This window comes from Poecilia mexicana, unplaced genomic scaffold (genome assembly GCF_051168715.1).
Source record: "Poecilia mexicana isolate PSO_F unplaced genomic scaffold, ASM5116871v1 scaffold_12, whole genome shotgun sequence".
NCBI classification, from domain to species: domain Eukaryota; kingdom Metazoa; phylum Chordata; class Actinopteri; order Cyprinodontiformes; family Poeciliidae; genus Poecilia; species Poecilia mexicana.
In genome coordinates, this window is record NW_028263381.1 from 3,077,913 (window position 1) to 3,220,753 (window position 142,841).

At 39.8% G+C, this 142,841-nt stretch overlaps 7 protein-coding genes across 11 annotated transcripts; 1 reads left to right on the forward strand and 6 right to left on the reverse strand.

The window, feature by feature from the left end:
* Window positions 1-4,001: 4,001 nt before the first annotated feature.
* LOC106929307 (non-selective voltage-gated ion channel VDAC3) lies at window positions 4,002-16,545 on the forward strand. The gene is made up of 9 exons (XM_088010741.1): window positions 4,002-4,146; window positions 5,339-5,409; window positions 6,900-6,949; window positions 10,827-10,979; window positions 11,089-11,141; window positions 13,420-13,641; window positions 13,721-13,871; window positions 13,962-14,019; window positions 15,566-16,545. The coding sequence occupies exons 2-9, from the start codon at window positions 5,343-5,345 to the stop codon at window positions 15,655-15,657; spliced, it is 846 nt and encodes a 281-aa protein (XP_087866867.1). The 5' UTR covers window positions 4,002-4,146; window positions 5,339-5,342; the 3' UTR covers window positions 15,658-16,545.
* Window positions 16,546-22,460: 5,915 nt separating this feature from the next.
* Window positions 22,461-34,537, reverse strand: tor4aa (torsin family 4, member Aa). 2 transcript variants are annotated; one of them, XM_015006137.2, is made up of 3 exons: window positions 34,048-34,537; window positions 28,130-28,579; window positions 22,461-25,649 (listed from the first exon to the last, which is right to left on the reverse strand). In XM_015006137.2, exons 2-3 carry the CDS (start codon window positions 28,577-28,579, stop codon window positions 24,792-24,794), a joined length of 1,308 nt encoding a protein of 435 aa, XP_014861623.2. In that variant the 5' UTR covers window positions 34,048-34,537; the 3' UTR covers window positions 22,461-24,791. The 2 variants fall into 2 exon arrangements, with proteins under 2 accessions (XP_014861623.2, XP_014861621.2); XM_015006135.2 differs by lacking the exon at window positions 34,048-34,537 and adding an exon at window positions 32,765-34,041.
* Window positions 34,538-36,855: 2,318 nt separating this feature from the next.
* On the reverse strand, window positions 36,856-53,917 carry brap (BRCA1 associated protein). Of its 2 annotated transcripts, none has more exons than XM_015006134.2 (13): window positions 53,233-53,917; window positions 52,902-53,063; window positions 51,988-52,174; window positions 50,891-51,080; window positions 50,166-50,279; window positions 48,502-48,650; window positions 48,120-48,195; window positions 47,899-48,037; window positions 45,606-45,715; window positions 45,425-45,514; window positions 45,244-45,347; window positions 44,103-44,242; window positions 36,856-38,328 (listed from the first exon to the last, which is right to left on the reverse strand). In XM_015006134.2, the coding sequence occupies exons 1-13, from the start codon at window positions 53,309-53,311 to the stop codon at window positions 38,099-38,101; spliced, it is 1,770 nt and encodes a 589-aa protein (XP_014861620.2). In that variant the 5' UTR covers window positions 53,312-53,917; the 3' UTR covers window positions 36,856-38,098. The 2 variants fall into 2 exon arrangements, with proteins under 2 accessions (XP_014861620.2, XP_014861619.2); XM_015006133.2 differs by having other exon boundaries at window positions 51,988-52,177; window positions 53,233-53,916.
* Window positions 53,918-54,526: 609 nt separating this feature from the next.
* Window positions 54,527-68,823, reverse strand: naa25 (N-alpha-acetyltransferase 25, NatB auxiliary subunit). 2 transcript variants are annotated; one of them, XM_088010742.1, is made up of 24 exons: window positions 68,700-68,823; window positions 65,653-65,738; window positions 64,683-64,821; window positions 64,491-64,609; window positions 64,329-64,403; window positions 64,144-64,251; window positions 63,830-63,908; window positions 63,468-63,579; window positions 62,516-62,605; window positions 62,266-62,438; window positions 62,057-62,169; window positions 61,131-61,338; window positions 60,378-60,467; window positions 60,109-60,289; window positions 59,006-59,105; window positions 58,736-58,887; window positions 58,529-58,654; window positions 58,178-58,427; window positions 57,375-57,498; window positions 57,194-57,259; window positions 57,019-57,116; window positions 56,821-56,931; window positions 56,583-56,723; window positions 54,527-56,271 (listed from the first exon to the last, which is right to left on the reverse strand). In XM_088010742.1, the coding sequence occupies exons 1-24, from the start codon at window positions 68,755-68,757 to the stop codon at window positions 56,149-56,151; spliced, it is 2,922 nt and encodes a 973-aa protein (XP_087866868.1). In that variant the 5' UTR covers window positions 68,758-68,823; the 3' UTR covers window positions 54,527-56,148. The 2 variants fall into 2 exon arrangements, with proteins under 2 accessions (XP_087866868.1, XP_014861627.2); XM_015006141.2 differs by having other exon boundaries at window positions 58,184-58,427; window positions 68,700-68,822.
* Window positions 68,824-70,898: 2,075 nt separating this feature from the next.
* pitpnb (phosphatidylinositol transfer protein, beta) lies at window positions 70,899-88,615 on the reverse strand. Of its 2 annotated transcripts, XM_015006144.2 has the most exons (12): window positions 88,547-88,615; window positions 84,125-84,155; window positions 83,757-83,902; window positions 81,631-81,722; window positions 81,420-81,427; window positions 79,673-79,747; window positions 78,700-78,783; window positions 76,938-77,015; window positions 76,737-76,841; window positions 75,466-75,588; window positions 75,190-75,276; window positions 70,899-73,291 (listed from the first exon to the last, which is right to left on the reverse strand). In XM_015006144.2, exons 1-11 carry the CDS (start codon window positions 88,564-88,566, stop codon window positions 75,229-75,231), a joined length of 810 nt encoding a protein of 269 aa, XP_014861630.1. In that variant the 5' UTR covers window positions 88,567-88,615; the 3' UTR covers window positions 70,899-73,291; window positions 75,190-75,228. The 2 variants fall into 2 exon arrangements, with proteins under 2 accessions (XP_014861630.1, XP_014861629.1); XM_015006143.2 differs by lacking the exon at window positions 75,190-75,276 and having other exon boundaries at window positions 88,547-88,600.
* A 1,488-nt stretch (window positions 88,616-90,103) lies between these two features.
* LOC106929298 (tetratricopeptide repeat protein 28-like) lies at window positions 90,104-113,721 on the reverse strand. Its single transcript, XM_088010747.1, has 24 exons — window positions 113,529-113,721; window positions 113,267-113,435; window positions 113,004-113,164; window positions 112,188-112,676; window positions 110,675-110,867; window positions 110,499-110,579; window positions 109,075-109,327; window positions 107,005-107,114; window positions 105,786-105,915; window positions 105,394-105,621; window positions 104,049-104,208; window positions 102,983-103,123; window positions 102,080-102,221; window positions 101,770-101,949; window positions 100,881-101,425; window positions 100,414-100,661; window positions 98,883-99,007; window positions 98,560-98,637; window positions 98,244-98,403; window positions 97,278-97,354; window positions 95,522-95,651; window positions 95,122-95,229; window positions 94,409-95,027; window positions 90,104-93,037 (listed from the first exon to the last, which is right to left on the reverse strand). The coding sequence occupies exons 3-24, from the start codon at window positions 113,042-113,044 to the stop codon at window positions 91,948-91,950; spliced, it is 5,328 nt and encodes a 1,775-aa protein (XP_087866873.1). The 5' UTR covers window positions 113,045-113,164; window positions 113,267-113,435; window positions 113,529-113,721; the 3' UTR covers window positions 90,104-91,947.
* A 20,850-nt stretch (window positions 113,722-134,571) lies between these two features.
* On the reverse strand, window positions 134,572-142,528 carry LOC148155943 (tetratricopeptide repeat protein 28-like). The gene is made up of 3 exons (XM_088010745.1): window positions 140,029-142,528; window positions 136,085-136,357; window positions 134,572-136,007 (listed from the first exon to the last, which is right to left on the reverse strand). Exons 1-3 carry the CDS (start codon window positions 140,216-140,218, stop codon window positions 135,781-135,783), a joined length of 690 nt encoding a protein of 229 aa, XP_087866871.1. The 5' UTR covers window positions 140,219-142,528; the 3' UTR covers window positions 134,572-135,780.
* Window positions 142,529-142,841: the final 313 nt, after the last annotated feature.

The window sequence follows — 142,841 nt, forward strand, 5'->3', positions numbered from 1 at the left end:
TGTTCCGATCCACAATGTCATTAAGCAGCTAGAGCGAGTAAAGGCAATAAATAAGCTATTGCTGTAAATACCAATTTCAAGTATCTTCCAACCGGCTGAATGTAGCTTCTATTGTCATGCAAAGAGTTTTTTTTTCTTTTTTTTTACATTTTTGAACTATTCTGTGTTATTAGAATTGAACATAAATTCTAATAATACAGAAATGTCCAAATAACATAAATAAACACTAAAACATAAAGAGTAGATTGTTTTTAAGTGGTTGTAAATTGTGGGAAAGAAAGAAGGTAACTTCTGGTGAGGAATGAATCAGGACGCCCCCTCACTTACTCCCACGTTAAACGGCAGGTGTGTTACATCAGGTACACATGAACAGCAAAGCTCAGCATTTTGACAGAGCTTTGCCTTGTGAAAGCTCTGGTTGTTTAGTTTTGAGTTCCTCCCGACTGTTAACATGAGCTAACACTGCGGTACGATTAAAAGAGCTGATTGACGATCTGGGACTGTAAAAACACAGAATCTTACCGGCAGTTTTGGTCTAGTTTCTAGTGCAAATGTCTTAGTGCACTTGAATAAGAATGTTTTAAGTAAAAAATACCTTAATATTGATGAAAAAGTATCAGTTTCATTGGTAGATTATTTTACTTACAACATGGGAAAAATGTCTTGTTATAAGTTGAAACTTGTACTTTTTCATCAATGTTAAGAAATAATTGACTCAAAACAGGCTACCATTTCTTGTGGAAAAGTTACTTGTAAGTTTGTTTTGTCTTATTTTAAGTATGCCAAGATATTTGCACTAGAAACTAGAGCATTATTTTTTCATTCGGCTGTGATACAGCACACACACAGAGCAGTAGGTGTGGTGTAAATGAGTCTCTTTGTAGAGAGTGAATGCAGATAGGTGAGCTGAAGCATCTGACTGCAGGTCGGCTCTGGTAGTGATTTGGATGAAACAGTACCCCAATGCAGCCTTTCAACGAGGCACCGGCCCACATAGAGGACATGATTATGGTATCTCTGTGTCATTCCCAGGTCACCTAATGGTTCCCCAATAGAGTATGTTAGTGACCAGCTCTGACATCAGCTCTGACCCGGTGCTGATCTGCTGCAAATCAGGCGCCATTTACAAAAACTGTGGGCCAAATTCCCCAGTCTGACAACAGACAGAATGCTCCTCAAGCAATTTCCTGATTCCAAAGGTCTGGCGGTAACGAGGCCTGGGTGCGGCTGACGATGCTGGACCAAAAACGGAAGTGAAACCATTGTTTGAAGACAAGAACATTTTGCATCTACTCTGATATAAAAAAAAATGTATGATTTGAAACATATGTTTGTTAAGAATCAAAGCAGAGCTCAAATGTTGTTTGTGTGAAAGTGAGCATCTTCCTACACCACAGACATGTAACCCACACAATCCCAAAACCTCTCCATAACTGTTTAAAGTCTGAAAACTTAAACAATATGAACTGCAAATTAGCATAAAGTAAATCTGTACAAGTTGTTTTAGGATCAGCTTAATAGACAAAAAATACAGCTCAAGATATCAAGGTTGAAGGACACAAATTGAACATTGAAATTCTCATCCCACCACTTGTTTGCTCTTCCCTGCTAATTCACCACATACTGAGGGTTTATATCCTGCTTTGATCTCATAAAGCTTATACAATAATTATCCAAACAGGGGAGATAAAGGACAGAAGACTTCACCTGATCATTGTTAGCTTAACGTTCGTCCTGCAAGAGAACCAATGAGCACCGTGTGATATCCTCTCTACAATGCTTTAGTCAGAAATCATAAAAAAACTACATTGTTATATATCATATACTTTCTGCAAGAATTGGACATTATTCAAAAATATGCTACCTGCAATTTTCAACCACATTCCAAGGAAGAGATATTTTCTTTAAAAAAAAAAAAGAAAAAGAAGCTATGTTAAGTTGTAAAGTTTAAGAGTAAAAGCTGCCTGCCTAACTGTGAGTGTGTGTGTGTGTGTGTGTGTGTGTGTGTGTGTGTGTGTGTGTGTGTGTGTGTGTGTGTGTGTGTGTGTGTGTGTGTGTGTGTGCGTGCGTGTGTGTCCCCACTTACCAGGTTTCAGTCAGTCAGGATCAGTATCCTCATGCAGACGTTCACTCTTCTGGTGCAGAGCAGCAACTGAAGAGATGATTTATGTATGTGTCACTCTAAGAGAAAGGAGACACTAGAAACAGCAGTCAAGGCTCTGCAGGCTGACTTCTCTTCTTGGACAAAGAAAGTGATGAAAGACAGAGAGACAGACAGAGAGAGAGAGAAAAAGAGAGAGAGAGAGAGACAGAGAGAAAGATGGAGAGAGAGAGAGAGAGAGAGAGAGAGAGAGAGGGAGAGAGAGAGAGAGAAGGCTTGTTGTCAGGCAGGTCTAAGAGACAGTTAATCCACCACAGCATCAGCACCATCAGCATCAGCAGCAGCAGCAGCTCAGGAGAGTTGCAGAGAGGCAGAACAGGAAAGGTTCACAGAGATGAACGCACAAGGTGAAGCGCTATAGCAACCCGGCTCTGCTGCCTCGCCGGTTTGTCTTTTCATTAAAGGGGCTCTAATTCAGCATAGGCTCGCTAATGGTAAAAGTAGACAAGCAGGACTTTCAATAGTTCCACTAAGAAAGGAAAAATAATTTCATCCAGCTTATCAATGACATCTCCATGACAACCATCAAGGAGGCCGAATGACGGCACACGTTGTAATTGTGCTGGAGGAACTGTTCTCTCTCTGTGTGTGTGTGTGTGTGTGTGTGTGTGTGTGTGTGTGTGTGTGTGTGTGTGTGTGTGTGTGTGTGTGTGTGTGTGTGTGTGTGTGTGGGAGTGTGTATGCACCTGTGTGCGGGAACCAGAAGCCAACTGTTTACTTTAATCTGTGTGACATCAGAAAAAAGAAGAAGAAGATGATGATTTGATAGTTAACATGTTAACACACACACACACGCACACACACACACGCACACACACGCACACACACACACACACACACCAATTTTCCCGAAAATGTCAGTTCAGTTTGGTGGATTTCTGTTTCATTTTCCTACCAAGAGCCTGGAAGGTCACACAATTTCTCTTTTTCTTTTCTTTTTGAAAATCATGTTCACTGGATTTTAGTTCAAAATGTTTAACATATCAACCATTATGTTACAATGGACATAATACAAGAGTTGAATTGCTGGGATTGAAAAGTTATTTCAATCCCAGCTTTATTCAAATCCTGGTCAGGTTCCTTTTTACAAGAAGAGAAGTGTTCTCATGTGTGTATGGTTGTCTGTTTCTGGGATGGACTGCTGACCCAGCCAGAGTCCACTCTACCATTAGCCCATAGGCTGCCAGAGTGAAACACGTGTGCTGTTGAAAGTACAGGTGAAAATGTTAACTTTTTACAGGAACTGTGGTGACATCTGGTGGTGTAATTTCAGACTGCAACCACCTTTACAGAGAGGTATTGGGGCCATATAGTTTTTTTTTTTAAGAAAAAAAACTGAAGAATTATTTTGAAACTGAAAAATGTTTGAAGCTGAAAAAAATGTGAATATGAAAAGTAGTTAAAATTTTTGTTTCTGTTTCACATATTTTTTTTGTTTTTTCAATAAACTTCATGGGACCAAATTAGCTACATACAAATGTAGTACATTTAGCTCCATACAAAACCCTCCCTGACATATTTGAAAAATGTGCCTTTTGTTAATCCTCACCGTCTCACTGTGGTGGAATGCCGAGTGGACGTTTTAAAAAAGGAGCGGATGTTGAATGCAGCATCCAGCAAGGTGTGTGGTGTCTCTAGGCAACCATGACAACAGCGCCTGCGTGCAGCAGCGAGCGCGAGAGGGGGTATGGTACCTGTGTGGTTGCCTTAATATTTTTTATGTTTTGCTTTGTTCATTATTGTTTTAATTTACATTTAGTGTGACAGATGTGTCTATCGAAAATATATGAAAATGCGAAACAAAAACATGGGATAGTAGATAGCTCTGGCAGCGCGCGCATGCTCAGTAGTAGATCTCCTTCATTGTGCCCTGTCTTCAGAAAAAGCAACGCTTAGCTAGGCTAGCTGTCAATCCACTCAGCAGCATCACGCCAAGGTCCTCTGTAGGCTTTGTGGATAAGGTTGCTAATAGCTCTGCTGGACAGGTGAGGAGCCTTTGACAATATGAATGAACCTCAAACACACCGCAGGGCTTTTAGGGGGCGTGCGTCAGTATCAACTATCGCGTTTGTTTCCAGCCTTAGCTGCATTTCTTCCGAGCGCGTTGTAGCGCAGTAGCTAACGGTGTCCCTTATGTAATGATGCTGAGCCATGAAAAGCACAGCGTAATCCCTGGAGGAAGGCTTTTCCACGTTTTTAGGGCAAACATTTGGAAAGGCGGCGTTATCTTGGCCTTTATCAGCTGAGTGGGGGTTTAACTGGGTTTAGGGTGGGACCAACAAAACAGTCTCCTCATTCAGGCTGGCCTGAGCAGCAAGCAGCTCCCTTACTGGCCCATCTGCTGCCCTTTGTCCCCCTGCAGAGATGCTACAACTATCTGTTGATAACAGAGGAGGTTCCAACCTCTTCTACATCCCAGGTGGTATTAATGAAGGTTAACCCCTCTGAATGAAGCAGGGGACCCCCACAGTTCCCAGGCTCTCAGGAATATTATGGAATTAGACCTGGAACTTATTCCAGGTTTGAATAAGTTCGGTGAAAGGGGAAAAAAAGTGTTTACAGTTCCATATCCTATTGTCTAGAAATTATATTCTCCATTGATCAACTTCTTATCTCTCTATATACTTAATTCATTCTTCCTTCCACTAATTAGCCCCAGATTCATCCTTCCTTCTGTCCATTTACCCTTATCCTTCTTTGTGTTTATTCTTTCCTTGCTTCTATCCACCATCCATCATTCTGTCATCATCCTTATCCTCCCTTCCTTGCTTCTTTCTTTTTTCCCTTCTTTCCATCCCTCTCTTTCCTTCCATCCATCTGTTTTATCTAACCATCTGTTTGCTCTCTATCCATGAAACTAAAAGTACACTTTGGTGTCTTTAAAGGTTTATAGTTCCAAGATAACAAAATCTGAACACCTTTAAAACCCACTTGCGTTAGCAAATTAACTAATTCCAAATTTGCTTGCAACGTACAGCAATGGAATAAATTTTTATGAAAGTCAAAGGCAATAAAAGAAGAACATGTTTACAATTTTACCTTTTGTCTTATTTTGGGGTGAGGAGGCTATAATTAAACCATGAAAATATCAGTCTATTATCTAAATATTTTAGCTTTAGCCACTTATAATTTTTGTTGCTGTGGTTTAAACAGTTTTTCTACTTTTGTCTTTGTCAGAAAAATGGATAATCCTCCTACATACACGGACCTTGGCAAGGCCGCCAAGGACATCTTCAGCAAGGGCTATGGTGAGTAATCCTTTAACCACAGGGAAATATTATTCCCTGCTGGGAATTTCTGCAGAGCAACCTTTTTTGTTTTTTCGCTGAGTCGTAGTACAGACTAGAAAAATTGCTGTTCCTTGTGAATGCTAATCTGCTGAATGAACGTAGCAGAAGACGCTAAAGAGAGAATTCCATTGAGTAACACGGAGTGCATCATCTCGAAGAGACTCGTCTCATTTAAACACGGTTACCAGTATCCAAATAAATTCTTGAACTGTGAGGACCGGGACCCTTTGATCTAAAAATCTGACTGGACTCATGTCTTTGCACGATACCATTTAGGAGAGGGAGCCATTCAAAAATGACCCAACAAAAATATTTTCTACGGACGCCAGTGGAGGAAGGGACGTGACATAACAGCGCTCAACTAGTGTTTCAAAGAAAACCATAAAGTCTACGACAACGACACTTATATTTCCTAAAATCAGACGCACATGGCTACGTTATGACGCGTAAATTATTTCTGTAGAGAGAAATTTGTACAAACAGGAGCATTTTGTTTGTGAAAAATCCATGAAGTTTGGAAACACGTTAGTTACTAGAGTGGCAGAATTCCGTCATATTTAGTGTGTTGACTTTTTCACAGTCAGGAAGTGAGTACTTAAAACGGATTTGTTCACTTAAGTCAATTTATTGTTGGTACTAGTGTTCAGAGTGTCCATCCTTACAAAGTCTTAAATTCATGCATCTAAAATTCATTTTAGATACATTTTGACTGAATCCATATTAATGTACCGTTTAAGACATTTGGCACTAAATGTCTTAAATTCATCTGAAAAAATGCAAGTTAGCCTTAAGTATGTTAATCTTAAATGTTTTTGTGGCAGAACTATTTAATCTCGTAATTTTTCTTGCTGCACTTTTCTGTCAGGCGGGGTCCTGTGGTGCTGCAGGGGTTAAGCACAACCCACATAAGGAGGTCTTAGTCCTCGACACGGCCGTCGCAGGTTCGATTCCCGGCCTGGTGACCTTTGCCGCATGTCTTCCCTCTCTCTCTGTGTACCTACTTCCTGTCTTATCACTTTCAAATAAAGGCCACTAGAGCCAAAAAATACCCCATAAAAAATAATAAATAAATATAAAAAGTACTTTTCTGTCAGGCAAACGTTTCAGTTGCTTCCGTTCCGTTTTGTGACTTGAGATGGTTGAGGCTACTGCTAATTAGCTGCTAATATACCTTTGCTATATACCAATATATCAATACGCTGTTACATGCATTCTGTGCAAAAAACTCGGCACTACCAGAATAAATAAGACATGCCATTGTCTTTTGTACATTTCTGTCCTGATGCAGGTCTTAAATTTCGTTCACACTCGTCTTAAAAAGTATTAAAATTGAGTTGGTGAAACCTACAGAAACCCTGGTGTTGGTGAAGCTTCTCAGTGACATTCGATTGGCTAATACCTGCAGTGGAGTCCTCCTGCTCACTGTGTGTGTGTTTTGAACCCAACAGGTTTTGGGGCTGTGAAGATAGATCTGAAGACCAGGTCTCAGAGTGACGTGGTGAGAACTCCTTTTCTTTGCTCCATTTCTCCTTTCTCATCCTGCTGCTCTCCAGCCGTCCGATCACCACCGCTCAGTCACCTGCAGAGTTGCTGTTGCACATCTTCCGCTTCACGCTCCTTTAAGCACCAGTAACCGCTGTAAATCTGAGCTTTAAGGTTTCCCAGGATGCCGAGCGCCGCTGGCGTTCCAGCTGCTTTGCTTTACCTGACCTCACCCGCAGAGAAACTCGACGGTCCGTGATTGGTCGTGTGTCTCTCTGCCTTTCCTTTCCTAACCGCCGCTCTGTCTCCATGCTGCCGCCCCGGACTGCTCACACTCTAACGTAGATGGTAAGATGGACGTCCCGAACCTAACCGACCGCTCTGGCGGCCCACTCCCCATCTCCCCCACCGTGTCGCGCAGAGCTCCATTCACCCCATCCTTTGCTTTTACTGTCCGTTTCATATTTTCTTTTACGTTTCTTTTTGTCTGTAATGTTCAAATTTGTTTCTGTCAGTTGTGGTCTCAGAGCATAATATGAAGAATAGAGGAGCATTTTATCCTTCCTTACATATAGAGTTCAAAGGGAAACCTCTAGACGTCTAAAATATTCCTACTAACATCTATAAGTTTCTTAAAGGGGCAGTATTCTGAAAAATCAACTTTTTTGCACTTTACATCGTGTAAAGTGCAAAAACTTACCTGAAGTGTTGTTTTGATTATTTCACGCATGTTTGGCAAATTCTTTAATCTCCGTGGCAACCATTCAGTTGTGCAAATCGCCTGGGTGGACCTAGCCCCGCCTTCAAAGACAGAACTGCCGTTCCCAAGCTTCCACGCTTGAAAACTCGGTGTGACTCCCCCACTCAGCTCCTTCAGACCAGCCAGGAGCAATTAGCAAACACCTGGTGGAACTGAGCATCAGCTGAGCTCATTACAGGAGCTACTTCTCAGAGCAACACTGGTAAACACGTTAAAAGGTTAACAGAGGAGCCATGTTGTGACGACTTCCTGAAGGCAGAGTTTCAGAAAGAGCAGGGATTTCTTAAAGAGACAGTCAATTTTTGATTATATTTGATATGTAGCAGAACTTAACATAGTTACTTGCTTATGCTATAAAATGGCTCTGTGTGTTTCTGCTTCTTTCATCTTCTCCAAGTTAAAAAATGTCAACTCAGACAAGCCTTCAGGTTCCAGTGTCTTGTTATCTTTTATTTCTCCATCAAATCTGTTGCATAACAAATCCTGGTGAAATCATGGAAACATGTTCATAGCTCAGTCTATAGTGATATACGGGTTCAGGGAGTTGCAGACGTGTTCATCTACTTCCTGATGGCCGTCCTTGATTGTGTCATGATGCAATCTGTGTGTTTATTTGCAAGTGAAGCAGTGAAAGGGGATTCAGTCCCAAGAGAAAAACAGCAGGAAGAGGCTTTAGAAAGTTCACCACTGAAATGGCTGGTCTGGACTAACATTAGGCTTTTTTTGCTCTAAAACCGTCGAGTTTGGCTGAATAAAACCAGTTCTGTAAAAAAACAGTGGACAAAATCCTAATGTAAAACCTGCATGTTGTGTTTGTTTGATATTCAGATTAGTTTGATGATCTGAAACATTTAAGTGTGACAAAAAGTAAAGACGGAAAGTAGAACTTTGATTTTTTTTTCTTTCTTGTTTACCTTTTTACTTTTTTCCACCCTCAATGATAAACAAGTTTGTTTTTGGCGTTTATCTGAGGTGTTTTATTTTATTTGGTTCCTGTATGGTTACATAGAATCAAACATATTTATTTGTCTGTCTTCAGTCAGAGGCTTCCTCAAATTTGCTGTAATTTAGACTGCTACAGGAGACCCTTTCTGCCCACATTAGCCTCTCCAACTCGTATTACTTAAGGTTTTGGAAAACATTCAGTAATGTGAGATACATCATTTAATTGAGATCAAAATTAATTAATACACATTTTATGTCACGAGAAAATAATTATTGTGGAGAACTAAAATTCTTAATTTTAAACACCTTTATAATATTAAACAGCTTTAGGAAAATTCCATGCAGACAGGTATGTAATGTGTGTAGTTACATATTTCTGCCACTGGAAGGCAGTGTTGGCAAGTTCTTTAAGTTGTCTCCATGTAATTTGTGGAAACTTGAGAAAAACAAAGGTTTTCTAGTTTTTGTTGTTGTTGTTGTTGTTGTTTGTTTTTCCTCATCTTATTTGCTTTCTACTTTTACCAAACAGTGTGTGAAGACCCGCTCAGGGTTTTTATGAGAAACATAATTTGAGTTGAAAATGATAATCTGTGGGATACCCTAAAAACCTTTTGACATGTCCGTCTCAACAAGGAAGAAACCTAATACGAGATAAGCATCAGTGTTTGTATTGTTTTGACTTTGGTTTCAGCAGAAAAGCAGAACCAGTTTTGTCAAAATGCTGCAAAGTTCACTGAAACAAACTTTCAGTAAAGTTTACATTAGAAAAACTCATGACTGACCCAGCCCCAGCGGTTTAAGACGTATTACGCATATTTAGATAACAGTAGTAATATATGATGAATGGTCAAATACTGTTGAGGAAATGTTTAAAAAAATCTATAATTTAATCTGAATTAATGCTTTCATAAGAAAAAAAAGCCACGACCTAGCTAACAATTAAAATGTGGAAAAATGTATATTTTAAATTCTTTGACTGAATCTTTTCTGTCAATGGGAGAAAAAATGGTTTTATTACTATTTTATTACCATTTTTCAATCATTCTTGTTTTGTTTGCACCTAACGTTTCTGTCTGCTTATGTTAACTCTAGCTTTATTACATCAACATATGTTGTCAATATGGTGGTAGTATAAAAGATATATTTAAAAAAAAATTTTTACTTTTCTTGATTTTATCCACACTTTGTGTCAGTTTTCTGTCTGTTTCTTGTACATGCTTTGTTACTGGCGCCTCCTTGCATGAGATCAGAGATATCTACATGTGCAGGTGTTACTATAATGATTCAAGTGCATGTTGTGGAAAAAGAAAGGACAACTTCCTTTTAATACTATAGTTCTGTGTATCAGGACATGTTAAAAATGATGTTGGCATGTGAAATATTAGTGTTGGTGACTGGAAAGAATAAAAGACTGAACAATAGTGGTTTGCTTGCAAACGTCAAGAGCAAGACTCTCCTCTCTGCAAAGCAGCACGAGTTAGGGTTAGAAAGTTGATGATGAGCAGTGGACCTGTAGGAACAAGGTTCAGCTGCGTCAGAACGACTGGAAAATAGATCCGTAAAACCACAAACCTTAATGAGCTGTAGAAATGTGAGCTGATAAAGTGAGACAACAAGTTATTGCTGCTGAATACGGCTCTGTGAGCTATTAGTTAGAAAAATTGATAACACTTTATTTGACAGGGTGTGCATAAGACTCACATTGCATATGTCATATATATCGTAAACATGACATGACACCTGTGATGAAGATGAAGGCGTTTTCATGAATGCTTACGACTGCTGTCATGAAGTATCATTTGGTAAATAATGACACTTTTAATGCAAGTTTTAACGCAACTTTGCAATCAAAGTGTTATTTACTAAATGGCACTTAATGACAGCAGTCATAAACATTCATGAAAACGCCTCCATCTTCATGACAGGAGTCATGTTTATGACACTGTCATGTCAGTCTTATGCACACCCCGTCAAATAAAGTGTTACCCAAAAATCAGGTCCAGACACATAAAACCCTGGAATTGAAACATAATTTGTCCTTTCTTTTTTCCCTCCACTAACGTTTTTTTGTTGTTGTTCCTGGTCTGGTTCAGTTATGGTTGTGGGTTTTTTTTTTTTAACCTCTAATAATACCAGTTGAGGCGCTCCGCCAGGCTGTTACCTCGTCCCCCTTCTTCTCGCTGTGCAGGAGTTTCACACTACAGGCTTCAGTAACATGGACACAGGGAAGGCTACCGGCAACCTGGAGACCACGTACAAGGTTAAGGATCATAACGTGACCCTCAGCCAGAAGTGGAACACAGACAACATATTGACTAATGAGTTGACTGTGGAGGACAAGGTGTGTGTGTTTTTGTTGTTTATTTAGTTCCTCCCCACCCCAAGTCATTGTTAAATGTTGCAAATGTTCTATCAGTTTCAATGTGCTGACACTAAGCTTTCCTCTTCAGCTTGCTAAAGGACTGAAGATTGGCATGGAAACTTCATTTGTACCAAACACAGGGTGAGGCCGCTTTTGTTTGTCTCTGACTTTAGACCATGCCAACCTGTAGGTCAGGTGCAGTCCAAGAAGGTTCTGATATTGTATTTATTCACCTTCAGACATCTGAATACATTTGACAAAATTGATTGTCACAGATTTTTTTTCTTTTGTAACAATACAAGAAAAAGTCATATTACCCAAATAAAGTAATAATAATAGAAGAGTAAAGTAGCAATAATTTGGGAATGACGATGTGATGATACCAAAAAAAAGATGCAATAAGACGAAAATTGTCATAATATTATGAGAAAACAGTTGTAATAATCATTACGGTGTTGAAGTGGTCATTTTTTTGAGAAGAAAAAACTTAAACTGAGGAATGTTGAGCAGCTTGTGGAGTTATACTTTATCAGTTTTACAAATAAGGAAGTACTTACTCTTCACACATCTGCATCAAATTATTATCAGTAGCAGGACTCGATTTAGCAAATGTCTGTCTATTCCTCTTTATTCCGCTGTTACGACTTTATTATTGTATTTTAAAAAAGCAGTCCTTAGCCTGACCCAGTTGCTCCGTTGTAATTGCCAGATTTTTCTGTAAGCTATTAGAAAATGCAACAAAGTTGTTTTTCAAAAGCAGCCTGTTGCGTGTTCGTTAACAAATGTTGCTTCAACAGGAAGACGTACGAGTGAAACCACACATTTACATATACACTTATCAAAAGACACAATCTTTGTCTCAGTCGGCATTACATCAGATGAAGCTTTTCCTGTTTTAGGTCAGTTAGGATTAGTAAAATTATTTCTGTTTGCTAAATGAACTCAAAGTTAGAGTTTACATATACAAAAACAATCACGTTTTAACAATTTGGGAAAGCGTCGACACTTAGACTTAGACTTCGTAATGGAGGAACACATCTGGATGCATTGCCTCCTTGTGAGACATCATGGAGAAACCAAAAGAACCCAACCAAGATACCAGGAAGACAAATGTGGAGCGCCGCAAGTCTGGTCGGTTCATCCAGATGAGAGATGGGACGTTTTCCCAGTAATATGAGTTCTGTTCTCATGTGGGCTGGACAGCCGTTAGAACTTGGTGACCATCAACATCAGCCAGGAAGTTAAAGCTTGGAAACATATTGGTCCTCCGTACTGGACATGTACGTTCCGAATGGGGAAAAAAGATGTGCAGAATCTGGCCGACACAATTTTTACAGCGTTAATACTCTGGATCATTCCCGCTTGGTTGCAACATAGCGACACCTGAGAGGATGGAGGTGCTTATGGTCAGAATCATGAAGTCCTCTGTCTTTTTGAACCTCCACCAAGAGGAGCTCTTGCTTGTCCACCATGTTTTTCCAAACTGAACTGTCTGCATAGTTGCAAAATTTCAGAGATGCACTTTGTGGAAAATTTGCTCTGTGCAAAGTTGTTGTAGCAAGTTGGCGGATGTGTCACGCATAAAGAATACAACCAAAGTGATCGCGAAGAAAACAAAGTCGATGTTTTGTTGTTGACGTCACAAAACCTTGATCTTAGACCCACAGAAAATGAGTGGGAAGAGTGGAAAAGGTGTGTGTGGGTAAGGCATCCTCAGAAAACCTGCTAAGCCTGTTTGTAGGGGTGCTAGTCAGCCTGCCGTGCTTTTGTGTTAAGAAATGTTAAGTTACAAAAATTCGCAGGTGTATGAGAAGGCATCATAATGTGGAAGTAATAGTAACATGAGGCCAATGCTCAGGTTCAGGAATGGCACTTCCAGTTCAACATGTCAACTAAAAACCTAGCTACATCTGTCTTTACTGTCATTGGTGTACAAGAACCCTGTTCAAAATAAACATGGTACGCTGATGGGGAGAGGAGGGGGGCAAGTAAAGCCTGGTGGCCCGCCAGGCTGATAATTCACTGGGAGAAACCCTGAACCTACAAAGCTGTCTCAATTCGGTCATCCTGTCTTTAGGAATGGATCAGAATTCCAGGAAACTATTATTAGAAGTTTGTGGAGGAAGATCTGAAACATTTCAAGCTGAATTAGCAATTCTACCAAATATGTGGGAATTTTTTTGTAAACTTCTGATGGGAAGAAACCAAAGAAATTCTGTCATTGTTTTGTCATTTAGAAATAAAATTCATGTTTGTCATCCCAATAATCTACAAAATGTAAAAGTTTAAACTGATCCAATGTCTGACAGTGAGAAAAAAAAACCTGTTGTGCATCTTTTTGTACAGTAAGATTGTAAATATATGGTTTTAATGCAGTTCTGTAATGAAGAGTAAGAGTAGTTGCTGCTTGACTTTATAGCAAGAAAACTGGCAAGCTGAAGACGGGCTACAAGTGCCACAATATGAACCTGGCCTGTGACTTGGACCTCGCGGGCCCCATCGTCCATGGCTCTGTTGTGTTGGGCTACGAAGGCTTGCTGGGCGGCTACCAGACGCTCTACGACGCCACCAAATCCAAACCGAGCCACCACAACTTTGCCGTAGGATTCAACGCTGCGGACCTTCAGGTGCACGCCTGCGTGTGAGTATTTGGTTCGAGTTCACTGGGTCTGGGCCTCGGCGACACGTCTCCCAACGCTTTCTTCCTTCTTCTCTCTCAGTAACGAAGGCAGCGAGTTCAGCGGCTCAATCTACCATAGGGTGGACGACAAGCTGGACATGGCGGTCACCCTGGCCTGGACTGCCGGCAGCAACAACACCCGCTTCGGCATCGCAGGCAAATACATGCTGGACAAGGACACCTCTCTGTCTGTGAGTGCTCTGGTTTCTCTCTGGCGAAGGCTTTCAACCTCTTGTCGTTGTTTGTTCTTGGTTCACAGCTTATTATGTTTCCTCACTCAGGCCAAAGTGAACAATGCCAGCCTGATTGGACTCGGCTACACCCAGGGCCTTCGACAAGGTAGGCTCCGGCTCAGAACCGGGCGGCTCCGGCTCAGAAATTCCTGACCAGCCCAGGAATTTTGGTTGACATGTTCAGGTTGTGTAGAAACAAGTTTTGTAACCGTGGGTGTAAAGTCTATTTCAGTTTTCATCTACTGACAGAATTGCTCACACCCCTTGATCTTTTTCTTATTTTGTCACATTAAAACCACAAAATTTAATTAACTTAGTGTTTTGCAGCCTGTAACAGGTTCTAGTCCAGTACTGCAGTGTATTTAGTTCCACTCGTCTTCATCTCAGTGAACCGATTTCCTTCATTTTGGGTGATATGCGATCGGCCGATTCTCACGATCTTATCTGGGCGAAGATTTGAACATTTTTCCTCTGCCAAGAGAGAGGGGACTGACTGCAGTGACAAAAAAAAGTGTATGACTTCTGGAGCTGAAACGATTAATCGTGATGAATCGATTATTCAATTAGTTGCCAACCAATTTACAAATTGATTATACAGACTCAAATAAAGGCAATTTGCTGAAAAACAACAACACATTTAGAGTAAGTAATTAAGCCAAAGCTGTACAAAATAAATATACATTTTGCACTTGAATAAAATAATCTTCCCTGTTTTACCCAAAATGCCTCAAGTTGCAGTTGTGGCTTCACCTGGCTCACATTCATGAATGTCAGGCTGTTGCAATTTAATGTTCTTGTGTCCAATAAAATGTTCCTTATTTTAAAAAGTAAATTAATTAATTGATATTTGCATCTTTTACTGTATTTCTAATAGTCTATAAAAAGGTTTAAGTGGTAAAATGAAAAATCTGTGAAAGCTGCCAAATTTTCAGAACAATCAATGAAATAGTTGATGTCTAAAATAGCAGCAAGTTTCATGTTTTTCAGTAAAATAAGATTAGAACATTGGAGGTGAATTGTGACGTTATAACACTCGAGTTATTATTACATATATTGAAAAAGTGTTATTGATCAAAAAGGTCAGGCTGAAAACTTCACAAGTCTGCGTCTTTAATGGGATTCAAAAATCCCAATATATAAAGAGAAGTGAGGAAAAGATAGAATATCAATTCACCTTAGAGACATTAAGAACAGGAAGTGATGAAAATAAATCTTGTGTAACATTTTTGGTGCAAAGCGATGCTTGTTTAAATCAACTATTTTGCTTCTTGTTTGCCCAATCTTCTGCAACAAGTTTAGCGTCTATTTCATGTAATTGGCTGAAAAAAAAAATCAACAAAAATAAAGCATTGAAAATGCAAAGTTTTAAGTTCTAAGTGTCTTCACAGTCGTACTGGATTCTTTTCATATTTGCTCTACTCGGTTAAAAAGTGGAAAAAGTGCTGAAACTGAACAGCACGAGTTTAAAAATACATCTGGATTCATGAATGTAACAAGTCCATATGTTCAATGATTGGAAAATGATATTTCTAAGCTTTTCTGTTTGTGTGTAGCTGCAGCTACTGCCGCTTCATGCCTTCATTTTTAAAAACACATGAGCTTTAACTTGTGCTGGACGCTGCTGGAGACCTGTGGCTGTGGTGTGTCTGCAGGCGTGAAGCTCACCCTCTCTGCCCTCATCGACGGGAAGAACTTCAACGCAGGTGGACACAAGCTGGGGTTGGGCTTCGAGCTGGACGTGTAACGAGAACTCCACACCTGTACCGGACAGCACCACCTTTCATGTAGCTCCTCTCCTCTAGACTCTCCTCACCTTTACCCCCCCCCCCCACACACACACTCCCTGCACTCCTTTCTGACACTAAAAGTCAAGTCTGGAGTCGGGGGAGGGGAAGTGTCGGCCCTGAAATTTGGCGGTGCGCGGTTGCGAAGGAGTTCCTGATGTTCTGGCTGAAATCACACCATTTTATTTCGCTGTAGGTCTTGAAAGACGTAACCGATGGTGTAAAAGTGTGTAACTCATTCCAGCAGTCTTTACCTAAAAGCATGAAAGAATGAAAACATGGTCGCACAGGCTGGCTGATGTTTCTTTGCTTGGTTAAAAAGGTGCAGTGTGTCTGCTTTTTTAAAAAAAAATAAGTTCAAACACTTTTTAATTTTTTCTCATGCCTGTTTTTATTTGGTTTAAACTGAAATCCTTCTCGGTCATGAGAACCTTTTACGTCTGCGTGGCCGCTCTGTCTGACAGGTGAAATCAATGTGGTGGAATCTTCTGGTATCTTCCCGTAGTTTAGTTTTGCATTTCTACAGCGTTGCTTTCATCTGTCTCGGCTCAACGGCCACAAAGATAGCGAGGCTGTTTTGCATCGAGGCGCAGCTGGTTCCTCGAGCGATCTCTGGTCCGTAACAGCTGCTTGTCCTCACTGGTTCATCGCCACACCGTTAAAACCCCTTCAACCCCGTCAGCCTCCTAAACCCCTGAGCCCCTCCCTCAGCTTTACTGTTTCTACAGTCACATCTAAGATGTCTTATTTACTTTAGCCTTCAGATTGTTGTCATTTGTTTTTTAGACACAGTACCTCATTTTTTCCAATGTAAATTGAAGAATTCTAATAAAAAAACTGGAAACATGTCTTGATTGTTTTTTTTCCTGTACATTTCATGTCAGGATCACTGATCCACTTTTTTCACTTCTGGTGCCGAGGTTAGCATCAGCCGATACGCATCAGATACATAGAAACAGACCTGAATTGATTTAAAACTTTTCTCTTTTTTTTTTTTTTTTTTTCTTTTTTTACACAGAAATAAATGAAGCTGAATTACAAATATATTTGATAACTCTGCACTAGTGCAGCACTTAAATACACCAAAAGCTTCACAAGTTTGGTCAAACATGTAAAAACAATTTTCATTTGTTCAATAGAAATATGACAGCCAAAGTTAAAATAAATAAGAAATAGAAACTGACAAAAACAATATAAAAAATTAACTTCAACAAGCCTTTCAAATGTTCAGAAAGTGCAACTACAAATTCTAAATAAAATGTAAAATAAAGCAAGACGTCGCTCAGGGCACAAAGCATAGAATCAGGCTGAATAGATGTCACTGATACCTGATCTAGATTTTTTTTTCCAATATCCTGGCCGATACAGATATTAATATCAGATTGGTGCGTCTCTGTCAAGATCCATGAAGGAAATTATTAAAACCACAAACAATTATGAAAAATTATGTGCCAACACAAAGTTTTCCATTAAAATAAACTTGAAATAAATCTCTGAGTGTCTTTTGCACATTTTTGCCCATCTTTGTAAAATATGTGAATCCCAGATTAAACAGATTGCATCTGTGAATATCAATGTTCAAGATTTAACTCTGTTTCTCAACTGGATTTAGATTCAGACTTGGACTAGGCTATTCTAAGACATGGATATATAGTACATGGATGTACTGTAGCTAATGTAGCTAAAGTTAGTCTACGTTTACTAACTAGAGGATTTAATGGAAATTGATCACTTTGGATTTTATGCACGGCTGCGCAGTTGGTAGAGCTGTTGCCTTGCAGCAAGAAGGTTCTGGGTTCTTTCCGCATAGAGTTTGCATGTTCTCCCTGTGCATGCGTGGGTTTTCTCTGGTTTCCTCCCACAGTACAGAAACATGACTGTCAGGTTAAGTGGCCTCTCCAAATTGCCTCTAGGTGTGAGTGTGTGTGTGCATGGTTGTGTGTCTCTGTGTTGCCCTGCGTCCAGGGTGATCCCACCTCTCGCCCGGAACGTTAACTGGAGATAGGCACCAGCACCTCCTGACCCCACTAAGGAATAAGGGTGTAAAGAAAATGGATGGATGGATTTTATGTAGGGATATCAGAGTAAATGGTGCTGAATATTTACAGGCTTTTGTTTGAAAAGTATCTATCCTTTTCCTTCCACATCACAATGTCGCACTCTGTTGTGTAAGTAAAATCCCAAGGAAGTGAACTGACAAGTAACAAAAGATGACAAAAATACATCTATTCTATAAGGGTGTGAATATTTTTGGAAAGCCTTCCAAAAGGCTTTCCAGCCAAGATGGTTGTAGTAAAAAGGGCTAATATATCAAAGAGAAGCTATTAGACTCTACAAAGAGTTGGGCAGAGTTGAAACACTGCAACATTAAAGAAACCACAACATAATCACAAATGGAGTCAAATGCTGCCAAGCGGCTACAGACCAATGAAAATGATTCAACAGCTGGAAGGATGCAAAAAATATTAGCGGTTAGAAAGAAAACATGCACATGTTGGTGCTAATGTACTGACTGGGCTAAATGGGCCATAACAGGCCATCAGGCCCGTTTTGTTATGTGGAGGGTTGTGTTTCTGTTTTTAACTGGTCCAGGCCTCAGTGTTTTTGTAACCTCGCCTAAATGCTGCAACACTTATTGTAGAAGCACCGCCTTCCTTTCTTTTTTTTCCAGTGGCCTTAAATACAACTGTGGATATATCCTTTTTAAAGGGGCAATGTTATTTAAAAAGTATCTAACTTTTTAAAGCTTCCATCAGGTGATAATGTTATTCCCACATCAAAAACATACCTGGAGCGTTGCCTTGATTCTTTCATGGATGTTTGAGAAATCCATGAATCTCCTGTGGCAACCATTCAACTGTGCAAAACGCCTGGGTGGGCCTATCTCCGCCTCCCCCACTCAGCTCCTTCAGACTAGCCAGCAGCAATTAGCAAACACCTGGTGGAACTGTGTTTCTGCCAGTTACGTCTCAGTGCAATGCTGGTTAAAAAAAAAAGTTGTTAAAGGGTTAATAGCAGAGCCATGTCTTGATGACTTCCTGTAGGCAGAGTTTCAGAAAGAGTGTCTTAAAGAGACAGAAGCCCAATTTCAAGATGCTAAAATCTGAAGTCAAATTTCTTTTAAGTCATATTTGATGTAGCAATTTCATTGAACTTGAAGCAGCATAGTTACTTGATAGTGCTATAAATTGCAATATGCGGCTGGAAAACACATAATACTGCCGCTTTAAATGTTTTACTGGCCTGCATGAATCATTTCTGCTCTGTGGGGTGGGCAATCCTGGTCCTGGAGGGCCGGTGTGCTGCAACTCTTAGATGTCTCCCTGGTTCAATACACTTGAATCCAACAGCTGAATCACCTCCTAAGTGCAGTCAGGTTCTCCAGAGTCCTGCTAACAACCTCATTATTTGACTCAGGTATGTTGAAGTAGAGACACATCTAAAAGCTGCAGGTGACCGGCCCTCCAGGCCTGGAGTTGCCCCTGTTTGTTAGAGAACAAATAGTATCATGAAGATGAAAAGTCATCAGACTGTTGCTGTCTGACAGCAACAGTCTGTCAGTACATGCCAACAGCTTAATTTCCAGGTAGTATAGGCGATGTCTATACATCGCCTAATGCACATATGAAACTGTGCATTCGATGAATGCAGTTTCATATGTGCATTCACCGAACCCTTCTGTAGTGGGTTATGATCCCCCCAATTACTAATATAATTAGTGTATTATATTAGTAATACACTAATATAATGGGGTATTACCACCATTATATTAGTGGTAATACAACTAATATAATGTAATTATATTAGTTGTATTACCACCCCCACGCCACTAGAGGCAGTACCAACCCCGAAAAGATGCGACTAAGGAGCAGATTTAGAAGTATAGAATACATAGACATAATATAAGGATAGACGCCTCATGGACCGCTCTCGCCTATTGTCGCTGACGAGATTTAGGGCGGCCATCTTGGAGCGGTACTCCACTCCACTCAGCGTTATGTGTTTAGCAGGCACAATGATGTATCAGCGCATTTAATCGATCATAACACACTTTTTTGTTTCTGTAAACCATATTCAAACATCTATCAAAGCAACATTTATAAACAATTGTATTTTTTAAGTATGTTTTTAATACATAGTTCATCATATTTAAATATGCTTAGTGGCTATAACAATAGAATAGGAATGGAATATTCTGATATCGATGTATGAAGAGCATATTACAAAGCACACAGCCGTTCATAATTTATTTAATAAATTATTTAGTAATATCAATATCAATACATATTTTATATAACTATACAAACACTAATAAATAAAGATTAATAATGACACAAATAAATAATGATTAATACTGAATATATATATATATATATATATATATATATATATATATATATATATATATATATATATATATATATATATATATATATAAACATGTACATATATGTTTTTCAGCCAACGAGTCCAAAATCCGATGAGATTCATCCGTGCTGCAGTGAATCCGTCTCTCTTTATAGATTTCTCCCTCTTCTTCCTCACATCGTGTCTTTAGGAAACTTTCAAAACAAAAACGGAAGATTTAGGATGTATCTTACTTTTGACAGAGTGAAAGAATATAAATAATAGTCTTTACCACCTGTGTAAACTTTGCCGGTGAATGTTATAACACATAATATAAGTTTTATAATATGTGTTATATTGTTTCATTTCTAATATAGGCCCTTGTGTCAGATAATCTAAGTCAATGTTAGAGAATAATTATTTTTTTTAGATTTACGGAATCTTAGTTAGCCTTCATAGCGGGGCTGAACCCGTATTACACCAAGCACTGTAGCTAATATTAGCTGGTATCTCGCCGGTGGACATAAATACAGTAAAGTAATATTCTAATCACAATATATACACAATAATATGTCCATCTTACTTGTAAAATGTTGTCTGTGGAGCCCTCACATCAATAATCCATCGACCAGAACAACAATATCCCTCAGTGCTGAGGCATCTTCTGCTGTTTTGATTGAGCAAAGTAGGAGGGTATACCGCTCCAAGATGGCCGCCGTATTTCCTGCGCAGGAGCGGTCCATGAGGCGTCTATCAAACCTGGGTATCTTTACTTCCGGTGTGATTTTGCCTTGGGAACCAAGCTGAAAAATTCCCGCATTCTCATAATCTTAAGGATATAATAAAAGGTAAGTTTAATAATAACAGCATTTAAGTGTTAGATAGCTGTTATTAATCATTGTAAAATCACCATTCTCTAACTGTGTATAAAATAAACAGCCTCCGATCGGAGAGTAAACAACCTAGCAGCAGCTTTAGCCACATTTAGGAAAAAATATACTCTCTGTCAGCGCTGTAACGTTTAGAGGTTCACTTTCTGTATTTTATAAAACAGTGTTTACGTGTTAGATAACCGTTATTAGTCATTGTCAATTTACCATTCTCCAACCAGCCTCCGATCATGAGTAAACCAGCTAGCAGCAGCTTTAGCCACAGTTAGGAAACGTATACACCGCCGCCTGTCAGTGATGTAACGTTTAGAGGTTCATTTTCTGTATTAATGGAAAATAAAGGACATAAAAATAACTTTAATCTGATTACTGGGTTTGAAATACGAGCTCGTTAGATTATTCGTTACCGGAAAAAGTGGTCCGATTAGAGGAAGGCATTACAAAGCAGCGGCGGCACCGGACATCTCTGCTTATAACAAACAAACCCCTATTTTATGGGATGAGTGGCAACTCCAGTCTATAATTTAAGAATCTGATCAAGATTAGAGCCTAAAACGTCATAGTTCAAAAACAGTAAAAAGTTCAGGTTAAGGAACAGTTATGTCACGTAGTTAGCTAGCTAACAAAATTCACTAATGCTAAGCTAACGGTTATGCAAAACAAAAATACCTACCTTCATAGTCAAACAGGTATTGTTCGGTGAAGAATTTCTAGCCTTTGTCTAATTTAGATTTTGTTGTCAGAGAAAATTGGTTTGCAAATCGTGATCTATCTTCAAATCTTATTTTAGGCAAATGTTTTAGAGACTGTGTAAACTCCATGCTCCGGTGTTCTGTCTGATCAACATATGCTGTCAGATATATACACATATATATATATATATATATATATATATATATATATATATATATATATATATATATATATATATATATATATAATATCTAAATCTCTCTTTCTATATATATGTCTCTATAAAGATATATATGTGTCCATTTTACATATATGAAATAGACAACTTTATCGTTACTTACCATGTACACCGGAACTAAGGATACACAGCTTCGAGCCAAAACGGAGGTTGTGTGACGTCATATGAAAAGGGTCTATTTGGTAAAAACTGTGAGTTTTGCTGAAGTAATTAAACACACAAGTTCAAATCCATGCTGAGAGGAGCTCCTTCAATCAGTGCTTCTCCGCAGCTCTGATTGGCTCAGCAATGTAACGTGATCCTCTGCAGCAAGTGATGGCAAAGCGAGGCGTCATCACTTTACACAGTGCGTCTTTACCTCCGCGGCAGAGGCTCCGCCGAACCCCTGGGGTTCGATCGAACCCAGGTTAAGAACCACTGGTTTACAAGCTATAGTTAAATTTTGTAACGATTTCTCTAAGTTTTTAAGGCCTGTACCTTGAACTTTGTAAATCAACAGCTTGTGTGTTAAGACACAACTGACAGTTAAAGTCTATAAAAAAAAATCTTAAAGCATTTGGCACACGTGTTGAAGAAGAATCCCACAGCATCCATGTTTGTAAAACATTTTAAATGACTTTTATTGACATGGAACACAAAGATGACTGAACAACAACAGAAAAAAAAAATCCAACCTCCCAACTCCACGAAAACATTTAGACTGCCGGTGTGGGTCTGTGCTGACTCAGAGTTCATTCCCTCGGTAGTAAACTCGCTGTGAATCATTAAAACATGTCTGAATGTGTAATAAATAAACTGGTCATGGAAGGCGGGTTCCGTTTGAAAGATTATCGAATGCAAGCAAAAGTCACGTTGCTGCTAGTAGAAATAAAGAGCGACCTGAAGCCATCATACATGATGGCTTCAGGTCAGACTGTACGACAGAACAGGACTTTTGGTTTTAATGAGAAACGTCTCAGCCTGGTGGTTTAGTAGGTCCTGGAAGAAATGCTCCATTTTCCTTTTGTGGCAATGCAGAATCAAGTAATGCACGTCCTTCAGTCCTTATGGAGTCATTTCTGTTTGAGCTGCCTACTTTGGTTCAAGGATTAGTCCACCCAATTTACATACACATAGCAAAAATACATATATAAATAACAAAACCAAGCTTTTGCATTTTTCTTTTTAGAGTTCCACCCCTGACTTTTTTTTTTCTTTTGTTGAATTGCGGAGCGTAAATTTCACAGTATAAAAGGAAAAAGTCTTGATCACAAAACCTTGACATTATACCAAGCTTGTGTACAATTTAAGATCCACCCATATGGGCCCCCGAAGGGCCCCGATATCATCTGGAGACCAGAGGCCCTCAGTTTTAAAAATGTGTAGCTCTAAATTCAAACTTAAATGTTTAAAAATCTGCCAAAGATTTTACAATTTTACAAACATTACAGTCAGATAACATCACTTTTTAAGTTTACAAAGAGATTTCGACGTAATAGAATAGAAGAGTATTTGGGGAAAATTTCTGTGCAATAGCAGCAAAGTTACCTCATGCTAGCAACAATACTTACAATCCAATTCTTTCTCAGTTATTTAGATCCACACTGGTACTTGCGTGATTCTGATCCAAATACAACGGCAAAGTTTTTTTTTTAGTCCAGCACGCCCACCTTGCATTGTGCAAATGTGGTTTCCTGATGAAAGCTTTTCATGTTAACTTAGAAGATACTTTTAAGGAAATTCAAACCAACCGTGACCCAAATACACACCCTTGTCGACTTCCCTTCATCTGTGATTAATATAATGACAAAAGGTTGCTCTGGTTAGCTTCATGCTGAAACCAAACAAAATACAAGAGGTTCTTGTTGAAGTTATTAATACCAGAGCAGAAAGTCACATAATGGCAGGAATAAAAATAAATACATTGGAAAGAAATTATTGTATACCCAAAATTCAAATTTGTAGCACAATAATTTAATTTGTAGTGTAATGCTAGCTAAAATATTTGAAGGTAAAATGTTAGAATATGACCATTTATTGGTCTTAGGCATTCAAGGGCTTTTAAAAAGTTACAGCTACACAGCCACTAAAATGTTGTGTTGCATCATTTTAACCAAAGCTCCACACCCAGTTATTCAACTGGTTGAAACAACATCCTGTAGTTGTAGCCTGGGCTACAACAGTTTTACTAAGACAGCGTTGTTAGCAAGCTAACTACCTGCGCAGATGGCCTAGCTAAATAACTAGCTAGCTTCCTAGGCTGCAAAAAGAGGAACAATAAAAAGGCATAAAACTTTCCATAATAATAACTCTTTGAAAACAGCTTAAACTGCTTAAATCTGTTTATCATAACAGCATAGATAATATTATTATAGCTGTCATAACATTATCTATATTATAGTTAAGCTGCAACAACTTTTCTGTTTCAAAGCAAAAAGCAAGTAGGCTATGCAGCATGTTCAGTAAATACCCCAATAACAAACTCAATCATCTCATGAGAATTTCATACTGGTATTATAATAATAATAATAATAATAATAATAATTCTAATAATATTAATTATTAGACTTAATAATTAAGTCATATTAAGCCTATTAATTAATATCCATGAAGTCTATTTGGAATTTGCAATGTCCTGGGAAACTGTAAATGTACTGAATGGACAGAGATGCCAGCAGTAGCAAGTAATAAATAATGTGATATAATCTGGGTGGACCAACCCTCTAAGGAGTGTTTGGAATATTTTCACAGGATTTATTTCCCATCTGTCTGAAAAACCTCCAGCTCTGGTTTCTCCTGATGACTTCGGGTTTTCAGTTCTGCCTTTTCAAGTTTCAGATTTCATCACTGTCATGCTCTCCCCTCCCACTTTTATTCTTCATGGATAAAAGGAATGTAAAACAAAAAAAAAAAAAAAAAAATTCCAAAGGTTTCCTGCAAGAGCGTTTCACAGCAGATTGACCTTTGCCACCACCTGCTTGCAGCCCGACTGGGAATATTCGCGTCCTGCGACTACAGGGTAGTACTCGATCTCCCCCGCGAGGCGTTCGATGTTGCTGTGGTCTGGGTAGAAGCCCTCTCGAGTGATTTCTTCCAAAAAGCACTCCATCACGTGGCTTTTCTCCAGAAGTCCCAGAGGCAATATGTCGGCCTCAGTCCATAGCGGGTGATGCTTCTTCAATGTGTTGCGCAAAATAGGAGTCAGCTCCTTGACCAGGTTGCTGTGACGGCCCGAGGCCGTCATCGCCATGGAAATACTCGAGGAGTTCTGCAGCATGTGTTTGGTGATGTGCGAATGGCCCAGGTTGCTGAGGAACAGGTAAATGGCGTTCAGGTATTCGTTGGACTGCTTGGAGGCGACGAGCTGCAGCAGCACGTCCAGGATCTCCACGTGCATGTGCTCGGCCTCGTCGAAGATGAAGAGCGGGATCTTCTCCTCCTCCTCCGCCTTCTCCACCATCTCCGAGATGAGAGACGAGAGGTTGCGCGCGCACTGCATGGCCTCCGCCTCCCGGGGGCAGTGGTGGAGCACATAGTACTGCAGCACCAGCGCGTCCCCCACCACCGAGCGGAAGTGTCCGGCCAGGAGGCGGCCCAGGTGGCTCTTTCCCACCCCGCTGGGCCCGTGGACGGACACCACCAGCGGCTTGTTGTGTACGTATGTGGATAGGTAGTCTTTCAGGTGGTACACCAGGCCCTCCACCGCCCCCTGCTGGCCAAACACTTCCCGCCTCAGAGTCTTCTCCAAGCCTTCCAGATCGTATCGGAGAACGTGGTCGTCCAGGTTCTCTATGGCGTTGTACACCTGGGGAGAAACAGGAACACGTTTTAGAAATATTTTTGCTTCACTTTATTTGTGCGTTTTATAAAATAAACAATAAACTGTTTTATGCGTCTAAAAGCTAGCGATATTGCTAAAACCTGGGTCGTCTGTATAATCGATTATTCTATCAATTCTTTTGACAATAAGACACATTTATTTATTAGAAATACAATAACATAAGCAACTTAATACTTCAGTTCCTTTTTAACTCAGAACATAAACATTTTATTGCAATAGCAACGTATGACTAGTGACTGTAGCGAACCTTAACCTTGACATATATTTACCTATGTATGTTTATCTACACAGGCTGTTTTATTCATCTGTTAACAATTCATCTATTAGTTGATGATTATTTCAATAACCAATTCATCACAATTAATCCAATAAATCGTTGCAACCTTTAGTTTACTGTAAGCATCTTTTTGTATAACATCAAGTACGGTTTCCCATCAGCCACTGTGTACTAATATCTAACATTTTTTTGTTACCGTCCATTTTACTTGTCACAGTTCAGTCGTCTAGACTTCACCTTCCTGAAGAAGACTAAAAACAAAACTCCCCTGTTATTTTGAAGGTTTCGGTTCAGAAAAAGCTTTGGAAACCAGAGGTATGAATTAACTTTAAGTTCATCTCAAATCTATTTCCAGATGTACGCATGTTGAACCGAGCCTCGACCAGACAAACGTATCTAATTTTTTACATTTTTTTAGTCAGACCAACAAATGAAGCTAGTTCCAGAGAAATACCTGAAATGAATCCTTCACATTTAAATATTATTTAACAATTATTACTTTTGTTTTTCCGCGTTTGAACCTAGCCACATAGAAGAATGTTAGTTTGGACCATTTAGTACCAACAGTAACATGTGGGCGCTGATCTTTGGACGTCTCACTAGAGGAAGGCTTGTCTACCTTAAACTTATTTTGTAAACTGTGAAAAAAATTGCAGTGACTTTTCAAAACCTAAAACCTGTGGTTAAGGGGAAGTACTTGGTAACATATCTGTAAAAATGACTGTGCAACTCATCGTACTATGAGGATCACCCACAGCACATAGCTGTCAGAAATGACTTTTGATATAATAAATAATTCTTTATGGAAAAGTTCTTAAAAATATGCATTTATAAATTGTAGTTTTATTGAAATTGTAAAAGTAAAGCCTAAGGGTGATGAAAACTCACCATCACCTTTACATTCCTGTTAGTGGTTTGAAATGCAACGCATTCATAGCCACAATCATGTTCTGTGGAATGTGCAGGAAAGCTGGTATTTACTGTAGCCGTCTGCTCACAGAGCTGCAGGGCAGAAGTAACTGAATCTGCTTAATCACATCTGGATCAACCAGACTGCTGAATAATGACAGTTTGCTAATAATAGCGTCAACGAACAGAGGCGTGACAAAGCAGGCAGGGGAAAGGTATGGCTAAACTGAAACCTAAAAGTTCAAGCAAGACAAATCCCACTTGTTCAGGTTTAGCAGCGCAGAGAGAGAGGAGCGGCTTCATGAGGAGGCCTGCTCATTCATGTCAACGGTTTCTTCAGTCAAACTTACATTTTTCTTTTGTTAACATCCAGAATATTTTGAATGTTTTCTTATTGCACTGTATTTACAGGAAAGTTAATTTTGAAAAAAAAAAAAAAGTTCAAAATTGCAATGAAAACAGTTTTAAAAATCAGTTGTGGTGAGGTTATTTCTGAATGGTAGGCCAATCTTTTTTCATCTTGAAATCTTCTGTATGTTTTACATATATATATATATATATATATATATATATAAATAAAACAGTATTATCAATCAAGTAACTCTGTCAACATCAGCGGTTACAAAAATGCTATATAGTTTTTGATATTTAACACCTTGAAATTGGGCCTCTGTCCCTTTAAGAAGCTCCTGCTCTTTCTAAAACTCCGCCAACACGAAGTCATCGCAAAATGACTCCTGTATTAACCCTTTAACAATATTTTACCAGTGTAAGAAGTGTGAGAAGTTGTTTGTATAATGAGCTCAACAAATTCCAGGTGTTTGCTAATTGCTGCTGGCTAGTCTGAAGGAGCTGAGTGGGAACTGTGAAGAGAGGGCTGCTCTGTGAGGCAGAAGCTGGGAAACTGCATCTCAAAGGCGGGCCTAGGTCCCCCCATGCATTTTGCACAGCTGAATGGTTGCCACGGAGATTAAAGGGTCTCTCAAACATTCATAAATGAATCAAAGCAACACTCCAGGTGTGTTTTTGATGAGGGAATAACATTATAACAAGATGTAAATCTCAAAATATGTGATTTTACATAACCCTGCCTCTTTAAGTGAAGCCAGTTTTTTGTAACTTAACTTCTTGTTTCCTTTTGATTAGAGCTTCTACATAATAAAACCTCTCTGTGCTTTGCTTTTCCATAATCGCATAAATCAAAAAATTTGAGAATGTCTACAGCCGTCCGTCGTTTGGAGGACAGTCAGTGGTTTACCTGGACAAAGACTATTGCGAACAGCAGGTAGAGGCAGTACGTGGCCCGGCTGCGCTCCTGCTTGGGCACGGTTTTGCGCGGCCCGTCGTTGGGAAACAACACTCGTCTCTTCCTCCTTCTCTTCTTCTTCTGAGGGACAGAAGGAAAGGCGGGGAAGGTGGCCGGGGTGAGTCCGTCGAAGGTGAAGATTTTGGGGCTGGTGCGCCCAGGAGCCCCGGCGAGGCCGCTTGCCGCCAGGCTGTGGGCCATCTCCTGACGCCGCAGCTTCATGGCCTGGTACTTCTGCTTGATGCGGATGACGGCGCGCAGTGAGGCGAAGCTGGACAGCGGGGTCGGGCTGCTCCGTCCCGTCTGGTTCTTCCCTCCATCGCTGTCCACCTCCTCGTCCAGCTCCCCCTCGAAGTCCTCCACCACCTGAGAGGAAGAGGTGCTGCTGCTTTCGTCACTCATCTACGGAAAGAGAGGACAGACTTTACCAACAGGAGTCGGCACCGTCTGGAAACTAAAGGTCTGGAAAAGTCTAGAGCACGTTTCAGCAACAAGACCGTTCAAAAAAAAAAAAAAAACATAATACAGTAACCAATTATGAAACAGCAATAAACTTTACCTTTTGTCAAATGCAACCATCAAAATACTTAAACAAATACACACTAAACATGTTGATCAACCTGGTGGGTTTTTAGCCTCGACTTAAAGGAGCTCAGTGTTTGGACAGTTTTGTAGTTTTCTGGAAGTTTGAAAAAACATTCAGTTTGGTCATTTTCCCTGATAAAAACTTTGATTTAAGCTTCCAAACCTGTGATTCAATAAAAAACAGAAACCAGGCTCTCACTCCACAATAAAACTTTTTGACTCTCAAAGCTGAAACTGATGAAACATCCAGTTGTTTCCTAAAGCGTAGTTACAGGCTTGTGGTTTAACTATAATTGACGACTCCAAACCTATACACATTGTTTTGATCCCATTTTGACCTTCTGACCCCAACCGGGAGCTGAGGCGCCTCATTCCTTCAGGGCAATAAGAACTACAATGGATGCTGTGCCGTGAGCAGGAACTGTTTTTCTCTGTCTGAAACTCTGCGGGTGAGTTCCTGTCTCTTTAAGGAGCCCAGCCTGAAAGAACTTGTCTGTTTAAAAAGGAAAAGTATTTACAAGTTGGCAGTTTTGCCTTCAGAGTTTGAGGTATGAGAAGCCAGGAGAATACTGCAGTTATGGAAAGAATTTATTGTCACTTTATACTGTAGAACAAATTACTGTTTTGGAAAGTCTTTTTTCCCCCTTTGTCTTATGCAATGAAACACTTTTATGCTTCATTGAGGTCATGCTTGTTATAAAATGGGTTAGCTCACAAGTGGGAGGAGCAGTTTGACCTCCAGTCAGGAGGTTAAGGCCGGGCCAAACAAACTAGATCAGCTTCTTGTGGAGGATGAGAAAACTTGAAAAAGCTGTTAGTCTTACAGTTTTGTTTGTAATACTACAAAGTTAAAAACAGAACTTGGTTAATCCGTTTCAGATTCAAGGTGATGAGGAACCTTGTGCAAGATGCTACGAGAAAATATTACTCAGTCATTAGCCTCTTCAACAAAACCCATCAAGCAGACATCGACATCTTCACAAGTTGCCAGGACAACGACAGATCTCATGCAGCATCTTTGTCGGTCCATGCTACGCTTTTCAAAACGGTGACAGCGAGTCGTCGCCGCAGTTGTCCTGCTGCTGCCCAAACAAATGCTTCCGATTTAAAATGATGCATCTCGTCTTCTTAGTTTTCCCATCTTGTTTACACTTTAAAAATCCAATGATTGGCTGTTCGCACAAACCATACATCCTCACTGCATGACTCACGCTATACGATGCTGGCAGCTGATTGCTTTGTGAGTCAGAGGTGGCCCAGATGTCAACCCCCTAGTTTACCACACAGGTATGTTAATCCCACCTGCAGTGTTCAGTGGAAGGGGCCGGCGTCGAGCCTGCAGCAGATAACTCCAGTGTTTAGCCAGAGCCATGGCTCCTCTTCTAATGCTGTCTCATCCTTCCTGTTTTTAGCACATCCTGAATTTAGTCACCATGTTGCCATCAGTGTCGCAGAAAAAAAATATCACTACTTAATTGATAAAAAGAATTTTAACAGAGTTTTAATCACCGCAGCAGACATCTAAAGACAAAGAGTCTTTAGGAATCAAGCTGAAGTGACAGGATGCATCAAAATCAACAGCGACAATATAAAAGGCTGTGGACTCACTTATTCCTGTTAATTTGGCTATTTATGACTGCTGAAGTTCAGTATTTTATTTTTAGTCTTTAACCAAGCCAATGAAACGTTAATGTAACCACAGTCTTTAAACAACATTTGGACTGGCTCTTAGTCTCCATGACAACGCCAAAAAAATGACTCTGTAGACTCATCAGGTATGAGATGTTACCCTCTACCATGAGATGCTTTGGTTATCAATAATAAAAGTTTTCTATATTCTACACAGTCTACTATCAGGAAACGTGGTAATGTGACGAGTGAAACCGAATCTTTTCACACAGAGCCAACTTGATCTGAGGAGGTTTTTCTCCCTTGAAGTACTTTTTGTCTCGACTTTGATGTTGAAAAGTGTTTGATGAACTGAAACAGAAACAATCTGTGGCAAGAAAAAAAATGTATTTGAATGCACAATTAAATTTAGTTACCTGTGAGATTTGTGCATTTTATGCCCATTTATTTCCAAAATTAAATCAACAAATATAAACAATTTAGGCACACAGGTACAAAAGGAATGTGGGAAAGAGCATAAAATGGTGAATTTCCAATAAGCATTTTAACACAGGAGCAGGTTTCGTGACAAGGACGTCCTTTGTGGGTACAAGGAAACAAAATGCTGACTGTTGGGGGTTAAAACAACCACAGGTTGGAGAACATGACGCTGAACTCTCTCTTTTACAACTCTAAGGTTGGTTATTGATGCAGAAAATCGCAGTTAAAAACCACAGAAGGCCAATTTGGCCCATTGCAGCAACATTTCTACTTTGAAACATGCATTGCAAAGCGGAACCTGTCAGTAAGTTTGAAACACTTTCAGCCTGCTTTACTGTGGGGACATTTTTTTTCAAATGGGAGGGTCATCATAGAGGACCAGCCAGCTCTGCGTGATGCAAATGCATCTGCAGCGCCACGGCTCCGAAAATAGCATTTGGAGGAAGTGCAATAAAAGTTTAAGTTTGAAAGAGTTTGTCTCAGTTTGAACGGTGCTCCGTTTACACTGCAGACTCTAAGATATGTGGTTTTTCAGAACTAAAACATAGCAGGTCAAAAGGTTGAGTTATTTTACTTCCACAGGAAAAAAAAACAACCAAATAATAATAATAATAAATCAACATCGTGGTATTCGGGGCTTTTGGGTGTAGCTGTGGGGAAGGTTTGGCTCTGCGCTGATGGATTTAATGCTTCTACCATTTGTCTTGCTTTGCTCAGTTACCAAACCAAGTGTTGCTCAACGCCATATCGACAACACATGTACCCCCAACCACACAGATGTGAGATATTATAATGATGTTTCTTTTTAATTATAAATGCTTTCTTGCAAGGTTTCAGCTAAACTATTAGCAACTTTTCATGCAGCAGATCAATGAGTGTTGACTGAAAGAAAAAGGCAGATTGCTGTGAAACAGCAACAATGGAGGGAGATTCAGGCAAAGCCAAGTTTCCAGGCAGACATCAGATAAGATAAAGATCACATCCACATTTAAATGAAAACTTCTCTATCCTTTCTCTTTTTTTTCTTTTACATAATATTCAAATGGCATACAAGAGGAAAAAAAAATCACACCGTTACTGGAGAGAGAAAGGGAAGTACCAGATGATTCGGGAAGCTTCGCAAGGCCCTGCAGAGTGACAACACTCAACAGTTTTCTCTGGATGACATGCATGAGACACGTTCAACTTCATCCAGGTGGATTTTAACATTAATCTCTGCTGACGTGCTTTGGAACGACCCCATAAGTTCATCTGCAGAAACTTCTCACTCAGACTTTTGCAGCAGTTTGAATCTGCCCTCCCAGCATGCCCTGCTGATGAGCAGCAGGCCTCACAGCACAGGAACTATCAGTTACACCCAGGAGAGGCCAAGGACAGCGAAGGCTTTGTCTGACCGACCACAGAAAAATGGAAAAGTTATAAAACACACACACACACACACACACACACACACTCGGCTCTTTTGCATCAGCGCTAAAGAATTCCAGTGGGAGCAGAAAGCAGAGGGATATCAGAGCCCATCTGTTTGTTTTCCCTGCGTCTTCACATGCAGAGACCTGAAAGACCAGCAGCATTCCAGGCGGATCGAAAACTTCACCCTGCTACTACCACTAGTACTACTGCTACTATTACTGCTACTTAGAAATGTCGCTTTAATGAGTTTCCTACTCATAAATTCAGCATTTTTCCAGAACTTGCACGTCTGCGTACAGTTGAAACGACACAAACGCATCACAGGTTTGCAGGTTCGATTCCACTAATGCGTGTATTTCAAAATTAAATGACATATTTTCAGTCACACACACAGCGAAGACTGCGCATCCCTCCATCTACAGCTCAGCTGTGAACGCCAAACTCAAGACAGAACTCAAGAAAACTTGTCTCTCCGATTACCTTCAAATGTGGCATGAAACCGTCCAAAGTGAGCCGATTGTTGGTGAAGGTCTAGTCCATGGCTTGTTGGAATGGAGAAGGCAGAGAAAGCCCCACGCGGCGGAGCGCAGGAAGCCTGGCGATCTCAGCCCTCCGACTGCGGGCTCCGCCTCGTTCTTCCTCTTTTTATTCTCTCTGCCGACTCTCCTCTAACATGATTGTTTCCTTTAATTCACTCGAGCTTTTAAGACTCTAATTCTCTCTCTCTCTCTCTCTCAGGATCAGTTTTTTTCTGGCTTATTATATTTTATTTTATTTTTTTAAAGACATATTGAGAATCAGTTTGTGGTTATATTGAGCCTTTCTGTAGTGAGTTTAACTGGAAGTGCAGTTAATTGCTCCAGTCACCATGAAGACAGAGGAAACCATCAGTTAACCACAGAGGTTATGAGACACAGAGGGTCTTATACGAGCAAAAAAAAAAGAGATTATGTCTAGATTTTGTTTGGTTTGAATGTTTTCTGAAAAAAAATAGTTGAGGATAACAGAAAGATGCGTTATGGTGTGGAAATCGCAGTGAAATCGAGGCTATTTGCATAATTGAGGTTCTGGCATGAGCGACTGGAATGAAAACGAAAATTGTCATCTATGATTTGTAGTGAAAAGTCAGAAATGCCAAGCTGGAAATATGAACAACAGCTCCCCCAGTGGCTGGAAGTCAGAATTACAACTAGGAAATCCAGAAATGTAGCATGAATTACATACTGAGAGTCCCGTTAAATATTAATGGGTCTCTTCTGTACAAAACAAAGATTAGTCTCATGTTTAATGAAAATTAAATCTGAAGGGGGAATCCTCTCTATGAGGCGGTCTGGTCACATATTTTCAACAAGGAATGAATAAAGCCGCAAATACGATTTTATTTAAAAATGAGTGATAATTATTCTGCCGTTGAAATTGAATGATTCTTGGAGCTAATCACCAATAGGATCAATCTCTGAATTTAGAAATTATCTCACAAATCTGCTCTTGGATGACTGATAAAAAGAAAAAGAAAAGAAAAACTGAAACAATAAACATGAAATCTAACTCAAATTAAACAACGCTTTCTATAAACGTCCAGTATATTATTGCAGCTTAAAGTTAAAGTTGAGCTTTATCGGTGTTTCTGATGTCTGCAGTTTAAAGAAAGCAGCGAAATCCAGAGTCTTAATATCTAACGGTAACTTTGAAGGAAAATCTTTGGGAAACATAAAAAACGAAAGAAAAAAAAACCCAGGAGAAAGATTCAGATTGAGACCAACCTGTCAGAAGAACCAGAGCCTCTTACTGAGGTCCAGTAGCGTCATCCCCCAGTGACCCGGACCGGCTCTCTTCACTTTGAGGTTCCTGCTGTCCCGTTTTTCAGCTCAGCACCGAGTCGATAATGCGAGAAGAAAAGAGTATGGAGAGCCCGTCGTGCCAAGCAAAACTTCAAACAAAGTGCCTGAAATAAGTGCAAAGCCCAAACGAAACTAGACAAGCTGATGAGGCTTCAGTCCGAAGCAACTGGACCAAACTAGTCGGTTTCTGTGTTGTTTCTCTTCCTTCCCTAAGGAGAATTCAAGCATATCAGCTGCAGCTTCCAGGGGGCGGAGCCATCACTGGCATGTCAACCAATCAGAGGAGGACCTTAGGACGCGCGCCCACATCGTGTAACACACAGCCAATGAAAAAAATTCAAAAGTATTTCTTCCTGAAGGCATTTAGTTAGAAGCAGAGAAAATGTAAACACTCTGTAGAAAAGACATGAAGGCTGAGACGGCTTAGATCTCAGGATAAAATATGCACCTTTGTCCCTGTGTGAAGTTACAAATCAATGAAATGGATTATTTTAAAAGCCTTCTAAAGAACAAAAATCACATTATGATTTACATAGATTTCAACAAACACATTTTGGTCTGGTAAAGAACTTTCAAGGAGATGGAGGAAAGCAGTGAACAGTGAAACGGTTGGAACTGAGATGTTTGTAGGAACTACAGAGGTTCCTCAACGAAAATGTCATAAACTGCTATTTGCATGTCAGGAGTTCACATCTCATTAAATGTCCTAAAAGTGAAAACAAAAAACAAAAGAAATATGTGTTTATCAGGAGTGACAGGTGCAGAACTAAAACGGTCTGATTTTTGACGGTTTCTCTCTCACCAAATCAGTCACTTGTTTTAATAATAATATTAATAATAAATTTTATTATAGTGACTCAAGGTCACCGAACAGGCAATACAAGGACTGCGGCTCGACTCCACAGGGAGGAAGGACGATGAGGACGATGAGGACATCTCACTGGTTTTCGCTGCAAGCGGAACAGTTTATTCCATTCTGCAACTTCTTGATTTTATTTTTAGAACACAAACTCAAATATCACACAGTGGCTGTTTAACGCTGCAATAAAGATTCGTCTTTATTCCAGTGTTTATTTTGTTTGTTTATTTTGTTATTTTGCTGGAGGTGTAACTATGTGCTCAATTGAACTCGGAAGTTTGAGTTTTTGATTTAGAAATCTGCAAAAATATATATATATTTATCTGTGGACTTGTTGGAAAGTTAGGCAAAAAATAAAAAATAAAAATCCAATATGGCTGCTGTCAAATTCTGCTGAGTTTCATGAAATCAGACTTAGCTGTCCAATATGTTGCTATGGAGTTTAAATGCATAAAGGCCAGAAAAACTCCAGCATGTCGGTTCTGATTTGTGAGGTAGATAACACACACCCCTCTCTGATCAGCAGCACACACACACGTGCAGAGCAGCATTCCAGCTGCTTACTGTGAACTAAATAACTGGATCCTCTGCTGGTTGGCTGGTGCAGGTTGGTAGATAAAACAGGCCTCCATCTTTATCTCAGCATCAAACATGACTGAAAACAAACCAGGCCTGTGACATGTCTTCCTCCTCTGCTCCAAAAAAAAAACAAAAACAAAGAACCTTGATGATGTACCTGATCTCTGTTGAAGTTTTTTCACGTTTCCTTCCCTCTTAATAAAACCACATATTTCATTTTTTTCACATGGCTTCTCTGCGCCGGCTGAATGGGTTGCAGCAGTCAGACCACAGCCTTGCTGAGCTCAGCAGTTCTCACATCGCAGCAGGCAGGTGGAGAGGACCTGAGGGGGGGTTGTGGACACACAGCCATCTGTTAGTGGAAGTTTTATTTTGTTGCTTCACATTTTTAAAAAAAGGGGGGATTTTTTTTAATACTTTGAAAGCAGGTGTTCCTACATCCTATCTGTACGCATCTGGTCCTTATTTATCTACGGGGGATATAAATAGAAAAGGTGTGAACCATGTTTGCATAGAGCGTGATCCGCCTGCCCCGGTATCGCTGCCCGTCACTGGGTCACGCCAACCATGCTTCACACAGAAGCAGTCACGTTTCCCCTGCAGCCTGTGTGACATTTGAGAATCCGTCAGAAGGAAGTTTGCATGTCTGTGAGCCGCGGCGCTCGGCCTCTATACACAGTTTACTCTCAGCAAGCAGCTGCGCGTAAACTGTTAGTGTTGCAGTGGGAAGCAGAGGGATTAGTCAGAGACCTGCCGTGTCACTCAGGGCAGGACAGAAAGTTGCACTTTTGACTTTGTTTGCCACTGAAACCCGACAAAAGGGATATCTGGAATATTACCTGACAGATCGCTTAACAACTTAGTTTAAAAAAAAAGTGTATTTTTTATCATTTGAGAAGGATTAAAAAATAAATTTGTAGAGCAGCTCGTTTTCTTAATGAATAATACAGCAAAGACACAACTGACTGTTTTGAGAGGCAAAAAGAGGAACTTTTTTCTTGTAAAGTGGCGGGTTGCTCTAATTTGGGAAACACTTTTTTAAATGTAGATTTAAAAAGAGAACATTTTTATTATTTACAAAAAATGTTGATGTTAATCTAAAAATAAAAAAAATTGTATTTTATATATATATATATATATATATATATATATATATATATATATATATATATAAATAAAAGGGGGGAAAAGAACAAGAAGGAGAAATATGTAAGGAAGATCTTTTTTTATCCAACACCTGGTAAATATGTCGCCTTTTCTAATCAAATGACAGAACAAAAAACTCAAAGAAGTATGAAGGAAAAAATCCTTTGTATTTTAAAATTAAACAAATCATGATCAAAAGATCAAAATAATGCTTCATACTATACATGACAATAACTTAAGTGTTCTTTGTACAGTAAATACAAAAACAGGAGAAGATGACATTTAGTTTCCCTGTGTTCAATATGTTTATTGGTCTACTTCTTTATAGTTTTTTCCCCGCAACAAGATCGTATTTAAATCCAAACTGAAGTAGATGTTTCTCTATGAAAACAACATGCTGGGGCCACTGTAGATAGAAGAAAAAAGAGAAAATTTCCACCACAAAATCTCAGAAAATTAAAAAAAAAAATCTGGAAATTCCTGAGTTCAAGTCAAAAATTTGCTTGAAAAAAAAACAACACTTTTTTTTTTTAGAAAAAACAAGAACATTTCTGAGAAAATGTTTTGACGTCTGAAATTGAAATTTCCAAGTTTTTTTCCTCTAATATCAAAATTTCTGAGGTTTTTTTCTAGCAAATTCTCAACATTTCAAGCTCAGAAATTTCTATGAATCTCAAAATCTGAGTTTTCTGATGGAAATGTACATTGTTTTAATCTACAGTGGTCCTAATATACAGTCATATGCAGCAGTGCAAGTAATAGAGCAGAATAAAAACAAAAAATAAGAAAAGAGAAAATCCTTACCATTTCCTTTTTTATTATTTATAAAAAAATGTTGAAACTTTGATCTAAAAATAAAAAACCAATACTGAGATAAAATGAACTCAGTCGGGCAGAAAGTCCGTTCCGCTCAGCTTGTCAGTCGATTACTGATCATAAAAAATGTATGAATATTACTGATTAAATGTTTTTCCGTCTATATTTCCCTGCCTTCCTGTGGAGTGTTAACACTGACTGAGAAATGTAAAAAAGTTAAATTTGATCTTTCTTCTGCAACAGCTCCTGCTCCTGATTTCACGCTTACAGGAAAATATGATTTCAGATAATTTTATCAGGCTCGTTTGAACTGCAAGCACTTATTTCATCAGATAAAACACTATTTAACCAAAGCAGCAATACTAAAAGAAAATAGCTGAATCATCACAAAATATGTGAGATGTCCCACTTTTCCTTTTGAAAGCTACTTTAAAGTTGAAGGTTTAGCTGAAGACATGGTTGCTGTTCTGTCCAGCTGTCCTCCTCAGGAGGCTGAATGAATTCCACAGCTCAGCAGTAAAAGACTTGCAGTCATGGTTCCTGCACGCGTTCCAGCAGAGTGGGGCTTCCTGTCTACTTCCTCTTCCTGCCCCGGCCTCGGCGGCCCCGGCCTGACGAGGGGCCCGCTCCGTCCGGGCCCAGGGCGCCGTCCGCCTGGCCGGCCGGGATGTTGATGTGGCCCTCCTGGATTTCGCTGCGGGCCTCGGAGGACAGCTGCTCGATCTTCTGCTGCGTCTCCAGGTAGAACATCACGTCTCTCAGCTGCTCCTGCAGCTCCGTTATCACCACGTCCTTCCGCTCACCTGCAGCACGTTTCAATAAAGCACAGAAAAATTATCTGTTTAAATATTATTAACAGACAAACTTTGGTTCTTTATCTACTAGAGGGATTCTGCAGGTTTCACAAACTCAAATTTAAGACCTTCTTACGACCGCTATGAATGAAATTTAAGACCCAAATTGCCAAAGAAAAGTACAAAAGAAAATTGTATATTTCATATAGTAGTAGTGCTGAGCTTTTTTGCACAGAATGAACATAACATTTTAGGGGTTTTTAACAGAAATAAGCAAATATCGTCCAGCCAACTGACGATAAATGGACACATACCCTTGATGGACGCAAAAAAGCGAGCTAGCAAGGGTATACTAGCGTCTAGTCAGCGGTAGCCTCAACCGCCCTGAGTTACAGAACAGAAGTTCGATGTCTGCGTGAGACTCAAATGTTTGAGTGGAGAAAAAAAAATTACATAGAACATACAACATTAAATAGCTCTGCTACAAAGACCATTGTTTAGCTAACAACCATGCTAATTGTGGCGATAATTAAACACGACAGAATTTAAGACCTGTGATTAAGGTATTTAAGGCCAACTCACATAAAAACAAATTTAAGACATTTTAAGGCCTTAACTTGAGACACATTAATTTAAGACTTAAGACTGTGCGGACAGCGTGTGTTAGAGGACTACAGAGATATTGACTGGCTGGTCAGACACCAAGAACAACTGAATGCACCGTTGCTAAGCGATGACAGGTCATATTAACAAAACCCCTCTTTAGCTAATGATGCTAACCATGCAAACTGTGCTGGTAAGATGTTGAACTACATAATCATTTACTCTCTTTTTAAAACAGTTGAACATTGACACTAGATGCTTCTTAATAGCATTCATCCTACAACAATGACCATCATTCTAACGTCTTATAAAATCTGAATACTGGCAATCAGCCATATGTTTCTGATCAGTTCTGATTAAATGTAGGCGTAGCAGAAATGTACAAAAACCCCCTTTGCATATTAAGACCATTTTATGATAACACAACCTCAGTAGGAGGGACGTCTTTTTACCAAATATGTGTCATCATGAAAAGGACTGAGGTAGAACAGTGTGAGGCAAGATGGATGCTTTCTGTTATCATCTGAGTCACTAAAAGAGGAGGGAGCAGAGCTGAGTTACACTAAAGATAACATCGCATTTGGTTTAACAGAAATCCATAACAGTTAGTCATATTCAGTACATTAGCCTTTACTTCTGTTAATTATGACACATATTCACTTACAGCTAATGAAGACATCTCATTTAAGGTCAGAATATCACATCAGACCAATAAAAAAAAATACTTTCAATACAAAAATGTGGATTTGATAAAAATGTGGTTTTTAAGGTGCTGTCAGAACACTCATTCCAATTCTCTAAAAATGACTGTACTTTTACAAATAATATTTGATGCAATTATAACAACTAACATAACTGAATAATTAGCTTCCCTATCTTCATACTTCAACTGTTTTTAGAGGGAAACATTTCTGTCCGTTCTACAAATGGGATCGACATCTGCAGTAAAAACCAGAGAGAGGACAAAATCCCTCTGAAAGCCCCGGTTTGAAATCCCCGAACCAGCCTCAACATTAAATTTATACTATGAGAAAAGATGATGTTTGTTCAGACAGTTTGCATTCCCCGTTTTAAAAATAACAACGTTTCTATAAACGGTGATTCGTGCTAAATGGGAAAGTCCAGAAACATGAGCGCTGCAGCTGGGCTGGGTGATGTAGTTCCTTCCTGGTTTGATAAGCGGTGCCTCACATGAGGAAGCTAACGGCCGACACTTTCAGATAGAGGAAGGGAGTGTTAGCAGTAACACTGACCCTCACACGGCCACATTAGAGTCAACACACTCTCTCTGGTTAATCTGTGTTAGTGTGTGTGTATTGGTTGGATAGAATAGAGAAACGTTATCGTTACAGAAGCAAATGTCAGTGGATGCAGTCAGTACTTTAGGTCAGTTAGCCAAAAATAATAAACACCGCCTTAACGCCAACATACATTTCTGTACATGCAAGTAATTCAAAGTGGTTCATAATTTCCACACAGACATGAACTTACTTAATACTAATTACATTTTTTTAAAATGTAATAAAAATTATTTTTTTAAAAAGATGACAGATCTGTGCAACCACAAACTCCTCTTTACGAATTACTTTTGGTTGATCTGCTGGAGTCACTGGGGTGTGTGTGTGTGTGTGTGTGTGTGTGTGGGCTTTCAAAGAAAGCAGCAGGGATAGAGCGGGGAATGACAACATGTCAGCAGAGAGGAATCTGGTATTTAGATAAAATATATTCTGTCTCCTCCTCTACAGGTCAGGGTTTGCATCAGATTCAGTTGATCAACACGATTCAATTAGACATACTGGAAGATTAGAGAGTGAGCAACTAATTGAAAAACCTATTCCCTCCCTCACCTGTGGTGGTGCTGTACCAAGAACCACTGAGGGAAATGACACAAAAACCTCTGAAGAAGACACTGAGTTCAACTTCCTTCTTCATGAAATGTAAACAAAAATGGAGTGGCACTGGATTTTAGCGGTCATAGAAATTTCTCCAGCTAGCGCTAGAACCCCACGTTTGTTTTGGTATTGACCCAGAATGCCCTGCGTTGTAGTCCACTTCCTGCTTTTGGAGCAGACTACAAAGTTCACCTTAATTGAACCAAGACAACCAGAGTTTATTTTTTTGGTTTGCATCAAAGTTTGATTACACATTCACACCTCCCCAAACAAACCGGACCGAAAAAAGAAAAAACACAGAAGAAGTATTCCTGTCTGTGGTGAACATAAAAACAAACGCATTGTATTTTTGAACACCCAGAATGGATCCGCGCCAAGTTCTAATAACTTAAATCCACACAGACATGTCTACTGATCCAATAATCCAAAAGAACCGTTTTCATGTCCGGAACATCAGACTCCCAATTTGCCATGGATGTAACCCTGCCCGTTGCTAAGCATGGATTCGGTTTGCTTCACAAGCATCTCCGCTCAACGGCGTGTTTTCCTGGAAAGAAGGGGCTGGTCCAGAATGCCATCACACCTGCTACCCCTAAAAGGTAGGACCCTTGGGGGTGGACATGGGTCAGCTCCAGCCCCCAGGGTTGCAGCTGTAAAACTCCTCTCTCCGACACATTCCTGTCACTGTTTTCACATCTATGTGTCACAGAACCAAAAACTAGAGGTCTTCTAAAGGGTTGTTTCTCAACCCTGGTCCTCGAGGCACACTGCCCTACGTGTTTTAGGTGTTTCCTTGCTTCAGCCCAGCTAATTTCAATTGATGGCTGATAAACAGGTGTTTGTTGAACAGCAACCAGGTGAATCAGGGGACAAAAACCCTTTGAGAGCACCGGTTCAAAATCCCTACAACAGCCTAATCATCCAAATTATACGAAAAGCTGATGTTTGTTCAGACAGTTTCCATTAACCATTAAAAAAAATAACGTTTCAATAGACAGTGATTCGTGCAAAGTGGGAAGACCAGAAAAGCGAGTGCTGCAGCTGGGCTGGGTGATGTAGTTCCTTCATGGTTTAATAAGTGGCGCCTCACATGAGGAAGCTAACGGCCACTTGGTCATGTGGAAACGCATGACTGAGCGCATGTTTCCTCAGTCTGTTTATAACCATTTATATGGTTTATAAATGTCAGCTGTAAATACACATCAGTTGTCTTGGACATCATTTGTCTATTTACAATAAGCGATGCTCAGCCTGGCAGGGGGCAAGTAAAGCCTGGTGGCCCGCCAGGCTTATGAACACACTGGGGGAACCCTGTGTTTAGAGCAACCTTTCATTAGTAGTAAGTGGAGCACTGATCAATATATTTGATGTGTGATTAATCTGGTGATGGCTTCTGACAAAATGTAATGTTTATTGCTCGTCTCATAATTATGTTCTTACGGTGTAAAGCACTTTGAACTGTCTTATTGCTAAAATGTGCTACACAAATAAACTTGACTGACTCGACTTGCTGCTGTCATGACAGACGTTTTTGGAGTACGACAGCACGTTGCTATCGCTACTTAGCAGGACATGAACACTCCTTAAATGTTGGAGGAAAAACAAATGGCTTTTGAAGCTCGTCCGAGGAAACTTTACATGAGCAGCAGCAGAAAGGTCATGATGACATGGGAGAGAATACTCAAACATAAGATCTATGAGCTGCATGAAAGGCTTGTTTGACTTGTAAAGGATGACCTCCGACAACTCAGGGACAACAAGAGAAACATTATGAGGCCATTATTTACACGGAAGCTACAGTGGTTATGAGAGGACCATAAAGTCTAAAAGGGAAGGTACCAATCCTCATAGGGCGGATGTGAAGAGAGGGAACTTCGTCTGAATGCTTCCTGTAAGAAAAACCCAGAGGTAGAAGGAAAACTACTACAGGTAGACTGCCCTCAGGCACTCATGATGAAAACATTCCTGAGTTGAACGTAATAATGGTGGGACTAAGAAACAATGTTATTCCAAAAGGTTAGCACCTCAGGCCATTTATTCTAGCAAGAAAGGAGAATATGCCTCATAAAGACTCGCTTACTACTCATTCCTCCTCCTCTCCACCCGCTTGCAGACGGCTACTACACTCAGTTATAGCTGCGGCTTGGTTGTGTTGCAGTAATTTGTATCTCATTTGCAAATGTGACCACGTAAAGAGGAAGTAGTCTCTGACAGTGATATTCTGTCAAAAATAAATCATTCTGTTCTAGCTGGCATTTCTAAAGGGTCCTGGCAGAGGAGCAGCTGATCAGGAACAAACAAGATAACAATGAGCGAAAGAACTTATTTGATTATGTAAACCAGCCAAAACATTTCCCGGCAGTCATTTCTCGTAGCATAGCGCTCTCCACGGCCCACCTTTTGTTCCACAGAGAGAGGGAGTTCATCTGGAAATGAGTTGATCACACATGGAAATAGTAAACTACGACCATCAACAGAACCACTTTTGGCAGCTGTAATGTGTAGGTAGTTACCTTCCATCAGATCTCGCCAGTCGCTCAAATTGTCGTGGAGGAAATTCCCCCCGCTCTTCTTTATGACATTGCCTCATTCATTCTAATGTAATACAATGTATTTTATTTAATGACTGTAAATCTGGATTCTCTGTGAAACAGACAAGAAAGCTGTAATTGGAGTCCCAGAAACATGTCCGCTAATCCACTAATAGTGGAGCTACTTTTTCGTTTAGCGCTTTAGGTAACTTTGAAAACCATTAGCGCACATAGCTTCCCCTAAATAGAAGATTTTTTTTTAAATTCTATTGCACTAATTTACTTAGCTGTTTTGTAAACTTTTAGCTGAATAAAGTTTGACATCTGTGTTAAGTGCCTTAAAAACATGTAAATTCTAATGTCAAATTAAATTGGTGCCCTAGGTGTGGAGTCTTTCAAGGGAAGTTATGCTTTTAATTGAAGTTAGCGCTTTAGCATTAGCTTCCGTTAAAGTATGTGTTGGTGTAGCATTTTAGCATTAGTTTCCACTAAATAAGGTCTTGGCGTAGCACTTATCGATAGCTTCTGATAAATAACATGTTGGTGTAGTGTTTTAGTATTAGCTTCTTCTGTATAACATGTTGTAGTACTACAGCAGTAGCTTCTGCTATGCAATATGTTGGTGTAGTGTTTTAGCATTGGATGAAATATTTACCGTTAGAAGAAAGAGACACCTGTTTTGCAGAATGGAGACTGAAGTAGTACTAGTGGACAGACATTACTGAGGCAGAAATGTGGAGGAAGCTCCATGACTTACCGCTCTCTTTTCCTTTGCGTTCCTCCTCAGCCAGCTGGGCTTGCAGCTGCGTCTGATTGGCTCTCAGACAGCGGTTCATCTCCTGCTCCTCCTTCAGCTCCTGGCTCAGCTTCAGCACTCGACTGTTGAGCTGAGTGCACCTGAAAGAGCCCGATACGTAAAGACTGTGGCTTCACCACTTCATCCTTAGAAAACAAGCGTGGCTGGAGAAGAGCTGTTTTCCTTTAACACTATGATTAACAGCAGGACTTCCAGATATTTGTGGCAGGAAAATATCATGACAAGCACAAGTCTGACATATGCAATACAGGGAAATGGCGGTCAGGCTAAACAAGATATTGGCATTTCTTAGGAATTGACAACAGATTCCTGTAATTTCTCAGTAAAGGCTGTTGGTAGATCTACTGAAATGTGTTTTTGTAGGAAGTGGAGCAGCAACTGAACAGTCACGAAACCATGGCAACAAGATACAATAATGTGCTTAGTCATGATAACTCAATTATTGAAATAATCATCAGCTAATTTAATAATTGATTAATCGTTTATTGGGAGAACAACACACTCAGAACTGTAATTAAGCTAAAACTATACAAAAATATGCACTTTCTATTTAACACACAAAAAAAACTTGTCTGTAAAAATATTCTACCTAGATCTTCAAGTGGCAATTTTAGTTTCACCTGGTTCAAATTCTATAAAAAACTTCTAGCTTCTTATGCTATCTAGTTAATCTAGGTTAATCCAAAAACTAATTACCAGATTATTTCTACACTGTATTGATGTTAAATCAAGCAGAAACGTTTTAGCTGCAAATTCATCCTTTGCTACAAATGACCAAGTGTACACTGTTACTGCATTTTAGGGAACTAAATGTTTATTTTCTTATCTAAAAAAGGAATTGAATGTGTTTATTTGCATTTTTTATGTATTTTTTAGTACTGTATAAAATAAGCTTTAGTGGTTAAATAAAAAAAATCTGCAGTGTGCCAAATTTTTTATCCGATTAATCATCAGAATAACGATTAATCACTGCAACTAACGATTATTACTGAATATAATTGCTATTTGCAGGCCTGAATACAAGCTCACATCGTACACACACACAAACACACACTCTCTCCCCATTTAAAGACAAACCTACTTCTTCTCTAGGCTCTGCTTCTCTTTGCTTATTTCTCCTAATCGCTGCTCCAGGTTATCGCAGCGCTCCAGGGTCTCCTTAAACTTCACCTTCATGTTGTTGATCTGAGGGCAGAATCAAAGAGTTTGAATCCAGAACTCAGAACCTGACACGACACCGAGACATATTGTTGCTTCTCTACCTCCTCGGCCGTCTCCTTCTCCAGATGAACGATCTTGTTCTCCCAGTAGATCCTCTGGGACTCCAGCTGGCTGGTCAGCAGGTACGAGTACTGCAGACAGAGGCAGATCGTTGGAATCTGTCTGGGCTCGTTCAGGGGAACCGAATCTCATCTAAACAACATTTAAAAAATAACTGCTTACCTCCAACTGGAGAGCATCTATTTTCTCATCTTGGCAAGTGTCTCCTTCGCACTCAAACTGCACCATCTTCCCGTCGGTCTTACTGGCCACCAGGCGGTGCACGTAGTTATCTGCATTAGAAGAGTTACACAGCAATCACTGCAGAAAGGCTTTTCTATTTCAGGTAAAAAAAAAAAAAAATCCTAGGAAAATCATCATTGGGACAATTGTTGATCCTCCTAGCGATTTTTTTTTTAAAATAAATGTAACTACAGCATTTTTTAAAATTTGTTCTCAACCTTTCTTCAGTTGATCAGAAATGGCTGATTCCATGACACCATGTATCTCTGTCTCACCACCACAGTGAGAGAGCAGGATGGAAGGAGAGCTTAAAAAAAAAGAACCCCCAAAACTTAGTGAAGAATGGGATCTTGGAGTTATCAAGTCTCTATGTCAACCATTGGAAGCTCTGTATGTGCCAAGGGGAGCAAGGTTAAGATGACCTACCATCATAAATGTAAACATATTGAGTTTGCGAAACTCTACTGAGACTTTAAGTGGAACTGTGAGCTTTGGTCAGTCGAGGCTAAGGCAGGAAACTCTGCCCACATCAGGAGCTTCTCATGGCAGCCCAGTTATGTTATGAAATATAAAAGAAGTGAAACATAATGAGCTGAAAACACCAACTGGAAGCTAAGGTAGTACAAATTACATGTGGTCTTTAAGACATTAATTATACAATAAGGCTGAAATAATTAATCGGTTTAGTCATGATTAATCGATTCTTGAAATAATGATCGACTAATTTAGTAATCAAATAATCGTTCGTTGGATAATAGAGTCTAAAAAAAGGCCATTTGCTGAGAAAACACAGTTACAGCAGTGATAACGACAAAAGTCAACAAAATATATATATAAATTTTGCATCTAACATAAAAAAACTTTGTAAATATGTTCTACATAAAACAGAACAAATTCTGTGAAAATAAGGTTTTTAGTTGCAGAAATGATCAAACATACGTTACAGGAATGTGTCGATATTTTATATTTGTTTAATTACTTTTAAAAAGCAACAGGATTAATTGTTTATTTGCATTTTTAATATTGGACAAAATAAGCTTAATGAAAGAAATGAAAAATCTGCAGAACGTGGCAATAATTTTCTGATTAATCGATTAATCGCCCGAATAATCGATTAGTAAAATAATTGCTTGTTTCAGTATAATAAATCTGGAAGAATGGAGGAGTAAAAAAACATATTCAGCATTTAAAATGATTCACTGTTTTGTTCTGTAAAACAATGAAGCTAAAATATCCACTTTATATCAAGTGAAGCATCAAGTTCACTGTTTGTTTTAACCCCAACTTGTTAGTTTGGGTTGAACCAGTAAGAACTGCTCCGTGTTTGCGGCAGACAGATAAGAGAAACAGAAGCACTCTGACTTAGTTACTAATTTACGGAAACTGTGTGTTGAGTAAACTGGTTTTATGATGTCTTACTTCTCCCTCTCTTAAAACACACACACACCAGCAGGTTACCTCTTATACTCAATTTGCTCTGAACTATATTGGTGAAGAATGAAAATAGGTTGATAACTTTTTATCTGGTGCTACCGCTGACTCAGTACCAGCTCCTTATGTTTCCACCAGGTCAAGAAAATCAGACAAACTCAGCACCAGATCACTGCTGGAGCAGAGGAAACATTCCCACCGGCCAGAAACACGAGGCGGACCCGCAGGGAACAGCAGCCAATCAAAACATTGTAAATGCCATGTTCAAAACTGTTTGTTTGTTTTAAATCTGAAAAAAATCAAAAACAAAATCTCGAACAAAGAAACCCAGAAAAACCACATCTAGATTCATAGCCTTGATTAGCATCAGATTAGCGCGAGCTAATGAAACTCAATTTATAGGACTTAATCGGATCTCACTGAGTTTTTCCTCAGAGTTCAATGGGTCAAGGTGTCGTTTACATCTGATTATTTTCCATCAGATCCATAACAACCATATCCTACTCAGTTCTTCAGTATCTTTGGTCTTTAAATATCACCAAGAGGTTTTAAATAAATGTTTAAAGGCTGTTTATGCTCCGGTTTCCAGCTGCTGTTCTGGTTTACAGTTTATCTGTAAGTCATGGCAGCCATTCCACTCTGAATGAAAAAGACTCCCTTTTTGACATTTTTAGGGTTTCTTCTGCCCCCTGGTGGACAAAATTCATTGCAGCAACAACAGAAATGGTTTCCTATCAATAAACCTTCTTTGCAGTCGCCACCCTGTTTTCCCACACAAATCCCGTCATCAAATGCGCAGTACCTCCAGCGTAGTCCCACACACGGTGATTTGTGAGCTGCATGGCGTAGGTGTGCTGCGTCTCCTCAAAGTGCTTGTAGGCATGTCGACTGACGTAGCGCCCGCAGCCGATGTGCCCGCAGATCAAACAGATCCACAGGTTCTGCAGGGGAAAAAAACCCACACACAATAATTAAAAGAAAAGTTCAATAAACAACACCGTCAGTCAGAGAGTGATTGGTCACCTCCTGGACGCCGCACTCAAAGCATTTGTTCTCTTCCACCGGCTCTGGCGTCTGACAGTACCGACACACCGGACACCTAGAAAACACACAGTGCACTCAGCTGAGGTCAAAGGTCCTTTGTGAAACACAAAAATACACACAGCAGAACAAACACATCACACAAAGCTGGGCGAGACGTCCAGAATCACGTAGACACATGGAGCAGAGACAATCAGAGACGCAGCCGACCGGCACGGAGAAACTGAGCGAAGAACAAACATGGAGGACGGAAACAAGTCAGATTAAAAAAAAAAAAAAAAAAACGACAACAGCTTTCAGATCGAGACGCTGAGCAGGTGTAAAACAACGTTTCGGAGAAGGAAAGGTTGAGTGTTGGACTCACGAGGCGTCTTCCCACCGCTGGAGACACTGGCTGTGAAAGCTGTGGTTGCAGAGGGTGGTGAGGATGCCGTTGACCGACTCGTCCATCCTCTCCAGGCACACGGTGCACTTCGGCAGCTCGGTCAGCTCCATCACCGGCAGGCTGGCTCCCTGCAGCAGAACAGACAGGAAGAGGAGAAACACGGAGGAATTAAATGTACAGAGGAAGGAGAAACCAGGAAAGGTTGAAGGTCAGGGTTGAGACGCTAGTAAAGGCTGGTTTTGTTTGAAATAAAGCTGAAATGTTAAATGTGGATACAACAAATACATCTGGGAAAACAAACAAAAAATCCAAAGAAAATAATGTTGAGACAAAGTATCACAAAGTATTTTTTTCTTTATTGAATTGTTTTTCTTCCAGATCATAGTTGGGTGGATGTATTAATATAAAGCTGTAGCCACTCTATACTTAATTTTCTGGACAATAAACTATTCCAGTAACTATTTCACTAAACAATAACATTGTTGCTCTGAGACCATTTTCAAGTATTGTTAATAATGCAATTTTGCTCTCTCAAAAAATAATAGACTTTAATTTTGCATAGAACATTTAACACTGGAACTTGATATTTTAAATATTCAAAGTAAAACAAGCAAAAACCTGGGATGCATCGATCCACTTTTTTCACTTCCGATACCGATACCGACACTGATACCGATATTTGAGGTTTAGTATCTGCTAAAGCCAATCCCATACTGAAAAACAGAGCTGAATTGAATTAAAATGTTTCCTGTTTTTAAACACAAACATAAATGTACTGAGTTACAAATGTATTTGCTGACTCTACACCAGAACAACACACTTAAATACACCAATAGCTTTATAAGCTATTGGTGTATTGTTGTACAACTTTAATTTGTTCAGTCAGTCCAATTAAGAGTCTAAGAACCAATGTAAAATAATAAAAAAATGCACAAAAACAATGTAAAAAACAAATTACAATAAACCTTCCAAATGGTTCAGAAAGTGCAAATAGGAATTCTAAGTATAATGTAAATTAAATAATCGCTCAGAGAACAAAGCATAGAACTAGACTGAATAGATCTGCCCTTATGAATTGGGCTCTTTGTCAACGATACCTGATCTAGATTGTTTTTTTCATTATCAGGACCGATACAGATATTAATGTCTGATCGGTGTATGTCAACCAAAAACAATAAACAAAATGGAAAAAAAAAAACACACACACACACACAACCGAATCATAAATAAAATGGACTGTGACGCCAAACTAAACAAAATTTTCCTTCAAAAAATATTATAATTTAAACTTTTTATGCGATTGATTATGTGCTTAATTGAAAAAATTCCCAGAAACGTTGTTCACCTGCAGCCAAGCGACTCTCCCACGTGGTTCAGTGATTAAGGTCGAGGTCGGAGGTCAAGAAGCCACAGAGCTTACCTTGCCTTTATCTGTGAGCCCAGAGCTCTCCATGTCTGTCTGTCTGTCTGAGCTGTCTGAGCTGTCTGTCTGTCTGTCTGAGCTGTCTGTCCGTCCGTCCAAACACGCATCACCTTAAACTGACGGCTCACTAACAGACCTCGGAGCCACTTGCCTTGTGGAAACTTGTTCTTGGAATTAGAGCAAAGCAGCAGGTTCAGAAGGAAACGACAAGCATTCTTACGTCCTCAGACTTTATGACCTCCGCTCGCTCCACGTAGACCAGCTGGCACACTGCTTCCTCGATGGAGTTGAACTGGCGTCCGTTGCAGGCCGTGTAGAAGCTGTCTGCATCAGCCTGGGAGACGCAAAACAGACGGCATGTTGAGAAACAGCCGAGTCAGAGGCGCTCCTGATTGGCTGATCTGTCTTTCAGAATGTTAATAATGCTCACCAAAAAAAAATAAAAAATAGAGTAGTAATGGTAGAGAAAGGGCAGTTTCCTGGGAAACGCAAAAGATTTAGGATGTAAATCAATGTTTTACAGACATTGTACCTTACATAAAACTCATAGGCTCATATGAAATTTTATTATTGTTACGTTGTTACTAATGTATACAATACCCAAATATATGAAAATGCCGAGATAATTTCCATTTGGAAATTTGGGCTGCAATTAACCATCATCATAGCTGTTGATTATTCTGACAATTAATTGGTTACACAGAAAAACAAACTGGAATATTCTGCTTGAATTTTTTATTTTTATTTTTTACAATGTTATATTACAAGAAATACATTTACATGATGTAAAAGCTAAACTTGAATTTCTTTTCAAATTAAGAAAATAGACATTTTATTACCTCAAATGCAACAGCGCAGAACTGCTTTGCTAATTTGTTGACCATTTTCTGGATTAACCCATTAACAACCAGACAGCAAAAGATTTTTGATAGCAGACGGAGTTACCTGAGAGGAGAATTTGATGAGAACCATGTACTGATTGGGAGTGGAGTCCCGTATGATCTTCATGTGCTCCATGACGTCATTAAATGGAGCCATGAGCTTCATGAGGTCGTGGCTGGTCATGGTGGCCGGAACGGTTAGGATGCACACCATGGCGCTGCGCCGCACGTCTTCGGTCAGCGACGTCATCTTACTGCAGGCAGAGTGGACAAAAAAGACGTTTTACATTCACAAAAAGATTTATTTATTTATCTGATTTAATGCTGTATTAGTGGTAGTTAAGGAGAGCAGCAGGACATCCCAGGTCAGGGTTGTGACAGATTTGAAAAACTGGAATATCCAGAGTTCTTAGTGCCTTACAATCAATTACAACATAACATGCAAAAATGACACATCAGCCATTAATTTACAGGAAGGAAAGACACGAAGGAGGAGGAACACAAGGAAAAAACATAGTAAGGAAACAAGAAATAAAAAAGAAAGAGGGAAATAATTAAGGAAATAAGGAAGAAATTAAGGAAAGAAAATATGAAAATAAATTAAAAACTAAGGAAAAATAGAAGGAAACAAGAAAGGCACTAAGGAAAGTGAGTCAACTAAGGAAACAAGCAAAGAACTTAGGAAAGAAAGAAAACGAGCAAGGAACTAATGAAAGAAGGAAACTAGGAAGGAGTTAAGGAAAGAACATGACAACTAAGGAAACAAACATCAAATAAGAAAAGAAGATAGGAAAACACAAGAAACTGAGGAAAGAGAAGGAAACAAGGAGGGAGGAAAGACAGAAGGAAGGACAAGATAGGAAGTAAATAAAAGATGATAAGGAAGGACAAAAGGGAGGAAAAGATGAAAAACGGATGGAAATAAGAGAGAGAATGAGGAAAAAGAAAGGAGGGATAAAGGGAAGATGAAAGGAAGGATATCAGAAAGGACAGTGGGATACTGGACAGGAAATAAAATCCCTTCTCTTTTCTTTCTTCCCTGCATAGTTATCCAGAGCTGGAAAAAACTGAAATTAAGCTCCATCGTCTTCCAGGGTGGAGGCGGACGGAACCCAGTACTAGTTTTCAGAACGTGTCCGATCAGAACCCACAACGACTCACTTGGTCTTGTAGAGGTGCATAATGCCATGGACAATCTCCACCGACGGATTCCCGCTGAAGAAGGAGATCTGTTCCGGTAGCTGCTTGGAGGGCGAGTCCGGAGCCGTCTGCGAGGCGCCGCTGGTCTCCTGGGAAACCGGTGTCTCAGTCCATGCACTCTGAGGACTGCTGCTTCCTTCGTCACTTCCTACTGCACGAGAAAAGAAACGTTAGCTCAATCAGAGGCAACGACCACGGTTTGCTAAAAATCATACAGTGTGATCAGTTCTGGATCTAATATTACACTCATAACCAAGCATGGGTCAGTTAAAGCCCTCCATCAGGAGTAGAGTCTGAAAGTCAGGTGTGTTTATAATTGCTGTCAATTAGATTTAGGAGAGGAAGATGATGAAGGATTCTACAGGTAGTTATGCTTAAAGAACAGAACATGAGATTCTAAAAACCTCCAGGAACCTTTTAGTTCAGGCTTTTACTTGATGGAAAGTGGCAGCTGACAGAAAACAGCAGCAGCAGCTGTTTCACCCTAGTGTCAGCTGCCGGAAGCGGACACCGGAAGCGCCGTTACCAGCTGCGGCTTGCCGTCTCTCCTGTCGTTTGTGGCACCAAGACGTGGGCAGGAGGCTGGTCAAGTCCGTCAAAGCTACAAAGCCCCACAGAATGGACTCATTTGCCCATCACTTAACAAAGATAGTAAAATGGACTGAACCCCTTCTCTGAATCATTTTTTTGTGTTGTGACAGAGCACAATACTCTGCTAAAACAGACCACAACTATCAAGTTTCCTTCATAGAGTGTACACGGTCTCTAACAATGTTTAGTTTGGTGGTTTGTGTCAAGGTGACATCTAGGTCGAGGTAAATTAAGCACAAGGAGCAACAACGTGTTCCCAGCTCTTCATATGTATAAATGCTTACCTGAGGTGGGCTCATAGGTTTCTATCACCATGTCCCCCACGGATCTGCTGCCCATATGCTGGTGCAGGATGGCTGCTCTCTCCAGCTCACTCTTCCCACTCAGGGCATGTTTGGCTAAACCGAGACTTTTTTCCCGGAGCTCCTCCTCGGACATGCCTTCAACTAGAGGTGAAACAAACGGCATCATCTCGGCACAAAAAGCCTAAACATTAGACCAGCACAACACCCAGGCTAAGCTAAGCAGCGGGCAGAGCTGCTTTTACTGTCACTGCTGGTCAGTCTTTGGCTCAGCACTCACTTTCAAAATAGAAACTCGAAAATGCTCACTTACCAGCAGAGTATTGAAAACCTCGTGGAAAAGGAGACTGGTCGGCTATTTCCAGACGGATAACAACCAGCGAAACACTCATGTGTTAAAAGGGAAAGAAAGCACTTTAACAGAAACAAAAACAAACAGCTGACAGCTGAGCTAGCTCCACAAGGCTAGCTGGATGACTAGCAGTTCACTTTGGGCCCGCAAAACTATCAGCTGAGAGCAAAATAAAATAGATCGAATAATTTTTTTTTAGTTCAGCCAAACAATATAGTAACTTCCCTGCTTTTAAATGTAAACATTATATTAGTGTTATAATGTTCAACTACCTAAACTTCAGCTAGGTGGTCTAATGGTAGAGGGATCCAATTCTTCCTCTACACCTCAAAGAGCTACGGAATAATTTGGTGCCCCCTGCTGGCAAGGACGCGTAATTATAAGATACACAAACTCAAATTCGCTAAAAAAAAATAAAAAAAAAATACTCCTAAAAAGTTGCTGGGGGGATTGGATAGAAAAAAAAACAATTGTCAAACCCAAAGAGGTTTAAAAATGATTAAGAATCTTCCAAATCTCAGATATTTGTCTGACAAATTAAATATCTATAAAAAAGTTATAATTTTTTTCACAGCACTCGACTCATAAGTTTATGAGATGGGTAAAAATTATTTAAAATCATAAGTTATTTAACAGCATCCCACAAAGGTATTTGCACCCCTTGAACTTTTTCCATTTCTATCAAGTTTGATAGAAATGGTCACACCCACAGAATTCAGTGTACTTCATGTACCAGATCAACAATGGAGAACACAATTCTAAAATAGAAAATGTTTTAGGTGGTTTTACAATTTTCTTGCATATAAAACCTGTCACACAATCCTACAATACTAACCATACAGTACATTGGAATAGTATACATCAAAGCATGGTTTTGTTGGAACAGCCCAGCTAAAGTTAGGAAATAAAATAAATTCAGAATCTGTGGCAAAACCAGAAAAAAAAAAAATGTTGTTCAGGCCCTCTTGATCCAATTTGACTGACAGTCTAATAGGTTGCAAAGAATGTGTTTGCTTTTTTTGTCTGGCACATCAAATTGTCAGCTCCCTAAAATGACGGCATAAATCATCTTTTGCCAAAATAAAAAAAACAAAAACAAAAACTCATTTGGCAAAAAATGACGTAGGCCTTTATTTTAAGGTGACAATATCATACATTGAATGCAACAGAAAATGTGAAAAAAGTTCCTAAGATGTGAATAGATAATGGATGTAAGGAACTCCTGTTGTAGTGAAGAGACAACATTACACATAAATTGTCACATTTACCCTTTTTATTTAAAAAAGAAAAAAAAGCATTGACATTCCAGTGTTTGTGTTTTTCCATTTTCTAACAAAAGGGGGCAATGAGACGAAACTAGATTGTCAAACCCTTATTGTGAGCACATGTAAGATCACCAACATCTTTTCTGCAGCCACAAACCCAGACAATAAAAAAATAGGGAAAAAAAAAAAAACACATGATATTATCGGATATGAAAAAAAAAAAAAGAGGAAATAGGAAGGTGTTATTAGGGATACCGTTTACCATGTGTTCATATTTCAATGCCAAAGTCAAAAACCCCACAACACGGGGTTCAACAGTCATCAGTGCTCCCCCAAGTGAGGCAGTTATTAAAAAAAAAATAAAAAAAAAGCATGACAAGATTCAGTTTTTTTGTACTTTTAAAATTGGGTGTCAAAAGCAGGGAGGGACAAACGACCCCTTTCTACTTTAGCTGCTTAAAAAACAAAAACAAACACAAAGTCCTTCGAAAAGGCTGCGCTCAGCTTTTATTTACACTTAGGTCCAATGTTCTATTGGTTGGAGACCCGTCTCAGAGCAGAATGATCGCAACACACACACACACACACACACACACACACACACGCGCACGCATTCAAGCTTCTGGCAAATGGGTGTTTCTAAGTGTGTCACTACATACAACGGTATCCGTCGGTTGCATAGAGACGGATTCTTCTCACCAGAGCAGCGCGTGTTCCTGGTAAACATTCAAGTTCGGATCATCGCTTGAAATGATCCTTAAATAATGGGAATCAGTCGAGTTTTAAACCGAGTCAACAGATTTGTTCACAAGCACCACTTCTGTAAAAAAAAAAAAAAAAGAAAGAAAGAAAAAAAGGAAATAAAGATGGACACACCAATTATTAAAAAACAAAAGATTAGCTCTCTCTTTGTAATACTGTAACTACATGTGGTTCAAAGCGACACACAACATACAGGAAAAAGACAACCGCAACAAAAGAAGACAAAACTACTTTGAAACGGAGGAGGGGGGTTATCTGTCAGTCTGAGTGGCTCCCTGCTCGGCTGCCGCCAAAAAAAAAAAAAAAAAAAGAAGCAGCATGTCGACGGATCCTTCCTCCCTCAGAGATGAAGTTGTGCGTCTCGCTGCGATTGTTCTCGACGTGACCAGAAAACAGGAAACTCGCCGACAGACGGGATAGTGGTTCGTTGTGTCTTATACTCTCATTCAATCGAGGAGTTATGGTTTATATTATGTACAATAATTTATTAGATTCTAAAACTGTATATTCATTTTTTCTTCTTCCTAATGTAAGATAACTCTTTAAAAGAGAGTGCACCTTTTTTTTTGTTTTGTTTTGAATTTCGCAGATGCTGCATCAGTTCATGAGCTTGTTTTTGTTTACTTACAGGCTTTATGTGCTATTAGAGTTGCAGGTGTTCCAGAGAGAGGGGCTGGGAGGGAGGAAAAGTAAGAGCTCCAGACAGAAAGTAGTGAGGATGGATCAGAACCGGACAGCGTGGCCGGGTTTTCTGCTCGACTCGCAGGGCAGAGCAGGTGGGCTGGTAGGTGATGGAGTGAGGGGCGTACAGTCATCTTCAGTCCAGGATGTGTAGTTTTTCTTATTTTTTTCAGATTTTAAGGTTCTTTATAGTTTCGGCTCTCTTTTTGAGCAGATCTCCCACCTCCTGTAGCGAACGCAGGTAACTGCTCTGCACCTTGTCCATAGCAGCCTTCGTAAACGACGCCTCCTCCTGAAACACAAACATCAGCCGCTTATTTTCCCACTGATGCCAACTGAGTGACTTGGTTGCTATATTTAGCAACTTTTTACACACACACACACACACACACACACACACACACACACACACACACACACACACAAAATTAAAACGGTATCGTATTGGCCAGATAGGTACAAGCGGTGCATCATTAAAAGACAATCTTTGAAAAACATGCAAAAAGCTGGTCAACAATTACTTTAATATTTCAAATGCTGTCACACGAACAATGAACTTTTCCATTTACCATTTTATTGAGTAGAAATATTTCTTGCACCTACCCTTGAGCATCCTTCCAAGGTTAAACTGGCCAGTTTTAGGGCAGTGATGCCAGACTCTTGCCCCCTGATGTGCTCCACTGCCTGGGTAAGTAAGTCCTGCAAGTTCCCAGTCAGCTCCTGGAATCCACACACCACCAACGGCTGCAGCACAGGACGACGACACGGCAGGGAGACAACATGAGACACATAGACAGACACCTCACAGAACTGCATAGGAGGAGTGTGTGTGTGTGTGTACCATTGCAGTATTGGCATCCTTTTTCTTCTTTTTCTTCTTCTGTAAACTTGTCTTCAGTGGTCGCAGGATCTTGGCACAGTAGCTAGCACTCCACAACACTATGCTCACTGTCTGCAGAACAAACCCAACAAAGTATTGTTTCAAATTATTAGAGTATTTCGGAAAAAAATAAATAAATAAAACAGAGAAGAGTTTTACCTCTAGAAAGAAAACTAGATTTTCTAATAAAGAGGGTTGGGTTTTTAATTTGCTCTCTTTCACTTCCAATAAGTCTCCTTTGCTTTTATTAAGTATTTCTGTGGAGAGAACATAGAATTATGAAACATATGAACAAACAAATGGAGCCTAAAATATAACCCAGCCGGTACCTCACCTTGAAGTTGAACAACTAATGACTTAAAAACATTACAGATCTGAATTTGAAGCTCCGATGATTCGTCTAGGACAGAGAACACACACACATAAAAAAAAAGAAAAAAAAAAAAAATTAAGTGTCAGGTGGAACACAGCGAGCCACGTCATTGGGCCTCAAAGCTGAGGTCATTTCATCTCACCGAGTCCGGCTGACTCCAGCTCCTGCAGGTGGACCGAGAGCTGCAGCGCCGCAGCCTGACAGTGGCAGCTGCCGACGGACAGTGCCGAGGCCAGTCGGGTGGAGGGGGGGCCCAGCAGGGGGTACTGGGACCATAAAAGAAAAACAATCGCTGTATTAAAGAGACAGTGCTGTGTGTTTTCCAGCCACATGAAATCCTTTTAAAGCAGTCATTTTTATAACTTCAGTCAATATAAAAATGTGATATAGATCAAATATGACTTCAATTACAAGGACAAATTTCTTTCAACACCTTAAAGAGTTTGTCTCTTTAAAAACTCCTGCTCTTCCTGAAGCTCCGCCTTCAGGAAGTCATCACAACATGGCTCCTCTATTAATCCTCTAGCAACGTTTTTACCAGTGATTCACAGAGAAGAGAAGTAGCTCCTATTATGAGCTCAGCTGATGTGCAGTTCCACCAGGTGTTTGCTAATTGCTGCTGGCTAGTCTGAAGGAGCTGAGTGAGGGAAACAGTACCTCAGAGGAGGAGCTTTGTCCTCCTCCTCGCCTGGGTGTTTTTGAACAACTGAATGGTTGCCACGGGTGATTAATGGATTTCTCGAACATGCGTGAAAGAATCAAGGCAACACTCACAGGTGTGTTTTTGAAAATATCATAACATTTTAAACATGATGTAAAGCTCAAAAAAGTTGATTTTTGGAGCTGCCTCTTTAAGAAACGGTGCCTCATATCCTGTTCTTCTTGCTGAGAATACACACAAACCTAGCCCAATGCTAACAGAGCAAGCATGAGAGCTGGCCTGACCTGTACCTGTGTGCGTTTCTCTGCGATCTGAGCCGCTGCGTGCAGCGTCTGGTTGAGCTGCGACAGCAGGCTGCGGTGGAGCGAGCTCCTGTCGCCGACGCCGTTCTCATTGGACATCTCAGAGTTCTGCTGCGAGGCGGCGTGTCCCGACGGCGTGAGCGAGGCGAGCAGGCGCAACGTCAGTGAGCGGATCCGCAGCCAGGCCGTCTCCTCCTCCAGAGAGCGAGTCCGGTGCTCATCAGTTAACTGCCTGTAAAGGGGGGGGAGGGCAAAAAAGGAAAAAAGGCGAACATGTGGGTCCGTTTTTTGTTTCTGTGAAAGAAAAAGAGAGAAGAAATATATATTCCATACCTTTGTTTAGGGTCCCAGTTTGTGAATACAGTAAGGTCTCTGTTGTCCCTTAAAGTATCCCAGGGGACATCGTCTTCCTCTGAAGACAAAGACATGGCCTTAACACTTTCCTCTAGACTCAAGACGCTGAAAAAACAAAGACAGCTCAATCAAAGGAGAACCGTCTGCAAAACCCGACGGCTGTTACTCTGCGGCGCCTGGCCTTACATGTCCGCCTCCAGGTACAAGTCCAGCAGCATCCTCTCAGTGCGGACCTGGGCGAAGTGCAGCGATTGGTTCAGCCGGTTCCTGAGAGCGATGAACTCTGGGATTTTTTCAAACGCGCCGTACTTGTACGCCTGGATGATGTACTCGGAGGTCTGGAACGGAGCGGCAGGAAAAAAAAAAAAAAAAAAAAAAAAGAAACGGTGTTTAGGGAGTCGAGGGCAGTGAGAGGGTGAGATTCGGAGCAGGGGGATGGAGGGGACACACGCTTACATCTTTCTGGTTGGAGTGGAAAAACCTGAGGGAGAAGTTGCAGGACTGGGAGGCAGCAGAGAACTGACCCAGAGACTCGGCGTAACGCGTTAAAAGAAACCTGTGGGAGAAAAAAAAAAAAAAAAAAAAAAAAAAAAAAAAAAAAAAAGGATCAGAATATGTAGGCAGAATGTCAGAGGCGACTTTTACTACCGTTAGAAAGTAAATTATACACAGAGTTTGCACAGGAATATTGAAGGGCTTTAAGCATTTTGAAGGTAAGTTTTAAACATTTTCCAGCACCAAACACAAAAAAATAAAAAATAAAAAAAGCTTCAATTCACTAATATGACATTATTAATAATGTCTTGTGATTGCATTCTAAATTCCACAGCAAAATAAACTAAAACCTAAGAAATTTAAAGTTTTGAAATGTCTCAAACACTAATTTCACAAAAAAAAATCATACACTAAAGGAATGCTATGCTTTTTCATTTTTGACAAAAAATATGTTTATTTGGTCATTAAAAATAAATGAAATAAAAATCTCTTAAAATGTTCTTGGTAAGTTTTCTAGCATTTAGCAAATAGAAATAATTTTGGTAATTATAACTGATCTAAAACAAGAAAAGTTTTGTCTCATTTAATTTCAGATGTTGAGAGAAAAAAAATGTGTCTTTTTATTAGATGTATGAAAATATCTGGTTTCAACTGTAAATATTGGTCTCCAAATGTAGGCCTAAAGCAAACAGACTGCACTTTATTACAAAACTGCAAAGTTAGAATTCACACAGAAATCAAGCACTTTCCTTGAAAACATCCAAATTAAATTCAAGCATTTTCAAGGTTTTTAAGTTCTTATGCGAATTTTGCCTATAGGTTTTATAGTTATATATAAAAAAAGCTGCACCTAAATAAAGTTCTATCAGTTATTCAGCTGAAAAAGTTAAATGTGTTTCACAAGGAGAACAGATGACCTGAAACATGTCCAGTCAGACAAAAAGACAAAAGTTAAAGAAACAGAGATGAAAAATTGAGTGGAAGGGAAAAGCCAGCTGAAAAAGATACACAAATTTATATAAAATTCACAGATTGCGTCTCCTGAACCACGTGGTTGAACTGACCCTATGGTGTCGTGCTGTATGTGCTTGGCATCCAGGCTGGAGTAAAGATCCACCACAGGCTCAAAGGAGCCCAGGCGGCAGTAGAGGAGCAGCAGCAGCAGCTTGAACTGGGCGTTGGAGGAGCTGTGAGACAGACCCTCCTCCAGGAGGCCCAGACACTGCCACACCATGTCCTCATCTCCTACACGTGCAAACACAAGGACAACGTGGAGACGATGCTTTGGCTGGAGTTACAAGAATGACAAAAATGATTCTAAAAAGAGGCTGACCTGTTTCTGTCCACAGGTCTATGTACACATGAGCTGCCATGAGGCAGTACATGTCAGAGAACTGCAGCTCGGTCTTCAGGGCGCTGTTCCCTGTGACAAAAAAACAAACAAAACAAAACAATAACAATAAATAAATCTGGGACTAAAGAAACCATGAACCCTTTGATTTGTTTTTTAAATCATCCAACCCTTTAACGTTTCAAACAGCAAGTTTCAAAATCGCAAAGCAGAAGTCCTCCAGGCCACTAGGGGGAGTCGACCAACAAATCAACCAGACCCTCAGTAAAAGGAAAAGAAGTTGGAGGAAAAAAGTAAAGGTGTGCTATACTTCATATCTTTTACAATAACATACAACAGCAGCATATTTATGTAGGTAATATCATCTACTCCACCCTGCCCCTAGTGGTCTGGAGCACTTCTGATTTTGTGACGTTTCATATTTGCCGTTTGTGGCATTTTTCCAAAATAGGACAAACATTCAGCAGATCTCTGAAGTTTCACTTCATAAGAGCCGTTTGTTTTCAAATGTTTGGATGAACCGCCAAGAAAGAGACTTAATTCTACCATGCTGGGTCAGAAACATAAACATAAAAATGTGGAGAATGTATCGATAATTGAGCCTTTGGGGATACTACACTCAACATGGTGGACTTCGAGCCTCTCGCACTTCTTTACTCTGATGTTCAGAACAATGTACGATGCTGAAAGGTCGATACAAAATAAAATAAAAACAGAAACAGTCACCAGCCATACCAAACTTGAGGCCGTGGTGATAGTGAGCCTTGAGCTCGGCGATGAGGTGCAGCTTCCCACTGACGTCCAGGGAGTGATGCAACCCCAGGGCCCGACTCAGCTGACAAACACACAGATGCCTCTGGAGGGCCTTGGTGTCCTCTGGGAAAGCGAAGCCGTCCTCTCCCTGCTCTCCCAGTGGAACCACTTCACTCAGCCGGTTAATAAACTGCAGGAAGGAAACAACACAGAACATAATCTATGTTTTACACATCAAACCTTCGCTGTTCCACAGGCAGGCACGTCTCTGAAAGCTGCCCTACCAGGGCTATGAGTTTTTGGGTTTTTCATTATAGTTCAGTTTTATTTTGTTGTGACTTTTTATTTGTCTGATTCAATTAGTTTTAGTTCATTTTAAGAGTGTGTTTGATAGTTTTTATGACTTAGTTCAATATTGTTTAGTTTTAGTTTTTTTTTGTATGTTTTAGTTTTATCGTATTAAAAAAACAAAATATTTGTTTTAATTTTAGAGTGTGCTTGCTAGTTTTTACCAAGTTATTAAAATAGTTTTTAGTTTACTTTGTTGTTTATAGTAATAGTTTTAGTTTTTCCATATTTTGGTTCATTTTTAGCAGAAAGTATTGTATTGTGAGTATGAATGTATTGATTCGGTAATGAATACTCAGCAGAAAATAAAATTTTTAAAAAACAAATTCAATTATTGCTCAACAACCAACTGACCAGTGTTTTCTCCCATCTTTTGCTGTTGTCGTCTGCAAACGACGTTTGCAGCGCCGCATGTTTTAGTTAGTTTTATAAATGCACAATATAAATCCTGTTATAGTTTTTCCAAATTAAATTACTGTTTTTATTGATTTCGGTTAACAAAACTGTTTTCCCAAGTTCAGTTTCCTCGTTGTGGTGGACTACAGTAACCTTGGTCCTACCTGGACATGCTGGTCTGGACTCAGCAGATGAAGGTATATTTTCAGGTCGGTGATGCAGCACGGCTTGTCTCCGAACTTCCTGAAGAACTGCACCATCAGGTTTAGAGGCTCGCCTGTTTAAACCCAAACAGCAGAGTGTGAGGTAAAGCAGCAGCAGCAGCATCAGGTAGGTGAACAACTCGTCTCCAGCCCAGAGCGTCCCGCCCTACCTGGCAGGTTCTCCTCAGGGTAGCCTCGTTCTCTCAGTCGGTGCATCAACTCCAGCCGGGCTAAGTACGGCCCTCTGAGAGAACGAGAGTCTTTTTCATCTTCTACTTTGATTCTCTCCTCCACAAACCTCACCACCTCGGCCACGGTGTGATGCACCGAACCCTCCGAGCAGCTGGAGACACAGAAACATGGTGAGAGCGCCGCCTCCTTTTCCCCAACACCAAGCTTCCTTATTAGAATTCCGCTCACTGTTCTCCGTCCTCCGGTGGGCTCCACGACTGGTCCATCAGGTGGAACAGAGAGTCGAAGTAGGAGGGGTAGAACTGCCAGTCGTCAGGACTGAAACAGGAAACAGATTTAAGGCTTTTTAAGGCCACCATGAATGGAATTTAAGACCTGCATCTGTACAGGAAGGTAACTGGCAATAAATTTGGACTTACCTATGAAGAAAAGCTAGCTAACAGGGGCATGTCAGCAATTAGCTACTGATAGCCTCAGCCATAGACATAATAAAGGTATTTATTATTTCATTATTATGCGTCTATGGCCGTAACTGAAGACACAGAACACAAAGTAAATGTCTGAGTGCAACTTTCAGAAAAGTTCTACAGTAAAAAAAACCAAAAAAAAAAACCAGAATATACAAATTTAATAGTTCTGTCAAGACAAAATGTAAGACCTGTGATTAACATATTAATGGCCAACTTACTTTTTAAAATGAAATGAAGACACTGATACTTTTAAACGCATGAATTTAAGAATTTTTAAGGGTACATGGACAGTTTGTATTACTGACGTCGTAGCAGCGATCTGTAGGAGACTGAACGGTGTTTCATGTCAAATCTTCAAACAAAGACAGGAGGTGCTTTGATTGATGACACCTACAGTATTTCCATTGACCGTAAAACTGTGTAAATTAGGAGTCGCTCAATAGAAACACGTTTTCAGATAAAGTTTACGTGCTAGGATAAGGTGGTTCTTCAGCGGTATTAAAACTGACGTAATTCGCAAAACTGAAACGGAAACACTTTGGCCTCCTTGGACAATGTGCAGCATCACAGTTCATATAAACTTGTGTGTCATTTTAACGTGTTGAATCCATAACTCTCTGTAAAATCACCAACTACAATTTCCCCAAAGTGTCGCATACACAGTCGCTCCAAAGTAGGCGGGGCCAATCTTCTTATAAATGTTTACCCACTTTTTCAGCAGCAGCTTTTGGGCCAGGGCGTTGCACTCCGGCCAGCGTTCCAGTCGAGTGTAGAGCATCATGCACTTCCTCTCCCTGCTCTGCAGCTCACTGGTCAGTTTCTCTGTGGAACAAAGTTCAAAATGAACACTGAAGATAAAAACAATACCGACTTTTTCCAACATTTATGTGCCATATAAATATTAGGAAATCAACAGGAAAAAACAGATCACTGCTGTTGCGTACACCAAGAGGGAAGACCACAAACAGCAGTTATTCAGTCATAATTGATCCAAGAACTTTGTTCTATTATATATAAAACAGAAATATTGCAAAAAAAAAAAAAAAAAAAATCACTAAACACATCCACCTACCTCCCAGTGGACCCCTGATCACATCTAGAGCTTCTTCACACTTCCCCAGACGCTCCAGGATCATAAAATACAGCTGCACCTGCAGCCACATGGTGGAAGAAAAAAACTACGCTGAAATTCTGTTACCAAGTGAACGTTTTAGAGTTAAACATACTAGTTTGTATGCAACTTCAGTCTGTTTGACGATTAAACAATTATTAAATTAGTTGACGATTATTTCAGTAATCGATTCCTCACGATCAATCGTTTTGGCCCTACCCTGTCCAGGCTAGAGGGCAAAGGTCAGAGGATGACGCAGACTCAGTGAGGCTTACCTCTGCTTCGGCTTCGATCTTCTCCTCCTTCACCATTTTCTCCACCATGCGCTCGGCCAGAGGCAGGAACATGGTCTGGGCCAGTTTCTCATCCTTCGCTGAGATCGCCTACATTAAAAACAGAGTTGCCTTTTAACTTCATGTAGAAAAAGCAAAAGACATGCCAACAGAAAGCCTGGCTGTACCTGCATCACCAGACTCATGACAGACCAGAAGTAATATGGATTCTTGGGGACAATTTTGTACAAGGCCATCCCTGCCTGTGAAGTTACGAATAAAGTTGTTTTTATCCATCTCATTACCGACAGGGAAGAAAAATCAGCCATTAGTAACGTTTGTTCCCTCACCTGCTGCATCTTCTTGTACTCTCCCACGCGGGCATAAGCCATGAAGAGGTGAGAGTGGTACTCCTCGCTGAGCGGGACCTTCTTCACCGCCGCTTCGTACAGCTTGGTGACCAGCTCGGCTGGAAGCGGACGGTGAACCATTAACTCAGAGTGTTAACATCAGCTGGCAGGAACGGGGGCGTGAATACTTACGGCGGTGCATCTCCCTGTACAGAATGGTCAGCGCCTGCAGAGAGTTGTCGTCTGTGGGCTCCAGGGTGGTCACCTCCTGGGCCAACGAGAAGGCTTCATCCTGCTTCCCCGTCCTCTGCAGGCCGATGGCCTTTAAAACCTGCAGAAAAAAACAAAAAAAAAAAAAAACAAAAAGCAGAACATTTGAAAAAAAAAAAAAAAATACTGATGATGCCGTTTACTGAAGGTGAGGCTGTATGGATATGTTGCCAACGTGACATCACGTACACAAGATCCCCCACCCCCGGCTCCCTGCTAGAGGGCAAAAAGCTGCTAACATTGGTTTTAGTTGTCAAGGCGTCAACGTAATGCACTAAATCTTAAACGTACGAGAGATGTATACAAGAAAAAGGAGTTCAATGCTTTGCTACTAATTGTCAGCGCTACAACAAGTAGATAAGATCAGAAAAAAGTTTTAATTAAAAAAAAATAGAGGAAGAGGAGAGGAAGATAGAAGTAGATCAGTCGCTAGCTTGACTATGACAATTTTAACATGTAGATGTTCTGTGGAATTCAGTGTGTTTTGGTTCAGCTAAAGAAAAAAAAGGCGACCCACACACCACCTCTCTGACAGCTCATCAGTAGAGCAGGTGTTTAAATTAGCTAAATACCACAGCGATCATTTATTAATAATTGCATTAACAATTGTTATACAAGCATCAAGCCTGAAAACATAAAACTAACAGACTGAATGTTCTGTTCTTTGTGTGGGAAATGTTTGCATGTTTTTTTTCAGGGGTTGAATCCTGATATGCTAGTTCATTACAGTGTGTTAGGACCATTGTAGATGGAAAAAGAGAAAATCTCAGCCCAAAGAAAAATTCTGAAACTTTGAGATTCATCTCAGAAATTCTCTAGAAAAAAAAAACATTGATTTTTTTTGAGTTTGAAAAGTTGAAAATTTGCCAGAAAAAAAAAAAATCCCACTCACCTTGGCACAGTGCAGGTCCTTGTGTTTTTTCAGCAGTTTATCTGCCTGCTGTATTGCCATCTTATTGTTGCCATTATCAAGATAATCTGAGGAAACATAATAAAAGAAGAACTGCTACAGTCATTCAGATTCAGAAGATGTATTATTTTTCCTAGGAAGGGAAAAAACTCACTTCATTAATAACCCCCTCAAGAGCAATCGCTTCATCTGAGGAGATGAGTAATTAACAAGATTGTTTTTAAGTAAGCAGTATTTTTATGGGTCATATGATAGGAAATGATTTTCTGATCTTTGGAAGACTTTCAGAACTTCTTGGAGAAGGTTTCACTGATTAACTGGAGATTTTCACACCACCAAATCCAAATAAGGAAGAAGCTCAATGATTGAAGGATGTCTACTTTCAAGATTTTTATTTTTTTTAAAGATATAACTTAAAAAGTGTAAAAATGAAATACATAAAAATGGTCTGTCAAAATATTTGTTGTTTAATGTACTCTAATGTTGCAGCAAAAAACAAAAAATAAACTTTAATGGACAAAGAGTCTCCCCCTCCCCTGCCTGTTGCTGTACACTGCCAGTCAGCTGGCTCCTACACTTTTTCCCTTTGCCTATACGACAGAGAAATTCAGCTTTTGGAAACACTGGCTGTCATGAAAACAAAGAGTTGTGAGTGAAGCTAAAAGAAAACTCCACTCTCATTTTTATTAGGCAACATTTTTTCCCCCAAGTGTTCCACCGTTAAATCAGCCACAAGTTCCTTCATTTTCAGACAGACCATTTACCATGCTAACAGCTCCAAAGGAAACAATACATTTTCTTGTCATTCTTAAATCTTTCTATTGATTAATGTATTGTTAGGATTCAACGACTGCTGTATTCTAGCCGATCACCAATTGTTAAAAAGCCTGGCCTATTGTTTCCCACTTTGGCCAACTCCTTTTTTTTTCCTTTTTTTTTTAATTAGAAAAGTTGCTAGACATAGCAACAAAAATAAGTAAATTGGCAACAGCTGTTAGATTTTCAGATAAGTATCTGCCAACAGTCCACAATGTAGCATATCTGGGTCAATTTATCGGTGCGCCATTAATATATTACTAATAAAGACAATACAATAATGTTATACACATAATGTACCTTTAACCAATGTAGATATCTATTATTAATTGCTGCTTTTCTGCTTGAAATAAAGGCAGTTAATGTAGATTTTTATTTGAATGGTATTATTATTAAACTCATCACACCAGCAGATGATTTTAAAGTCATTTCTCTTTACAGCCATATTTTGTGCCGTTACTGCACAAGGATGTCAAAAACTATAAAATAATTAGCTTACATTCTAGTGAAGCCTCAACATAAAACTACAAACTACACGTTTTCCCCGAATGCCTCACGAGTATTGCAGTGTGTGGACGCAGAGCCACAAACTGTTTCAGTCCCTCCAGGACAGCTGGCTGCCAAAATTAACCGGCCGGCGCGGCAGTATGTTGTGATTATGTCACATCTATTCTCTCTGCTCAAGCTGCCGTCACAGGGAAGGCAAAACCGCTGAAAACTCTGAGGAACGGGTTGGACACCGACATCAGGATGCGGTTTATAAGTGGGACACATGACAGGCAGCACAGAGGGTCCTGAAAAAATCAGGGGCATGCAAAATAAAATACTCTTAAAAAGTTGACACAAATTTATTTCCATTTCCGTTTTGAGTTTTTCCATCCGACTGGTTTTCTGAGTTCTGAAGGCCAAATTTAAGCATCACCTTAAATACTAACCTGATGCAGTTGAGCTTTTTCAATCCCAGGTATCAGATCAAGATCCTAAATTTTTCAGCATTTATTATTTTTTTTATGATCTTGATCCAGACATGCTACTTAAGCTTAATAGAACAACTGCTTTGTGACAGCAAAGTGATGAAATTACTTTTCTTCTTCCCTCTGGTGTTGAGCTGCAATGATAATGACAGTACAGGGCTGCCATTACTTTTTTTTTTTTTTTACAAAAGTAGCTCGTTTTCAAAAACATTTGAAATCTGACGATGCCAGTCTGTCCTGGTCTTCTTAAACTGCTTCATTGTGTGTTACTGTAGTTAAATTCTCCAAAAGGGGTCATTTGATCCAGATTAAATACTGACTTATAGCAAAGAAGCAAAACAAAAACTCAAACCTACTATACCTGAATTAAGTTTAATTGTGCAGAAAAGTCTCCATATGAAACTTCAATAAAACTCTACCTTACAAACACCTTAAAGCTGCTAACTGAGATCCGACATGTATGCAGTTTCTATTAATACCTGATGGCTAACTTTGTGGCCGTAATAAAATAGCCAAAAACCACATAAAAGCGGGTGAAATTTCGGTTAAATTTGCCAACAAAAACCTAATGGACGCCTCTTATAAAGGTTGCTTGGCGGTTTGAGCGGAGCTCTGACAGCTCCACACAGCTAGCCAGCTACAAAGCATTGTCCTTAACTGTTGTGATGCTAATGCTAACTAAAGGCTAACTATACAACTATGCCTTTCAAATATTCCAGCTGCCGCGTTATGTCGGACATTGTAGTCCAAACCTGACAGGAAATATCTTGTGAAGTTCGTAAAGTTCTTCAAATGTATCGGGAATGTACCTACAATTTGACAGGCTGATTATCTTGACACATTAGCCAGCTGAGCTATCTGTCAAACACCCACCGTTAGCAAAAGGAGAAACCTTTCGACTTTGAGAGGGAGCTACAACACCTTAAAATCGCCCAAACCTTAAAGTGCTTCAACACAACTGCTAATGAGCGTAGTTTTTGAAACGGGAGGTGCGAGAATTCGTTCAGACGTCCGCCGCAGCAGCGGTGTCCTTCTCCGGCTTAGCGTTAGACCGGGTAAGGTGCACTGTCATTGGACCCTGCATGCAGCAGAGTCCGCGGCTGGAACCTGAGGGGCCGCATCACTGCACTTAAAACTCCAACAGCCTGTATTGAAATCATATAGTCCCCGATAGAATACGGTCTTGTTCTTCAAACCTGCCCCACTGAATAAATATGTATCTCCTAATTGATATCTTACCATAAATAGGTCTGAGTCTCCTGTCGTTAGGATCTTGCACATGGCCCCTCGCCGCCATGGTGGAGTTTACCTGCTGTGTAAATGTTGGCGCATGCGTACTTCCGGCTGTATCATGCGTGATTTAAGGATTTTTTCCCCCCTGCTGAAATCAGAATAGCATGCGTATATGGAAACCCATTACTGTCAATAAATGAAAATAAGAAGCCACGATTTAAAATATATATTGTGAGAAATTGGAAATTAAAATTTTCCTTCAAAGATGTCTTTGCATCACGAGATGTACATCACTAAGACTGAATTACTATGACAACTAAAGTACTCTTAAGTAAAATCTGCAACAAAAATTGAGCAACAGGTGAAAAATATTATTCCATTAAGTAACAATCTTTAAAAATAAAAAAAACATTTCTGTCAAAGGTTTTTAAAATAGATATCAGTGTATGTTAGAATGTCTTAATTCAGTAGCATTCCTCAACGAATTACCTTTTTGAGATCACACCACAGCATCTTACATCTTATGTTTTACATTTTTCATTTTATAAAATATTTAGAGGTGAACTTGTTGAGTTGCTTGAGATTAATGAATAATTCATGTGCACTTGAGCTTAAAAGTCATGAAATGATGGGCAAACATTTTTCTCGTCAAGATCTTGAAGCAGTAAACACAACTCAAACCATTACCACTGTATGGTGTGATGGTTGCTTTTTTGTACACGAGAGTACAAAAAAGGTACTGAGATGTACATTTTTTATGTCAGTCTACAGAATGTTTTGCCAAATATCTTGGGGGTCAAGCTTTACCTTTCTTGGAAAATGTTACAGAACTTTGAGTTCTTCATAGCCGAAAGTGGCATTACCTCGGAACTCTCCCTGCTGAAATTAAACCAAAAAATGTGATTAATTACAGTTGTATGATTTAACATGGCGGCAATTACTTCCTCAAAGAGGTCAGGTTGATTTGGAAACCTTTTGTTTCCTTAAAAACCGAAATAATGAAAAATCTCTTTTTGCATTTTTACTCAGATTATCACTGTATAATATACAAAAAATAACATTGGTATAATCTATAACATATCTATATGATATGCTATGTAAATCCTTTTCATAGAATCGATTTTGGAAGTGCCTCATGATTACAGTTTCTTCTGATTATACGTTTTATTACCCTTGGCACTTTTACAATATTTGGTCAGAAATAAGGCTGATATTATAAAAAATAAACTTCTTAAATATTGGTTATATTGCTTTGCAGACATTGACTCAAACAAAACCAATCTAAACTGATCATAATCAGCACAAACATGGATTTATTTTTACAAAATAAAAATAAATCCATCGACAATCCAGAACAAGATTTAGCCATATGAAAAAAAATTATGACATAGGCTATGAAATGGAGTTACCAGATCATTACTACATCCTTTGCTAAGCTAGACAGATTCATATTAATCATAAGTGTAAAAAATATTATATACTGCTAAAAAAAATAAAGGGAATATTTCACTTTAATTTTGTGTGGCTCCAAATCCAGGCCTCCATTAGTTAATAAATTTGATTTCCATTGAGGATTTTTGTGTGATTTTGTTGTCAGCACATTCAGCTTTGTACAGAACAAAGTATTCAATGAGAATATTTCATTCATTCAGATCTAGGATGTGTTATTTGAGTGTTCCCTTTATTTTTTTGAGCAGTGTAGTTCAATAAGTATATTACATTGATTATCCATGTATTGAAACACAAATAATCATGTTTACATGATTACATTCAAAAATTGGTCTTAAGACCAAATCATAAATGTAGTTGGGGTTATTTGTATTCCACAAGCGAGCGGTTCGGCCTGGTCTCACGCCCATGTGTGCTTTTACAAGTTTTTTTTGTGCATGTGGTTCCGAGAACTAACGGTCTAATGGAATAAACCCATCCCACTGCATCTGCGCTCCTGAGCACCACGCTAAGACAGGTACTTCTTTTTCTCAACGTTGCTAAATTGTAAAAGTATTCACACTTTAATATTTTTGATAAAAATATAAACTTCAATGTTTACTACACACTACTGTGATGTGGAAGTAAAATAAATTTACTTTTGTCAGCAAATGAAAATTGCAAGTGTGATGTGCAATTTAGTTTATAAGTGAAAGAAAATGACAAAGCACTCCTAATAAAACAATCATCTCATGAAGGAGACAAGTCAAACACTGCTCATTTTACTTGTTCAAATTTATTAGATATTCTGTTATGCTCCATTGTCTAGACCTTCTGTCACAGCCTGAAAGCTATGAACGAGGAAAAAGGTACTAATTGTTTTACATTCACTACTAATTCCCCTGAATGTTTGCCTTATCAGAAAGAGAAAATTGAATACATTGTGAATCTTTGTCTTTCAAAAACAAAAACAAAAAAACATAGAAAAAAAACAGATTTTGCAAGTGCTTATTCATGATTACAATAAGAAAACAGTATTTTTGGACTCCATCTATCTCTCTTTTTTTTTCTCCATATATGCTCCAACCCCTTTCCTCCTTACAGTATCCGTTGGCTGGGATAACTCCGCTGGTTCCACTCCCATCATGACCAGACTCCCAGGCTTTTCACTCCTCGTCTCGTAAATCAGAGGTCCAGCTGAGGAGAGTCTGATTGTGAGGGGAAGTCCGCCCCTTTAACTGTCCACCTCGTCTGATGCGCTTCGAGAAACTCGCAAAAAAAGTTGGCGAAAATAAAGTGTTTAAAAACAAAACAAAAAAAAAAATTTAAACCGAACATGCAAATCAAGCTTTAGTCAAACCATTTGTCCTCATGTACTGGTGATATCGACATCTGTCCCTCTTATGCATGTAGAGCTACACATTCATAAGCATGGATGAGGTACGGTCGGCTCTGCTTTACACACAGGGCTGATTTTACCTGCCGTTAAGAAATCAGAGCGATATTGTAAATTAATAAACCTGACATTGCTAATAGCCCAGTGGCACTCATATCTACAGTTTGTCCGCTTTATCGGATTTCATAAAGAGCACGCCTACAGTCGAGCTTTCATGTAACTATGTGACAAAACTCAATTTTAGAGACACTTGGACCAGATCGCCAGCCTTAAAGCCACAACACTAACTACATTTTACCCCAAGCTCAAAATAATAATAAAAATACTAAAAAAACAAACAAACACCTAAACCCCAACCTGCAGATGTGAAAATCTCATGTAACGTAGCCAAAGAAGCGAACAGGATCGCTTCAAAGCCATTTCCAAACTTGGCCTAAATCAGAATAAAAAAATTTTTTAGGCTCATTTCCTGGAAACATAAACGCAAATGGAGAGGGAAAAAAAAAAAAAAATCCCCAACAAACATGGCGGATCTGCCTGGACCCATTTCTGACATTTGAGAAATTTCTGGTTTTGGATACATAATCATACATATATTTATTTGAAAAAGAAAAAAAACAAACAAAAAAAAAAACCCCTAACCCGATTCATGCACGCAGCGATGCACACTCACACTTTAGTTTTGCTTTGTTTCGTTGTGGAGGCTGTGCGAGCCGTCCGGTTAAAGCCCTAGCCGTAGGAGAGAAGGCCATGCAGCGACAGCATGAGGCAAAGTTCAGAAGGCTGGTTTAACCTGGATTTGAAGCTATCCATCTCAATCCCACTCCAAAAAAAAAAAGAAAAAGAAAAAAAAAAAACCCAGACAGTCCTTTAAGAGTGAAGGCAGTTAAAAACACTGACAAGCACACAAACGTTCACGCTGACACAAGTAGAAGGTGCTCCCTTGCACTCTGAACTCAGTAGAACTGAGAAAAGCTGCACTGCAGCTACTACATGCAGCAAAGGGTAAAAAAAATAAAAAATACAGATTCCACTGTTTGACAAAAAACATGTGTTTGAATGCGGAGGAAAAATAAATGTTTGATATCATCAAAACCACCTCAGATTTCCAAACAGTGGGAGAAAATATTCCCAGCAAACTGTCAGACAGATGGGACAGCAGGATGAAGCAGAGGAGCGGAAAACAAACGAGCTTTCAGGACAAAACGAAACAGACAGTAGTGAGGGAGAAGTAAAATAGAAACAGTTATATTACAAGACAGGGTAAACGGTCCGACACCTGCTTAAATAAACTGAATTTGTGGTGCGGACCTGTGAAGCTAGAAAACAACATTCTAATTTAAAAGGCTTGGCTTCTGGAGTCATGGTTTACAGACCTGAATAAAAACAAAGCCCATTAGAATCAACTAACAATTACATATCAGGCAATTTTATGTTCTGTGCAAATGTTTTTTTGTTGTTTTTTTGTTTTTTTATACATGTATGCAAAAACATTTTTTTTCTTACATTTTCTTATATGCTTTTGTGTGTGTGTGTGTGTGTCAACTGAGTGAACAGGAGGCTTGTGACGTGGATGGGATCTGTACAGTACTGTTAACCAATCGCATCAAACCCCCCCAATATGTGACACAGGACGAGAAGAGGCGAAGTCGGGGGGCCATTTTCTCAGCGGGGTGGGCGCGTCTCTGATGACATCATCATGACAGGGTTTGGTTGATTTTCCTCACTGCTCATGAGCAGCACTGGTGCCTCGAATCGGACCTATTTTACGCAGCTGGAAGTGTGGGAGAGAGAGAGGAGAGAGAAACGGCATTTCTGCGGGTTAACGAAAGCCGACTAGCTGGTTGTGTGCACACTTAAAAGTCAATGCGCATGTTTTGTTAGCGGCGATGCCCATGCAGTCCACTGAAGGAAGCAAATTCAGGTTAGCTTCATTCCTGTTAGGCATGGGCCAGCTACCAGTGTGGAGGAATGGAAAACCACTGGTGTTTTCCTGAAGCTGTTTAAAAAGCTTTCACGTTGCTGCCCCTCCCCAATCTATTGCTGCACATTGTCGGTCAGCTAGTTAAATTAAAAAAAAGAAGAAAAAAAAAAAAAGAAAAAGAAAGGCTACCAATTAGTGTTAATTTAGACCAGGTGTCTGAAACTGTTACAAATCCAAATAGACATTTTGCCTTCAGTCCAACTAAATAAAACTCATTGAATGTTAAATAAAACGTATAATTTTCAGTTGATATTTACTATAGGAAATTTGCTATTTAAAAAATCCCCGTTATTTCCATTTTTAGATTTTAAAACAAATTCAAACTTGAGGATGGATACGTTTTCTTCTACTGGATGTTGATATCAACCGAGTCCCAGAAAATAACTGGGACTTTTTGCATAATTCTGTTGAAATCGTTCAGTCGAATTATTCCATGAAAAAAGTGGGAAAAACGATTAAAACATGCATATATCTATATTTAGAAGCAGTTATTTTTTAAATTAAACTTTTAATTAGCCATTATGAAAGTCTCAAAGAGAGACTGGTGGAAATATTTGAAGTGTTGGATCTACAATCCCATTTAAAAAAAAAGCAGAAATTCATACTTAGTTTATTGTTGAGTAGGTTAGAAAAAAATAAATAAATAAAAAACTTTTGGTGATGTTAGATTTTAAAAATTATCTTTTTGACTCAAAAACTTTGGCTGATAGCCATTTTCCAATACCACTAAATTCACCACAAAGCTCAAGTTTTTTCTGATTGGTGGAGGCAGCAGATTGGTTCTGTTTTCCATGGCAACCTGCTTCCATTTAAACACCAATACTAAATTCAGGAGCTATTCATTCTACTTCATTGCTTAAGATTTCATATCAAAATAAAATGTAAAAAAAATTGTTACAGAAAATACACATTTAAAATATTAATACTCAAAGTTATCATACTTTGTGAATGTCCAACTGGCCCATGCCTAAATCCACCAATTAAAAAACATCAGGAAGAAAACAAAAACAAGATCAGCAGAAAACAAGATGGGACAAAACTTTATGAGCTGGAAGAAAATATTAGAATGGAAGTGAGAAAGATGTGAACAAACTGCAGACACTAAAACACTGAAAGACATGCAGAACATGACCCTGTTCTTCATATATGGATCCCTCAGTAACGCTAACCAATTACACATCAGAGGCTCCTAATCTGTCCAGTTATATTTAGGATTTCCTGCAAAACAGCTCAACCTGATGCTGACATGATTGTAGATGCAAAATAGTTTTGCATCTACCCCTTTTAAAGATCAATATCTGAAAAATCTGAACCTAAAAGTCAGCTTTTCTGTTAAATGAATGATTTAAATATGATACTTCACAGTGTCCACATCTAAAGCTTTAAAACATATCTTTCAAGGGATAATTCTTTGGATCTTCAGCAGAGGTTTTTCAGTTCATTCTCATTTTTTTATGGAAATAACCGCCCTGTTAAAATGTAATTTTCAGACCAGGTTAACACAAACTGGTGGGTCCATGGTAGAAAAACAGGGTTTATTAGTGAAAAGCAGAGCGATGTCAGAGGTAAAACGAAGCACAAACGTCTGGTTGGACAAAAAGTGAAACAGGTGGGCTGGGTGACGGAGTGAGGAAGAGGAGGGAGGTCGGTCCATGCAGCACTGCCACCTCTCCTGGCCACAAACTTACTCAGCCTGCCTCTAGTGTCTGACCTACAGCGCAGCGCCTCTACTCGTCTGTTGCCGTGGTGCCTCGCACGTCACCTTTCTGACGCATCTGATTAGGGAGTAAACGCAGGTTAAGTCAGGAACGCTCACTGTGAAGTGTCGTCTCCTGCAGGCTGCTGAAATTACAACAAAAGTCTAGAAATCCAAGAGAGAAAAACAAACTGGACGTCTGCTTAAGTTGCTGTGACTCATCAGAGAAAGAGGGCAGTGTGTTCTAGTTCAGGTCTGAATGAATTACCTCCTCTAGCTCTTTCTGGGTCTCCTCCTCCATCCGCCGGATGTCCTCCATAGTCAAACCAACCCATTTGTCAATCCAGCAGAACAGCTGACGGTGGAAGTTGGTGAAAATTCGCTTTTCTTGCTGTGGGAAAAGAAAAAGAAAGAAAACAAAAGACAGAACAAATGTGATTTAAATGACAGTTCCTCTTTATGGGCATCTATAAAGCATGTGGACTGTTGTTCCAGAAAAGATTTTTAAAAATACTTGTAAAAGTATTCATACTGTAACATTTCCACTTATTTTAAAAGTGGAACAAAACTGCAGGATGAAATGTAAATGAGGTGAAAGGGTTTTACAAAAACATAAATAATGAAAACTGTGGTTTTCACCATTTTTCCTCAGTCCCAAAATTAAATCATGTTGCTCAGCTAATGCCTGGTTCACACGGCAAGATTTTGAAAGTATCAGCTGATTTCCCAAACCTGAGAGATCCCCCACACACAACGATGTGTGGCATCCAGCAAACTGATTTCACTCACCGACATTCAGCTGTCCGACATGAAATCTCGCAAAACCTCTCGAGCTCAAACGTGACTTTGGAGTAAACAAAGATGGTCGACTGGGAAGAAGCAACTGTGATAGTGTGTGGACAATATTTATTTCTAGAAATGGACCTCCAAAAGCAGGACGTGGACTACAGCGCAGGGCATTCTGGGTAAATACAACCAAAACAAACACACAAGTCTAGCGCTAGTGAGAGAAATAGTTTGTGGTCTTTTACCAAAGATGAAAAATATCCTACAGCCGCTGAAATCAGACGCCACTCCATTTTTGTTTGCATTTTGTGAAAAGGGAAGTTGAGCTCCTTTCTTCTTCAGAGGTTTTTGTGCAATTTCCTTCAGTGGTTCTTGATGCAGCACCACCATAGGTGAGGAGGGGAACAGTTTTTCCAAAGGGTTTGACACAGAGCATTGTGAAAGAGAACCACAGCAGATGAAAATGCAACAAATGTAGCAATTTTGGTCCCAAACTGAAGTGAGTCTACCGGACTATGGGATGTGAAAACACCCTTAAATCAGAGCGGTACCGACATCATTCTGAACAGACCAGATCTCTCTTTACACAGCACACACAGCAGGAATATCTCTTTAGAGCCATCCTGATAATCTGGGCATCTTTAAGAAATTCTGAAGGGGAAAATCGGCAGGAAAATCTCACCGTGTGAACTAGGGGTAGCCTGAAACATAAAGAAGTCTTGAGCATGTGTGATAAAGAGCAGTGTATGGTACCCTATGGATGAAGTTTTCCACTTTGGTCTGCAGACCCCACCATCTGAACTTGACAGTGACCAGTTTATAAGCACACATGTAAGGACAATCTGGCTTCAGCTCGTTCTGGAGGGACACATCAGCGGAAAACAGAGGTGATCAATAACAGCTGTCACCAGGCCATAAACAAACACGATGGTGCTCGTTGTTCATGGCAGGCACCTTCCAGTCGGAACCCAGCGGTCCTCTGCCCGTCTTCGGGGAGTGGAAAAGGGCGGGATCTTCTTCTGGCTTGTAGTCCTGAAAGAAAAAGAACTAAAATGTTCAAATTCTTGCTGCAGACAAATTAAAAATGCAGGCAGAAAACAGACAGTTTTTTTTTTTTGTTTTATGGACGACAGCTTGTGAAAGCATTGTGATGAAGAAAGGAAATGGTTTGTGTCACTGTAGCTTTAAAAGGTTGACCTTTCCAGGAAGAGAATCCTGTCTACAGAGTAAATACAGCAAGGAAAAGTCAAGCGCAGTCAGACCATCTAATTATTCCCAAATTAGCATGAAGTTTGACAAGCCCAGTGAAATTTGAAAATGTATGAATCTCCATTTCATTTTTTTACTCCAACCCCATCCAAGGTCTTGGTTCTGCTTTAGTCTGTCAGCTCTGCTGTAAAAAGTAGGTGAATACTGGGAACAGATGGACATTTAAGTTTAGCTGCGTCCAACAAGCTGATCCACTTAAGTCATTACTGTATAAGAACCAATGTAAGAAAGGCAGGGCCAGCAGAGACGCATCTACAGTGAAATGTCTTTTATCAAACCCCGCTCGATTTTAAACAACCACTGTTCAGCAATGATCAATCAGAATAAGGCCTTTCAAACGGGGAACTTTTCTCTCTGCTCAGTGCAACAAAACTACTTATTATTCTGTTGGCTAATTTTAGAGAAAAAAAAACAAAACGTTATGAATTGGTGTTTAAGGTAGATCATAAGAGGGCGAGGTTTTTATACGTTACCAGGCCAACAAAGCTGCTATCGAAGTTTTGCATAAAAGTAGTTCACTGTGTGAAAGACCAAGTTCTTTTCTCGCACGACCAAAAGACAATAGATAACACTCAAGAAAATGTTTTCCTCTAAAAAAAAAAAAAAACATCCCAGATTCTTGATCAAATTTTTACTTCATATCAACCATCTCCCCCCAGAAATCAATAAGTATGGTGTCTACATATCAAAATATAATTGAATGCAATTGTTGTGCACAACAGCTCTGCTTGATGTGGTGAAATACAGCAGATTTGGTATTAGGTAAGTTTTAAAAATGTGCATTCACAAACCTCTGACTCTGGCCATTTAAAGTGCTTTACACTCTGGCAACAACAGAATAATAAGCAGAATAACTTAATTGATAGATATTAAAAACTTAAACTCTGACAGGAATTAAATGAATTCCTTTTTAGTGAAATCATGTATTAAAATCTAAGCAGAATGAAGAGATAAGTTATTAAATTGTGCAGTTGCTTTTTCATGCTATTGAATAGACTGTTGTTTTGTGTCCAACCTGCACAGGCTGACAGGTTGTGATTGGATCTTGAATGTCCAATCAAGCCTTGAGTAACATTTGCCCTAAGTGACTGGATCAATCATTAATTAGACCAAAAGTAAAGCTCAGTGTTTCACCAAGCAGTAACCTTGTTAGATTGTTTTGTTGTTCCAATAGAAACTTTTAACATTTCTATTGTCATTTGAAGAGTTTTCCAGTTACTATTCTTCTTAATCCAGAACTCTGGTATAAAATCATCCATTTCTTTTCTCAATCCAAAACACCCAACATGAACCCAAAGAAGCTCTTCACCTTGAATTAGGCTAACAAACCAATCAGAAGTTGGTCAATTAAAATATTCTTCAAATTTAATATTCTTTAAATTTATTTCCTTTTTTTCACTTCAAAGGTTTAACTGAACCCTGACGTATCAGAAGCAGTCTGACTCACCCCAGGGGCCACTTCTTCTTTGTTTGCAATATCTATGCGCACTACGTCTACGGTCCTCCATGTTTCCTCATCCAGGTCGTGCACCTAAAACAAAAACAACTACTTCATCAAAATGCAACCAGGATGTCAGGAATAGACGAGATCATTCCCTATCCCAAGGCTTAAAAATGATAGACCTGGAAGTATGCAATATGCTTAACATGGTCTGCTTCTGTCAGTTCATCTCACAAAGAATTATTACGACTGTTTTCTTTTACAGAAGGAAAACAGATGTTTCTTTTAGATGCTCCATGTGGGCCGTGCTTAACTCCTGCATCACCACAGCACCCCACATATTAGACTTTTAAGGGTTGCTTTAGGCCTAAAGTTAGAAAAACAAAATAACACCCCTAGGGCTCCATAAGAGTCACTACATAACACCTGATTCAGAGCGACCGTTGATGGGTGTGGTCTGTGAATCCCAGGTGACTACATAGCCACTTGGTCTGACTGATTTACAGAATGAAGCGGGTCCACAGAAACCAGGCTAGTCTTCCTCTATAGACCAGCTAAAAAAGTCCTTAAAAGTCCTGATTGGGGTAAAACTCAGGCAGACTTAGGGATCTTAGAACCTGTTGGATGGAGAGCTGGTCAAATGTTAGTCTCTCTGAGTAGGGAGGCAGGAGGGGAGCAGTTTGGGACTAAAATAAAAAAAGTGTATTTTGTTTGGGAATTCCAATCTCTTGTAAAGTAAAGCTAATTCTTGTTGATACAAGTGGTGCTGCAAAGGTTGTCTGGATGCAAATTAATGAAAATATTTATATTTTAACTATTGGGATGAGTTTCTACACAGGGTGTGTGTTTAAAAACGGACTAAGACTCATGAAACAAGAAAACACTAGAAGTTTCATGGCAGCATGACTTATGGCGCATTATGGAGAAATGTACAATCCACTGTTTATACATTCACAATCTTGATTAATTCCTTACTTACGTTTTCTATTGTTCCCATGTCGGGTTTGTGCCACGTCTCAATCTTTATCATGAAGTCGTCTTTCATGTACTCATTCTGAGAAAGCAGAACAGAAAACAGATTCAGTCGGCGCGTAATGCGTCGGTCTATAATCAGACGGACCGTGCCCCATGGTGACTAGCGGAGCTCATCTCAGCACGGAGGGTTAGCTAAACAAAACGAATGGAGGGTCGTGAGGGACACACTTAAAGCCCACAGTTTAATCCAATTAGCAAAGCAGACTTTGGACTGAAAGTACAGTAGTGATGTTGCATCGCTCAGCTCTGATCCATTTTAAACCTCAGCAGCAATTGTTAGCTTGCAGGGAACTGGAACGCTGGCCAATGAGTAACGCTTGTAAAATGGAGTTGGACATGGTTATGTTAAATAACAATGGAAACAAATACCTGCATTCATAGGGGTTATATGGATCATTTCAAGAGGTAGAAATAATGGCAATAAATATTTTAAAATAAAAATCAAACAGTGCTTGATTAAGAGTTCCTACACATAAAACAGATGGAATACCATTTATTTTAGTTATGCTGCTGCTCCAACAACAGTTTTGGTGGGTCTGCTGTTGTGCTGACATCTTTTGGTTTTCAGGCCATGGATTGAACAGAGCTGTGATGTATTCAAACCCTGGCACTTTGTTTTAGAACCTGACCCTGATTCTCCACCACCGTCTCCCTGATCTGTCTGCTCTGCTCCTCACTCTCTATGATGCTGCTTGTACCTGAATGTTCTGACATTAACTCTTCCAGAAATAGGAAAAGTGGATTAAATCACAACTATTATCACAACAGCAAAGTTGGCAATTTTGAAACTTCGAAGGATTTGATAGAATATATGGTTTATTTTAAGCTCCAGTAATATACTTTCACTACCCTCACTGGAAATACTTTAAGTATGGCTTTAATGGAAGCTAAAGCTCACAAATAGCATTCTGGTTATTGTGATTGCTTTCATCAAGTCAAATTTAAGACTTTTTAAGACCTTTTCAATGTCACCTTAAATGAAATTTAAGACCTGGAAAATTTAAATATAGGTGATAGTTGGGGAATCCTGCTGTATTACAGTCAAAGATAACAAGTGTATCCCACACTGAGATACATTCAAGTTTTGTTTCTGTGTAAAATTACATATTAGAGAATATATGACACATAGTCCTGCTGAAAGAAAATTTAATGTAAATAAGACAGACTTACGTTTTTTTTGTTACTTTAGTTCCCAAGTTATTCTACTCTATTATTTATTACTAATCTATTAATTAGGTAACTTCTAAAGGTCATTGGTAAAACTGTATTTTATTTAGCAGCATTAGAGTAAAGCGAACTCAGTAGAAATTAATGCTGGTTTTCATGGTATATTTATATTATATATAAAAAAACTTTCACTTTGTAATTATGTATGAAGATTAGCTTTTACGCTAATATTTTAAACCCAAACAACATACATTGAAGTTGGATAGTTTTGATGTTACAAAAATTGAGAAATCAGTTATGCTGCTAATTTCTCAGCATGCTAACTTTTTCAATGTGACGTCATTTAACTTATTAAAAACAATCCCTCGATCACCTGAAACTTTTCACAGCAACTGTATCAAAACAAAATGAAAGGTTCTTCTAGTCTAAAGTGATCAGAACTCCATTCTATTGTCCCCAGAGATGAGATTCAACAAATTGTGAACAGGATGAATAAAATCTTTATGAAAAGATCGTAAACTCACCGTCACAACTGAACAGCAAGGAGGGAAAGGCAGAAAGAAGGAAGAGAAAAAATATCATTAGTAAAAAAAAACCAAAAAAAAAAAACAAACAACAACAGAGTTTCAGGATATGCAAACAAACAAGTCCATTACTACACCATTGTCATTATTATTATTACACTATGAAGGTGGAGCGTAACCATGAGTTTGTTTCTGTTCAGTGTGAACTTACTAGTGCGGCAGTATGGGTAAGCGTTCCAAGCTTTTTCGTGAAAAACTAATGCTCCCTCTGGTGCAATCATCTTCACATACCCAGGAACTTTACTGCAGTCAGAGAGACACAAAGAACATTTTTACACAAATAAGACATGTAAATTCATAAATATTATAGTGGGTAGTTTGTAACAGCCTCTTGTCTATTTTATCATTGTCAACAACTTCTAATGCAATCATTAGTGTTAAAGTCTAATCACTAAGCCAAGCAGGAGGAACACAGATCAGAACTGTGATTCTTCAGGAAGACTTGAATAAAAAATAGCTTTTCAATCTGAATTTATTCACATTTTATCTAAAATAGATGTGAAGGTTGTTCCCTCACTAAACTGAACATTTCTTTCCCACTCACAGATTTATGCAGCTGTTCATGACAGCCATTCAGAGGTTTGTGTAAAGATCAGCTGCACAGTGCACCATTAGGTTTGGTGTTGGACATGACTTGTTAAGACTTAACTAGATAAAGTGTGTGTTGTCATTTTCCACATGTTACTCCTTCCTTCTGTTCATGCACTAGTTTTCTGCTTTTGCTTTGAAAGTATTCAGGCATGTTGCTGAACTCATCCTGGGTTCTGTTGTAAACTACACTGTGAAAAGCTCGGGCCACCAAATGTAGATTAGAGTCCTGCAGAACACATCTGTCATAAAACCTTACAAACACAGCACAGACTAGATGTTTGGCTGACTGAACATTTAAGGAATGCTGGAAATGCAATTAGTAATCACACCAGTCAACAGAAAGACACAAAAGCAGGTTTAAACATGAATCTTAATGGATTCGCTTCTCACACGTTCCAGTTTCTGTTAGTGTGCAGCAAAAAGGATAACACAGCTGTCTAAGTGTCAAACAGAGCAGCTGGATTATGGAAAATACTAATTATTTTGGTAAATGTTGAAAATGACTATTATTTACTGAAATTAATACAGGAGTTTTCAAAAACACTGCATGTATTGCACCCAAACTAATGAACAAAAACCCTAGGGCCTGTGGAAATCTCTTCATTTTATTTCAAATTTCATCTTGTTTCTATTTGTATTTCTCTATTTTCCATGTTTTGGGTGAGGCAGGATGCACCCTGGACTGGTTTCCAGGGCAACACCAGGTAGTCACGTTTCTGGACTGTGGGAGGAAACCGGAGTGCCAGGAGGGAACCCCTGAATGCACAGGGAGAACATGCAGGAAGATGGCAGGCTGGACCTGAAAGCCTGGACCGTCTTACTGAAAGGCAGCAGAACTGATCAGGGCTCCACTTAAAACATTTAATTAATATTGAAAAGGCTGTGAGGAGCAGAACAGTCAGTGGCTGTCTTTTCATTGGGAATGTGAGAGTAAAGAAAAAGTCAAAGCTTGTTAATCACCCACTTATGTAAAAAAAAAAAAAAAAAAAAAAATCAGCAATATTCTTGGGTTTTTTATATAGCAAATTCCATTTTATTGAAGAAATTCCTAAATTCCCAGTGCTTTTTCCAGAGAGCCTTAGGACAGAACATGAAAAATTATTCTAATAATGATGTTTTTATTTGTTGTTTTTAAGATTGTTTGATAATTATTGAGAGTCGAAACTGGAAAACAAACTCAGATTAATTGCACACCTAATGACAAGCATCTTAAACCAACTTTAGGTATTTTATATTGGCCTACAGAATTTGCCAACTCACAGAATGGGTTCAGTGATAGACATGAAATCCGTACAAATGAAAAACACAACAACAATGGAAATGTTTAACATGTAGGTTAGGATATTTTAACTTGAAACCTTTTTTTGTTGTTGCTTGTTCTCATTTTCTCGGTTGACACTTCTGTTTATTTTGTACGCACAAATTGGTGAATAAAAAATTATTTAAAAAAAGCAACAACAAAAAAAAGACGTGAAACTCCTTCTTTAGCGCCTTCATGGCCTTAAGAATTTAAAAAGCTCTGACAAACCAAGGACTGATAAAACCCCAACACCAACTTTTCCTCAACACATTTAAATTGTTCAGAGCTAAAAAAAGAAGTTAGTGTTTAATGATATGTCAAGACCCATAGGTAGTTTTTCTGATTTTCAACACTTAACAGAGCAATTACACAAAAACAAGACTTGCCTCTTTAGATGATATATTTTGTGTGTATATTGTCCCTTCTCTCCTTCCTTCTCGTACGGTTCATTTTTCAGAACTTCGATTCCTTCTCCTCCTCCCGTCTCATTCTTGCTAGCCTCAGCCACAGAGTACAGTTGCCCTACTTGATACTGTAGGAAAAAAATTTAATAAAAGCAGAGTGATAATGCAAATGTCACAAATCCTTACGAAGTAGAACAAAAAGTAAAGATTAAGCAGAGAAGCAGCAGTTCCACTAAAAGACACCAGAGGCTGTAAGTTACTGGACAAAATGTTTTGACTCAAATGAAGCATTTGGTACCAAAAAAAAGAAAAAAAAAAAAAAAAAAACACAAAAAGACAATATCACTCACCTCTTCAACAGAGACCGGCAACACGACACGGCTGGGAAGGAAAACAGGGAAGATGTAGAAAAACTGATGTTAGACACAACCAAAACAATGAGAAGTCACAAAACTCAGGAAAGGAGCGATAGAAGTGAGCCTGTCGCAATAAATAAATTTAAACAAGATGCATAATTTCTGTTTACATGATTGTTTTTCTCTTTCTACCAAAGACTGGATGATAAAAGTCTTCAGTATCAACCAGCCTCCTGTTTTAAGGGCAATTTTGATTGCAGAGTTCAGTATGCATTTTATTATTTTTTGTTTTGTTTGTTGTTTTTTTTTTTTGTTTGTTTCTCTAAATGCATTTTGAATATTTAGAATGTCTTCCAGAAATGACTTCCCCCTCCCAATTGATGAGAGGTGTACTTTGCCATAATCAAATTACTTGAAATTGGTCTCAAAAACATTATCATTTACTGTAATAACTTCTAGGAGAATTTATCGTCCAGCAACATAAGACAGGTCTAGTTATAAGTTGATTAAACGTATTGTTTTAAAAAGATTCTGTCATACTGTTCCTAAAGTCTTTTTCATTTAATTTTATTTTCTAGCCATCTAAAGCTAAATTCATGTAAGTAAACTCCTCTTTTTAAAGGTGCAGGCTCTGTTCTGGTGTCAATGGGTTTTTTTTTTTTTTTTTTTTTGGGGGGGGGGGTTCAGTTGCTCAGCAAGATTTTGAAGGCGTGTCTACTGCTTACATATCGCAACTTAAGCATGGCATTCGTGAAGCGAGAACCTTGTGGTGGTAAAAGTGTTGTGCTGTGCCTCCCACCTACTGCACACTTGCCAATTTGGCTCCTTGACAAGCTGCTCTGCTGCCTCAAAGGACTCATCAAATTCAACCCACTGTTCTGACTTTGTGCTTTGGCACAAAACGCAGGAGCGCTATGAGGAGAAAGCATCAGGAATACCACATGGATTAAAAAAAAAAAAAAGCCTTCATATAACATGAATATGAATTATGTTTTTGAAGCATATTTCAGTTTCTATAGAGCTTTTCTGAAAGGGAGAAACATGTTACATGTGCAAAATAATTTGAAAAAGTACTGTTAGCTTCTTGGCTAGATTTTGGTCAATGTGAGTAAGAGTGAGAAACTTCATGACTGATCACTTTTTTTAAACAAAGAGATGCATTTAGAATTCAGCTGAACCTTTCAACCTCTAGGAAATCTCAGAGTTAGCTAGAGTCAGCTGCTGGTTTCGATTGGACATAGCTACTTACAGCTAGCAAAGCTAAAGGTGCTAACCGCTTAGCTAAGATGCTAAACACAGCTTAAATGTCTACTGAGATAATTTTGGCTTTTACATAATGTGACATTGCCTCTTATTAGAACATGAATATTGACAGTCTGGGCCAGATATTAGAAAGGGCGCACAAGGGCAGTAGCCCTGGGCGCCAATTTTTTTTGGGGGAAACGAAGACTATTTTTTAAATGAATGAATGTTTTGCACTGTACTTTATATAAAACTTAAGTCAGTGTCAGATGAATTGTAGCAATAGTTTGGGATTCTCATAAACATAAATGTAAAGTGTTTGAAAATTATAAAGTTATAGTCAATTTTTTGCGAACAAAATTAAGCTACTGCTGCGTTGATGTTTTACACCTACCATGCATCAAGACATGAATATGACGACTAATTAATGTAATGTCACTTGTATAAGTAGAAGAACTTTCCTATGGTAGACAGGACACCATCACTGTCTCCAGCCCATATGCCCTCTTCCTTGTATATCAGACCCTGGAGGCTGCTCACAGCAAGAGAAAGGGATGTTTTGTTGTTTTTTTTTTACACACACACACACACACACACACACACACACACACACACACACACACCCCCACACACACACACACACACACACACACACACACACATAATTCCTAAAGAGATTTTGGACTTGGCTAAAATCAGTATCAAGAAATTGGAAAGTAGCCACAAATCTCTGGCTGTTTTTCTGCCACCATAGAGTCAATGCCAAGTCTTTCTTGAGCTACTGCGCAAATAATGAATTTACATTTTTTAATGCATGTTTCTTGATAAATATGCCACGTTTATGGCAACTGAGGCGTTTCAACTTAGAGAAGTGATTCACAGTGAGCAGCTACCTTTTATCGTTTTACCTTCTGTACACACTCAAGTCTATAATGTGATGAATGAGGTATCAAAGCCAGATCAGCAACATAAAAAGCCAGACAAATAAAAAATGAGTCAAACAAAAACCACACGAAATGTCTTTGTTTTGCTTCAGTTTGAGAGTCAGAACTTCATAAAAATTTCCTGCTAAAAAGGTTACTATTTCTGACAGCACGCCATGTCTGCTATTCACACCTAGTGTAGACTTTAGACTGGTCTCCTGATAAAGAACTAGCTGTAGTTGCATATCTTCACTGCAGATAGTAGCAAAGCTACACACTATAACCGCTTTGATGTTAGCGTAAACAATGTGTCTTTAAATATAATCACTACAGGGCAACAATCATTTTTAACTCTCTTGTGAAAATCAACTATTGATCACGCCTCGCATCTGTCTGTGGTTTCATTGATAAATATGCTTTAAAAAACATCTGAAGCAGAATGTGTGTTTGCTCTGACAGACGTTACATTTAGGGGAAAGATATTGGGCAGAATTAATTTTTTTTTTTAACCAAAAGTTCATTTTAGTTTTCATATGGAAGATTTTTCTCAGTTTTCTCATATGTGAAATTATGAAATAAGATTTTTTTTCCCCCCAAATGTATTTTCTAATCAGTCCTTCGTGACTTTTAGTTGTTTTTCCATTTCACTGATGCATTCGGGGGGAGATCATAACATTAGAGTGGTTTGTACTTTTGATTAAATTATGCAGATGAACATGAGTGCAAGGTAAGGAGACCAAGCATGAATGGGAAACTTGGAAGTGGATAGATAACATAACTACAAATAAATATTTAATGTTCTGATGTCTTTTTATTGTAGAGAGTAAAACCTTCACTGACCATTGGAAATGACAGCTCTCACAGCAGATGTGTAACATAACTATGAAAATAATCACAGCTTAAGACAGGAAGACAACTGGCTTTAACTGTAATATTCAACATGGTGTCATTTATGCTGCAGCATAAATATGTGTTGCTTTTCTGTTGTACAAAAAAGTTACTGTTATGCATTTTTATGTCTAATTTTTGAGTAAATACTGTTACTTCTTACTGGCCCCATTCCCAACTGCAACCAGCACATTTTTAAAAGTTACTGGCAAACTGTGCTATTGAATAAACTGAGGGGGGAGGGGAGGGGATAGCTTAAAGCACACACATTTACAGTCACAGAATAAAAAGTGCCATTGTGTCAAGCCTGTCTGACTTACTATTACAGTACGTTCCAGTGTTTAGCATCTAGATTAGTGGTGATGACTGACATTTTCTCCATACCTCCATTGTTTAAGATTTACATTCAGAGAATCTGGATGAGAAGTCTCAACGAGTTCAGACAAAATCTGGTTTGTGCTCAAAACAACAGGTATATAGCAGGTATGGGCTAGCCACAAAGTAAAGCTTAGGCCTAAAATTTATTAAACTGAGAAAAAAAAAACCAAGAGAATGACTAAGTAGGATGCAGTAATATACAACAGTCCGAGGGTCTTTACAGTACACTTAAAATCCTAACATGTTAACCTAGCCGCCCATGACATAAGGCTAACTCTCTGTTAACGCCTGTTAAAGTAACAGCAAAGTAACCCTAAAGCTAACTGAAAAGGCGCAAATACAGTATGAGCGAGACTAAATGACCCGACAACGTTTTTGTTGAAGTTCCGCCTTGACATTAAGCTTTAATTCAGCTGTTAGGCGTGTAGGGAATTGTCATGCTAGCAGCTAGCCCGGCTGCTGCAGCTAACGGTGCCACCTAGCATTTCTGGTAAATCCGTCAGAGAAGCAGCCTTAATCTGTCACTCACGAGACCACAGCTTAACATTACGGCAATTTAAACATAAGGCTCGTTGCTAACAGGCTACAAGCTCCCAGCACTGGACCCTGCGTAATTAAGTTTGTGTTATTATTTTTGGTGTTGTTATCTAACTAAACGTGTAGCGTGGCTGTGGGTAACCAGGGCAGCCTTTTAGCGCAAGCCGTTTCCATTAAGGAGCTAATTATTCCCTCCGCTGGTACAACTTGGAGGCTAACGCTAGCTTGCACTAGCAACGCCTAAAAAAGACCGGTGTGTCCCGTTATCCACGTCCTGATCCACCCTGCTCAAAGCTGCCTTTTCACGCTAAAGTGCCCTTAAATACCGACAACGACGTCTTTAAACGACTCACAGGTCTTTAGTTCATGCTAATATGTCAATACAAAAATGGAAATATCCGGTTTAAAGATGGTAAAATATATCTTTTTAAAAACACTTCAGACTCACTATTCCTTGATGAGCACCATCTTCGTCACCTGGGCTGCGGCTGCGCAGTAGACTATAACTTCTTACTGTGGCAGATCGTTGTGGTATATAATCAAACCACTCATCTGATCATAAAGATGAGATTTATAAAATTAATCTTATGTAAAAAATCTTAATTGAAAGTAAACTAGAGTTATTTTACTTGAAAATTAAACATAAATCTAAATGCACCAGAAAGAAAGTTTCAAATATCTTAAAGTCCATGTAAATTTGAAGTTGTTTCAATATTTAATTGTTAGATTTGGATATAAAATCAGACATGATTAGTGTACATCCTATAAGTCAAAATGAAAAATGTTCGCTATTTTGTATCATTTCAAGTGTCTAAACTGTCATCCGAATAGAATAAATATAATTGCTTTTGTCATTTAAGTATATTTGTCTGCAGTCTTGGGTTTGCCGCCTACATTCATTCTCTCTGAAGATTATGGGAATCTATTCCATCATCAAAATTTATCTCCACAAATTACAATTACATTTTGTATTTTACAATAGTCAAAATACAAATTCTATTTGAAAATATATGTAAATTGTAGGTACATCAAAATGAATTTTATCCAGTTGCAACTCCCTTTCTGAGATCTACTATGTACTTGTTACACATAAATTTTATTTCAAATATGTAAAATAGAAATGTGAAGCTAATGTCAATGCTCAAAGGTCTGAGATTTCACTGCTCAATAAGGCAGTATCTTCCTAATGTCTAAAATATAGGCAAAGCTATGACTGATCACTACCATATTTCTCTAGAAGAGATGAACTGATGACACAAAACTCCCTTCTCACCCTCCGCAGGTGGTCTCTCTCATCCTCTGAGCTCGGGTCCTCTACCAGAGGTCTGGGGGCTTGAGGGTTCTGTGCAGCAATATATATATATTGCTGCACATATATATATATATATATATATATATATATGCTCGGAGCCTCCTCTTCCTCCAGGAAGAGTTGGGGCCGAGAAGAACCGCTGGAAACGGGAGGCAGGAGAAACAAGTACATATATATATATATATATATACAAACACACACACACACACACACACACACACACACACACACACACACGATGTGGACTTTAGAACTGCATTCTGCAGAGGTAAAATGCTCACTCACTTTGACAAAGAATTTTATTTTTATCTGCTTTGAAGGCTTGTCTAATCATTAATTACTAAACAGCTTGCCATACAGCAGCTCTATTAAGTCTATTCACCCCTTTAGTACTAAAGGTGATTGGAAGAAACTGCTATCCCTCACATTGAGTTAGGTATTCAGTATTTTTGAATAAAATTCAACATATTGTCATTTCCTGCTAGACAGTCAGACTGCTAGTCTGACTGTGGACTTTAGGAAACTAAAATTTGACCAACAGTGCAGATTAGGTGACAACCCAAATCATCACCAACAGTGGAAACGTCACACTGAAGTCTTCTGTGACTCTTCTCTTCTTCCAGACTTCGATTTCTACAAGGAAGAAAATTATTACACTGTTTTCGGAATGGATCTCCCTGACCACTGCTGAAATAGTTGAACATTAATACAAATTTATTAAAACCCGACGACAAGAATTTGACATATGCAAATGAAAATTAACTTCCATAAAAATATCAAGTTTTTTTTCTTCTTTGTGTTGTAATTGTCTTTATAAAATGTGTAGCATCGAGTGGAAAACAGCTAAATAAAAGAAAAGGATAACCCTAGCAAATAAAAATAATTATTACATATTAACTTAGGATCATACTCAGGTAAACTTACACAAATAGCGAGCGTTTTAAACATGAAAAAAAAAAGTCGGGACATTTCAGTGTACGTCAAAACACGTGCTCTGTAGTCAGACATGAAAACACTCAAACACTTTTCTGTGTGAGAAGGCACAGTCAGTCACCACATCCACACCGCTCACCATGCTTTGCAATGGCAGTCGTCTCGCTTGAACGTTTTCACATTTTGTCACTTTACAACCACAGACTTCAATGGATTTTGGTAGGATTTTAAAAGATAGACCAAACCAAAGTAAAGGTGGAGTGAATTAATGCAGGATTGAATAATAATAATAATAATAATACAAACCCACCAATACCCCATTTCAAGTTTGGCACAGTCACATAGAAAGCCTGTTAAAAAGGACAGCAGCCACAAGTAACAATAATAAAACAATGTAGCAGCTAATAATGCAATAACAGATAACAATATAAAATGAAGTAAAGTTTTTGCAACTTTAAGTAAAAGCAATAATGTCAACAGTGTGATTAATTGTCAATAATTTAAGAAAATTTTTAGTGAATTTTGTAATATCTTGCCAATATTGCAATGTTGATACATTTTTAGCATAGCATTCAAAAATAACTTGAAGCTGTAGTAACTAACAGTAATAATGTAGTAAGTAACACATACACAGGACTGTATTTCTTGTTGGATTGTGTTAGATTTTAGGAAGACAAAAGTGGTCACATATCTCAAATGTGTTTTATAATTATATTTTATTGCTTATATGCTATTATACTATATCTGCATGAAGTTAGCATGGTGACCGTGGCGACGTTGACTTTACGTTGTCCAGTGTCTTAACCAGCCCCTGTATAGATCCATCATCCATAGATGATGGATGAATATGTTTACAGCACGGTGGTGACTGCATCATGGTATGGGGGTTTCTTTTTCTGCAGCGTGGTCAGAGAAATGAGTCAATGTTGATGGGAAAAAGGATAGAAATCCTGACATAAAACACGTTAGAGGCTGAAAAACCTTGAGACTAGAAGAGGTTTACCACCCAGCAGGACAACAACTCAAAAAATACAACTGAAGCTGCAGTCAAATGGTTAAGATCAAAGCCTATTAATATGTTAGAATGTCCTAGTCGAAGTCCAGACCCAAATTAAAATTAAGAATGTTAAAATCCCAGTTAGATAGTTTAGTCGTGCAAAAACATTTTTTTAAAAAAGTACCACCAAAAGACTACAGAGCTGACTCAGGGGGCTGAAATGTGTCACCCTTTTAAGTCTTTTATTGGGGAAAAGTTTTGAAAATTATAAATTTTCTTCCGTCTAACAATTATGCATTACTTTGTCTTTTATATAAAATGCAAATAAAATGAAGTTTGTGGTCCTAACATGACAAAATGTGAAAATATTCACAAATGTCTTAATTTGCAAGGCACTGTACATCCTACATACACACACCCACCCACACACGTAAAATCAAAGAGACCAGTGTGAAATGGTCCATTTTAGGTCCCACCTTCAGCAGGGACTAGTAGTAAAACTGTACTTTATTGAAAAAAAAAGGACAGTTTCTGTCAGTCTACGTAGAAAGTGAACCCTCGGATGAGTCTGCTGCCTGAGAATTCATTAGGGTAAATATCCAAACCTTTAACATTTAGAAGATGGAAAAAACTGTCCAGGTGAGAGAAACTTGTATCCGTTCCCAGAGGGAAGTTTGATGCCTCCTTTGTGGTTTGTTGGAAGACCAGCAGATGGAGCAAGTGGAGGTTTGGGCTCCAGCTTGCGGTGCCCGTTGGGTCTGTCGTGGTCTTCCTGTCTGTCCGCGTGTTTCCTGCCAGACACGTGTCTGGGCGAGAGGTTCAGCAAACCCAAAACGTCTTTCTGAACCGTACTCATTTTTTTGCCGCTGCCTCGGAGCGATGCCAAACGGCCGGGCGCCTCCTGTTTCTGGCCGACGCCGGCCCAGAAGGTCTTCAGGTTGTGCATCGCCTGGACCTTGTTGTCCTGCTTTGACTGGCTGAGCTCTGAAGGGTCCGTCGGGCTGGACGCCACCGAGACGGAGCCTCTGGAGGAGTAGGAGAGGGCTGGAGACGAGGCGCTGTCGGCAGGAGAGCGAGACGGCGATATGTGGCAGCTATAAGGCGAGCCGGAGTATTTGGGTTTGTGTTGGGCTGGCTCGTCTGAGATGATGGGGGACTTCCTCTCCTTAGCGGGGAGAGATGAAGAAGGAGAAGAAGAGGCGGACGTGTTGATTTTCTGCAGCGATGACGAGCGGGACGGCGGTTTGGGAGGAGTTGGGGGAGGCCTCGAATCAGAGGCATGGGGTGAAAGGTGCTTATGGACGGTAAAAGGGGACGAGCCGGCCTTCAGACTAGCCCTGCTGGGAGGTCTGCTGAACGCACTGGTCTCGGACGCCTGGAACCCACGCGCCCCTCTGGCGGGTTTAAAGGTCGGGGTCGTGGGGGTAGACAGAGACGGTTGCCTGGTGTGAGGGTCTTCTCGGCCCCCGGCTCCTCTCAGAGATGTCACTCTGGTGTTTGCTTTCTGCAGCGTCTCCACAGCTTGCATGTGGCTGTGGGTCTCCTCCAGGATCTTCTGGGCCAATTCGTGGGGATCCAGTTGTCCGGCAGGGCCCATCCTCTCTTCTTGGGATTTGACGGTGCTGTCCGTTTCGGTGCTCGACTGGTCTGACTCGGAGCTGCTAACCTTCCCTTTAACTGTCTGTGTGGGTAATGAGCTACAGGAGAGAAAGGAAACTGTCTTTAGCATATTTGGACACCCAACCAGCCTGGAACTGTGAAAATATAATTTCCTGCAATTAAGTCATAAACTAAACAGGATCAACCACATTTTCATGGTTCAGCTACACTTACTGTACCCATTTTAAAGCTCGTCTTAAAACCCATCTATTTTACTTGGCTTACAACTCCAGCGGGATCCAGTTTTAAATTGTATGTTTGTTTGTTTTTAAACTGTAAGAGTTTTTTTTTTTTTTTTTTTTTATTTTATTTTAATTGTTATGTTGTGTTTTAATGTACAGCACTTTGTATCAGCTGTGGTTGCTTAAAAGTGTGTTATAAATAAAGTTGGTATGGTAAGGTATCCCAATAATCTGAAGTACACCAGAAAACTAAAGTTTACACAGGGAAACTGACTGTATTTTGGGGGAAAGTCTCCATGTGTAGATGACACTGCATCACCATTTACACAAGATCACCAAGAAACCTTGAATCTGCTGTAGTTGTCATGCTGAGGCACTACATGATGATTTGATTTCTGTCTTTGAGATGCATTAGCTTTGACCCTTAACCTCGACCTCATCTTGCACTTTCAAAATACGAGACTCCAATCACTGGTGTTGTGTAAACGAGTGGCTGAATCACAACAAGTGGTTGTGATTCAGCCAACAAATCTCGTTTTGATTCGTTGGCTGTAACAACTGCTACAGTTGTTAGTTTCATCTGTAATATTTTTGTTACAGTTTCACTCAAAACTGACTTTGTGAAAATGAATACTAAGGCTATGTTTACATAAGACCACTGTCTGATAACTGCGGGTATTTTCAGATGATGGTCAGGGAAAATTTTAAGATTTGACAAGACCACCAAGTTGTTATGCCAACCCACCAGATGGCGCTGTTATTTTAGCAAGTGGCCAAATTGCACATGGTCTTTTAACTCTTAGAGTGCACCTTGCACTGACAGTAACCCGTCTTCGATAAACCAAGTGCTCGGGTGTATTGTGTGTATTCTGTGAGCTGTGCATACGTGAGATTTCATAGTCGAGCGTACCACTTGCATTCATCTCTTATGACAAATTACTTCATTTCCCACAATCCAAATAAATACTAACAAGTGTGACGAGCTACTTGGTCACCAAGTCCAGTTTCTTCTCCACCAGGACAGCTCCTCATGATAAATCGAAACTCAAAGAAGAAGGACCAAAATTCCTCCACAGTGACATAGAAGACTCATTGGCATTCACTGCAAACACTTGAAGGAAGTTGTTGCTACAAAGGTTGGAACGACTAGGTTTTAAAGTCAGGGGTAAGTTTGTAAAATAAATAACCCTAAGTCAGCGTTTTTGACTGAATTAATCCTAAACTTACATTTTTTGGGTGACCTTGGAGCTTGGATGGTCCGGCAGTGCCAGTGGTGGAGCTTTGAGTGGGGACGTCGGCATGCTGATGCTCCCCTTGGAAGAAACTATCAGAGTCTGGCCCACCGCAGACCCTCTGCTGGAACCACCTCTGCCCTGCCGGTGTCCCGCAGGGAGCGGCAGCGTGTCGCACTCCCTCCCCGCCCGCCCCAGCGGCTCGCTGCTTATAATGGAGAAGCCCTCGTACTCCTCGTCCTCTCCTCCTGCCGACGCTCCTCCGTGATTGGCCAGCCGGCCTCTTGCCAGGCGTTGCGAGGAGTAGTACAGACCCATTCCTCCGCCCTGCTTCTCTGGCTCCTGTTGATGCGAGCGATGACTGATGATGTCACTTCCCGCCGGCTCGGGCCGAGACAGGAAGCTGAGGGAGGAGGCGAGGGAGCTGAGGCTGTAGACGGAGATGGCGTCGCAGGAGAGGTTGTCAGAACAACCAGGAGGTAAGAAGGGCTGGGGAGGGTAACAGCTGAGAGAGAGGGGCAAAGACTGAGGCTGGGAGGCCGACTGGGAGGACGACAGAGACTCTAAAGACGACGAACTGTCCATGCTCAGTCGCTTGGGAAGCTCTGTGGAGTCTTAATAAGAAAAGGAAGACAATTAATAGAGAAGTGTAATGTGAAAAAGTTAAAAATAATTTGATTTAGAAACAAAAACAATCATTATTCTCACCAAACAGGGCAAGAAGGGCCTGAAGGGCGAAATGCATGTTACGTCTGCTGGCCTGTTTTCCCGTCTTTAACACGACTTCCTCCTGTCCGACCTCACACAGATCAAAACCTGCAAACACGAGACGCTTCTCGATATCAGAGTCAGCTAATAAGCTTAGCAGAAATTCATAAATTAAACTTTTTGCTTGTTTTTACAAACAGCAGTGGCAAGGCGATGCCCTACAGATTTACTTTCTCTGGTAGCATATTACAAGTTTCGCCATGGCTTTATTAGAAATCGCTTTGGGTTTATTTAAAATTTTATGGGTATGGAGATGGAAAGGAAAGGGAGAAAGGTGGGGAAAAAGTTTTAAAAGGAAATAAGGAGATGTGAGTAAAGGAGAGAAAGAATGCCAGCTCACCCAGAGCAGCCAGGAACTCATGGCAGCCCGGCAGCCTCCAGAGCTGAACGCTGATCGACACCTGGATGGGAGCCAGGGGGAAGTCTTGGTCTTTGTCGCCGGACTGCAGCTGCACCAGGACCTGATGAAGCTTCAGACAGGAAGTGAGATGTAACAGGAAGCATGGACTGATTGATTGTTTGGGGGTTTTTTTCCCACCACATTCCCTGAATGCCTTTCCTACCTCTGACATATTTCTATTTGGAAGCATACATAGAGTCAATAGGATAAAATAAAACATCTCACTCTAAATCACACCAAGTACACTTACCGTCACCACCATGCTTTTCACGGCCTTTGAGACGCAAGTGTAAGAGAAGAGGATACAGAACTTCAGCGTTTTATGCTCCACACTCTGTCACGTATGTATTCATTTATGGTATCAATGAATGATAACTAGGATGCGGTTTGGTAGGAATGTCAGGATGACGTACAAGCAAAGAGTGATGCCTGACAGTGTCCTCCGTTAACTGTATGACCGATGTGTTTGACAGCTGGTGAAAATGTGGAAATATGAGATGAACATGTCCGGATAGAAAAGGCTCACTGGGATGTCAGGATCAGGGCTGAGAGGTAATAATTTCACATGGCAACCGCTTAGCTTAGATATCCAATCAACTAATGGGAATGTTGAACTCCTTCCTGTCTGTGTGCTGTGGCTTCAGCTCAGACATGATGTGTTCTTGCAAATATGGTTAGGAGTTTTCAAGAAGAAGAATAGATACCTAATTATGCAATAACTGGTTTGTTTTATGACATTATGAAAAGTGTTCATGGACATATGTCTGAATGTCCATGAACACTGGCTGTCTGGTCCATGAAGACGCTAGTCATACAATTTTTAGCTACCAGCAACAAGATTTGAACATTTTAAATAACATTAAAGATGAAACAAAAAAAAAAGAATAGAAATCAAATTCCAAGTGGATGTGACAATGGCGCCGCAAGAAAATATTCATGGGGTAAAAATGTTGGGGTGGCACAGCTAAAATACACATATTTTTTATTATTTATTTTAGCTTGAAGAAGAAGACGACTGTATGCATTTATTTGAAGTTAACATGATTTTCTATGTGGTCAGTGGCAAGATCAGCATTTTTCAGGGAGGACTACGGCCCCCCTAAACCCCCCCTGTCAGGAGCGCTGCTGAGTAGTGAATTTAAATTTAAAATCCATTTTGAATTCGAGTCAATGGAACATGGAAATGCTGAAGGGACACCCGGCCAATGAAATTCTACAACATGCATCAACATAGTCAAAGTTATGCAAATATTCAACATGTTAAAACAACAGCAAAAATATATGCAGAGATGGAGAATTTTTTTTGCACTTAGCATTGGGTTTCAGACAGTCATACTGAAAGAAATGTTCTGAAGTAATTATGATTTTCTTTGTTGAATTTGATGAGTACATGTTTTTTTATTTATTTGTTTGGAATCTAAACTGAAATACAGATTTGATATATTGCTCAATTGTGTTTCAAATCCACAAATTCTCTTAATAATCAATACCAAGAGCCTTTTAAAACCGCTAGGACAGGGAACTGTAGTAGAACAGATTTCCTTTGAGAACTTTCATCAACACAATGTTGTTGGATTTTCCAGCTTGGAAAACAGATTTTTATTTTTTATTTTATTTAATTTTAAAAACTATTAAAAATCAGTTTATGCATTTTTCTTTCAGACGCCACGTGAAGACGTGTGAGCCGCTGCTGTACCTTGTGAATGAGCTGCTCTCCTGCTTCAGATGTTGTGACCAGCTTACACAGAGCCTGCAGAGCCGCAGGAGTCAGACCTGCAGGGGAGCATATGAGCTTTAGTAGAGCTTCAACAGGAACACTGTAGATTTAATACTGACTTAAAATCTACATCGTTTCTGGAACCTTTTTGCTTTTTGATCTGAACATGAGCAGTCCACAACTAGTTATTTTTAAAACATCAAATACATCAAACATAAATCTTTCCAAGGTTTTAGGCCAGGAGTGTCAAATGACTGCAATTCAAAAATGGCACAGATCTGTCTCACCTAATCCATAGTCAGTTGACGCAGATGGAGATTTTTTTATTCTTAATGAGGGTAAAAATATTCCTGATAAATTAGAAACAATCAAGCGTTTCACTTCCTTTTTTTCCACAGTAAATAAAACCCCAACTATACAGGGACTTTTACTGAGAAGCCAATTCTGCTGCTCTCAGATCTGCTTTTAATGAATGAATAAATTCACACAACAAGCTTTTATAAAAACATTGACACAAGTCCTGGTCTGATTGCTGAAAACAGACTAAATGCTTTGTTTTGGTATATTTTTCAAGTGATGCCTTTCTTTTATTAATGCAAACATGCAAAACCCTTTTTAAGTTTCTCATATACAACAATTTACACAGAACTTTATTTATTTAATTAAAATATTTCATACTCAGCTAATGGGGGTTAAGTAGGTATTCCCCAAATAAACAAAATCTTACCAAATAATTTTGGTCTAGTTTCTAGAGCAAATTTCTCACCACACTTGAAATAAGATAAACTAACTTAAAAGTAACTTTTTAGAAAAAAGATAGAGGCTTATTCTAAGTCAATAATTCCTCAATATTCATGAAAAAGTTCAAATTCCACTGGAAGATTAATTAATTATAACATTAAAAATATCTTGGTACAAGTGGAATATTGCCAACAGCTGTGTTACCGAGCAGAGCCTGCAGCGTGTTGCTGCACTGCTGCAGACGATCTCCGGGGTCAGAGGTCGGGAAGAACACGGCCGCAGGGAGTCCGCCACCACAGCCAGAGACCTCCAGCCGAAAGCCCACGGCGGACAGGAGGGCCTGCCACCCAGGAACGCCGCCGACCTTAACGGGGGGAGAGGGAGACATGAGGGGAGGAGCGGCAGAGCGGGAGCACAGCCTGGCATTTACACACACACACACACGCACGCACACACACACACATGCACGCACGCACGCACGCACGCACGCACGCACACGCACACACACACACACACACACCTTGTTCTCCACGCTCTGCTGCGACGTGTACATGGGGTTGCAGTGACCGCTCTGAATGCGCTGCAGCGACTTTTCTACCTGAGAAGAGAAATAACAAAACAACAATGTCTGCCTTAAGATCGGCTAAATTAGACCTGTGCAGAGCCGCAAAATGTTTTAAAAACAAACAAAAAAGTTTAAAATGCTGTCATTCTTTTTAAGAAATTCATTAAATTGATACTGACATTATACATATATTTCACTTCTGCTTTGACAAGAAAACAACAAAAACACAACCAGAAAGATAAAAATATACATCAGTTCTTTATATCATGGCAGCTCACCAGGTGCAGCAGCACCCTGAGGGCGTCCCGGGCTTTCTCTGGGTACTGCAGGATCTCTGCCAGGGCCTGACCCACCAGCGACATGGGGCTGTTCAGCTTCAAATCGCTGCCTATCAGCAGGTAACCTGGAGGAAGACGCACAGCAGGGCGGCACAGATAAATCACTAAGAGTTAGTTTGGAACAGCAGAAACAAAACGACGTCTGCCTTCAGGATCCAAGGGACACAAACGCATTTCTGACAGAAACATTACAAAACTACAATCTGCACATTAGAGAGGCACAGCCCAGGTCAGCTTCAAAAACATCTTTCAACCTCCACACACGTAGTTCATTAAACTCCTAATGCTCCATGGTAAATACTTGCTGTCTCTAAATACAAATATATATATGAATAGTTGTATTTTGGCTGTCGAACTGATACGAAATTAAATGCTGATTGTTAGACATAAGTGTGCATAATACTAACATAATTAAAGGTTCCAGTCTCAAGTGTGCATAGCATTTTGTGATGATGTCAATGTTAATCAGAGCTTTGAAAGTGAACTACAACATGAACAACATTAAAGTTTGTAATTGAGTTAACTGAGTTGGTCTGTAATTAATTAATTAATAAAAACTATACATCGACAAAATAAGCAACATTTTCAATTATAAAATTATTAAATAACTACATATATGAGCTCAACTACATAAACATGTATTGTTTTCACAATGTAATGTAGACTAAATATTTAGCTCCAAATTGAATATTTAGTTAGCAAACTAAATGTCTCATTGGAAGCTAAATAGTTAGTTTGAAGATAAATATTTAGTCTTAATAACATTAAAAACAATAAATATTTTTGTTGCAAGCTAAAGATTTTACTTGGTGGTTCAAATTAAATATGTAGCAAGTTAAGTATTTCATTTGAAACTAAATATTTAGTCTTTTGTCAAAATAACATTAAAAATAATAAATATCTCAAATATATATTTAGAGAAAAAAATATTTATTTTGAAGCTAAATATTTAGCTATAAAATAAATATTTAGCACAGTATAAATAATATTTATACATAATAAATATTATCAGTATTTAGCTAACTATGTAACTTGTGTGCAAAGTCATACAAAAGCCGAGTCTTGAGAACCATTCAGTCACTGATGCTGTAGATACAAACAAAAAATTTAGTTTAAAGTTAAATATTAAGCTGATATTGAGTTTGAAACTGTAACATGCATAACTGAACAAATAACATGGTGAAAATATGACTTTGAAACATGAACTCCCATTTTTTCCCTCTTATGACTAAATAACTCAAGTTACTGATGCTCAATTTTGACTGTAACTTTAAAAAATGGCGCCCTTTATGTAACTGTGTCTCCAGGAGGACCTCAGTTCACCCTCACAAACTGAACAAATTTACATTTGCACGGCTAATACAAAGCTACCTTGGAAGAAAACTGCTGTCCGCACACAGAACAGAGGCTGACTTGAGATAGCTTTAATATTCCATCAGGAATCTGTGGATGTTTTATTCTTTTAGCTCACCGGCCCAGTTGGAAGGGTGTGAGAAGTGCTTGCTGCTCTGCAGGTTCCTCATGGCCTCCGTCAGAGCCACGCTGGCTTTGCTGCCGTTTAGCAGCGCCGTGTAGAACGTGTGCATGAAGAGCTTGGAAGCAGCGACCTGCACCGGCCACAGAGACACGCACACACACTGAACGCCCGCAGCCAAGAAGGCCCGGGTCAGACCCACCACTCCGTCGGCCGTCACTCTGCAGCTAGACTCCGGGTATGACCTGAAACAACAAATGAGTCAGATGTCATCTGCATCTGCAGGGGTGGGAAGTTTGACCCAAAAATCAAGTAAGAGTAAAAATGCTTCATAATAAAATTACTGAAGTAGAACATAGACGTACAGCACAGTAAACATACTCCTAAAAGTAATTTTTTTCCAAAAAGTTACTCAAGTAAATGTAATTGAGTAAATGTAACTAGTTACTATCAAACATAAATACCTCAGAACCACCAGCTTGACCGAGAGGCACAGGTCAAGGATGTCGGCGGCAGTGAGGAGGAAGTCGTGGAGCGGCGCGCTGTCGCACACGCTCTCCACGTCCTCGCTTCTTTCTTCCGCTCCTCGGAGTCTCTCTGGGCTGCTGTGACTCCTGGGAAACAAACGGTCAACCTTCCCGTCGTGGTCTGCGCCGTCCGCTAACGCCGCCGTCCCGCTCAGAGCGTTCTCCTGCGGCCCGTCCCCGGCGCTGCGCTCGTGGTTAGGGGACAGGACGATGGCGGCAAGCTTCCAGGACGTGTGGGTCGCAAAGTGAACGCACTCGGCCTGACTCAGCGCCGCTAAGACGCGCTCCTTGGTGGCGTTTGCCCCGGTAAGGGGGTGACAGCCCAGCTGCTCACCCAAAGACAGAGCCTCGTCCTGGGCCGAGGGTAAGGGCCCCCACAGCCAGCGGTCCATGACGCTGGGAGGCAGCTGAGGGGCCCCAACCACGGCGGCCACCGAGCCTCCGTCCGGACACAGCAGGGGGCCGCTGGGGCGAGGGTGAGGCTGTAGGGAGAACACACAAGCAATTATGCTTACAGATTTTTATTTTATTTTATTTTTTACAAAAGGTGACGTCTTTAGATGAATCGCCTAAAGAACAAAAGGGAACGATAAAGATTCCAAAAATGTGTACAAAAGTTTTAATGTGGCCGATAAAAGAATGCGGTTCGGCTGCAGGTCATGTCATTATTCACCACTTTAAAACTTTCCTGTGTGTTTTTGGAGTGCTGGTTATTCCCATTTCTTGTAGTTCTTCAAAACTGACCACCCATTTTCCCCATTTTTCATTTTTTTCTTTTACATTGGAGTTGTGCACTCTACTGCCCTCCTCAGGATGAAGGGCCTACCTTGCTTGTAGCCTGCAGGCTGGCCAGGGACGGTACAGAAATGATGTTAAACCTTTCATACAGGTACTCATTGGAGGAGCTGCCTTTCAGCAAGGCAAAGGGGATCAGGTACAGTTCTCCCTCCAGAACTACCACAAGCTGCCTGTTCCTGCCAACAGATCCACTGCTGTGCATCAGACCCTGCAGCAGAAACATTAAAGATATAAAAAAAAAAAACAAAAAAAAAAACATGAAAGCTCAACATTCAAGTGAAAGAATGACAGAAAAGGAGCCTTGTCACAAACACACACACGCACACACACACACACACCCCTTCCATGGGAGCGATGAGTAAGTCGTAGAGGGCTCGTAGAGGAGGTTTGGCAACGTTAGACGGTCGGCAAACAGGAGATAAGCCGTCCTTCACTGGAGACACGGTGGCGCTGTAAAGGCTCGTCATGCTCCGACAGCTCCTGCTGGAGGACATTTACATAAAACACGGAATATATGGACTTAACAGGATTACAAATACGCTTTCATTGAGAGTTAGTGTTCAGACTGATGGGTCTATGAAGGCTTGCCCAGGAATTACACCCAGCAGCTTCCTGTACTGGAGTATACAGGTATATTTCATTTTCCTTGTAAGGAAAATAACAAGGGATAAATCGGCCCAGATTTCCTTCACTTTGGGTGATGAAACAGACCTTATCCAACAACAGTCACCCTACTGTTGCCAACTTAGCAACTTTGTCGCTATATTTAGCAACTTTTAAGACAAAACAAAAAATCTGTATTGACCAAACTTGCAATCAGCAGGTCAGGTTTTTTAAGGATCGGCCAGAAAACTGAAATCAGTGCACTTCTAAAGATAACATACTGAAAGGTTTCCAAGCATGGTGTACTCAACAACAACAAAAGGTACAAGTTATTACCCAGGACCAGTTTGGATATCAAAAAAATAAATAAATAAAAAGATTTCTCTTAAAGAAGATTTTTTGTTGTTGTTACAAATAATTCAAATTGTGCTACAAATTTTAGTGTTTAATATTGAAAGGTTTTTATTGCAAATACACAATGAGAAAAAATAAAGTAGTAGTGTTACAAATTTTAATATCAGAAAAAAAGAACCTGACTGAAACACCAGAGGATTTTATATACACAAAACACCTAAATGTATTTTTGCTGTAGTCACTGCATGCGAGTGAAAAGGCGTTATTGAAAGCTGCAGTGGAACCTGTTGAAGCGGTTATTTCTGGACACCATGCGGAGGTAGCCGGTTGGATCGGCGGCCGAGGCCAGATTGTTGTTTAGCTCCTCAAACTGTTGCTCCAACAGATCTCCAGCTTCACTCTCCGTCTCACTGCCGGAGCACACTCTGAAAACACAGATTCATGTTCAGTGGTACGCAGTCGGGTTGACTACTGTCTTTTTGGAAGCTCTTTTCTTTCTCATCACATCTGAAGTGAATTTTGAAATCTCTGAGCTGCAGATGCAACAGTAATCTCACTTGTGCTCAATTTAGCAAAAGTACAGCAATACTTGCCAACACTGTTCCCGACACTAGGGGGCGCCCACTCCCCACTGGATAAACAATTAATTGATACACGGCTTAGTTGGGAAGTAACTAGTTATATTTACTCAGTTACATTTACTTGAGGAACTTATTGGAAAAAAAATACTTTTAGGAGTACTTATTGTACTTCTTTTACTTCAGTAACTTTATTATGAAGTATCTCTGGTCTTACTTGAGTAAAATTTCTGAATTTTCTGCCCACATGTTTTAACCAAAACTCACCAGACTCAGACACACACCTGCAGTTTTTGTCTTGTTAAAGTTTCATAAGTTTTTTTTTTGTTTGTTTTTTTTTTTAATCAAAAGAAACTGATTAGGAATTTTTTTTTTTCTTTTGTTGCTTATATGAATTATTGTAATTTTGGTCCTTAAAATACAAAACTTTCCACTTAACTTTACATTTTGGTCCGTCTGATGATCTCATTTTTAAATATTAAATGACTGATAATTTGATCAGTTACTCAGAACTTGAGAAGAGTTTTTACAAAATACTTTTTTACTCTTTCTTGAGTCATTTCTTGAATGAATACTTTTTACTTTTACTTGAGTAAAAATATGTTGAAGTAGTTCTACTTTTGAGTACAGTCTTACTCTCCCTCCTCCCCCACCCCTGAGGTCACGTCGCCCTGGGCAGGAAGTCAAATCATCTGAATCCATTTTCACAGGAACCTCTTTCTGGAGCTAAAGTTCTGATTTCTGATTGATCTGTCTCTGCGTCAGCCTCTACCTGCTGTGATGGCTGTCCACTCCCAGAGCCTCTCTGGCGTTGCAGATGTACTGATCCAGAGACACGGGGCCTCCACCGTGCGGGCTCCCGCCGCCGTCCTGGAACTCAGAGGCCTCGGGCCCCGCCTCTCCCAGGTACGCCTCGTTGAACTTCACGATGCCTGTCGCAAGGTTCAGGAAGGACACGCAACAAGTTGAGCAGCTTGTTTACCTGACATGAGCGACGTGAAACAGAGCTAAGGAGTTTGGCATGATAAGGGGCCCCCGACCTTTATCATGCTGTGGCCCCCAAACGGCTTCAGCTTCTGTCTGGGGAAACATTTAGCAAACCCACAGACGAAGCTACATAATGTGTCAAGAAACATTACATTTTTCCCTCACTTTTCAATGATCACTAGATTATTACATGTGGTGGAGCAGGTGATCAGGTAACATGTTATGATTTTATTAATGTAATCTTAAACATATGACCAGATAAAACATTTCCACCACAATCCTACGGAGCTAAATTAAGTTTGTTCAGAAGAAAAAAAAAGTTTGAAACTGAAAAAAAGTTTTACTTTCAAATCTTTTCTTCAGTTTCAATATGTTTTCTTTAGAACAAACTTTTTGTTTGTCCAAAACAAAAAGTATGTCATATTTTTATATTAATCCCACCAAATTGTATTTAATTTCTCCACAGCAGTGCTGCTGGACGCTTCCTTTGGTCTTATTCTTATCATAAACTTTTCTATTTCTAAGTTGACGAGCAAAACAACTTCATAAATTTGACCGGCAGCCAATCAGAAAGTCGGGCATCTTCCATCTCCATCTTCAATTAGTTATTTTAACTTATATTTTATTGTAATGACTGAAAAAGTAGATATATATTTGTATAAAAATGTCTGATTTTATAATCATAAACAAACATCAACAAAAGATCCATCCATCCATCCATCCATCCATCCATCCATCCATCCATCCATCCATCCATCCATCCATCCATCCATCCATCCATCCATCCATCCATCCATCCATCCATCCATCCATCCATCCATCCATCCATCCATCCATCCATCTTCTTTACACCCTTGTCCCTCAGTGGGGTCGGCAGGGTTGCTGGTGCCTATCATTTGAACAACACTGCAGTAGATGGTGCCATTAAAATCCTGATGTTTTCTTTCTTCGGTGGAAAATATGATCAAATACCACATCACGAATCTGAATAAAGTTGTTGTTTTAACAACAACTTCGTATCGGCACAATCTTACAAGAAGAGATAGATTTGCAACATGTCATTGATCCAGCGTTTCGATGGAGTCAGGATAATGTGGTAGTGCCGGTTCTGTGTGGACTCAGCTGCGTACCTGTGCCTGGAGATATGAGCCAGCTGTAGAGAAAGCCTCCAGCCAGCGAGTAGTAGAGGATCAGTGCCTTCTGGCCGTTGACCGTCTCCAGGATGTGCTCCACAGTGACCGGGATGTAAGGGTCGGCGCCGGCTGCATGCCTGCTTCCTCTCTGGCGTTCCACCAGCAGATCGGCGAACGCTCGAGTGCGCCCCCGCTCGGCTATGGCCAGAGCCTCGTCATGCCGCCCTGGAAAAACGGACCAACATATGAAGATGGATCAAACAAGCTTTGGTGCAAAGTTATATTTCATGTTTGATAATAATAATAATAATAATAATAATAATAATAATAATAATAATAATAATAATAATAATAAAAAGAAAAAAACAGAGAGGGGTAAAACATTTCACCTAGGCTGACGAGGACTCTCTGGAGAGCCTGGTACGAGCTGGTTTGCAGATCAAACAAGGACAGCTTGTAATCCAGGTTGTGTTGCGTCTCATGGCGGATTGTCTCGAACAACGCAGAAGTTCTGTACAGCTGGAACCAAACAAAACGATCCAACAATCAGACAACATGAACAAACCTTCCACTGAAAACTTCTCATTCAGAACTTAATTCACATGCTTTTCTTTCACTTTCATTATATTGTCTTTTTTTTAAAAAATGTTTCAAGCAGAACTTACTGATCTCAAATGGTTAAAACTTCAGTATCCCTGCAGTTACAATACTAACCACTGGGTGGTGCCAGCACACAGCCTTCATAAGCTCAGAAATGATCAATTAATGCAGCAACTAGAAATCAGTGAGGAAAAGAAGTATCAAAATAAAACGTGTTGAACTGTGCGGCTGATCAGTACTGGATGAGTATTTGACACTCTACTGTTACTGTTTCATCTTTCAGTTTCCCAACACATTTTTTGGTCATTAGTTACTTAAAAAAAACAGCTATATTTCATAAAGTACGAGAGAAAAATGCACTTACACTGGGTTCTGTTTATGGCTGAACCTGAATCTAGGCATTACTAAAAACTGCGCTCTAGTTATAAGAAAGAAAAAAAGCAGGTTTTCCTAGTTGTATTACTCAATGACCAAGATAATTAGGGTAAACAATACAGATTTAATAATCTTGTTTTTGTAAAATAATATGTTGAAGTTACACCAGTGTATTAGGGAAATTGTAAACAGAAATAAATGGAATAAATTTCTACCAAAAAATCTCTGAAAAAGAGAGAAAACTTCTGAGCTTAAAACTCAGAAATATGCTTTAAAAAAAAGTAGAAATTTTGAGATTAAGCTCCCGCAAACATTTTCTTGAAAAAGACTTGGACATTTTTGAGTTTCTCTGCAAATTCCCAAAAGTCAAAGATGTTCAACTTTTCAAACTCAGATATTTCCATGCTTTATCTAGACAATTTCTGAGATTATTCCCAAAATTTCAGAAGTTTTTCAGCAGAAATTTCCTCCTCTTTTTTTTCTCAGTGGCCCTTATTAGCCGTCGTGCGAAGTAGTGCTAATCCTTTTGGCTACTCTACACACCTTTGTCGTTTATTAATTGTGTTACAGTGGACTAAGTGACATAGCGGCATTCCTGCTTCTCATTTCTTGAAACGTAATAACTTCATAAACCTGGTGCTGTGCCTCCTCCAGGTTTCCGCTGGCCCACAGAGAAAGCCCGAGGCGATGGCGGAGCTTGGCTTCGTCTTCTCTCCGGCTCAGCTGCTCAGCCAGCCGCAGACCTGGGAGGGAATCACACCACGGAGATCAGACGACAGCTCATCAAAACAACAACAACAACAACAACAAAAAACCGTGACAACAGTTGCTGCTCTGAAGCAGGCTCCACTGATTAGCCCATGATGCTCGGATGCGTCATTCACTTTCTCCCACTGTTCCTTTCCTCTTGTTTTTGATCAGCCCATTCAAATTCAGACTCGCTGTATTGTCTCTCTCTTGTCTTCGGTTTGTCCCAGACATGTTTGATGTCGGCTCCTGGGAGGGGCGCGGGCGGTCTCACCCGCTTCGGTTTAGTTCTCATTAGGGCCTTGGATTGAGCAGAATCTCATCAGATAAAGAAAACCTTCCCGCCTCTGTGTGTGTTCGTCTCCTTCGAGGTTGCGTGCTCTTCTGTGTGTTTTACCCGTGAGGGTTAATTGGAGGCTCATTTCCAAACGTTTCCTCACCTCATCGCTGAGAGCAGTCCTGTGCTGCTTGTGGAGGTAATGATCAATTTACAGCCAAAGGATCTGAGAGACACACAGAGGTCAGGAATGATCAAATAACAGCTGCTTAAGTCTGGATTTGGACTGAATGAAGCTGCAGCAGTTTTAACTGTGGATGATGTTATAAGAGCACACAGATTATTACACCAGAAAACGTTTTCCAGATTACATAAATAACTCTGCAAAATCTAAAAATAGCTCAAAGTACACTATAAAGAGTTAGCAAACGTTAGCAATTAAAATAATTTAAATTTGGAGCAGTAAGTAGTACCGTAAGCTTGCAGGGTTTGAGATTAAAACGACTAAATTGTCTAAAAGCAATAAATACAAACATCAATTTACAATTTAAGTTTCAAAAATGCAGTAAATACAGCAAAAAGTTCTAATTTATATTAAAACTAAAGTAGTTTTGTAACTTTTTTCAGTTTCAATGTTTTTTTTTTTTATGTGACCTACTCTGCCACATGTACCTTTTGCATGTTTTTGTAGTTTGGGTTTCTGCTGCTGCTGGAAACAGTCCAAGTGCTTAAGGAAAATAATTTAAAGTATTTCAGTTTCAAAAATCTCCTGATATTGAGGTCACAGTCGGCGGGCGCCGCTCCTCACCAAGCAACTAAAGTGTAGTGACCTTGCAGGACAGCACTGAGGGTAAAAAACCCAGGAGTCCAAATGACCCCATCTCTGAAACAAGTAATTCTGAAAGGTCAAAACAGGCAGGACTGAACTGGTGACGTCTCATTACTTCAGAATTTTGTGCAAATGAACATGTTTTGCACAGCATATAGACCTACCCTAAACTGTTTGAAAGGAAGTTTTAATTCTAAGCATGAATTCAAAACACTTTGCCTCCCCACCCCAAAAAACTACTAAAGAAATCTACATCTGATGTGGAGAGTGTGTAGACGTGATGCACAGGTTGACATGGTAACTATTCAGCCAAATCTCACCTTGCTTTGAACAATCAATTTAATCTGGGCTGAAGAATAAATGCTTGGTCAAATATGTAAAAACAACTTTAATTTGTTCAGTCAGAGTAATAAGGAGAAAAATAAATAATGGAAAATAAATAATGAGGAAACTGACAAAAATAATAGCTTGACTACTTTGGTCAAACATGTAAAAAATAAACATTGAAAAGAGCACAAAGCATAGAATTAGACTGAATAGATCTGTCTTTATGGATCAGACACCTTGTTGTCGATATCAGATCTAGAATGGTTTTCAATATCAGCACTGATACAGATATTAGTATCGGATCGGTGCAGCTCTAATTTTCCTGCCCTGAAAACAAACAACTAGCAAAACTTTATGAGGCAAATGTGAAATATTTAAACGATAGAAATCACAACATTTTTATAAATAAATCTTGTAAACTACTGGCAAAGAAGAGAAACTCTGTTTGCGTCTGTATAACTGAAGGTGTGTGTGTGTGTGCGTGCGTGGGTGTGTGCGTGTGTGTGTGTATCTTGTGCATCACCTTCCTGCAGGTACATCACAGCCTGAGTGTAGTTCTGCAGGGCATGGTGTGTCCTCCCCAGGCTTCCGTAGGCCATAGTTTTGGCCGTCAGGTCGTTGGTCTGCGCCGCCACGCTGAGGTGCTGCTCCTGAAACACCACGGCCCGCTCGTAGTTCCCCAGAGCCTCGTAGGTCAGGCCCAGGTTGCCGTAGGCACGGCCCTGGCTCCTCACGCAGCCCGTCTGCTCGGCGATGCTCAGCGCCCTCTGGTGCCACTGCAGCAGGAACAGCAGGTTTAATTACATCATCTCACTTTAATCAGGAATGTGTGTGTAAATGAAGCCTGCCTGCCTCTTATTTGAGTAAAATTTCTGGAAACACACTGTGAGTTAGGCCTGTCGCAACCAGCAATAAATCAATAAATGGCTGGCCTGGTAAATGAAAATAATTTAATAAGCTCAATAATTTCCATTTGCATGATTTACTGTTTTTCTCTTTCTACCAAATCGTTTCGTGACAGAAGGCTTCAGTCTGGTGCTTTGGTCTCAACCAGCCCTTATTCTGTTCATAGAGCCTTCATCATTCATTTTATTTGTTGCTTCTGTTGTTTTGTTTTGGATATTTAAAAAGTCTTTCAGTTTCAGCGTAAAATGTTCAATAGAATGTGAAGTTTATTCATCATTGAGAATGTGTTCTTTCATTAATTTGCCATTAACATTGTATTACTTGAAAATGGTCCAAAACAACAATATCACCATTTATTGCAATATCTTCTGGGACAATTTATAGTCCAGCAAAATTTGTTATAGTGACAGGCCTACTGTGAGGAACTTCACTGAATGACTCAATCAACCTTGTGTATGTGCTGCTAAATGTGCTAAAGGTGGAGAAACAATTGGAAAACTGTTTATCTGAAGTCATTAGTGGCTATGCTAACTAGCCTTAGCATTCACAACAGGCTATGCTAGCTGCAGTGCAGCAGAGAGCAAAGGGGGAAGAAAAAGACTGAATGAGCAATTCCATAGGAGGGATGATTGACAGCGCTAAGACCCGCCTCCTGGCTCTGATTGGTTGTTTCAAGTTAGGCAGAGGAGATGGATATTTGTCACAGGTTATCTGCCTCATATCATTCTGTTATGGCATTTTGACAGTTCCAACAAATACATAAAAAAAATCATTTTTAAAAATTTGCACACTGCAGCTTTGGTCTTTTTTAAACATTAAAAGATATTTTGATTTGTTACTACTTGATTTTTTACCAAACCGCTCTTACTTGAGTCGTTTCTTTTTACTTTAACTTGAGTAGAAACATGTTGATGTGGTGCAAATCTCACTTGAACACAACTTTTGGACACTGTATACACCTCTGGACGTTTCCTCACCTGTCTCTGCTCTTTATGCTGAGCTGACTAGACAGATAGAAATAAAGAGCAGCATAGTACAAACCTGCAGAGCAGTTTCGTTGTCTGCCATCAGCTGATAAACGCCTCCCAGGGCGTCGCTCGCCTCGGCCTCCAGGGATTTATCCTGCCACATGAAACGAGGGATTATTACTGTCTCCGATATACATTTCACAAATACTATTTCCTGCCAGACTGGCAGCCTGGCAATGTGAACCTTACCCCTGCTGAGCGAGCGATGCTGAGCTGGTGCTCCAGACAGGACAGGGCCTGCTCGTAGTTCCCCAGCTGGCTGTGCAGGGTGCCCAGCTCCCCGTAAGCCTGCGCCTTCCCCCCGCCCTCGCCGCCCAGCTCGTGGGCCACCACCAACCGCTTCTCGAAGCACACCAGCGCCTGCTGGAGACTGCCCATGGACCTGCACCCACAGGGAAAACGGAAGAAAAGAAAAGAAAAGAAAAAAATAACAGATTGTTTAGATATATTTTTGCTGTATTAAAGTGCTTTTACACTCTTTTCATGCTTTAACAGAAGCTGAGTTTGAGCCAAATCAGGCTCTCCTTTCTCTTCACTAACGTCTCATTCACAGTCTGGAGAGCAGAAACACCAGATGGAGGAGAGAAACTCCTCGTTAAGACTTCTGTCTGTTAACACGACTTGTGTTGAATTACATGGAAACAGGCTGATGAAGGGATCCGACTGAAAGACAAAACTGATGTACAAGCAACTTTCCAGTGAGATATAGGACCTTGTTTTAAGTAATTGATTGTTGAATATAAATAAAAAGTTGTTGATCCGGGGAGTCTTTTTCAATTTTAACATGAGCAAAATGTCTTGTAATAAGTGAAATAATCTGCCACTGGAACAAGTTTAGTCTTATTTTTAGTGTAATTAGATATTAGAGTTATAAACTAGAAAAAAAATACTTGGTAAGATTTTGTGTTTTTGTTCTTTGTAAATGAACTACAAAGTTTACAATTTGAAAACCTTCAAAACTACGATTTAAAGCCTGTGGTGGTTTCTTCATGAATTCACCTACTATACTCTAAAAATCATTACTTTCAAATTGATGGTTTTCATTTTTTGTTTTTGTCTGTTTGACTTGTTCCTAGTTTTGGCCTGGAGAGTCAAATATGACTCAAAATATTTTGTTTAGTGTGTTTTTACCAATCATTTCGCCAGGATTATCTGGATTAAAAAAACAACTTGTTCTTTAACAAAGAAATGTGTGCAAAAACTCGTTTTGAAAAAAACCAGAAAATAAAAGTTGAAAGCCAATATTACAAGAATATGCACAATAAAAGTGTATTCATGTTTTGTGTGAGAAACAATTGTGTTGCCATTTTGAATGAGCTCCATTGTTTTTAGCTCCAGTTCAAATCCAGATGTTTACTTTGCCGGCAGACTCTCAGCTTACTGTAAGTCAATATCAGAATTATAAATGTAACCCAGTTCCAGGCATGTACACAATGTCACAGTCAGCTAACTTGTTGCATGGCAAACTTCCTGTCAACTCAACAGACTTCCAGTTTTTTAAAGGAAAATAAAGGAAAATAAATGTAAAAAATAGAAATAGAACTATTAACCCCTTACAGTTGGGTTACAAAAGAGAAAAAGGAAAACAATAATATTCAGAAGAAATAGGTCAGAAAGTAAAGTAGAGGTTCCTAAAACAGTAAGGACTCCAACAAACAAGGAACAGGTTTTGGAGGTTTTCCTTCCACCAGCTGACACCAACCTGTGTGCGTTTCCCAGGCCTCTGTAGGCCTTCTCTTGGTCCTGGACGTGGTTGAGACTCTGAGCCACCGTCAGGTACTTCTCGTAGTACTGGATGGCCTCCTCGTAATCTCCCAGGGCATCGTAGCAGTCGGCCAGGCTCCCGTAGGCCCTCCCTCTGTCCAGCATGCCCTCGCTGCTGCTCAGCTGCTGCAGCATGGCCAGCTGCTGCTCAAAGTATCCGATGGCTTCCTCGAACACCGCCATGTTCATCTTGGTGATGCCCATGTTTCCGTGGACCTGCGCCTCCAGTCGGGCGTCCCGGAGGCCCTGCGCCAGCCCCAGCTGGGCCTCGTAGCACTGGAAGGTCGTGGTGTAGTCGCCCAGCGCCATGTGGACCGCCGCCAGGCGGCCCAGCGCCCGGCACTCCCCCTGGGGGTCGGCCAGGTCCTTACGGAGAGTCAGCTCCCGGCTGTGGAAGGACAGGGCGGCGTCCAGCTGGCGGAGCAGCCTGTATGGGAGAGAAGGGTGAGGAGGCAGAGGAAGAGGAGTTACAAATGAAGGGAGAGGAAAGTCAAGAAAGGTTTGCTGTTCCTTCAGGATGGGAGAGAGAGCAGATAACAGTAAGGCTGAGCAGATTACAGTAAAATCTCTCTTTAACTCTGTTGACATGTTGGATTTGGAAATGTTGGCCCTTTTGGGAATCTATAAAAACATTGAGGTAAAGATTCTGATCCAGAGATGCAAATTTTGTTCTCCAAAGAAAACAAAGCGTAATCCCAGCACCCGCTGTCACAGTGCAGAGGTCGAAGCACACAGCGGTGAACTTCCTCACTACCTGTGAACTGATCCCAGTGCAGCGTATGCGTCGGCTTCCATCTTCTGGTTGGCAGCTTTCTGAGCCACAGCCAGTTGCTGCTGGTAGAACTTGAGCGCTCCGGGCGGATCCCCCCGACACACAAACACGTCCCCGAGGTTCCCGAAGGCCCTGAAAACCGCCTGCTGAGCAACAGAAACACAACACCGCCGGTTAACGTCGACTGCTGCCTGAAAACCAGCAGCTCCACGGTGTGTGAGTGAACAGAGCGTCAGCTGGGTGACCTGTGTGTTGTCCAGAGCCTGAGCCAGAGAGAGCAGGTATCTCTGACACTCCTCTGCTCGGCTGTACTCTCCGAGAGCTTTGTGGGCCAAACCCAGGTTACAGTAGGCTTTAGCTTGTGCTAATTTGTCCTGCAGATCTTTAGCCAGGGCCAGGTCCTGCTCATAATACCTGAGGAATCGACGAAAATGTTTCAAATCAGGAGGTTTTCACCAAGTATGCAAAAAAGAAAAGCTTTCACCTGCGTAGCAACGCTTCGCTCACCTGACAGAATCTTTGTACTGTCCCAGGCAGTAGTGAGCATAGGCCAGGTTGTGGCAGACTTTCCCTTCGCCCTCCAGGTCCTGCAGCCCCGGGGACAGAGCCAGGTACTGCTGGAAGTAGGGCAGAGCCTGAGCATACTCTCCCCTCCAGCTGTGGAAGTTCCCCAGGTTTGCTGCAGAGCAAAATCAGAAGCGTTAGCACACCTGCTCAGGAAGTCATTTAAAAAATCCATCTTTCTCTTTTGTTTGGCCTGCCTAGGGCTCTCGCTTCCGTCTGAGTGTCTCTGAGTTCCCGTGCGATGGTCAGGTGGTGACGGTAATGCTGGAGAGCACGGTCATGAGCTCCCAGCGCCTGATAAGCCACCGCCAGGTTACCATGAGTGGAGGCCTGCGACTGGCGATCGTTCACCTGCAGCGCCAAGACAGAAGAGTCACTCAAGACAAATGTGATTTTCACTCTTCAACTAACCATTATTTTAGGAATCGACTTTTCAGATGATTAATCGATTATTCTGATATTCTATCAATTATTCGGAGATTAATCGATTAATTGGATACAAAAATTTCACATTCTGCAAATTTTTCAATAAACCATGCCAATTTTTAAATACAATTTAACAAATATATTAAATGATGGCACCAATCAATTCCATTTTTAAAAAGGAAAATAAAAAAATTTAATGCCTAAAATGCAAAAAAAAAAAAAAAGTATTTCTTTATTTATCAATTTATCAATTCATTAAATAATGAGCTACAACTTTTATTTGAAAAGTTCTTTTTACAAAGTTTTTTGTTCATCTTACTTGCAAGTGTTCATATCTTTGGCTTAATTACAGTTCTGAGTATTTAGTTCTTTCAGCAAATTGCCAATTTCTGAGTCTGTACTCCAGTTAGCAATTAATTGATGATTAAATTAATTGAAGATTACTTGAATAATCGATTGATCACAGTTAATCGTTTCAGCCCAAGTTACCAAAGTGAAGACTGCAGGAATTCACCTCCAGAGAGATCTGCAGTTCCTGCCTGTGGTACCGCACCGCCTGGTCGTAGACACCCAGTGCATGATGTGCGTTACCCATGTTCCCGTAGGCCCTGCCCTGTGCCGCATAGTCACCCAGCTCCTGCGCCAACGACAGGTGGGCTTTGTGGAGCTTCAGCGCTGTTTCATACTCCCCCTTCATGTGATGTATGATGCCTGATTCAGAACAGGAGAGAAAATAACAGCATGACACTCAGCGAAGCAAATAAAGGGAATGAAACATAATCTCACTCATCTTTAGCTTTAGCCAAAGGTTTTTTGTTTTTTTTTTAAATCTAAGAGTAAACAAGAAGGAGCCAAATTAATAAACTATTATTCACAATCATTGCATTATCGCTTATGGATTGAGAAAAGCCGTCAGGAACAGGATCCCTCCTTTTAAATGTCAGAACAGAGAGAACCCAGTCGCCAGGAAGAATAATTTTATGTGCAAAAGTAAATGAGGCGGATTAGCAGTGCTAGCTAACAACTGACGGAGTCATCCAGGATATGTTGTCCTGGAAATGGAGATGTTAGTATGTATAACAGTTATGAGACTGTAATGAAGCAACAGAAGCCTCATCAAATGTGTAGCAACACAGACTGCTACAGGAGATTCTTCCTTGCATCACCAACTGCAGTGACTCTTTAAAGATACTTGGATGGTAAAAGTCACAACAATGCTTAGTTTCCCTTTGGGATAAATAAAGCATTTTTGAATTTGAGTTGAATTTTAAATCTTTTCTTTGGTAGAGCTTTGTGATGATTATGGATTAACTACTTTGCTTTTGTCTTGCAGGTTCAAAACCATAGTAATAACCCACTATAAGATTTAGAAATGTAAATATAAAACATCCCTGTGAAAATCTGGGTTGACATTATTGTCAGACCTGTGAAATATGAGATATTGTTGCAGAGCAGTAAATAATTCATAAGCTTTGGTGCGGAAACCCAACAAATCTAATAATATCTGCCGCTGAGGCTCTTCAGTGCAGACGCACGGATCAGATTCTCTGTCCAGGGACAGGAAGCTACTGTGAGTATCCTGACGTTTCCTGTGATGAAGTTTTCCTCCGTCAACAACGCAGATTTTAGAGACAGAGCTAGAAAAGTTTGATCATTCAAGAATGAGGAGCTTGGGACACTTGAAACAAAGAGTTTCACCTCAGAAATAATCTACAATCTAAAACAGGAAATGGAAGAATTTTACTTTAATTCCACATTTTTGTATTTACTGTATAATTTTAGTTTTCTTGAGTGTTTTGAATTAGTCATAATTTAGGGTTTTCAAAGTTTTTTTTAAGGCATAGAAATCTTAGGAAATGAAAGTTTATGGAGTCAGAAATAACTCTCTCAGTCATTCTGTTGGGAATTGGCTAATCTAAATGATTTTAGTTATTCTATTAGAACTAAGACTGGAAAATTTTTGTAGTTTAGAAAAACAGGATACGTTCATACAGTTGATAGTTAAAAGACGCGGTCTGAAAATCCTTGACGGTTTTGGAAACCGTCAAACAGAAAGAACTTGCTGCAGAATCGATTTCTCACAGACAGAAAAGCAGAGAACCTGGGTGATGTACAGATTCTGTTGCTCTTGAAAGAGACTGGGACAAATGATGAATGACAGAGGGAAGTGTGATTACGGGGGGCGTCGAGACACCAGATGGACGAGGTCACATGTTGACTCTGGTTTCATGCGTGTCTTTTGGATGTTCTTTTCTTTCTGCCAGTGATGCCGCTAAAAGCCAAAATCAGCAGCTACTTTACTAAAAACACATTAAAGTGACACACCAGCTGTGTTTTGTTTCTATCACAAGTGTGCACACGACTTTGCCGTTATTCCATTAATGTCGAAAAGACACAATTTTGCAATTGCGGTGTTTCCATTAAATAAGGAACACAGTTAAGATCATTTGAATAAGTTCGTTCACGAGATAAGTCATTAAAAATCATGTGCCATCATCCGCTAACACTTCCTGTCGCCTACTTTGTTGTTTTTGCCAGTAGTAACGCCCTGTTGTTGATCACATGACTTGTGATGTGAATAAAGCATTTCCCTTGGAATACAGTACTTTCAATACGTCCAAAAAACCAATTGAAGAACAAGAGTTTTCTTTTTCAAAACTAATTAAGCTAATTTATTAACAAAATTCAAATAAATTCCAATCCGCAAATCCGTTTCCATTAAGCAAATTTATTTTCTGATTTTGAATAAATTCCTATGTTTTTTTTTGTTTTTTTTCCAAATTGGAGTATTTGCATTAAACCAAATTATTAATGAATTTTGAAGAAAAAATCCAATTAAAATAATGGTTTGAAAACAACCCCGCTTCCCAAAACGTGACCTTAGATTCAGTGTTGTGGTACTCGAAGTTGGTCTTGGTCTTAAGACCGGTCTTAAGACCATTTTTTGATGGTCTCGGTCTCGTCTCGGACTCGACCGCATTTGGTCTCGGTCTTGTCTCGGTCTCGGGCGCTGCGGACTCGGCATTTTATTTCAAGACCAGTCAAGACCGCAACTGTGAAAATATCACTAAACGTACAGCATTCTGTCCACTTTATTTGTTAACATCTTTGTTTTCAGTGGATGCAAAACGCACCGATTAAAATCCAAGCAACTACTGTTTCTGTTACTCCCCCCTCCCCTCCCCTCCCCACCTTTTACTCTCCCTCCCCCTCCCCTCCCCACTTTCCACTCGCGCGTGGCGCTCCAGGACATGCGCAGTGGTTTCCTCTCAGCAGCAGAAAATGTTTGTCTAATCGTCAGTAATATAATAGCGCTGCATAAATAGTAAGAAATCCGATGGCCACAGCTAACTCAGCACCGCTTCGCTTTCACAGACGGTGGGGACAACGTCTAACTTTTTTCATCACTTAGAAAAGTAGCTCAAAGAAGGTAAGCTCCATTAACGTGATGTTATCAAAGCTAGCTGTACAGAGACACATAAGCATTGTGATGAAAAATGGTATCACTCACTGTGCTGAATTATTGTGCGGAGGTGTTGACTGACTTGTCGCATATATGGGACAACGCTATGTCCAAAAGTCTGCAATATAGTGAGGTGACATTCAGAAACAGTCGATTCTTCTCCACGGCTCTTTACTTATTAGATAGGACTGGAGTGTCACTGAGAGCCGTTGTTCTATCAGATAGCCATACGCTGTCAGGATAGCATACATGCATTAAGCATTAAGAAATCCGACCGTCAGAGGAGTTGTCAGTTCACCATACGCAGCAAGTTATGATGAACATAAGTCATTAAATTGTTTTCGATGATAACTATATAGATATATGTGTTGTCATGGTTTCAAAGTGTATTTAAAGCAGGGTCTGGCTGCTGCTGGAGTCAGCTACAACACACGCCCGTATAAAACTCACTTAACCGCTAAGTCAGGATGCCATACAACTGTTAATAGCAAAGTATTACGATCTACGTCATGATTCTGTGTTGTTGATTAAATGAAATCTTATGGTAATGACGTGTCTGACAGATATAGCCGGTGTTCTATCAGATAGCCATACGCTGTTAGAATAGCATACATGCAGTGAGTACCATGCCAGCGCATGCGCATTAAGTCCGACCGTCAGTGTGGTTGTCAGTATACGCAACAAGTTATGACGAAAATAAGTAATTAATTATAATATGACATAATGTGATAACTAGATGGATATACATGCGTTGTCGTGGTTTCAAAGTGTGTTTAAAGCAGGTCTGGCTGCAGCTGGATGCCATACAACTGTTAATAACTGTTAATAATGATCTACGTCATGATTCTATGTTGCTGATTAAATAAAATCATATGGTAATGACAGTGTATGCATGTCTGAGCTAAGTGTACGACTATCTGACAACGTATGCTGATCTGACAGAACACCGTGATCTGACCTGACAGAACACCCGTTCTTTGTTCTTGTAATGCTCTGTGTACACTGCATTATTATTTTATTTAATTATGTACGTTGATATTTAAATTAACAAATAACTAAAACACAAGAACGAAAGAGCACGCAGAGCATGCACATTGCTCTTTGTTTTTGTTCAAAGTGGCAGCTGTAATGTCTGCCATGGTGTCAGACTACCTGGCATCATGTACTGGGATAGAGAGTGAAAACAGTCACGATGAGCGCCTTCTGTTTGGTCACTTCTTGCTTGTTGCTCCTTGGTCAGTGTTCATAGTTGAGCGTTATTTACCGTCAGGGCATTGCCTCAATTGCTAATGGTGCAGACAGTGGTGGTTTCTTATATGAGCAATATGGGCAAATGCCCAGGGCGTTATGTTTTTAGGGATGGCATGAGACCATCACACTTTTTAGCACATAAATGGAATATTTAATATTGGTAAAATGTATTAAGTATTTAATATCTAGGTGTTTTATGGTAATATGGATCTTTCAGATTATTTTGAGAAGCAATTTCGATCATATTTTACATTTTATTGTGTCATGTAGCGCGGGCCGCTGGTCTTGGTCTTGACTCGGTCTCGACTCCCCTCGGTCTTGGTCTTGACTTGGTCTCGGACCCCAAAAGTCTTGGTCTTGTCTCGGTCTCGATACACTCTGGTCTTGGTCTTGTCTTGGTCTCGGGTTAGGTGGTCTTGAACACAACACTGCTTAGATTAGATCCTTTCATAAATACTTTCAGTGCTTTTTGCAAGGTGAGATAAATTCAATATGCTATGAGAGCAACAACTGCTAGTTTAATATAAATGTCATCATTATGAAAAGCTATCATTTGTTATAATGGTCATTTATCTAACCTGCTCTAAAATATAAGAAAACACAGAATAGTATACAACCAAGAATAAACTAAACAGAAGTAAAATTAATAATCATGAATAAATATCAGAAGTAAATTAATAATTATAAATCAACATAGAGAGAAATTGACTAATTAAATCACACATATTTTATTCAAAGTGTCCTTTAATTGGAATTTCACCATACGGTTTGCAGCTGTGTAAAACGTAGTGGTCGGTGAGACGTGAACTCAAAGAGCTTTTGTATGCATGAGGTGCTCACAGACATGACACATGCATGTTTTTGCACACATTATGAAAAGTGAAGCTAAGTGAAGCAGGCAGCTGTGAAGATGCAGGAAAACATCCAGTAGCCCGTCATGCTGCCGTCTGCATGGAGCTTTTCCACATCAAATACAAACTTCTCTGCTCTTTATCGTGATTTGTTTTTTCCTGTGACAGACGAACACAAGGTGGCAGATAATTAATGGAATTGTGAAACATTTAGCGTAACTGCAGTCACTTCATTAGTAAATAGAGTTCACTTTTGTATCATCAGTGACCAAAAGGCACCATGGAGACCAAGAAGTCCAGCAGAAAGGTCAGGGAGAAAGTTTTGGATAGATTTAAAGCAGGGTTTAAAATTAAAGGTGACCTCTTCGGCTTCTTGGACAAGTTAGGATACATTACACATTACATTACATTTTGCACAGAATCATTCATAGATACTGAGACTTTAGTTGCTCAGTTTTGTCTACATTTGAGCTCAATTCAGAAAGAGCTGCTTCACAGCCTCTGTCACTTTAAATCAAAATTGGCTGCTGCTGGCCACGCCCTCCAAACTCTACATTTACACTCGCACGAGAAAATGGCTGCAAACAGACGCGCAATTATACAACTGAACATCTTCGAAAAGTAGAAGTGGAGCCTCCTGCACAGCCAAACAAGAATTGAACAAGTGGTTTCTGGATCGTAAGCCTGCTGATTTGTGATGTTACATTCTGGAGGTCTTTGGCCTAAAAACATGAACTTATTGAAAAAAACCGTGTTGGTGCTCGTCAAGGAGGACTGAATTCTGCAGGTCAGTGACTCAGTGGGTTTCCTTAGATAGAAAACTTTAACTAATCTGAATAATGAACAGAACTTGATGCACTGTTTGATAACTGAGATAAACTAGAATATATGTATGATTGAACTGAAATCACTTTTTATGTTATGTCCATATAAATGACGTTTGTAGATCGATTGAATTGAAAGGAAATAAATTTAACTTTGTGAAAAGGTGCTAAAAAGAAAGCTATTATTCAGAGAAAGCATAAAAAGTACTGTTTTCAACTTGTCACATGTCATACAGGAGACAGAAGTCATGTGGAGGAAGGCGGTTCGTTCAGGTTGGACTAAAGCTGACCTTCTGACTGACCTGTAAGATGCTGTGAAAATCATGACATGGCTCAGATTAATATGCCTTAGAACGGCCCAGTCCAAAGTAAGAATCTGTGGTGAGATTTGAAACGAGTTGAATTTAGAAGAACAGGCAAAAATGTTGAAACACACCCCAAACACACAAAATGTGGCGCTGCAATGACAAAATACAAATGCACACACTTTCCAGATAGCTATTTGTAAAAAAAAAAACAAATAAACAAACAAACAAAAAAAACTTCTAATGCCGTGTATCATTTTCAGGTTAAATACATAAAACATAAATGCTGAAACATGACGGAATATCAAGACGCACCTGGGGCATGAATGCTTCTGCTAGCCTCAGTATATATTGGAAAAGGGGCTGATGGGAGTTGAGGATGTGGCTGATTATGAAACCTCGCTCGTTGGGGTCTTGAGCTAAGAGGATTACACCGACGCCTGCAGAGTTGGCAGAAAGACTCGGTAATGTTTACACGCCGCCTCGATAACACCGCAAATGGCGGGGTAATCACAAACCAACGAAGAGCTTCCCCTATGACGACAGCGCAGCGTGTCTGGTGAGCAGACACTCTGGAGGACGGCGGGATCCCCCCTCCTGAGTGGACGGGCCGCAGCGTGAGCAGCCGGGATTAGAGATGTGGAAAATGAGCTGAGATCTGATGAGCAGGCACTCTGCTGAGGGAGATTAGGGAGGACATCAGTGACCTATGACCTCCTTCCTCCACAGAGAGAGGGAAGCGGTTGCTGTGAATTAACCGGGTCTGCTTAAATATAGTCCAAAGAGTCAAAACGCCCGATGAAAAAAACCTGTTACCTTCTTATTTCACTGTTCCCTGGTAAAAACGCTTCGCCTCATCCAGATGGTCTGGACCCTCGGACGTTGAGAAGCGATTGCCTCCTGGAGGAGAGGCGACACGGTGAAGCTGAAACTAGGTGTTTTTTGGCTAAGCCATATTTACAGACAAAGGTTTGTTCTTATCTTAAAGTCAAAATGTATTTATTTTTTGTAGTTTCTTTGAGTATGTTTTTCTTTTAGCGAATGGCCTCCAGTTAACGATTAATCGATTCCTAAATTAGTTGACGATTATCTGAATTCATCACGATTAACTCAATTCATCGTTTCAGCCCAATATTAAACAAAGATCCTCAGTGCGCAGCTGGGCAATCGGATCTGTTTAGGCTAAAGGGATTCATTCAATTGAACTCCCTCTGATTCTTACTAGATATTAGAGCAGAGGTAAGAACAAGAGAGGTAGAGAATAAAAAACAAGACGGAGACACAGATGGAGGAGAGGAGAGTGGAGGCTTGTCAAGTCAGCAGTCAAAGAACTGTAATCATCCATAAATGATGAGCTGAAACATTGATCTGAACCACAGACTGAGGCTCGTCTGTCAGGAGAGTGTCAGCACTCCAGCTTAGGCCTGTTAGTCACACATCAAAGCAGCTCCTGTGCTCCGTTTTCTCTCTCTCTTACTTCAGACGACAAAAACACGACTCTGTGACGACGGCGCAACTTTGTTGTCTTTAAACCAACATGAGAAGGCAAGAGGAAACGGAATGAATCCGGTTCATCTGCTCGATTTCGGGCCTTTTAGTTCAGAGAGTCAGAGGCTCATCCCGCAGCCGGTGAAGTTCAGGTGGATGTTAGGATTCGTCTTCTGTAGACAGAGCTGTCAGTGAGCAATGTGAACAAGCTGCCCAATACACAACACTGCAGCCGGCTGCAGAGAATGAAAACACCATTTTACCACAGTAAGAGGTCAAGAACTCACTGATAAACTCAGCTGAATGTTTCCAACCTTTTCAGGTTGAAGAACAAATGCAAAAGCAGGGGTTGTGTTACAAAAGCAGGCACTTTTATTTAGATTATTTAGGGACCTTCTGAAACAGACCGCAGAGATGAGTAATGCTGTGGGCCCTTACACACAGAAACGAGGATGTGCTGCACACAGAGACCACTCCACGTGTTCCCCCCCACAGTTTCCAGCTGAGGAAAGGCACCCCCACCTCCATATTGTGCATATTGGTAAGTTGGTGGGAGACAGAGGGAAGTTGTGTTTTTCCCGCACTGCAATTCAAATGCAAAACTCATTTATGACGCCCAACGGGAAATCCTGGATAATTCTGAAGAGCAGAAACAGAAAACAGATAAAACCGCTAATTTCTGAGATAAAAAGTTATTTTTTATTTTATTTTATTTTATTTTATTTTGCTAAATATTTTAGTTGAAATCACTAAGAAACCAAGATTTAACTAGCAATTCTGGGATGTTAAAATGGTAAACTCTGTGTCTGAATCCAACCTGTTTACAGAGTGAGTCTGAGCCGTTTCAGAGGATGTGGGAGGAAACTCAAAGCTGATTAACACACCGGGCTTTACTGGCCGTTTGCACATTTTTTCTATTACTGGTTTCAGCTAATAAGATGAAAGGTTGAAAGAAACATATTGTTACTTAATATCATCACATGACCCACGGCAGAATGACAATTGATGATAAAAGCCAGGGGTGTGCAAAAAAAGATTCCCTTAAGAATCCAGATTTTAATATACTATGATTCATAATCAATTCAAAATGTCGCAAACTTGATTTTAAAAAAATAAAACAAATACGCTGTCTGTCGACTTCACAGGACGCTCTGACGTCGCCATGCAGACGGTAACACGGGAGAAAGCAACGAAACAAAGACGAAACGACAAAAATTAAAGAGAGGGATTCGACTGGTCCTGTCTTTGTTGATGGCAAACATCTGAACATTTTTTTTTAATTATTATTATTTTACCAAATACCAAGAAAACAGAGCTTGACATGAGCTTCACAGTGTGCAACATTCGCAAAACACAGATTAAGAACATTGAGAACTTTCACAAATTCACAAAGCTAAAGCAGCTGAGCTACGTTCGCCGTACAGAGCAACCAGAGGAGTGCTCTGTGATTGGTCAGAAGTTTGTCGCCGTGTTTTATGCAGAAAGATGTTCTAACAGCAATGTTGATATTTTGCTAAAGCCAGTTCGCTTCCAGTGTCCGGTTGTTTGTATCTCCAGGCAACATGACTACGGGACGTTTATCTGACGTGGTGCAGAATTATGTACGCTTCTTACAATTATTTGCTAAATAATTCCAAAGACTATCAAATGGCTAAAAATCTCTGGATGGAAATTTGCAAAGCAGTTATCCACAGAGGAGTCTGTGGTCAGAGAAGTGTAGGGTTCTCTCTGTGAAAACAAACATTTAAAATTTAATAAACGTGTCACTTTATCTCCATTTTGTCATTCCACCTTCCAAAGCAGACTGGAGTAATTCATGAGGATCCTTTACACACCAAGAGGTTTAAGCAGAAATCATTATGAATAATTGTTTTGACTTGAAAAAAAATAAATTTTGAATCTAATTGTGGCCCCAAAAACTAGAATCAAATCGTACCGTGAGTTAGTGAACGATTCCCACCACTAATAAAAGCTCTCATTTCATAATACTTTCATTATCAGCAGCTTAATGGGGTCATATTTGAATTGCTGGCCCCTTTCAGGGCCCAAACGTCTGTGCTGGATGGTGAGCTGTCCACTCAGCACTGGAGTTGGGTTCACAGCCTCTCAGATATCACTGGAGCCGCAGAAACCAAAACCTACTTAATAAAACATGAGCATTGCTCATCCAGAGAGCCTCCAATGGGGTTGTATGATAGGCTCTGAAAACAGAAACAGGTGGGGTCATGGAGTCTCGCATTATCTAACGCTCCCATCACCCGTTTCACCACAGCAGACCAGGTTGTCACAGTGTCACAGTGTGAGCGCTATGGCCAACTCTGATGCAGAAACGTATCAACACCGCTTCATTGGGCTTGCTAACGACGCTGTTCAATGCAAACCAGATTGTCCAAAGTGGTTCAACAGCTTAATGAGACTTAAAAGGTTCCTGTGTAGATATGCTGACAGAGCTTTCCGCCACCAAGAGAAAAACCAGCGATCACAAACAAAACCCAAAGCACAGCCTGAACAACGGTGGGAGTGGAGTTACCCAGGTTGGAGGAAGCCCGGCCCTGAGCAGCCCTGTCTTGCAGCTCCTGAGCAATCTCTAACTGGCTTTGGTGGTACTGACGGGCCCTCTCCAGGTCCTGGAAAAAGGTCACAATAAAAATGACATTCATCAAGTTGTAGTTCAGGAATGACGATGTGCGGTGAGCGTCTTGAAAAGGTTTTCTGCCCACCTGCATGCATCGAGCAGCGTGACCCAGACCGGCGTACGCCCTCATCTCAATCGATCTGTCCGACAGTTCCTGTGCCAACTCCAGCACCTTGGTATGGTAAGATATGGCCTTGTCAAAGTCCCGCTGCGAGTGGTAGGCGCTGCCGAGGTTGCTGTACGCCCGGGCCTCCTCTCTCCGGTTCTCCAAAGACTGCCAAAGACATCAACACTGTATTGATAAAGTCCTGCTATTCATGACAAGACATACTGTACGTTGCTGCTAATAATGAAAAAAGTTGAAATATTTGCTGTTAGCAAAGGTCGTCTGGTGACATGGAAAATAAAACCAACAACTATTAGCCAGGACTTATTTAATTTGTGGCCATAAATTGCTATAATTAAGTTGTCCCCACAAAATAAATAAGTTGTGTCCATGAGACATTAAGTCGTGGCCATGAATAACACATCTCCTTACCATGAGTCACAACTTAAAATCTCGTGGACACTAATTAAGTTGTGCTCACAACTTAATAATCGGTGACCACAAATTAATAACTTATGCCCATGAGTAAATAAGTCATGTTATAGTAAAGTTGGTCCCACAAAATAAATAAGTCATTTACAGAAGTTATCTAAGTCGTGGTCACAATTTTATTTTTCTTCCATGTCACCAAAAATCACCATAGCTGACAGACTTCAAGAAAACATTTAGTTTGTAAGACTCTAATATAAAAATGCACGTTTGTCCACATGCTACCTAAAGATAACCTAAAGAGATTACCGTATTTTCCGCACTATAAGGCGCACCGGATTATAAGGCGCACCTTCAATGAATGGCCTATTTTAGGACTTTCTTCATACATTAGGCGCACCGCATTATAAGGCGCATAGACGCTTCATACTCTATTATTACACATCCACATTAATAAAGAAATGGTCCCCGAGTACTTTATATAGTAGGCTGGCCCAGCCGTTGTTTCACTCACGGTGTTGGTGTTGCGATATTATGCCCAACTGCTTTCTGGGTAACACAGACCAACCGACACGCTGCCGCTGCAGTCTCTGTCTCTCTTCCCCTGCCCCTCCCCCCCTTTAAATGTATTATCAAACTTTATTAACAAACCAGTGTTCTGACAACTATCCCAGCATGCACCGCGCACTACTTCTTCTACGGGGGAAAAAGAAGTTGGCGGCTGCTTACTGTAGTGGACCAACTACGTAAGCAGCCTACTGCATGTCTGTGTAAACATGACGTCTTTCATTTCGATCTGAGTTAATTAGCGTAGCATTTCTGCCGGATTTTCACAACATATCAGCCACGACAATGGACAGGGGAACCAACAAGTTCATGTCATCTTTTTTGGACGACATCAAGGTGTTTGAGCCACTGGATGCCTCCAACATTGTGCGCGTCACAGCTAAAAGCTACCGATAGATGAGGAAAACAGCAGATCCTCACACCCTCAGCATAAATATAGCTGTGGACAAGATCACTGATGCCTATTGTTCTTGCAAGGCTGGGTAAGTCGGCATTCATGGTTTTGATGGTCCACAATGTACATTAGCATATGTTTACTACTGTAGCTTGTGTTTGTGAGACGGTCACGCACGTGGTAGCTGCACTGTGACCTAAAATGGGCATTAGCCAATGAAACGCGGCCCCTGTGGTAAGGTCCGTTGCTGGACCTGTTGTGGCTCAATATTGGTCCATATATAAGGCGCACCGGATTATAAGGCGCACTGTCGGCTTTTGAGGAAATTGAAGGTTTTTAGGTGCGTCTTATAGTGCGGAAAATACGGTATTAGTATACATAGTATAGTGTAGCATAGTCCTGAACAGCGTAGTATAATATGGTGTGGTATAGCACACTGCAGCACAGCACAGTGCAGTATAGTGTAACAGAATAGTATGGTGTAGCATAGCATTGTGTAGTACAGCGCAGCACAGTATAGCACAGTACAGTATAATGTAGAATGGTTTAGCATAGTGCGGTGTGGCATAGTACAGTATAGTATAGTGTAGTGTTGCATAGTATAGTATGGCATAGCATAGTATAGTGTAGCAAGGTGTAGTATGGTATAGTATTTGTGTCCCGTTTTGAATGATAATTTCTCTGCCACAATAATACATTTTAAAAAAGTGGACTAGTTTTCATTTTCATTGTTTATCCTAAGTACAAAAATGTTCACTTATAGAGTCAAAGGCAAATATTCTTCTTATGGATTAAACATTTACTTTGGAATTAAAGACAAATGAAGGGCAACGCAAGAAATGACCACTATACAGAAAGGAACTGTTTGATTTGACTATAATGCTAAACGATGTCTCCAAAGTCTCAAATGGGATTTAACTGACAAATAAAATAAAACAGGCATTTCTTACTTAATATTATTTTCTTAAAGCTCCCTCTGTAAAATAGTTCACAAAGACAACAGTCTGAGTTTGATTTAAAAAAAAAAGTAGCAGATTTATTTGGAGGAATTTAGTGGAAATATCAACACCAGCAGACTATTGATGCCAAATGGGGTCAAAATAACCTTTTTCCTTCAATCTTCATCGCTGTGAGGTTACAAGCTGGGAAATAACAAAAGGGAAAAGTCCAAAAGGCTGTTATGAGACCATTAAATTGATTTTCACATGGATTCAATGGATTTTATTGGGATTTTATCTGATAGAACAACACTCTGGTGCAGTTTTGTTACGTAAAAGGAAAGAGATACAGGGTTTAAAAATTCTTATAGGTATATAAACTATATTCACATATAAAAATATGTTTATATATATAAAGAAGAAAAGAAGGAGGAGTAAATTTCCACCAAAAAGCTCAGAAATTAGCTAAAATTGAGATTAATCTAATAAATTTCCATGCTTTTCTAGAAAATTTCTGAGATTGATCTCATAATTTCTGCGTTTTCTTTCCAGCAAATTTCTAGCAAAGAGTTTTTTGGTGAAAATATCTTCAATGTCCCTAACATGCCATCAGACAGTTCACCATCATGTGCTACTTTTTGTTGTCCTGTCACAAAATCACCTCAAAAACATTAACAGAACCACATAATGCAGCATAATGTGGGAAAAAAAACCTGAAAGGTGGGTGAATACTTCTCACGTCACGTATCTCGTACCTTTGCGATATCGAGGTGTTGCTCGTGACACTGGACGGCGTTGGTGAAGTCTCCCAGTGCGGTGTAAACGGCGCCCATGTCGCCCAGCTGGCGCGCCTCAGACAGCTGGCAGTCAGTCTGGCGGGCCAGCAGGACACACTGTTTGTGGCTGGCCAGAGCGTTGGGGTAGTCCCCTATGGCGGTGTACACATGGCCCAGGCTGCTGAGGGCCCCCGACGCCGCCTGCAATCACACAGTATGCACAATCACAACTCGCACAAGCAAATACAAGGACATGCTGGTCATAGTGGGGAGAGGAAAATTATCCTTGACCTTCCAATTTGGCAAGACAAAGTAATACCTGGTAGAAAATAAGGATAGTTACCCAAAGGATTTCAGTCTTAAATGTCTTAATGTCTTTTGACATTTTGTGAAATCCATTTATCTGTCGTGAAAAGTCGTCCAGGTCCTGATGGACCATGATCCCGACCATCACACCACCGCCTCCACGTTTGACTATGGTGTTCAGTTACCAAAGGATGTTTTCACACTTGATAGTCCAGTAAACTCATCAACACATTTGCTCCTTTTTCAGCTGCTGCAGTTCTCTTTCACACTGCACTGTTAATCAAACCTGTTCCTCACCTCACCTGTGGTGGCGCTGCACCAAGAACCTCTGAAGATGCTGTGACTGCATCCTTAAACTCCAGGGACTCATGAAGATGTTCTTTGGCCAACGTGATACAGACATTTGTGTCCGTTTTACATTAAGATCCATGCAGTTTTTCATGAATGTTATTGTTGCCCTGTCTCTTTATTGATGTTGAATCATGAACAAGAACCTCAGTTCTGAGGATTGCTGTGCTTTTGATTTATTTTAGTTTGTTTTCTGACCAGCTACTGATGGTCTCTTTAAGTCATTTTGGTAGGCTGACCACTCCTTGGTAAAGTTCTCCATGTTCTCATGTGTTTTATTTTTGTCTCATTTACTAATGACTCTCACTGTGGTTTGCTGCAGTCCCAAATCCTTAGAAATTTATGTGTAGATCTTTACATACTTATATATGTTGTTTCTCATTTGGTTTTTTATCAATTATTAGTAAGAAATAAAATAAGGGACTAAAAACTGCATTTTGTATTTGCTCTCACAAAAATCTGTTTGATGGTTTGAAAGATTTAAGTATAAAAAAACCCAGCAAAAACAACAGATGAGGAAAAACCTGTTTCAACACTTTGCAGTTACATAATAAAACAATAACATAACGTGTTGGCCGGTCAGTATGACACAGCACTTCCACTGCCCTGCAGAAACAGTCCTGTTTTCCTGGCAGCAGCCACAATGACTTTAATTTGTCGAGTTCCAACGTAACACAGATCTCCGAACACACAGGCTGATGAAATTATCCACAAACTCTGTCCTGAAGTGAAGACCAGTCCTGTAAGAACACATGCAATCACAGTCTCTGTAATCATGCTGCTTGGTTTTGGAGTACAAGCAGGAGTCGCACTCTGAATCAGGCCTAACAGTAACAACAACAACACACCACTTTGAATTTCTATTTCTATCACTCACCAGAGGATGGGAGCGTTGCACCACTCCCATCCCAGCCTGGAGCGCCTCTCGCTGGGCACTCCAGGTCAAAACCTGCCCCCCCGCCCCCCGCAACACCCAGGAGGTCTGGCAGGTATCACTTGGTTATTATTTTTATGCAAAAAACAAAACAAAAAACCCCCAAAAAAACCAAACTTAAATTGTCAATATTTTATATTGAAGAAAATAAAATGTGTGAAATGACACACATTAGATCCAGCTTCAGTGACCTCTGAGAAGAAAAAAAACTGTAATCCTTCATTTAACCAGCCACTTACCAGACAATACACAATCACATTACATTAAATCGGGGCCTTAACGAGCGCTAAAAAGTGTCACTGAAAACAGCCGGTCTGACCTTTTAGTGGAATTTAGCCCGTCTAATTAACACGAGGACGCCCTGCTCTTTTCATCTCAGCCCGATGTGTATTCATGAGTCTGTCTGCGATGACAGAAAAGCCCAATTCCCAGCATGGTGATGAGTGCAAACACATAAAATCCAGCTGACATATCTCCGGCCGAGGAAAAGGGAAATTTAATAAATGACGAGCAAGCCTGTGTGTGTACAGTCAACTAGCCTGACAAGAGTTTGATTTCCCTCAAGGAGGAATATTTTTTTCTTCCCTGCAGCAGAAAACACACACACATACACACGCACACGCACACACACACACACTCTCTCACATACACACACACATAAAACAAAAATTAAAAAAATCCAATCATGTCGTGTCTGGGACTCTCAGGTTCTGCCCTCAATGTCTGGATTGTTTATTTCAACTTGAGAAGGAGAAACTGAGAGAGGAGAAATAAAAAATAAAAACATAAACAAAACATCCATCCTCTCACAGCTTTATATCCGCTTCTTTTGTCGCTGTGAATAAATCTAATCAGGAGAGGTAAAAAAAAAAAAAACAACAACAAAAATAAGGGAGGAAACCAGATCGGGAAAGGCAAAATCTAACACACTTTTTTCAAAAAAGGAAATGAGCAAAGACGGAGGAATATTGGTGCTGGCACTCCTTCGCCCTGAGCTCCATAAACGAACCGGAGCGGATTCGGGAGCTTCGGAACAGTTGAAGCTCGATCGCGTGGAAAAAAACAAGGTTTTACCCTCGGCGAGGCGTTCTGGAAAGAAAAAAAAACTATAGTTGATGTAAAACTGGCTTAACTTGCTTCATGTTAACCTCTGCGGTTAGGTGATGAAATCTGCCTGCCCAAATAAAGCGGGAGAAATCTGAGGCAAGACCCGAGTTTCATCTGCCAGGTTTTCTGTGTGGGAGATCCAGAATGCTAAACATTTAAACTCCCATCGTTTTCATACTGCTTCTTAATCTTATTTTTTATTTAAAGAAGCTAACTTGATCTGATTAGATCAATCTTAAAGTCTGCATATGCAAAGAAAACAAAACAGATCTCACAAGCTGCTGCCTCATCTGCAAATAGCAGCTTTCAATCATGTCTTTTAGTTCACTGTAAGCAGAGGAGAGGCGCCGCTAGAGAGAATTTTTTCTGATTGCTTTTGTCCTGTTACTCTTAAGAAAACCAGTTTTGACTGACTAATACTTATAATTATTACAGTGGCCTGCCAGAACACTGCAAAAACACAAAAGTATTTTTGGTCTAGTTTCTATAGTGCAAATATCTTAGTACGGTTGAAATAAGACAAAACTAACTCAAGTAACTTTTCAGTAAGGTATAGGAGTTTATTTTAAGTAAATAATCCCTTAATATTGATGAAAAAGTTCCACTATAGATTATTTCACCCGTAAATATGAGGAAAGTTTCCCTTTTAGAAGTAGAGATGAACCTGTGGAACATGGACTCCAAATTATTTGCAAGAATTTTGCCTATTTTTTTTGTAGAGCATATTGTAAACTTCCTGAAACACAGGCCTAAGTATTTTTTATTTTTTGCCAAAAGTTATTTTGTTTGTGCAAAAAGAGGAAAGAAAATAAATAAATAAATCTCTTTTTTAAAAAAAGAAAAAGTATTTAGGTGCGCGGGGAGAAGAGGGGGGGAAGGAATCACTTTTGTCAAAAAATAAGCCATTGTTTCAGGAAGGAGACAATATATAAAATATATTAAATAAAACTCATATTGGGAAGCTGAAATCCTGGGTGCTGCTGCATTTTAGGTCCCAAAACAACATTTCACCATGTGTGAACATGACGTCAAACATGACGTCAAACTTTCCAACAGCCTCCCACTCAATGGGCTTTGCTTGACAAAGGTAAATGTTTGCTTAATTACTTCAAACTGCTCAATTTTTTTTTTATTATTGTTTTGTGTTGTCAAATGAGTGACTCGGTTAAAACGACAGCAGCAGATGTGCTGGACTCAGTTGTCTAGCTGAGGCCGTTTCCCCCGTTTTCCCGTCCGCCCCTGCAGGTTAAACATCAGTTCTCAGCAAGCTGCGTCTTTGTTTGGATGGAGGCGCTCTGCCGCAGTGCGAGCCGGGCAGGCGCGGCGGGAGGATGTAGATTTCTGTGGACGACCACGTGCTAGCCAGCCGCCTCAGGCTGAGCACCTGTGGATGGGGAGGCTCAGTGACCCGCCGTCGGAGAAAAGAGCGCCGAGACGGAACAAAAAGTTTATGTCGTTTCAGAACGGCTTCCAGCTCAGTCTGTGCCAATATGAGATACAAGAATTTGACATAAAAAAGTTCACGGAAGCTTCAACTTGACATAAAAAAAAAAAAAAACACAAAACAGCACAAATACATGACTCTACATGCCACGTGCTTTCATTCAGATGAATTGACTCCAGCGTTCATTGTTTTTTCTAGCAGGTGTTCCATTATGCGCCAAATCTGAGATAAAGCCTCGTGTTTTATCTCGGTCGGATCCAGTGGAGCCTCTGAAAATGTAAAAAGGTGATGGAGCTGCTGATTGGGTTTATTGACTTATAATTAGGGCTTATATCATGTCATGATAGAAGTGTTGCCAAACAGATGACGTGCCTTTTCCTGTTTTATCCACAGTTTTCACTCTGGTATTATTTTTTAAAGCAGTTATGAGGCACAGAGGCCACACCTGTTACTCAACAGGTTGTCGCTAGGTAACCAACGCGAGTTAGTTAGTCGATACCTTGCTCAGATGGCTGTGAGAGGTTGAGCGGCTAAAACTGTTCCTACAATCCCCAGAATGCTGTGCGGCTCAAGACCAGAGTTCAGTCAAATTATTTTATCTGACGTGTTATCTATTGATCTTAATCACATCTATCATGACATGTTAGTGATTTACTGTACAGCTCCAGTTACAATAAATCAACCTGTCCAGATGAATCTGATTTTGTGTTGATATTCATAAAAAATATTGAGTGTAGATTTAGATTCCTGTGTGGAAACAGAAAAACTAAAGTGTGTGAAATTAGTAGTTATGAATAACATTTGCTATCAGATTTTCATTTCTTATGATTGCAGTACAAACATGGCCAGCAATGCTCTGAAAGGTTTCTGGAAAACATTAAAACTGTTGGCAAAATGGAGGATACAAATGAATTTTAAAATTAAATGAAATAGAAAATAAAATCATTGACTTTGTTTTGTAGAGTGCTGTAAGCATTTGTCGTTTCCCAGATTTAATCTGTTTTTGCTTTTTTTGTGTCACACTTTAATGTTTCAGATCATTGAACAAATTTGTAGAAAAGCAGTATGGATGCACTTCAACATTTTGACCAGCTATTTCTGTGATTCTTCTGTCTGCGTGTCATTTAGCGTGTGCGTGTGTGTGTGTACCAGGTTTTTATATCCTTATGGGAACCTATTTCTGTCTACAATGTGGGGTTATGGGGACCATTGCTCTTTGTGGGGACATTTACTTGGTCCCCATGAGGGAAATTGTGTTTTTGGGTTAGTGGTTAGGTCTGTGATGGGCTAGGATTAGGGTAAGAGTTAGCCTGTAGAAATTAATGTAAGTCAATGCGAAGTCCCCACATGTGATGAAAACACGACTGTGTGTGTGTCCGCGTGTGTGCGTGTGTTAATGTTTGAAAGTGAATTTTAACAGAAGCTGGTGATTTTACGTATAATTTTTGTTGAAATACTAAGCTACCATTACAATGATACTTTCGTGTTCACATGGTAAATGTCTAAATTCAGAATGTGAATTATTATTGGTCACACTCAACATCAGTGCAATATTAATTCTTCTGTTATCCATTCATCACACTGACTTTTTGCTCTTCTGACACATTCATGTGATGAAATTATTGTAAACTATTCAGAGTTCTCCATGAATTCAGACTTTTCTCAGTAACACTTTATTTGAAGGGGGTTGAATAAGACTGACATGACACTGTCATAAACATGCCATAACACCTGTCATGAACATGAATAAGCCTTCATGAATATTTATGACTGTTGTCATAAGGCGTCATTCGGTAAATTATGACACTTTTAATACAAAGTTGACATTATTCAAAATGTCTTTGTTATGACAACTTGACATTAACCAAGAAATCATTACTGATATAAATTTGTTATAAAAGTATTACTGATTGCACTTTAAAAATTAGGTAACTTTATGTTATTAAAGGTAAAGTTTAAACAGTAATGATTTCTTGGTTAATGTCAAGTTGTCATAACAAAGACATTTTGAATAATGTCAACTTTGTATTAAAAGTGTCATAATTTACCGAATGACGCTTTATGACAACAGTCATAAATATTCATGAAGGCTTATTCATGTTCATGACAGGTGTCATGTCATCTTTATGAAAGTGTCATGTCAGTCTTATTCAACCCCCTTCAAATAAAGTGTTACCTTTTCTCTTTGTGGTTTGGTATAAAATTATAAAATCTAATTGAATTCTGCTACTTTCCAGCTTCACAGTGATTATAACATATCCATAACGCAGCTACAGGAAAGTGTTTTTCATGGACCTTGTTTCTCCACTCCTGTTTCCTACTTTAAGAACACATGCAGAAAATGTTTTCCTCTGTGAAGGCAGGGAAACAACAGACGAGAAAATCTGATGATGGACGTTCTCAACAGACTCCACAGAAAATGGATTTTTCCCCCCATCCGCCTTTAGACCAGCCAGGATAGAGAGACAGCAGGGGGGATGGAGGCATAAGAAGTGATAAATAATAAATCAGTCTCACCCTGGATCATAAAAATCCAGCTGTTGGGAGATGAGGTTTAGTGAAATCCCAGTTTTTTGTTTTAAATTATTTGTTTTTGTCTATAGAAAAACAAAAATAACCTTCTTGTTTTCCTGAGGTCACTTTTTTTGTGCATATCCAGCAAAAAATGACTAAATTACAAAAAGTTCTACTCTTTAGAGTCTTCTACAATCTGTTAGGATCTTTTAAGTAGTGCAGAACTGTGAAGCTGAAGAAAATGTAATTTTTCAAGCGTGGCATGAATTTGTTTTTAACCCTTTAAAAGAAGATTCACTACATCCAACTGCATTGAGAAGTGACTTATTTAGAAAATAATGTCCACTCCATGTGAATAATACATCCAGTTTGTTCATGAAGGCCTTATAGGATTGCTGGACAGTGTTAAGCTACATTCACACAGAAGGTCCAAATCATATTTTTTTGCCAAAATGTGACCCATTTCACCCCAATTCAGATCTTTTCTACCCTCAAAAATCTGATTTGTTCCACTTGATACTAAATTGGACATGTATCCGACCGTTTTCAAAGTCTTTGCAGTCTGAGTGGTCCTGCTGCATTTTATCCAACTTTTACCTCATTGAAGACAGACATGCGTTATACTTCTACATCAGAAAAAGTCAGATGTGGTAAATCAGAATGAAAACAACGGCTGAAGCAGGACACTTGACTTATTATTTTCCTCTGTCTTTGTTATGATCTCGTGATAGTACTGTCTGCTCCTGTTGCTCAATAACTTTAAAATCGATCCACAGACTGTGGCGTCCATTATTATCTGTAAACACTGCGCTGCTGTTTGACATCAAAGTTCTTCTGTACCTGCTTGTTGCTTTGGGATCGTAAACCGATATTCCGCTTGTGATCCCATTTAACTAGTAGTCTGAACGACCATGCAAAAAAAATAAAATAAAATAAAAATGGACCTAAACATAGCCATAAAGACTTAAGTTCATCTACGCACAGCATCATGAAGACCCAAGGGTCAGCAGAAAGGTCAGGGAAGCTGAAAGCAGAGTTAGCTTATAAATCAAGACCCAATAGGTTTAATGACCACAAAAGAAAAAGAGTTCAGTACAGCAGCAAACCAACAAGAACACGTCCACCTGAACTGAACGGTGGACTGAAAGCAGCAGCCGGTGTTATCTGAGTGCAGTGCAGACATACTTCTCTGTCCTTGAGCTTCATGGCCAGCACCAGCTGGTTCCTGTGGTGGGCCAGTGATTCTCTGTAGCTGCTTTTAGAGAACAACGCCGAGCCGAGGTTCCCGTGAGCCCGGCATTCACCCGACTGGTCTCCTGCAAAGTTCAACGTACTCCCCGTAAGTCACTTTTCACACGTTTTACACATTATCGTCCTTTTCGTTGCTCCATACCTAGAGTCTTGGTCACCTCCAGGTCCTGCTGCATGTGAGCCATGCTTCTCTCCACGTCTCCGAGGTTCCAGTACGCCGAGCTGAGAGCGGAGAAGACGGAGCCGCGCAGCTTCAGCGAGCACGTGCCGATCTTCAGCCCTGCCTCCAGCACCACCACCGAGGCGCCGTGGTAACCGTGCGTCAGCAGCTCCTGGCCGATGACGGACACCACCACGAACGGGCTCTTGTCCAGCTTCATCCTCTGAAGCTGCTGGTAGGTGGGCTCAAGCGTGTCTGCAAACAAAATGATGTCATTTAGAGAGAGATAAGCATCCGAGAACCGACGGAGATTCACTTCGTACAAATGAGGCAACATGAGTTGTGACTGTGACCCTTCACTTGTGTTCAATACGTTTCACTCCACTGATGAAGGAAAGGCCTTCAGTATGATAATAGATGTCGCTAAGGTATGACGGGCCATTGTAGATAAAAACAAAACAAAACAGAAATAAATTCAAATTTTATAGAAAAAGCTATGAAATTTTAGAGTTTCAAAGGTGAAAATTTTTTCAATATTTTAATTTCAGAAATTCTGAGATTTGACTTATTAAACCCAGAAATTTCCTTATCAGAAAATTTGTGAGCTTATTCTCAAAATTTTATGTTTTTTTTTTTTTTTACGTTTTTACGCAAATGTTTAATTTTTTAAAGTCAAACTAGTGTTTTTTTCTAGAAGATTTTTTTTTAGGATTAATCTCAAAACTCTTTTTTTTTTCTACCAAATTTTCAACTTTTCCAAACCAAGAATGTCTTAGATTTTTCAAGCAAACTTTTTGACTTTTCAAATCAGAAATGTTCTTCTCTTTATAGAACATTTCTTAATTCTTTGGCACAAATTTATTCCTTCTCTCTTTCTTTTCTGTCTACAGTGTCCTTCATATGCCATCGTACTGAAGTGATATATACCCTACAAATAATATTTCTGAGAATTGCTAATTCATGTCAAAAGGCCAATTGAAATGAATGATCTCATTCTGCTACCATAGAACTCAGTCGGTTTTTGAACTGATTCATAATTTTTCAGCGGTTTTACTTTTTAATAGAAATGATTTACTATCAATACCCACTTGCCTTTTTTCTCTTCTCTGAAAGATGTGTGAAAAATTGAAGAGAATTCTCTTCCAGTCACGAAAGTTTTATCTAAACATTGTTTGCGTCGACATTTCACTCCTTGCAGATTAAAAAACTCTTTGAAATTGTCTATTTTGGCCTTGAACACGCAGCATGGTACTGGAACTCACAACTTTAATGGAGACAAAAAGAAACACACAGAACCAAGAGGAACCTCCAACCCAATCCGGATCGACCGGGCTTTAGCACCCGACTTCTGGATTTTATTTAAAAGTTCCAGAAAACTTAGTTTTTGTTGACACACCTGTGTGTGAAGGACAAAATCTTATTTAGCAATCTTACTTTTTGTACTGTTCAAAATTAGCTTTTCGTTTTTCCAAAAACCTAAAATTGTGGATAAATTAAATCTATTATCTATTATCCCTCTCCCCCACAAAATAACAAAACGGTTCTCATAAAAAGCTTGATGGTTTTGATTTGATCTGCGAGAAACTGTTTGTTTACATGTAAACATCTTGGTTGGGAACGTCACAAACAAATTTCCTGAAGAGTGTCGTAGATTAGAGAAGAAATACCTGTGGATTATTACAAACTTACTTTAAGTTTGATAGGATTTTTAATCAATTTCAGATGTGATAAAACATCTTGATTAAAACATCTTTAATCAAGATGTTTTATCAATGCAGTGCATTAAATTTGTTGTGGTTACATCTCTCCAAAACCACAAAGAATCTGTAACTACAACCTCTACAGGTTTGACTAATCTGTATGTTGAGGTCAGACAACATATAGACACTAATATTAATTCTGTCTGAAAAAATATACCAATTACCAAAAAAAAAAGAACAACAATAAAAACAAAAACAAATTCCATCATGGTACAAAGGGATCCAAGGAATCAAAGAGTCAATCAAACAAAGGTCCAGAAGTCTAACATGGGGAATCCAGTGTCGCTCATCAGTAAAGAAAAAGATCCTCCATTTTGGTAAGCTGCAGTAAATGCTTATGAACATGTGAAGTCTCATCTGTTCTTGCATCATTAATCAAGACATTTTGTCATAAAAACAAGCAAATGAAAGAGTCTTTGGATGGTGATGGGAGTGTGGTGTAATATCCAGCAGCAGCTATGACAACATGACTTGAAACTGAATCCTGGAGCGGAGCGGCTACCGCAGATGTGATACATGACAGGGAGGTAGTTCTGCCACCCAGCAGCAGCCGTCCTCAGAACTTCATCCTCTGTAATCTTCAAAGCAAGCGATCCTCCATGTGTTACTGGGATCACAACACTGGGGTAAGCAGCAGGCGGTCCAACAGGTGGGGCCACAGTGAAGGCCAGTGGAGGAAGAGGAGGGAGGCAGAGACCGACAGCGGTGAAGAGGAGGATCCTTCTCAAGATTCATGTCTTTTTTTTAAAGAGTTCTATAAAAATTAGAGATTTCTTACATGTTGACACTCCATCTCCCAAGGTAACCTCCTTATTAGTTTATGCTTAGCAAAAATTGGCATCAACAACGACAGTTTGATGTAACAGTCAGCATCCTGACAGGAGTTTGAGGATCAAATGATAGACGTCCAATGTTTCGCTTCTTCAGTTTCTGTTTTTGACAGATTTTAACTTTATAAGTACATCCTGCAAGATTTGTCCTGAAGGGACAAGAAGGAGACACACTGACAAGCAACATCTGATGCAACGGGTCTGATAAACCAATGTTAGGGAGCGTTCACACCAGTTCTGTTTAGTTTGCTTTAATCCAACTCTACTAGTTTTGTCTAGAAAGTCCGGTTTGGTTGGGGAGATGTGAATGTGTAATCAAACTCCGATGAAGATCAAAAAGGTGATGTCTGCTCCAGCAAACCTCGGTCTGGGTTCTTTTGAAATTAACTCTGACGCTGTTTGAATGAACATGTGAACGGGACTCCAAAAGCAGGAAGCAGACTACTGTACAACTGCTACAGTCTGACCACACTCCAATTTTTGTTCACATTTCGGGAAGAAGGAAGCTAAGGTCACTGTCTTCCTCTGAGATTTTCATGTCATTTCCTTCAATGGTTCTTGTTGCAGTGCCACCTCAGGCGAGGAGGTGAACAGGTTTTCACAAAGGGTTTGGTTTGTTTGACACTGCAGTGTGAAAGTGAAACGCATCATCTGAAAATGTAACAAATGTTGCAATTTTGGTTCCCAAGCAAACCAAGTCTACCAGACTGTCAGATGTGAAAACACCTTTAAAATAATAATTTTCTTTCTTTAGTTTCAAAATAAGGCAACCTCTAACTGGTTGAGGGGCAACTTAAAGAAAATCAGCTATGCAAGATAATTTAAACAACAACTAATGGAACGATCACTTATTATATTCTTTCTAAGTAAGATTACATGGCAGCAGTTTTTACCCTTTATAAGTAAAGCGAACTCACAAGACCACCCTGGAAATAACTAAATATGAATGACATACCTGAAGTTGTTTTGGTTTCATCTTGTGTATGCTTCTCTTCTGTTACATCAAAATACTTTGCCTCATTTCCTGCCTTCGTCCTACTTTTTCATGGTTTTCTTTTCTCTCATCTCTGTTTCAAATCAGAGCTTCTTCTGTTTCAGTCAGAATAATCACAGACACTTTCCATCACACTCCAACAGGAGTCGTCTACTGAATAAAACAACAAAACGAAAGTAGATGCTTTTTTTTGTTGCTTTGAAAGGCTTCTTTGTTCCAGTATCTCTAACCTGGTTAAAACCATAATTTATATATATTTTTTTTGTTTCATATTTTTGTTGGATTGCTTCAGCATTGCTGTGGTTGAAAAGCAGAGTGAGGTTATCTATATGACTAGATTACCTCTGAGTGGTGATTTCATTGCCGCCTCCACCATGCCGACAAGCAGCTGGAGACTCTTGGGGTCCTGCGCCAGGCCCGACGCGAACGCTGCCAGCGCGTCGGCATGACGACCCAGGTACTGCAGGGCAACCCCTTGTCGAAAGTAAGCCTGCAGAGACAAAAATTTCTTTTGATCATTCAGTTTAAACATGTCGTATTTTGCTGGTTACATTTCCCATGGAAGGTCAATGCTACAAATTTGTAGCAATTATTTTGATTGGTTGCTGTTTTTCTTTTTTTTTTTTTTACAGATCAGGCTCATATTAAACTGCCATGACATAGTAACATATTTTTCTGACAGATATGTAAAAAACAACAACATATTTTTTAGAAAAGTTACGTACTGCAGCTCTAAATTTATATTTAAAATCTGAAATGTCAATCTGAGACACTTGGGTTGGATATTTTAGGCCCCCGATCTAAACTCTAATTTTCAGATAAGGACAGCTTGGTTTGAAGACCTAGTAAATGAAATTTGAAAACAACTTTTTGTACTTTCTCAAATTATCTTTGATGATCAAATGTGTTTGATGACATTTAATTGTGACGAAAAGGGAAAAAGTGGAATCTGTGAGGCTGAAATGCCTTTTCACAGCACCCTGTTGGCAACACGGCAGAGTTATTCAGCGATCTCCACCTGAACTGAACTGATTAAAAAGTCAATGCAGCATCGCATATACACACACACACGCTCACTTCATTAGCAGCCCTCACACATTTTCTCAGCGAGATTAGAGACAATGAATCATGACATCAAATTCATGAGGAGGATCAAGCTGGCATGCTCCACAAACACACTCTCCTACTGCTGACCTCACTGTAACTTAATTGTCTTGTCTACCTCTGTCTTCACATTCATTCTCCTCCTTCTCCCTCATTTATCATCCTACCCTCTCTGCTCCCGTTCAACTTTATCTGTCATTGTGCCGAGCGAATGAAGACAAAGAAGAGAGGAATTAGATTACGTGTTTACTCTCGTTCCCGCCCGCCACTTTGCGCGCCCACGCCACCTTTGTCCCGGCCCTCGTCTTTAGACAGATAGATTGAAACGAATGGAGTCAGCAGTCGGGTTTAATCTAATGGCTGAAGACTCTGGTTCTCTGTATGTTAGCGCTAATGCTAACTGTGAGCAGGTCCGGGTGTCATTTCACTTCTGATTAACGCAAAGTGGGATAAATTGTTAGGAGTTACAGCTGAGGCCTTGAAAGCTCTTTGTCAGACAAAACACGTTTATCGATGCAATCGTTGCAACGCATTAAATTAAAAGTCAGCTTTTTTTTTTAATAGGCTTAGGAAGCAAAGATTCTACCAGTGTTTTAAGTAAAATCTTTAAAAGTCTTTAAGGGGCAAGTCTAATTCAAGTCTGATTTTTTTTTTTTTTAAATAAGTCTTAAAGTTCTGAGAGGCTGACCCAACGGTCTGTAACATGTGGCTCGAAAGCTGCATGTGGCTCTTAAAGGCCTCCATAGAAACTCTTAATGGCTTTTGCCAAAAACAATAACGAACTGAGGAATATTTTTAAATATCAAGCAAATAAAAATGATTATTTTCAGATTCAAATCACAGTTTTGTGTGTGTCTTAAGGTCATTTCTGCATAGTGCTTCTAGAACAGAGCTGCACTAGTGTATTTGATTAATCGCTACAATTAATACAATTAATAGAATCGCTGAAAAGATTAATTAAATCAGTCGTGATCAACTGATGTAATCGTCAACTAATTTAGTAATCGATTAATCATTAACTGCTGCATGCAGACTCTAAAGGACATTTACTGAAAGAACAACACTCACAGAGCTGCAATTAAGCCAAAAGTTTACAAAAAATATGTACATTTTGCATTTAGGATTAAAAAGTCCATATGTCAGTGTACATGTTCTACCCAGAAATCCTCAATAATTACATTATAACATGATGTGAAGTTCCAAAAAAGTCTATTTCGCATAATATCTCCCCTAAATATTCAGCAAGATACGAGCCCATGTGATGGTAGTCTAAGATTCCTCTGGTTTAGATTTTCTGCATAATCAAACTGAAAAAAAAAAAAAAAAAAATCAGTTTTCACAGTGAGGTCTCCGCTTTAAAGCAGCATCAGAAGGACAGATTCTCACTTTGTTTGAGCTCAAAGTGTCGATGCCAAGAGTCCATGCTGAGTGAGAGAGAGACAGCCGGGTGACCTCTGACCCCCATCCAAGCTGGAGAGGAGAGCAGCAGGTCTGGACCGGGATGGGCAGCCGAGTCGGTAGCCGTGGCGACATATGGATGCCCCACCTGTCTCCCCGACTCTACTTAGCACTTCCCCTCCCATCCGTCTCCTTCACACTGATTCGGCTTCTGGAAAGAGGATGCACTGCTCCCCGTACCGTCTATTCTTGAGCTTGTGGAACAGTGATTTCTATCAAACCACGATGATTACATCCAAGGAGGAATATTACAATCACAGAACGTATGCAATTATCTCTGCACGGCTGTGCGAGAGCGGATGTGTGTGCAGCACCACGTGTAAGGTGGGGATGTGTGCAGTGGTGGGAGCCAAGATATGTGCAGGTGTGTGTGTGTGTGTGTGTGTGTGTGTTGGAGTTTTTTAGCCCTATCTGGGGTGTGAACATGCCAGAAACTGACAGCAGGAAGAGTCTGCCTCTACCACCACCTACAGCCCCAATACACACACGCACACACATGTTTGTCTGGCTATCTTTGTGGGGACTTTCCATTGACTTCCATTCATTTCTACAGCCTAAACCTTACCTTTACCCTTTTCCTAACCCTAACCCTA

What these genes read in the sequence shown, in the direction of transcription:
- LOC106929307 (XM_088010741.1), top strand. Translation starts at nt 5,343, where the DNA reads ATGGATAATCCTCCTACATACACGGACCTTGGCAAGGCCGCCAAGGAC. An exon ending in CATCTTCAGCAAGGGCTATG is followed by an intron (nt 5,410 to 6,899) that starts GTGAGTAATCCT and finishes TGAACCCAACAG; the next exon opens with GTTTTGGGGCTGTGAAGATA. An exon ending in AGTTGACTGTGGAGGACAAG is followed by an intron (nt 10,980 to 11,088) that starts GTGTGTGTGTTT and finishes TTTCCTCTTCAG; the next exon opens with CTTGCTAAAGGACTGAAGAT.
- tor4aa (XM_015006135.2), bottom strand. An exon ending in TCGCAATAGTCTTTGTCCAG is followed by an intron (nt 25,650 to 28,129) that starts GTAAACCACTGA and finishes GTTTCTCCCCAG; the next exon opens with GTGTACAACGCCATAGAGAA.
- brap (XM_015006133.2), bottom strand. Translation starts at nt 53,311, where the DNA reads ATGAGTGTTTCGCTGGTTGTTATCCGTCTGGAAATAGCCGACCAGTCT. An exon ending in TCATCAAATTCTCCTCTCAG is followed by an intron (nt 50,280 to 50,890) that starts GTAACTCCGTCT and finishes TGCGTCTCCCAG; the next exon opens with GCTGATGCAGACAGCTTCTA. An exon ending in AAGCAGAGCCTAGAGAAGAA is followed by an intron (nt 44,243 to 45,243) that starts GTAGGTTTGTCT and finishes GGGCTCTTTCAG; the next exon opens with GTGCACTCAGCTCAACAGTC.
- naa25 (XM_088010742.1), bottom strand. Translation starts at nt 68,757, where the DNA reads ATGGCGGCGAGGGGCCATGTGCAAGATCCTAACGACAGGAGACTCAGA. An exon ending in AGGACCTGCACTGTGCCAAG is followed by an intron (nt 64,822 to 65,652) that starts GTGAGTGGGATT and finishes TTTTTTCTGCAG; the next exon opens with GTTTTAAAGGCCATCGGCCT. An exon ending in ATCTAGTTTTCTTTCTAGAG is followed by an intron (nt 56,932 to 57,018) that starts GTAAAACTCTTC and finishes TTTGTTCTGCAG; the next exon opens with ACAGTGAGCATAGTGTTGTG.
- pitpnb (XM_015006143.2), bottom strand. Translation starts at nt 88,566, where the DNA reads ATGGTGCTCATCAAGGAATA. An exon ending in ATGGTGCTCATCAAGGAATA is followed by an intron (nt 84,156 to 88,546) that starts GTGAGTCTGAAG and finishes TTTCCTTCCCAG; the next exon opens with CCGTGTCGTGTTGCCGGTCT. An exon ending in AAGAAGAAGTGGCCCCTGGG is followed by an intron (nt 77,016 to 78,699) that starts GTGAGTCAGACT and finishes TTTTTCTTTCAG; the next exon opens with GACTACAAGCCAGAAGAAGA.
- LOC106929298 (XM_088010747.1), bottom strand. Translation starts at nt 113,044, where the DNA reads ATGGAAGCCGACGCATACGCTGCACTGGGATCAGTTCACAG. An exon ending in ACAACGAAACTGCTCTGCAG is followed by an intron (nt 109,328 to 110,498) that starts GTTTGTACTATG and finishes TTCCTGCTGCAG; the next exon opens with TGGCACCAGAGGGCGCTGAG. An exon ending in TGGAGGAGGCACAGCACCAG is followed by an intron (nt 105,916 to 107,004) that starts GTTTATGAAGTT and finishes GTTTGGTTCCAG; the next exon opens with CTGTACAGAACTTCTGCGTT.
- LOC148155943 (XM_088010745.1), bottom strand. Translation starts at nt 140,218, where the DNA reads ATGTTTAAACTGAATGATCAAAAGAAATTTTTGTCTCTGCAGGCTTAC. An exon ending in AATGAAATCACCACTCAGAG is followed by an intron (nt 136,358 to 140,028) that starts GTAATCTAGTCA and finishes TTTTGTTTGCAG; the next exon opens with ACACGCTTGAGCCCACCTAC. An exon ending in GGAGGTGACCAAGACTCTAG is followed by an intron (nt 136,008 to 136,084) that starts GTATGGAGCAAC and finishes TGAACTTTGCAG; the next exon opens with GAGACCAGTCGGGTGAATGC.